Source organism: Talpa europaea (assembly GCF_964194135.1).
Source record: "Talpa europaea genome assembly, chromosome: 15".
NCBI lineage: Eukaryota > Metazoa > Chordata > Mammalia > Eulipotyphla > Talpidae > Talpa > Talpa europaea.
The window spans coordinates 81,128,216-81,259,339 of NC_140083.1; the positions used below are offsets into that span (position 1 = coordinate 81,128,216).

Sequence of the window (131,124 nt, forward strand, 5' to 3'; positions counted from 1 at the left end):
AAGTTCCATTAATGTTTAGAAATATGTGTAGGACAATGAAAAATTTGGGTACCATTTTTATAAACCATAGTTTAATAGGGCCACCCTGGTGGCGCAGCAGTTGAGTGCTGGGTTGCAAGGCTGCCCACAGCCTCTGCAGCGCCAGTTCGATACCTGGCCACCAGGTGAGGGTCCCACATGGCGCGCAGACCTCTCCTGCCGCCCGCTGCTCCCCTCAGCAGTGTACTTCGTCAGTCTGCCTGCTCTGCTCCCCGCTATGGCTCTGGTGAATTCTCTCGCCCTCCTGCGCTTCTGACTGTGCCCTGTACTTGTATAAATAAATAAATAAATCTTTAAAAAAAACATAGTTTAATATAAACAAAAGTTCATAATTCAACTTTATAATGACTTACCCTCCAGTTTTTCACTGGGAAAAGGGTGATAAATAAATAAATACACACACCTGTCAAGGGAGTATTTACTACTTTCCAGAAAGAACATTAAGAATTTTCACTAGAAAATATTAATCAGTGTTGGCTTAATCACAGATTTCCATTATCACCAGAAATCGTTCTGCCTGGAAAATGTGACATTTTAAATAGCATACTTTCTTCTATATTTTAGCTAAAAAACAGGAGAAGATTTTTTGTTGAAGCAACAAGTTTTGCGACAATTGTAAGAAACCGACACAGAATAAACACATAGGAAGGAATCACAGGACATTTCTCAGAATAATAAGATTGCTATTAAACAGAAAAAGTGTACCTATTAGATCAATAATAAGCTTGTGAAAAATGAATAGAAGGAATTTTTTGAAGTCCCAGCTACTTCTTGTGAAAAGTTATCATTTTCTGAAAAAAATAGGTATAGCTATTTATACTTGGCTGTTTCATTATTTTCTCTCTTGACCACAGCAGTATTTTCTCAATAATCAAGCACCAGAAATGAAAAATAGAACATCAGTGACAGATTTCATCCTCCTGGGTCTGACTGATATTCCAGAATTACAGCTTGTGATTTTCTTCTTTCTACTTTTCACCTATTTACTGAGTATTACTGGAAATCTCACTATCATCTTTCTTACCCTGCTGGATTCCCACTTGAAGACTCCCATGTATTTTTTCCTCAGAAATTTTTCCTTATTAGAAATTTCATTTACCTCTGTCTGTAATCCTAGATTTTTGATCAGCATCCTCACTGGAGACAAATCTATTTCTTATAATGCTTGTATAGCTCAGGTATTTTTCTTGATCTTCCTTGGTGCAACAGAGTTTTTTCTTTTGGCATCCATGTCCTACGACCGCTACGTGGCCATCTGCAAGCCCCTGCACTATACCACCATCATGAGTAACAAGGTCTGCTACCAGCTGGTCATTTCCTCTTGGCTGGCTGGGTTCTTGGTGATCTTCCCACCACTCATCATGGGCCTTGAGCTGGATTTCTGTGACTCCAAGGTCATTGACCACTTCACCTGTGACTCTGCTCCTTTGCTGCAAATCTCCTGCACCGACACAAGTACCCTAGAGCTCATGAGCTTCGTTTTAGCTGTGATTACTCTTCTGTCCACTTTGATGTTAGTTATTCTCTCCTACTCTTACATCCTCAGAACAATTTTAAGAATCCCCTCAGCCCAACAAAGGAAAAAGGCCTTCTCAACCTGTTCTTCCCATATGATTGTTGTCTCGATCTCATATGGAAGCTGCATCTTCATGTATGTGAAAACATCACCAAAGGAAGGAGTTGCATTGACCAAAGGGGTAGCTATGCTGAACACCTCTGTGGCTCCTATGCTAAACCCATTTATTTACACCTTAAGGAATCAGCAGGTGAAACAAGCTTTTAAAGATGTTGTGAGAAAGATGTTTTCCTCAAAAACATTGGTCTGACTTTAATTTATAACTAAAGCACAATTTTAACTGGAGAGACAAGTAATTAATTTTTATATCTCCTCTATCTTCTTTTTTCCTCCTCAGTAATGCAATTATTTATGCAATTTTGGATTCAATGTTTTCACATTACATTAATTTAAGCACAAAAGGGTGTGATCTGTAGCATTATCCTATAGCATAACACAAGGAAATTACTAAAGTCATTTTCTATATTAATGTATGAACTATAAATAATATACATTGTGGTGATATTTATCAATGTCTATTATATTAAACAGAATATGACATTAACATTTATAGCTGTTAAATCATAGAACTATACATATATATGAATTCACCTGCATATGTTTGTACCTAAACATTTTTATATTTACATGTGAAATTTATTACATACATGTGCACTACTTTAATTTAATTTCATTTTCTTTAATGTGATATTTAGATGAAACATATGGAACACAGAAATGATTTATTTACAAACAAGAATTAAATTAAGAAAGTTTAGAATGAACTTAAATAGTTTTGTTTTTAGCAATTTATTGTATGAATGCTTAATTAAGAATAATTAAGATCATAAACTATGATATTAATATCATTTCATGTGTGTATAATGTTTATAATTAAAGCATTACTTAAAGGGAATGTAATCATGTTTCTATAAAACAATTCTTTTTTATATTTGATTGCATTTTGATTTTCTTTTTGATTTTCTTTTTTCTTTTTTCATTTTATACATCTTTTACATCATTTTTCATTTTTGCACAATGTATGCATTTTCATCTTGGTTATAGTCCCCATACAATTTCCACCCCCCTTGTTTTGATCCTACTCCTTCCTCCCACCCCCTGCAGTGTGTCTCTGGTTTATAGTTGCTTGTTGATTTTGATTTTTACTTTATTATAATTAAGATAATTGCATGATAATAAACTCATGCAATTTGCAGCAACATGGATGGCGCTGGAAGGGATCATGCTCTATAAAACAATTGTGCAAAGAGTTAGCACATGTAGCTTGGTGATGAAGCTCTCTAGGGAACTTTACCCAAGTTTGTGGTCTGTAACTCTAGAGCAATACAGTATCTTAGCTAATAGTATTGTCATATCTCTTTTGTAAATTGGTTTAATCTTGTTTTGATTACCTAGTGTAACATGGAGAATTATATTTTTGCAAGCTGCATTTTAAAATGAAAACCATATTATCCAAAGATTTAGATAATCTAAAGATTATCTAAGATTTTGATAATCTTAGAAAGATTTATAATCCCAGAAAATTCATTTTATCTCAGGAGTCAGAAAGAGCTCACATTTGCCATGAATGATTGCTGATCAACCTCACTCTTGTGTTTCTCTCTCCCTGTTTTTTCTGGATCATGCATTTCTTTGTTTTGTTTCTGTCTTCCTTAACATGGGTATTTTTGTCACATAAAAAGTATCACAGTGCTTTACAAGCTCTAGACTACTCATCAATTTATGAAAAAAAAAAAAAAGAGAGAGAGAGAGAGAAGAAACCCAGGCACCAATTCTAAGAGAATTACCAGTTTCAAAGAATTGATTGACTCATCTTTGAATGGATGTTAATAACTTACCATCTCTTTAATCCAAGAGGCTCAGTTATGTGATTCTAGACCACAATAGATGGTTAGTTTAATGTGTTGGTTTTAGGTCATCTGGATTTGTGCTTATTGCTATCCTTTGTACACTTAACATTCTGCTGGTCATACTAATGGTGGTTAGTTATTATAGCTGTGTTAATCTCATTCTTGTTATAGTTACCTTTGTTCACATATCAGTCTGGAACACAATATTTACTGAGAGGTAGAATTGGAGGCTGGAAGCTACTCTTGCTTAAAAATAACAGGGAAATAGTTCTTATGTAAAAAAAAATACATCATCCATTTTTAAATCAGTAATTTACTTGGTAACTGTGAATAGATGTGGGTGTGACATAGTTATGTCTCAGGGGCTGTGAACCCATTCCTCTGAATCATATACATGCTGTACACCAATGTTACCTCAGTTTTAAAATTCTGGGTAATATGGGAATGTATATTAAAAATGAATGGAAAGCATGCAGACCTGCAGCTATAGAGACCCTTTCAAAATAAAAGTGACCTAAACATTCTTTAGAGAAAGACATACTCTTGGTAAATTTATACCAGTACAGTCTTGTGTAAGAAACATATTTTATCAAATGTGTATTATTATCTGTCATATTCACATGCAAGTCAAATATTTGAATCACAGTATATATTTAACCACTTTAAAAAGGTTACTAGAGTGTAGACTTTTCAGGTGTCTTATCTATGTAGCCACATTCTCAGCATCAGCCTAATAAAGAACTGAGGACAATGTGATGGTATAGATCATGAATATCTTTTTTTTTCTTTTTACCTAAATTTGAAGACACATGATGAATCATCCCTTCCCATTAAAATTCCACTATTGATTTCTAGTTTATTGCATTACGATCAGATAAAATCTTCTGTTTTACCTCCAAGTCTAAGAGTTTAATAGCATTTCCTTTTGAATAATTTTGTAAACATAAAAAGGGCACATTAAAAGAAGGTGAACTTTCTTGCACTAGTTTATAGAGTACGTTTCCACTAAATCTTCTATACAAAGTATGCTATTTAGGTATTCTCCAGTCTTTCATTTTGCTCGTTTTACTCCTTTAAGTTCCTATCATAGATTGAAGGATGTAGATTAAGTTTCATTTGTTTGTGTTTTTCCTTGTAATTTCTACAGTTTGATACCAAAGTTCATCAAAGATATCACATATACACATAAGAAGAGACTGATAATTTCCAGATTTTAGGAAACAAAATCCAGCAACATGTAAAATTAATAACATGCATGACCAAATACCTTATTTGAGAAATTCAATAGTGAACAAATCTATATTGTAATTTAATATATTAAACTTCAAAAGTGATAAAAATCAAAAGTGGCATAAAAATATTCTTATTCCAAGTAATGTTACTGAGTAAAAATATAGACATTCGGTAGGAGGAAATTTCTTCTCTTTTATAATTTATTTAATTATTTATTTTTAACTAAGGTAATATTGGGGTGCCCCCATCAGGTATTACCACTATAATGTACCCAACCACCAGCTCACCCATAGTCCACCACTGTAGGCCAATGTGCTCCCTTCCCTCTTTGTTCTTACACCAAGTACAGGTGTCCTCCTGTACTTGGTCCTTCAGCTCTGCAGTCAGCTACCAAGATTTAGCTTTTCAGTTTGTCTTTATCTATCTATTAATTTAGTTACTTTATATTCCACAGTCTAAGATGGAGGCAGGTTGCTCCTTAAGTTCATGAGAATTGGCACCAATTGAGAACACTTTCATGTTCCTTTATAATGATTATAATATATAATACAGATATTCCAAGCACAAAACTTCCAAACTAACATTTTCCAGGGTGAATGGTTCTTCAATTTTAGTGGCAAACTTTATAATACATACATTTCACAACAAGTTTGCCAATTTTTAGTACAAGTGCATATTTACATAATACAAACAATATGTTTAACAATGGAATCTTGCTATTTTGTACATTGTTGATAGGATCATAAATTGGTACAGCTATTAAAGAAAGCAGTATGGAGGTTACTCAAAAAAATTGAAAATAGAAATTACATAGAATCCTATTATCCCACTTTGGGATATTAAACCGAAAAAAAAAGGATAACACTAATTTGTACAAGAATTTGTACAAGAATTTGTACAACTTCATGTTTATTGAAGCATTATTTATAACAGCAAAAGCCTGAAGGTAACACATGTCCTTCAATAATTGGATAAAGAAGGCGTGGTATCTATACAAATAGGACAACATTCAGCTAAAAAAGAAAGTTATAAAAACTTGCCATTTGTAACAACATGGATGGACAGAGAATGTATTATGTTTAGTGAAAGATGGGGAAGGACAAACACCATATGATTTTAGTCAAGCGTGGTATATAAAGAAAACATACAGATGAACCAAATAAAATTTTAGATTATAAGACTAATTATTAGCTACCGTAAGATAAGGTAAAGGGGGTGAGTAAATCATATAAACAGAACCCAAATGTATGGGGAAAGAATTAGATTTTTAGTGGTGAATTTAATGTAGTTTATACACATGTTGATTTTTAATTATGCATACCTGAAACTCATATATTTCAATACTGCAATGTCACGTCACTGTAAACATGGGGATGAAAGACCATAGATTACTAAACAAGTTAAAAATGGATTTTCCTATTTGCAACAACATGGATGGAATTTAAGTTGTTGATACTAAATGAAATAAGTTAGAAAGAGAAAGACAAACACCATATGAATTATCTAATATGTGGAATATAAAGAATCAAACAAAACAAGCAAACACAACACAATAAGAGAAAATCTTAGATTCTGACGACAAAACAGTGGTCACCAGAGAATAAGGGAGAGTGGGTGGGAGGAAAGAGCAGAGGAGGTCAATTTGACAGCAGGAAACGGTGCTTGAACTTAGGTGTTGAGTGTCCTGTGATATGAAACTACATCTCAAATTTACATCGTTTTGTAAATCAATGTTACATTAATTTAAAAAGAATATGTCTGTAATATTTTTCCTGTTTTTCACACATCAAAAAATATTCCTATGACAAATAATGCAAATTTGTTCTGCGAGATCAATGAATACGTGGTATTTTTCCTCAATGTGTTTATAACAGTAAATAGACACTTTATAAACAGTTATGTCATGGGAAATCAGGTAAAGCAAAATATTTAATTACTAAACCTCTTCTACTCATGTGCTTAGAGAGTGTAGCAGAGAACTGAAACAGGCTGTGTTCCTTTTCTGGTTGGTAGGATTGGTACCTGACTTCCATCTCAGATGACGCATGGATGCTGTTGCTTATTTAGTTATTTTGCCAAAGTATATTACCCAAGAGGCTTGTTAGAGACGTGAGGAAATAAGTCACTGAGGAACCTTATCTCATTCAGGTGATGGTTGGGTACCTCCAGAAAATTGAGGAACAGAAAAACATAAATATCACTAACTTTAATATTTGAAAGCCAACTCATTGCTCAGAATGATCAGAGCTCTTCCAGAACCCAGAGGAAGATCTTTTGTTCTCCCTCACACTGGTTTTCTTCTCTTCATGGCATAGATCAAAAGAAAATGTTTCCAAGACTTAAAATAAAAAAAGTGCCTCTAACGATAGCTAATATATGGTATGAAAATAGAAAACTAGTTGCTCTCAAGATCCTCCCAAAGATGTCTGGTGAGTAAATTTAGGTTGATGATCCTGCTAGACCAGTCAGCCTCATCTCCCTGAACACTACACAGATATGAAAATTATTTTCTTTTTTGATAAATAAGATAAAGAAATATTTCTATGCATTTTCCTCCATAATGTATTTAATATTTAATGTGGAAAATTATGGACTTATTATGTATAATTCAATATCCCTTTGTATGTTTTTGCATAGACCAGTAGTCATCTATGTGGTGTTAGTTTATCAGAACACAAAAATACAACTCCCAACCCCCTGAAGTAATACTCAAAAAGAATATTACATCCTTAAAGATATCTACATTTTCTAAATTGTAAACATTATTTATGATGAAAATTTTTCAGCAGATGTAATTCAGTCCCTCCAAAGCAACTTTTGACTTGGTGGAAAAGTTCCCTTTATCTCAGAATTATTCTATAAAGAACAATTTGCCAACTGAGGAAAGAGTTTCTTGCTGCTGTTCATAAAACACTACACAGAATTATCAAGATTATTATTATTATCAAGATTATTATTATTAATTATCAAGAGAATTCACTAAGGGAGTTTGGGTCTGACATTTGTTCATAGCAGGATGCTGAAAAAGGAGATGGCAGCAAAGATGTCAATTTTTATGTACTTCATGTTTTGTTCTACTTGTCTTTTTTTTTTTTTTTTTTGTAGCCATGAACTACTTGGCAAAAAAGAAATGTTAGATATATCATAATCAAAGGACAAGGCAAATTGATCTTATTTAACAAAGGCAAAATAGGATTTGCATAGAGGAAGAATATTGACGAGATATGAAAAGTCATAGTAATTTTGGAAACAAAGAACTCTGCTTTCCTTTCCTTGAAGGCTGTTGGTTAGCACCTGATGTTCACAAAGTCCTCATGCTCTTAAGAATGGAAGCGTCACCAAAACAAACAGTTTTCATTATTTACCAAGTTCTTGAAAAACCTTGAGTGTTTAACTGAGGTAACTATGAGCCACGTTGTCTCTGGAAAGCATTGGTCAGTAGCTTTGCTGTGTCTTCATATTAGCTGTGCTAGACTTGTAACATTTAAATTAGAGTTTTTCTTTGGTTTTTTTTGCATCCGTTTTCCTGTGATGGTCTCTGTAAGCCAAAGCTGGCTTTCCCATGTGTACCTCATGGGATTTTATAAGGCACGTGTCCATAGGCAGGAAGGAATTCATCTGATAGTGCCAGAGGACTCATTTCATTTATAGGAAGTATTTGAAAGCAAACTATGAATGATTGAAGAATTATTCATACAACATAGTAATTGATGTCTCCCATGGAAACACCATTTCCTTCAATGATGGAGAAATCGTAGGAACCCCAGAGACAGGTTTCAAACAGGGACTCATAACTACCATTATAAATAATTAACCCTGGTGAGTATAATCTGAAATTCTCACCATGTTTTAAAAAATTAAAATGCAAATACACCTAAAAGTACATCTTAGGTACATCATTCATCAAAAGCCTTGAATAATTGTTATATGTCAGACACAGTTATGGTAGCAGAGTTTTTAGAGTTTATTAGTGACCCAAATGATCCAATGACCCTAAGAATATTAGGAGGCTCTTGAACTTCTAGAAGGTCTACATATACAACATCTATGTGAATGCCTGTAGAATTTAATGGAAACTATACAAAGTAATTCTTTGAATGAAAAACAGTTCTTATCAGAGAAAGGGTACTGAGGTCTGGGAAGAAGGCAGGAAAGCTAAAGAAAGCATTCTAAAATACACAGTCTCTCTTAGAGGAGGAACAAAACTACTTCAGTTTCTATAAGATATCATAGGGGGAGCAAATTCTGGTTAGTGGGGAAATGCCCAAATCTCCAGAAGAGGGATTATTAGAAACAGCCCACTAGGCAAATAGCAGCAACAGATGGAGAATTATAATATTAAAGATAAAATAAGGACTAGTTCAAAAGCCAGAGGAAGAGTCTAGAAAAGGCAGATTTACAAAGTTTAGAGTTGGGATTTCAACTGTAAGCCTTTTACTTAAGAATGTACTCAAAATTACAGTGAAATTTGAAGGAGAGAAGAAAATAAAGCTGTTAGACCAAGTGATCAGAGGAGACATTGAAGTTACAGCTTAGTCTCAGCCCATAGACAACTCTTTTATTTCTTCAGTTCACACTTACATTATGCCTTACACATGCTATCCACAAGGGAATATAAAAATATATAAAGTATAATCTCTACTTTGGAGAAATTTATAGAAATATTGAACAGAAATATAGAAGTATACTGAAATATACAGTCCTATTTTTCAAGACAGCACACATAACAAGGGGTTAGAAATAACAGGATCATACTCTCATACCCTGGAAGGATAAATGAAGATTTCCTTGAAGAACTGATACTCTCAGAGACTCCTCAAGGACAAATAAGCACAAGGCAGCTCTTGCACAAGAGACAGGGAGGAGAATTGCAACTAGTCAATGCTGTTGCAATTTCCGTTATAAGGAAGAAAGGTAAGGAACTTATAAGTATTGAGGCAAGAATATAGGGAAGGTACTGTTCATGAAGCGTCTTCACAAAAGAAATCAATCTTTGTGAGAAATAGTTACCAATGGAAGAGAAGAAGGCATGGTAAAGGAGCAAGACTTCACTTTGAACAGACAAAATGTGAGGTGTCTGTGGGGTATCCAACAGGTGAGAGATATGGGAAGTGTTTTTTACTTGGAAAAGTTTTGGCTTTTGGAATTCATCAATTCAATGAAAATCCCTTTCACTGAGTGAATGTCACCCATGAAGAAAAGTGTGAAGTAAGATGAATCACAAACAGAAATCATGAAACTAAAGGACTCAAGATAGAACACTGCAGAACAGCAATAATTCAAAGATGAATAGAAGATGAAGAGATAGAGTAGACATTGAGAAGTGAGATTTAGAATTAGGAGCAAAAATCAGAATAATGACAGAATTCAATGAATGACTAAATTTTAATTTAAAAAAATATTGTGGGTGATGTAGGGCAAAATAACTATAAAAATGTGCTGTCTTAACAGTAAGAAAGTCCTTGAGGGTGTAAGAAAAGCAGTGGGTGGTTGCAATGAAAGGTTGTAGAGACTTCAAGTTTAAACTGAGTAGGGTTTCAGGTGGTGGAGACACCATTGCCTTTTCGGTGAACTTAAGAACATTATGTAAGAAGACAGAGCCTGGAAGATTATAGTTAGTGATATTAAGCGTACCTTTGGCTTCAGGGAATTTGAGAGAAATGGAAATATGTCAACAGACTAAAAAATAACATGAACACATATGAGAATAATCCTTTTGTAAATATCTTGATGGTAAATTTTACTCATGCTATATATAAAAATACTGTCCAAACCCTCTGGGAGTTAAGAATAAGGAATAGGAGGACAGAAGGATAAAGAGATAAAAGAAAAATCTAGGAACCAGTGTTGAATTTTGTTGTGATTGTTGTTTTCTTGTTTTCCAGGAGAAAAATGCATCCTTTGATAGCCACCATGGAAGAAGCTTCATGCTCTTAACTCTCTGCTCATGACTCTTCATGCTCCTAACTGTCCTATAGCCAAAGTTTGTCTTGGATAAAGAATGTTATAGTGTACATGAAGCAACATCACCTTTCCCCACTGCTTGTAATTCCAATCTATGCAATGAATTGCAATCAACTACCTTTGTCAGTTTCAAGGGGTAATGACTGATCTAATAAACTAATAATTGTTTTCACAATTTCATGAATCCTGAAGGAATTATCCCCTGCTCATGCATACACGATTCAGAAAGGCTGCTGGAACTGTGGCAATATTGACCACGATGTAAAAAGGAGTTAACCTGGCTTTTATATACTGCATTTTGCTACAGATATTGAATATCTACTTCCTCGTGAAGACTTTATGATTTTTATATGCCTGTTAGCAGAGTCCAAAAGTCTGTGATGAAAAATCACACAGCAATAACAACTTTTATCCTGCTGGGATTAACAGACAATCCACAACTGCAAATCCTGCTTTTTATCTTTCTATTTTTCACCTACATGTTGAGTGTAACAGGGAATCTTACTATTATCACCCTCACCTGGGTGGACTCCCATCTTAAAACTCCTATGTACTTTTTCCTCAGAAATTTTTCCTTCTTAGAGGTCTCATTTACCACTGTCTGTATTCCTAGGTTTCTGTACAGTATGTCAACCGGGGACAATACCATTACTTACAATGCTTGTGCAAGTCAAATATTTTTTGTCATTCTCTTCGGAGCAACAGAATTTTTTCTCCTGGCAGCCATGTCGTATGATCGCTATGTCGCTATCTGCAAACCCCTTCATTACATGACCATCATGAGCAATAGGGTATGTACCTCACTAGTCCTCTGCTGTTGGGTATCTGGTTTGATGATTGTTCTCCCACCTCTTAGCATGGGCCTTCAGCTTGAATTCTGTGACTCCAATGCCATTGACCATTTTAGCTGTGATGCAAGCCCCCTCATAAAGATTTCGTGTTCAGATACGTGGGTAATAGAACAAATGGTTATCGCTATGGCCATAATTGCACTCATTATCACCCTTGTGTGTGTGTTTCTATCCTACACATACATTATTAAGACAATTCTGAGGTTCCCCTCTGTCCAACAAAGGAAGAAGGCCTTTTCCACCTGCTCATCCCACATGGTGGTGGTTTCTATTGCTTATGGAAGCTGCATCTTCATCTACATCAAACCTTCTGCAAAGGATGAGGTAGCCATAAATAAAGGTGTTTCAGTGCTCACTACTTCTGTTGCTCCCTTGTTGAACCCCTTCATTTACACCCTGAGGAATAAGCAAGTGAAACAAGCCTTCAATGACTTTTTAAAGAGGATTGCATTTCTCTCAAAACTTCGATGAATCAGGGTAATATGAGAGATGAAAGCCCTCTAAGTACTTAAGTAAAACTAAGTTATTTCATTGCTTATACCTTTAATTTGGCCCTGCTTACTTTCTTAGTGATTTGATACTGCATTCTAACCTCCCATCTTCTTTCAAACACCTTCTTCAACCAAACCAAACTCATGCGAAACTAAAAAACATATTTCTAAGCCATTAAACTTGTCTCCACCACTGACCTAGTCTTTCTTTTTAATGTTGTAGGGAAGGAAGGAAAACAGTAATATTCAAAAGCACATAAATTATATAGGCATTACATTATGTAGTAATATCACTGGCTTGGTCTAAAACAAAGGTATTAAAATTAATATTATAAATATAAGAATAAAATAAAAAACAGAAAACGCCAATATCAAAGATGGATTAAAAATAAATAAAACCAAACAAACCATCACAAGATAATTAAAATAATGACACCAACAAAGTAGAAATGGAGATGACAGAGGAATTTGGAATAATTAAAATTGAAGATACGGAAACATCTTCACAATCCCTGATAAGATGATTTAGCTATTTATTTATTTTCATGAAAGAAGAACTTAAGGCACACATTTAATATAAAACATATTTAAACATATCATCTATCACTTATATGTTACAGACATGGAATAGTTACATAAGAGCATGTTGGCACGCTATACATTTTAAATGATGAAATAGAACAAATACCATCACATACAGCACAAGGTCAATTGACAGATTTTAAGAGCTATCAAGGGCAGCAAATCAGCAAGAACAGGAAAAATGAAGAACTACTAAAGGGCATAAAATACTGGAATTAAAAAATTTGGGTGTCTTGGTGGTAGATGTGTAGTGACATATAAGGATAGGGTGGGATACTATACTTCTAAATCATAAAAAGTGTTCTAAACCAAAGTTGCCATAATAAAAAAATTTAATAAAAATAATTAATTAAAAATAAATAAATGAAAGATCAAAGAGACAGTTGAAAATATTTCTAAATTGAAGCACTTACAGTTTGAAGTAAGTGATAGTGGTTTTTTGTTTGTATTTTTTTTTTTTGGTGACTCTGGTGGGACATGAATAATAGTGTGTTTGTTAATGGAGGACGAAAAATAACAAAAATCTGCTGATAATACTCCCACTTTTTAAAGCCATAGCTCTGTGAAAGTAACTAATTACTTGTGACTAACACACAGAAAGGGCAAAGAACTAATTGAATAAAATAGCTCCAATATTAAGCTCACTCCTGACCAACTATTTATTTTAAATTTATAAGGGAAGTTGAAAGTTTCTTTCAAATTATCAATGGAATTGGAAAACTACAATTTTCTCTTCACTGTCCACTTTCTTTTGATTGTTATTTGTGGGGAAAATTGTGGTTTTGGAATCCCATGTGTTGATATTTGAATACTTTGCTTCCAAATCAAGAGTGCATTGTGGTATGGCAAGTCTGTGAGGGTGACATTACATACAGGTAAGCTTGGGATCTCCGTCACCTATATGTGAAAAAAGATCATTCTCAAATACAGATTTTTCCCTATTTATTGATCTGTACTGTGGTATAACTGTTGGAACATGAAGGTTAGAATCATAGAACTGTTTTAAAGTCACTTTACTTACCACAATAATTGCATATGTGTAGAATACAAACAAAGCAATTACGGAACTGACAGTCCACACAACTTTGTGAAACAAACCTGTGTTCAGAATTGTGTTTAAAATTCCCTTTTTAGGGAAGACTTAAAGATCCAATTAGATGAGCTTTGACAAACATAAGCCACATTCTTATTAAATTCGTGATTGATCAATTAATCAATTGCAGGTTTCCACTTTGACTTACGGATTACTTTTGGTATGATTTCTACAGGAAAAATAATTGCCAACTGTAAGCATGTTTTTGCCAGGAAACTTCCATTAAAAATACTTCACTGCTTTATTGTATAGAAGTCATAGGTCACATATTCTGTTATCAGGAATTTTTACATAAACTAACAGCAGATCTTATGTCTGCACCTTGCTCTCTGGAGCCTTAGAGGAAAGACTCAAAGACAAAGAGCTAGCCAGCTTACGACACTCACTCCGGGTCCAGTAGTAGGATCTGGCTGTCAGTTTGAGACCTCTGTTTTCTGTTCTTGGTTGGTTGGTTTTATTACTTGTTATTATGTTTATAGAGGTAACAGTTTACAATGCTGTATGTAATTCAGAGGTATACTTTACACCCCTCCAGGTGTGTTACCACTACGTCCACCACCAAGACATGCACAATCCCCTATCATGTGCACTGGGCTAACTCCACCTTTGCTCTCATTCTCCCATTCATGCCCACTCCCCCATAGCCTTAATAGTCATTTCTTTGTTTGGTTTGCCTGCTATGCACCTCTCTATCTCACCTTAGGATCAACTTGAGCTTTTCCACCATGTCTCAAAATAGGGGGGCCCAGACAGGAGCTATATATATTTTGTTACCTAAACTTAGAATCACCTGGTGTAACGTGTAGTGGTTAGAACATTCAGTAGTTGCTGCTCAAATTCAAGGGGAGGAACTTAGATCCTGCATCTCGTGGGAGGAGTATCAAAGTTATACTGTGGGGACCATGTTGGATGGAGTTATTTTTGTCTTACTGTCATATAGGGAAATGTTATTTGCCACAAGAATGAAGATGGAACACAGAATGTTGCTTTAATTCTTTTTCAATGAAACTGTGCAGGGAAGGTAAAATTATGGGAAATTTATGCAACACACAACTCTATACATTTATCTCCTCCACTTATTCTAGGTGGATTAATAGCAGCAATCATTATCTTGATATCTGAAAACTAATCTCTTTTTTAAATATACATGTATCTTCACAAAATTCCTTTACTTGTAGTTGTTAAGATCAAAGTTTACCAATAACCTAGTAATATATTTTTATTCATCCATGAATGTTTTCTTTTCCCACTGTTGTTAAAATTAATAGACAGAATATTGATTAGGGAAGTATATGGTATCTGTAACACAAACAAAAATATATACCACTGGCACATATTGAAGATGGAAGAGGATGTTTTCTAATCATTAATCACCATCTCAGTATAAAGCAATTGTTATAATGGTATGTACACTAGGATCATTACAGAGCTGGGCATCTATGTGTCTAAGAGTGACACTTTGGAGTAAAGTGAAACAGTTTTGGAGAAAATGAAACTTTTTATCTTTAAAGTCATTTGAATTTTAAGAAGTTGATTTGATGTCATTTTCTGTAGGAAAATTGTACAGAATTAAAATGCAATAACTGAGGCGTCCCTGGTGGCCTAGGGGTTAATGCTCAGTGCTATCCCAGTATCACCACTGCAGCACGAATTCTATCCCAGGCCAGGGAGCTACCCACATGGTGCAGCAGACCTCTCCTGCCTCCCTGCTGCTCCCCTCAGCAGTGTATTTCAGTAGATATGCCTGTTCTGCTCCCCACTCTGTCTCTGGTGAATCCTCTCACCACCACCCCACACCTCTGCCCTATATACCCCAGTTCTTGTATGCATAAAATAAATAAATCTTAAACAATAAAATAAATAAAATGTAATAATTAACAAGGTATAAAATTCATTATATATACTCATTTATTCAATACATTCATTGATAATTTTAAGAGATTAAAATTGCTTATAGTTTTTTTTAAAAGACTGGAAATCAACTGCCCAATATAAACAAAAACTAAAATCACATATATAAAATGTATGATTTGTTTCAAAGGAAATTGTGCTTTCTTACTATGTTGATACTTTTACACTTTAAAATAAATAATTTTACAAGACATATCTCTACATTGTCCCTTTAAAGATCAAGTTCTCTTGAAACATCTTAAGCATACTTAATAATTACAAAATTCATTGTATCTAGGAATTTTTAAAAGCATGTATTTTAAGTAAAACATGGGCCATATTTAACTTATTTATCATATCCAGCTCTCTGCAAACCTATCTTCTATAGTGCAATAAAAACCTGTATTTATTTTATTCTAACATGCTTTTAGAGAAAATAAAATCTGTGATCATATTTCTAACTTAAATTTCATGCTGAAAAACTGTAAGGAAAGTTAAAAAGAATGTATAGAATGGAATTTCTAAACTTCAGTAAGCTAAGATGATGCAAATATTAGATACCAGTTCTTAAACCAGAAGTCAATATAGTTTCTGTTCATATTTTTATGTCAATTATTTCAATACACACTATTAATTGTGTAAAGCACAAAATATCTTTCTAAATGCAGTTCTGAGGGCTTCTTTAACCTGCTGGTTCCTCAGAGTGTAAATAAAAGGATTCAGCAAAGGGGCAACTGAAGTATTGAGCACAGCAACTCCTTTGCTTAAAGTCACTCTTTCATTTGCTGATGGCTTTATGTAGATAAATATACAACTGCCATATGTGATGGAGACCACGATCATGTGAGAAGAACAGGTGGAGAAGGCTTTTTTCTTTTGTTGAGATGAAGGGAATTTTAGGATTGTCCTGATGATGCAAGAATAAGAAAGGACCACTAATAACAACGTGACCATGAGAGTCAGCACAGCTAAGGTAAAGGCTATCAGTTCCAGTAAATGGGTGTCTGAGCAAGAAAGTTGCAGAAAAGGAGAAATATCACAAATGAAATGATCAATGATAGTTGAAGCACAGAAATCTAGGTCAAGAAACAGAATCAATGGAGGAAAAACAACCAGAAATGCAGTCACCCAAGAGCTGAGTACAAGCTTATGGCAAACTTGGCTTCTCATAATGGATGTGTAATGCAAAGGTTTGCAGATGGCGACATAGCGATCATAGGACATAGCTGCTAGAAGAAAAAATTCTGTAACCCCCAAGAATATGTAAAAAAACAGTTGAGATACACAGCCATTATAGGAAATGGTCTTTTGCCTGGTTACAATGGTGATTAGGAATTTAGGGATACAAGCACTGGTGAATGAAATTTCCAGGAAAGAGAAATTACGAAGGAAGAAATACATTGGGGTCTTGAGATGGGGATCCAGTAAAGTGAGAACAATGATCGTTAAGTTTCCTATCATACTCAGCAGGTAATTTAGAAAAAGAAAGAAAAAAATGATAGTTTGTAACTGAGAATTATCCGTCAGTCCCAGAAGGATAAATTCTATCTGCCTTGTATGGTTTTTCATTTCTCTTTTGTGATTAAATAAAATTCTAGAAATAAAGAGGCACTAAAACAGGAGCAACTTTATATCCAGGATACAATATATAAAATGCTTCATATTCATAAACATATTCATTTATAGTTAAATTCTCAAGCTTTAGATTTCGTATTGAAACGTCGTTTAAAACGCCAATGTAGCTCCTTGCAACTTCTCAGTGAACTCTGATGAAGACATAAAAAATGACAAAAGGAGAGAGAGTTCAATACTACAACAAAATAAGTATTAGGTGAATTTAGGGGGAAATTTGAATATAAAGTAAATAGAGCCACATTTTCCAAAAAAAAAAATATTTAAGGCTTTAGCATTTTGCCATGTGTAATTGAGACCATGAGAGTAATGGAGAAAATGCTTGAATTTTCTTCAGATTTATTAACTGCTGGTATTACTAAAACAGCTTTAAATTTTATTTTTCAATTATATAACTCTAACCAAATTTCTTCAATCTTTAAGCAAAGAGTACATTATGTTGAATAACTGTTCATCTATTGATTTCACTATCCAGATTCAGATGTACTACTAACAAATGATTTTATTTATGTTGTTAAAACTTTGTAAGTTTGTTTCAGATTTCTATAAAAAATCACAGTGATTCAAACATGGCTGATTCATTCCATTGAAAACTGTAGCTAATATATTCTTTAGATAACATACTACTGATAATGCAAGATAATGAGACTAAACTTCCTATTTTTAAGTGTTTATTTGAAAAAAATCAATAAAAGAGACAGACCTCTGAAAAAGAAAAATATACATTTGTGGGGGAAAAGACATACATAATTACAAATAATTATTAACCAAGCCAGAATAAATCTTTGTAATATGTAGAATTGAGGCTGCCGGAGGAGGCAGGTGAATGTAAGCAAATGGTGGAGGAGCCCAATGAACTGGGTGGAGAATCATTGGCGCCTTGGTGGTGTGGCAACAGACATCCAAAGAGGTGTGAACTTATACCCTAAGATATGGTGTTCTAACAAATGTACCTCATTTTAAAGAAAAAAAAAGGGTAAAAAATTTAAATAAAAAAATTTAAATAATGTTATCCATTAATATAATTACATTTTGAATACACAGTCTCCTTAAAAACATTATAAATATATTTTAGTTACAAATGTTTTATATGAATTGACCCAAACTTTACAATGACAACATATGGACATGCAAATATCATTTCTGAAAATGTACTAACAATGTTTATTAAAAATAAAGTACTCTTTAAGTGAAAAATTAAATTATAGGACATTTATGTGTTCATTAAAGAAATTAGTTATCCTTAAAAACACCTACCAAAAGAAACCATCCAATAACATGTTTTCTTTCAAGCTTCCCTAATCTATTATTCCATAAAAGCAAAAAAATAACTATTGGTGGATTCAAAAAACTAATATATCTTATTTACATAAGGTAAGATATATTTAAATCAACAAGCAACTATAAACCAGAGACACACTATGGGGTGGGGGAATAAGGGAGTAGGATCAAAACAAGGGGGGTGGGAACTGTTTGGGGGCTATAACCAAGATGAAAATGCATACATTGTGCGAAAATGAAAAATGATGTAAAAAATTTATGAAATAAAAAAATAAACTTTAAAACCAACCCTAGAAATTTAGCAATAGATATTTGGCTTTCAGAGGGGGAGGGAGCAGGAATAGGGAGAAATCAGGGGAATGTGGAAGGGTTAGGAATACAGTGGACTATAGCAGAGGAATATGAGTGTTTTCATGGTGGAAGTTCTATGGTGACTACACCTAAGGCGGGAAATCCTCAGCTAGGATATAAAATAATGTTACTTCAATAACAATAAATTTTAAAAATCTGTCTTTGTTCTAACTTATACTTTTCCTGCAAAATACATCAAGCATTCCTTTATGCTCATTGTGGTTATCAGAGTAATCTCAAAACCACAAATCAGGTGTTTGTTCTGTAACAAGTACAGATTTTTGCAATCAATAATTATTAACATTGAGCTATCATTGCCCAATGTTTATCAGAAACAGCAATTTCAAAAAGATATTTTTCTGTTTCTAGCAATGAACTAAAACATGTGAAGACAATTGTCCAGGAAAATACCTTTCAGCCTTATGTTTGATTAACATCTGGAGCTGTTCAAATTTTCTATATCTAGAGTATAATAGAATGACCATCAGGGTCTGATCTAATCACTAAACTATTAGCAATGCAGGAACTGCTTTTTCCCACAGTATGTTTAGAGTAAATGCAACAGATACTCTAGAGTTTCCTGTAGAATTCTTAACAAAATACTGTTTTGCAAAAGAAGCTATACATATGCAAATTAGGAGGTATTTGTAATTATTTAAAATTAAAATAACACCACTATTTTACTTACCATTTGTAAGTCTATTGGAATCTTTTTCCTCTTAGGTCCAGATTAAGGATCTATCATAAAGAAAGGCAGACATTCTCACTGGAAAACAATATTTAATTCTGTAGGCAGATAAATTACTTTCAAGTAATCTTTTAAGTTAATTCAAAGAAAGGGCTAAAGTGTAATGATTTTAGAAACAAAATTTTTCTTCACTGTCACATATATCTTAATATTAAATAGTACCTATGCTTTTGAATCACAAAGCTTTCTTTTTTGATGCCATATAATTAAAATATATGTTACCAACTAATCCCACATCAGAAACATTCAGAAAGATCATCATAACTGAGATGATTAACTTGAAACTTGGGAAATGTTGGCAGTTTTAAATTATATAAAAGGAGTGTTTGCTTCTTTACAGCAAATCTAAGGGGATAGTGTCTCTAGGGAGAAAAACAAAGGAAGAAAAAAATATTCAAAAGATCCTAGAAGTGTATAAAAAATACACTTATAATTTCAAGAGTGATGCTATAAAGTTAGAGTTGTTTCCTTTAAAATTAATCATTTCAAGACAATAATGTAAACATTGCAAGTTAGCAGATTATTTGGGGGTTTGTTAATGATATGTCCCAGGAAACCAAGGGAATTTCTTTTGAGACTTTTATTTTCCCCTCAGTATGTGAATCTATCACTAGAAGAACAGCATGCTTGTGTTTATTATTTTATATACGTATATATACATACACACATATACATGTACTTTGAGCATTTTTTTGATGATGAAAGAAAAATTTCACATTAAAATATTATTTAGCCATAATAATAAAGTAAAATCAAGGAACACACATATATAACATACAAATGAAGAAATAAATGTTAAAAGTATCCCCATCACAAAATAAAATAAATACAAACTTTAAAAAATAAAACTTCAACATTACATTTTGACATCATGAGACCACCTAGTCAACTGAGCTAGCGAAGTATCTTACATTATGATTTGAGAATGAATATTTACCTCAGTAATTTGGGAATGTGCACCTAATTATAACTTTTTTTACTTATAACTAATTATTATAACACCTATCATATATTGAACACTTAGTATGCATGAAGTACTCTGCTAATTCTTCTACACATGAAACAATTATTCATAATATGAAAGTACACATACCTACATTAAATATAAGGTTTTTAGTAATTTGAGGAACCTCCACATTGTTTTCCAGAAGGGTTGTACGAGTTTGCATTCCCATCAACAGTGTTAGATGGTTTCTTTAATCCACATTTTCAACAACACATATTGTTGCTTGACTTGTTGATATAAGCATTTAACATATGGAGATTGAGCAACACACTACTGAACAACCACTGGATAAATGTGGAAATCAAAGAAGAAATTTTACAAAATACTTAGCGACAAATAAAAATAAAGACATAACCAATCACCACCTACACAACAGAATAAAAACAGTAGTAAGAGGGAAGTATGTGGCAATATAGACCCGCATCAAGAAATAAGATAGAGATCAAATAAAACACCTTACCTCTCACCTTACGGAGGTGGAAAAAGAAGAACAAACAAAAATGTTGTGGAAGAAGTTAGAACAACTAGTGCAAACAGATATGAAATAGGAATAAAAAAAGACAGTTCAGAAGATCATTGAAATCCAAACCTGGTATTCATTTTATTAAATAAAAACAATTTGAAAAAAATAAAATAAAATTGCATAGGAAATACTTTTTTAAAAGAAGAACTGCAGTTATTTAAGTTGTTTTGAATAAAGGGAGCTTCACTGACATCATAATGTGAATAGACCCTTTGGTACCACATAGACTTTAATAAATGAGGTTTATGTATCACAATAATTTGTAAAAATTAAAGAGAGGGGAAATATCAATTTTTTTATAAAGTGGTAAATGAACAACTGTAGAAGGTGAATTGTGCAAGAAAAACAGGCTTAACACTTAGATTATAAGTGAACACTTGCAGATGTGTTTTCTGCAACATTTAAATCTGCCCAAAAACAGAGAAGACATTAATGTTAAAAATGTAAGTTATAAATTATTGCAGTATTATGTAAGTAAATATATAAGATCAGGATGTAAAACCTCTCAAATAATGGCTATAGCTTCAGAAATAAAACAAAACACAAATATATTTTATATGTATTAACCAAAATTTTTCTACATTAACACCATTAATTGTATTAAATTTAATAGCAAATCACAAAATAGTATTTTTAAGATATAAGACTTTCATATACTTAATAGCATGAGTGTATGCAAACATCTTAGAAAATTATAAGGAATCTCTTATTTGAAAACAGTGAAAGGATAGCAGAATTCAGCCCATAAGCAAGACAAAATTACCAAAAAAAATTTTGAACAAATGCATATCATCAGCAATCAACAAAATATGAATTAAAGTGACCAAAGAGGAAACTATTATTAGGATCATTGTCTTGACATAGATTAGTGCACTGATAATACATCTTGACCTTGGTGCTATTCACACTTCTCCAAGGACATTGTCCCAATTCCTAGGCGCATTAGTTAGCTTTTGTTTTGGTTTTCTGTGTTAATTTTAATTTGCACCCGCTAGGATTTTGAAACAGGGTCACCAAGGACACTTTCTTTAAAACTTAGTTGACAGTTGACTACATAAAGCATCTTCAGACATCTCTGTGGTGAAATGTTAAAGGGTGTCACGCTAAAATTATTGGATCACATCATCAGGCTTTCAAGAATCAAAAAGAATTTCTGGATTTCCTCTGCCTGTTTGCAAGTTTTCCATCTCTGTCTCCATCCAGATGAAACAGAAATAATTGCCTTTTTAACTTTAACTGACATGGCAATTCATGATGAATTTTAGACATAGGAATATAAAAATTGATAATACTTGTGCATGCATTCCCACTGCTACCCTGAGTGAAAGTTGAGAGTATGGCGAGATTCTATCTATGTTACTACTATGAATTCTTGTGTGGTGGTGAGATTTATTAAGAATCTGTGGGGATAAAACAAAACGGAGGCCTGATGAGAGACTGAACTGTAAGTATGTTCACATTTCTTAAATCATTATCTGTATTTGGAAAAACAAACTATTTCCTATCCTACTCCTAAGTATATGTAAATATATATATATATACACATACATACTTACATAGAAACACATTTGTAAATATGTTTATGTTTCATTTGAATAGTTCATACTGATACAGCAGATTCGTTTCTTGAATGTTATTGTTTTTTCAAGAATATAAGACATAGACGCAAATGCGGGGTTCTCTTCACATGTTCTCTGAACTGGTGAAGCAGGTGGGCAATTGAATAATCAATCTGGTGGGCGTGTAACACAGCGGCTGCTGCTCCCACTGTCAAATGTTACAGGGCAACCCAGACATCCTTTCCTCCCAACAAACACACACACAGACTCTCAAATATTTATCTCCTCAACTGAATGAAATTTGGCTTGATTTTTCATTTTTTTAAACCTTTTTCTTTAAAAAGCATAAGTATGTCTATGGGGCTTAGGTGGTCGGAGCGCTATGGTAACACCACCAAAAGGGGGGATCCTATACTTCCAAATACAAACAATGATGTAAACCAACATTACCTTAATAAAAAACAAAAACAAAAAAAGCATAAGTAATTTTTGACATTGAAGTTCTGTAAAACTGAATAGTAAATAACACTTGAAATATATTATCAGAATCATTTGAAGCACATTTTGATGTTAACTAGGACAAAAGGGTTGTTTTGCAGCCTTGTTTTGTAAGGTCTGCAGGGACTTTTTGATACAGATTACAATAGGGAATGACGAGAATATGACTGTAAGAAGAAAGGAAGGTAGGTTGTGGTGATAAACAATCCTGCTTATCACATAAATTATTACAGATATTTCAAGTGTGGATCTGCAGAAGCATATGGGGTAACAGCATTTCAACAATTTTTTTTATGAACCTGTGTCAGTGTTTGGCCTCTCTGATAGTATTTAGAAATTCTAAATTCTGGCTTTTTGTATAGATTCCATTCCAGACCATTTTGACAAAGAAGAAATTCAGAGAAAGCTTTATTTGAAACTAGTCATCTAATTACACACCATCCAAAATAAGGTACTAATTCTAATCTAACTAAATTATAAAGTAGCTTATCATATATATTTTCCTTAATATCAAAATAGCACCTCCACACACTTAAAGGACTACTAGAAAAATGTAGAGGTAAATATTATATTTTTCCCATCCATACTCATTTTATTAAGTGTTTTTTAACACAAATGTATGTTGCCACTTAAATGCTATTTAATAAAAGCAGAACACGAATCTACTTTTAACTTCATTAATCTTCTCACTTGTTTTTCAATCTTCTATTTTCTTGATTTTCCATTTTATATTCTCTACCTGTTAAAATAATTCCTGGTTGATTTTTTACAGGCAGACTAACTAAAACATGGAGCTTGTAATGAGAAATCACACATCAATAACAACATTCGTCTTGCTGGGTCTGACAGAGGACCCACAGCTGCAAGTGCTGGTTCTTGTCTTCTTATTTCTGACATACATATTAAGTATAACTGGAAACCTGACAATTATCATTCTTTCCCTAATGGATTCCCAACTCAAAACACCTATGTATTTTTTTCTCCGAAATTTCTCCTTCTTAGAAATTGCATTCACAACAGCCTGCATCCCCAGATACCTGTATAGTTTATCAACTGGAGATAATACCATTACTTATAATGCTTGCTTCAGTCAAATATTTTTTATTATACTTTCAGCAGCCACAGAATTTTTTCTCCTGGCAGCCATGTCCTATGACCGCTATGTGGCCATCTGCAAGCCCCTGCATTATGTGACCATCATGAACACCAGAGTCTGCACCATCCTCGTGGTCTGCTGCTGGCTCTCTGCATTGATCATTGTTCTCATTCCATTTGGAATGGGCCTCCAGCTAGAATTCTGTGACTCCAATGCCATCGATCATTTTGGCTGTGATGCTTCTCCTCTTTTTAAAATTTCATGCTCGGATACCTCGTCCACAGAAGTGGTGGTCATTTTCTCTGCAGTGCTGATATTCATCAGCACGCTGATAGAAGTTGCTCTTTCCTACATATATATCATCAGGACTATCCTAGGATTCCCTTCTGCTTCACAGAGAAAGAAAGCTTTTTCCACCTGTTCTTCTCACATGATTGTTGTTTCCATCACCTATGGCAGCTGTATCTTCATCTACATCAAGCCTTCAGCCAAAGAGCAGGTGGAAATTAACAAAGGCGTATCCGTGCTTACGACATCTGTTGCTCCTCTGCTGAACCCCTTCATTTATACTTTGAGGAACAAGCAAGTGAAACAAGCTTTCAAAGACACAATTAAAAAAATTGCATTTATTTTAAACAAGTAAGAGCACATGGAATTGAAACAATCAAATGCAAATGAGAGATTATCCTTTAACAGTTTTTTTGAAAGGCACATTACGTTAGTCAGGTTTATATGCTCATGATCCTTTGAGGCTTGATTTGTGAACCTGTTTAGATTAAATAATTCTTTTCCACTTAATTTCAATCAAAATGGTTTCTCCTGAGAATAGCATTAGAATATTTTTCTAGGATTCAATACCTCCCCTTATCCAATACCAAACAAATATTCTTCAAAAATAAATTGTATAACATGCTAATATAGTATCTATGATTCCTGGGAAATTTTTGAAAAAAGAGTTTTGATAAACTCTTTTATATTAAATATGTAAATATGCTAAAAGAAATATTTGAAATATAAAAGTTCATCTTGTATTAAGGGTGCTGAATATGCAAATTTTAAGATAAAACTTAAACTTAGCACATCGAGTAAAATTAAATATAGGAAGACCAATGTCAGAAAATAAATACCTAAAATGTGGAAACAAATATGATATAGAAAAGATATTATTTCAAGAAACCTAAAAATTTAGACCACAGCTCCTTGACAATAATGGCAAGCAAGCACTCATGCATGCATACACACACATGAACAAAAAAAGAAATATTTAAAATAACAGGAGGCTTTTTTTCTGTCTCTATCAGAGCAACTTGTTTTATAGCATGTTTTCTGCAATTATCATAAAGCTGAATCAATTACATGAGGAAACATTTCACAATGAGTGGATCCATTCAGTGTTTTGAAAAAGGGGAAATTGAGAAACTGAGTCCATAGTATTTTATGCTCAGTTCACAATATGACCTAGAGATAAAGAGCAACCTGATTGTGCCTCTGAGATGTGTTTGCAAAGATCAGATCAGGTAACAAAGTTAGTATCCTCAGCCCAATGCCAGACTGAACTAGGACAGGGCAGGAGCTCCCCATGCAGCCATGACTGGGGGTCTGATGTTCCACAGGGAGGGCAAGTGTGCTCAAGGTTACCAGCTACAGTGCTGAGAGCTCAACAGAGGTGCAGAGGTCAAGCTGTCTGTGGCCTTGGAGTTTTGAGCCAAGCAAAGTGAAGACACCTTGTCAATATCCCCTGAAGTCCCAGATCTCACTGAACATTGGGGGGAATGCTGAGGAATACCTCAAGGGTATGGACCACAGTTTAGAGCAAGAGTCAGATAACTGAGGCCTGAGGGTAAAATCCAGCCACCACTGGTTGTTGCAAATGAAGTTTTATTGGAACGTGTCCACTTTCACATATCTGTATACTTCCCATGACTACTTTTAATGTCAGAATTGACTCATTTAATAAAGATCTCATGAACCAAAAGCCAGAAATGTTTTCTATCTGCTCTTTTACAAAAAATGTCTACTCGCTTCTGTCTTTACACACTGGACAGAAGCAATGCTATAGATATGAAATTTTAAATATATATATGAGCAAAAGAACTAGAAAATGAAGAAAAAAATCAAGAAAGTATCAAAGTTATTATTTAACATCAGGTCTAATAAAACATTATCATTAATAATAAATTGTGTTGGAATAGCTGACTTATCATGTGTAGGAAATTTTAGATTGAATGTGCCAATGGCCATTATTGTACAAATAATGAAAGATACAAATAAATTAAAAACTAACATGACTAGAAAATATAAATAATATAAAAAATAAATGTCTTATAAAGTGTGATTAAAGGTTTTCTAAGGAAAGCAAATTTAGAAACTATAAAGCAAAACTTAGATGTAACTCAAGACTGACTAACACACCAAATGTCAGAGACTACATTCAGTGATACACAAAAATAAGGTATGTACGCCTAACATGTATAATATTTGATAGCATATGAACATTTCATTAGAAGCATACAGAGCAAGCCAATGTGCCAATATTTAAAATTGTCAAAGTCCAAGAACAGCCCCATTAATAAGTTAAGAATGAATGATTAATAAACTGAAAAAATGGTTTTGTCTGAGTAGCAGTCACCAAGAACCCGGGCTGCTTCTAACTTTCTTGGATTAGTCTGTGCTGTCTCCTCCTGCCACATTACGGCCACCCTCGCTTCTAATGTCATTTTAGTGTTTCAAGCAAACAGAAAGACTTGAGGGAATGCTTTCTATTTTCAATTTCTTTAATTTATTTTTTTATTTTCTTAATCTTGTTCATTTTTGGATAATATTGGATTTCTTCCCTCTTTTGTAATCCTTTAGGTCTCCCACCATCATGGCACCCATGAACCATGACCACAGTCCCTTGTGCTCTTCCCTCTCCTGTGTGGACCCTCTGCTAACCCCAGCCCTGCTCTATACCTCAGATCTATATCAGCTTGCAAGTTTTGTCATCTCTTGCTTTTCCTGACACTTTGTTGGGTTCTCTATATTCCACATGTAAGGGAAATATCTGATATTTATTTTTCTTCTCCTGACTTATTTTGCTTACATAATCCCTTCCAGCTCCATCCTTGCTGCCTCAATGGCATGAGTTTCTGTTTTTTGACCACTGAGTAGTATTCTATGTTGTATTTACACCACATATTCTTAATCTATACATCTGCTTGGGGCATTTATGCTGTTTCCATATCTTAGCTATTGTAAATAGTAATGCAATAAGCACAGAAGTGCAGATTTCTTTCATTGTGTTTTTGTATCCTTTGGGTAGATTCCTAGGTTTGGTCATAGGGTATGTCCATTTCTTTAGTGTTGAGGAATCTCCATACAGCTTTCCATGGTAGCCAGACTACTTTACATTCCCACAAAGAGTAGAAGAGAATTCATTTTTTTTTTAAGATTTATTTATTTTTACAAGCACTGGGGTGCAGGCCAGAGGCACGGGAGGGTGAGAGGATTCACCAGAGACACAGTGGAGAGCAGAACAGGCAGAAGGACCAAAAATACACTGCTGAGGGGAGCAGCAGGTGTGACAGGAGAGGTCTGCTGCGCCATGTGGGAATCTCTCTGGAGAGCCGGGAATGGAACCGGTGCTGTAGAGACACAGACAACCTCACAGAGCTGTGCTCAACCTGCTGCGCCACCAGGGAGGCCCAAAGAGAATTCAATTTTTAACACATCATCACCAGCATAATGTAGTTTATGAAAACATTTAAATCTGACCAGAGAGGGAGAAAGTGGTAATGTAAACAATGTAAGTCATTAACTGTTGCAAAGTCATATAAATAAATATATGATCAGTTATATAAATAAATATATAAACATAAATACATAAATAAGTATATATGATCTCAAACAATGGCAATAGCTTCAGAAATAAAACAAAACACAAATATATTTTATATGTATTAACCTAACTTTTTCTATATCAAAAACATTAATTGTATTAAATTTAAATAGTAAATCATGCAAGTGGATTTTTAAGATACAAGATATTCATGTACTTAATAGCATGAATATTTGCAAACATATTAAAAAATTATTAGAAAATTCTTATTCAAAACAGCAAAAGGGTGGTAGTTCATAGGCAAAAATTATCAAAAAGTTTTGAACAAATGTCTATCACTAACAATATACAAAATATAAATTATGTGAGCATAGATTAGCACACTGATAATACATTTTGACCTTGGTGTTATTAATACATCTTCCAGTCTCCAAGTACATTGTCCCAATTCCTAGGTGCATTAGTTAGCTTTTGTTTTGGTTTCTTGTATTATTTTTAATTTGCACCCATTAGGGACTTTGAAACAGGGTCACCAAGGACACTTTTTAAAATTTAGCTGACAATTGACCATATAAAGCTTACTCAGTCATATCGGTGGTGACATATTGAAGGGAATCACAGTAAAAACTGTTGTATCAGATTATCAATTTCTCAAGAATCAGAAAATTTCTGCTTTGCCTCCGCCTGACTACTAGTTTCCTTCTATATTTTTATACAGATTATGCTGAAACAATTGCCATTTTAACATTAACTGATATGGCAATTTATGATAAACATTAGACAGGAATATGAAAACTGATAAAGCTTGTGCATGCATTACCACTGCTACTTTGAATGAAAGTTGAGAGTATGACTAGATTACATACAAGTTACTGCTAAGATTCTTGTTTAATGGTGAGATTCAGTAAGGATCTGTGTGGATAAAACAAAAACTAAAGCCTGGTGAGAGACTGCAGAGTAAGTATTTCCATATTTCTCCAATCAATTTTTTATTCTGAAATTTAGAGAAACAGACTATTTCCTATCACCTCCCTAACTGTGTATAAATATATATATAAATATATATGTTTATATATTAACACACATTTATATTTTTGCGTGTGTTTAATTTGGATCACTCGTTAGCATACAAGAAATTAATTTCTTGAATGTTATCTCTTTTTCAAGAATATTAAACATGGAAGCAAATGAGGGGTTCTCTCCACATGTTTTCTGAATTGGTGAAGTGGGCAATTAAATAGTCAAATCTGGTGGGAATATAATGCAGCATCTACAGCTCCCACTGTCACACACACACAGAATCTCAAACATTTATTTCATCAGACATCTAAACACTGTTAAACAAAATAGTAAATTACACTTGAAATATATATTTTTTATCAGAATCACTTGAGGTACTTTTTGATATTAACTGGTAGGACAAAAGGGGTTTTTTGCATCCTCAGATAACACCAAGGCCTGCTGGGAGTTTTTGCTACAGATTTTAATAGGGAATGAAGAGAATATGACTGTAAGAAAGAAGGAAGGTGGATTGTGGTGATAAATAATCCTGTTTCTCACATAGGCTATTACAGATATTTCAAGTGTGGATCTGCAGAATCACATGGGGTGACAGCATTTCAACAATTTTTTTGCATGAAGCAGTATCAGTGTTCGTCCTCTCTGATAGTATCTAGAAATGCTGCATTGTTGTGTAGATTCCATCCAAGACCATTTGACAAAGAAGGAAATCAAGGGCAGCTTTATTTGAAACTAGCCATCTATTAAAACACCATCCAGGGCCTCCCCGGTGGCGCAGCGGTTGAGCGCTGGGTTGCTAGGCTGCCCGCGGCCTCTGCGGCGCCGGTTCAATCCCCGGCTGCTCCCCGGCCACCGGAGGAGGGTCCCACATGGCGCGCAGACCTCTCCTGCCGCCCGCTGCTCCCCTCAGCAGTGTACTTCGGTCCTTCTGCCTGCTCTGCTCCCCGCTCTGGTTCTGGTGAATTCTCTCACCCTCCTGCGCTTCTGACTGTACCCAGTGCATGCATAAACAAAACAAACAAATAAATAAATAAATAAAACATGCCTCTATTAAAAAAAAAAAAATGCTTCAAAAAAAAAAAAAATAAAAATAAAACACCATCCAATAGAAGGTGCTAATTCTAATCTGAAATACATGTTAAATACATGCTTTGACTGTTGTCAAAGTAGCTTGTCCTATATGTTATCTATAAAATCAAAATAGCACTTCCACACTCGCAAGGGACTTCTAGTAAATGTGGAGGTAAATATAATACAATGGGAATCATCATTAGAATATATCTACAACTTTTTAAAACCTCATTGCCTTACACTTATTTTTTGGATACACCTGTTTTTTCACACTATCCATATCAGAAATTATTTAAGTGAAAAGTCCTGTGGCGTGTGGCCAGCAGAGTTGATGAAGTGTCCAGCTGGACACACTAATTCGACTCCAAAACTGTGCTCCCTTCCTGCTGGATTCTCTGCCTCCCTCCTGCTGACTGCATCAGTTTTACACTCAACTGTCAAGACTTAATTTTTGAGTTCGCTTTTATCTGACACTTTGCTTAGTTTCTCTATATCCCACATGTCAGTGACACCATCTAGTGCTTGTCTTTCTCCTTCTGTCTTATTTCACTTAACATAATCCCCTCCAGCTTCAACCACGTTGCTGTAAATGGCATGAGTTTAACTTGTTTTTCAATCACCCAGTTACACTCTCTCTCCACCAGCAATGGATGAACCTTTCAATTGCCTCATATTCTCCCACACTTGCCATTGAGTAAACTTAATTTTTATTATTCCAGTAAATGTTTACAAATAATGTATTTCCTTTTAGGTTTCATTTCATTTTTTCCCTTTAGTTTTCAATTCAAGCAATGTTGAGAGTCTTTCAAGAATGAATGTCCACTCGTGCGCCATCCTTTGTGAAGGCTCTCGTGAGAGCTTTGGGATCTTTTGAGGGGGATGTTTGTGTTTTCATTAGTAATTGCATGTTTTTGTGTTACATATACACATATCCTGTTCATGTATATGTTACATACTTTTATCATCATCTGCCTATAGCATGTATTTAGCAAGCAAGAATTCAGCTATATTTATTTTGCCTGTGTATTTATAGTAAATACATCACCATTGGTAGTTTTTGTTTCACAAATATCTTTTTTTTAAGATTTGTTTATTTATGCATGCAAGAGCTGGAGTACAGGCCAGAGATGAGGATGGGGGGGGTGAGAGGATTCACCAGAGACAGAGTGGGGAGCAGAACAGGCAGAAGGACCGAAATACACTGCTGAGGGGAGCAGCGGGCGAGACAGGAGAGGTCTGCTGCACCATGTGGGCTGCTCCCTGGCCAGCTGGGGATCAAACACATGCTGCAGAGGCTGCAGATTGCTTCATAGTGCGGTGCCTACCCCCTTGTGCCACCAGGAAGGTCCTTACAAATATCTTATCCTAGTATATGACTCTCCTTTTCAGTTTTAAAACTGGTTGTTTTTCTAGCTTTATGATCTATTGCAAATTTACTTTTGATTGTGGTCATATGTATATCTTCTTATAGCAGCACCATTTATGATGATTTTATTTCTCCTCTCAAATTACATTATGTTACTCTATGTCAGTCTTTGAAATTTGGTGTATATTATCATGCTATCTGCAAAGTGATAGTATTTCTTCTTCCTTATAAGTTGGATGACTCCTTTTTTGCTAATACAGTTGCTGTGAATAGAATTTCCAACACTGTATTGAATGACAGTCCTGAGAGGCCTGTTCACAACCTGAGACAAAATTGTTCACCATTGAGTATGATGTGGTCTGTGTGTTTTTAATACATAAACTTTGTTAAGTTGAGGTATGTTCCCATGTTCCTTCCATACTCATTTTATTAAGTTTTTTAATCACAAATGAATGTTGAAGCATACCAAATGCTATTTTAATTAAAGCAGAAAACAAATCCATTTTGACTTCATAATCTTCTCTCTTGTTTTTCAGTTTTCAAAGTCTAGATATTTCCTTTTCTTTTCTGCCTCCTCTTTAAATATTCCCTGGTTGATTTTTACAGGCAGACTAACTAAAACATTGATCTTATAATGAGAAATCGCACATCAATAACAACATTCGTCTTACTGGGACTTACAGATGACCCAAAGCTGCAAGTGCTGGTTTTTGTCTTCTTATTTCTGACATACATATTAAGCATAACTGGAAACCTGACAATTATCATCCTTTCCCTAATAGATCCCCAACTCAAAACACCTATGTATTTTTTTCTCCGAAATTTCTCCTTCTTAGAAATCGCATTCACTACAGTCTGCGTTCCCAGATACTTGTATATTTTATCAACTGGAGATAATACCATTACTTATAATGCCTGTATCAGTCAATTATTTTTTATTGTACTTTTAGCCGCCACAGAATTTTTTCTCCTGGCAGCTATGTCCTATGACCGTTACGTGGCCATCTGCAAGCCCCTGCATTATGTGACCATCATGAACACCAGAGTCTGCACCATCCTCATTGCCTGTTGCTGGCTCTCTGCATTAATAATCATCCTCACACCACTTGGCATGGGCCTCCAGCTAGAATTCTGTGACTCCAATGCCATCGATCATTTTGGCTGTGATGCCTCTCCTCTTTTTAAAATTTCATGCTCAGATACCTCGTCCATAGAGGTGGTGGTCATTTTCTGTGCAGTGTTGATATTCATCGTCACACTGATAGCAGTGGCTCTTTCCTACATATATATCATCAGGACTATCCTAGGATTCCCTTCCGCTCCACAGAGAAAGAAAGCTTTTTCTACCTGTTCTTCTCACATGATTGTTGTTTCCATCACCTATGGCAGCTGTATCTTCATCTACATCAAGCCTTCAGCCAAAGAGCAGGTGGAAATTAACAAAGGCGTATCCGTGCTTACGACATCTGTTGCTCCTCTGCTGAACCCCTTCATTTATACTTTGAGGAACAAGCAAGTGAAACAAGCTTTCAAAGACACAATAAAAAAAATTGCATTTATTTTAAACAAGTAAGAGCATATGGAATTGGAACAATCAAAAGAAAAGGAGAGATTTATGCTTCAACATTTTTTGCAAATCCCAAACAGTTTAGTTAATATTCTCTTGATCACTTCAATCTTCATTTGTGAATCTGTTTGGATTAAATTAATTTCTTTCTCTCTCTACTCTCAATAAAAGTACTTCTCCTGAGACAGCATAAGAATTTATTAGCAGGAACCAAAATTGTGCCTTATCCAACACAAAGGGTAGTTATATTATTCAAAAAGTTACTATATAAAATGTTAAATATAGTATCTATGATTTCCAAGAAATTTTTGATGGCTTTGATAAATTCCTTTATTTTAATATGTAAATATGCTAAAAGAAACACCTGAAATATAAAAGAAGTAGTTCATCTTCATTGTAAGGTGTTGGTCAAACAAACTTTAAGATAAGAACTTGAACTAAGCATAACAGTAAAATAAATACATGCAACCAAAGTCAGAAAATAAATACCTGAGACGAGGAAACAAATACACATAGAAAATACATTATTTCAAGGCAAGAAAAAAATTAGACCACAGCTACTTGACAATAGCAGGCTAGCATTCATATGTTCATGCATACACACAATAAAAATAAAGCAATATTTAAAATAACAAGAGTATTTTTCCCTCTGTCAAACCAATTTGTTGTAGTCTGTTTCCTGCATTTAATTAGCATAAAACGGAATCAACTATATGAGGAAAAGACAATGAGTAATTCAAAATAATCCCTCTGAAAAAGAGAATTTCAGAAAATTAGTCCACAATATTTTTAGCTCAATTCACACTATGACCTAGAGATAAAGAGCAACATGATTGTGCCTCTGAGATGTGTTTGCAAAGATCAGATCAGGTACAAAGTTAGTATCCTCAGCCCAATGCCAGACTGAACTAGGACAGGGCAGGAGCTCCCCATGCAGCCATGACTGAGGGCCTGATGTTCCACAGGGAGGGCAAGTGTGCTCAAGGTTACCAGCTACAGTGCTGAGAGCTCAACAGAGGTGCAGAGGTCAAGCTGTCTGTGGCCTTGGAGTTTTGAGCCAAGCAAAGTGAAGACACCTTGTCAATATCCCCTGAAGTCCCAGATCTCACTGAACATTGGGGGGAATGCTGAGGAATACCTCAAGGGTATGGACCACAGTTTAGAGCAAGAGTCAGATAACTGAGGCCTGAGGGTAAAATCCAGCCACCAATGGTTGTTGCAAATGAAGTTTTATTGGAACGTGTCCACTCTCACATATCTGTATACTTCCCATGACTACTTTTAATGTCAGAATTGACTCATTTAATAAAGATCTCATGAACCAAAAGCCAGAAATGTTTTCTATCTGCTCTTTTACAGAAAAAGTCTACTCACTTCTGTCTTTACACCTTGGACATGAATGCTGAAATTTTAACCACATGTATGTACAAAAGAACAAGAAAAATTAAGAAAAAAATTTGAGAAGATATCAAAGATATTATCTAATATCAGGACATATAGTACAATGTTATTAATAAATAGTGTTGGAATAGCTCACTAATCATGTGTAGGAATTTGTAGATTTAATGTCCCTATGGTCAAATATTGTGCAAATAATGAAAGCTATAGATACAAACAAATCAAAACCTAAAGTTTCTAGAAGAAAATATAGATATAATGTTTGATTAAAAGGTTTGATTAAAATTTTTCTAAAGGAAGCAAATTTAGAAACTATAAAGCAAAACTTAGATGTAACTCAAGACTGACTAACATCAAATCATAGACTACATTCAATGATACACAAAAATAAAACACATAGGAATAACATATATAATTATCCATAGTGTATGAACATTTCACTAAAAACAAAGGACAAAGCCAACACTCCAATATTTAAAATTGGCAAAGTCCAAGAACAACCCAATTAATAAATTAAGAATGAATGGCTGACAAACATCTAAAAAATTATCTTGTCTGATTCACAAACTATTATTTATAAATTGAAATAAAACAATAATTATTTCAGAACAATTTCAAGATCTGATGATGCTCAGTTTACTTTAATGGGTACCAATGCTCTATCTTCCCAGTCCCCTAGAACACTGTCCCTATTGCTTTGTTCTATTTTCATTGTTAATTATACATCAAATTAATAACTTTATTTTTTTAAAGATTTATTTATTTATTTATACAAGTACTGGGTACAGTCAGAGGTGCAGGAGGGTGAGAGAATTCACCAGAACCAGAGCAGGGAACAGAACAGGCAGACTGATGAAATACACTGCTGAGGGGAGCAGTGGGCGGCAGGAGAGGTTTGCGCCCCATGTGGGACCCTCCTCTGGAGGCCGGGGAGCAGCAGGGATTGAACCGGCGCTGCAGAGGCTGTGGGGAGCTTCGCAACCCAGCGCTCAACCGCTGCGCCACCGGGGAGGCCCAAATTAATAACTTTAAACTAAGATCACAAAAGATAATTTCATCTGTTAATTTGTTTTATCCCAGTACACCTGTTGTAGATTAAGTAGGGAGTAATCCCTTCAGTCTTCGCAAAACAAAGCTTGTTGACATTCATGCTCACACAGCATGTGTCTTTCTCTCCTATATGTATATTGTGCAGGCAATTTTAAGATTCCCCTCTGCACAGCAAAGAAAAAAATTTTTTTCACTTCTTGTCTCTATCATTTATGGCAAGTGTATAATCATTGATATCAATCTGTCGGCCAAGGGCAAGTGCTCTCATTTACAAACATGTTTTCTATATTAATTTTAATTACACCCAGTAGTGACTTTTAAACAGGGGCTCCTAGGACATTTTTTTTAACTTAGTTGACAGTTGACCATATAAAGCATGCTCAGTCATATCTGTGGTGAAATATTTAAGGAAATCAAAGCTAACATTGTTGGATCAGATCAACTTTTCAAGAATCAGAAATTTCTGTTTTTCCTCTGCCTGTTCGCAAGTTTTCCTTCTATTTGTTTATTCAGATTGTGCAGAAATAATTGCCATTTTAACTTTAACTGACATGGCAATTTATGATAAAAGTTAGACATAGGAATACAAAAATTGAGATAGTGATAGATTGTGCATGCATTTCCATTGTTACCTTTGAGTGAAAGTTGAGAGTATGACTAGATTGTGTCCATGTTACTATTAAGAATTCTTGATAAATGGTGAGATTCATTAAGGATCTGTGTGGATAAAGCAAAAACTAAAGCCTGATGAGAGACTGAACAGTAAGTATTTCATATTTCTCAATTCAATTTTTATTCTGAAATTTGGAAAAACAAACTATTTCTTATACTCTTATGTATATATAATATATATAAACTTATATATTTACATATAAACATGAACTTATACTTATGTGTGTGTTTAATTTGGATAGCTCTAAAGAATACAAGAAATTAATTTCTTGAATGTCATTTCTTTTTCAAGAATATTAAACATGGAAGCAAATGTGGGGTTCTCTCCCCATGTTCTCTGAATTGGTGAAGTTATGTGGGCAATTAAATAGTCAAATTTGGTGGGAAGATAATGCAGCATCTACTGCTCCCATTGTCAACACACACAATCTAGATATTTATCTCCTCGATGCAATTTGGTCTGATTTTTCATTTTTTTAAAATCTGACCTTTTTAAAAGCATAAGTAAGTGATTTTGACATCTAAAGTCTGTTAAACCAAATAGTAAATTACATTTGAAATATATTATTTTATCAGAAACATTGGAGGCACTTTTTGATATTAACTGGTAGGACAAAAGTGTTTCTAAATGCTGCCTTTGTTGTATAGATTCCATCCAAGACCATTAAAGAAGGAATTCAGGGGCAGCTTTGTTTGAAACTAGCCATCTAATAACACACCATCCAAAAAAAGGTGCTAATTCTAATCTAACTAGACTACAGTCAAATTAGAGTGCCCTATATGTTATCTGTAAAAATCAAAATAGCATTTCCACATGTTTAAGGGACTCCTAGAAAAATGTGGAGGTAAGTATTAGACAATGGAAATCGTTAGCTTATATCTAATGGACTTTACATTTATGTTTTTAGAGTCCCTTTTTTCCACATTGTCCACACGAGAAATTATTTAAGTGGAGTGTGGACAGCAGAGCTGATGAAGTGTCCAGCTGTCCACTTTTTTCTCTTGAAAAATGATCATTCTCACATGCTTGAGGTGACATCTTGTTCTTCCAAGTTGCATTTCCCTCATAATACACCATCAAGAATGTCTATTCTAGACATACAGACCAATGGAATCGAATAGAAAATCCAGAAATAAACCCACAGGTTTATGGTCAACTAATCTTTGACAAAGGAGCAAAGACTATGCATTGGAGCAAAGAAAGTTTGTTCAATAAATGGTGCTGGGAAAACTGGGTCGCTACATGCAAAAGAATGAAGCTTGACCACCACCTCACACCATACACAAAAATCAACTCAAAATGGATTAAAGAACTAGACATAAGACCTGAAACCATAAAATATATAGAAGGAAATATAGGCGAAACACTACGTGATTTGCACATCAAAGACATCTTTACAGACACATCACCCAAAGCAGTGATAGTGAAGGCAAAGATAAACAGCTGGGACTATATCAAATTAAAGAGCTTTTGCACAGCAAAAGAGACAATAACAAAAACAAAGAGAAACCCCACCAACTGGGAGAACATTTTTGCACCCAACACTAATGATAAAGGACTGATCACAAAAATCTGCAAAGAGCTGATGAGTCTCAACAACAACAAAGAAAATAATCCAGTCAAAAAATGGGCAGAAGAGCTTAAAAGAAACTTCTCTGAAGAGGAAATGCAAATGGCCAACAGGCATATGAAAAAATGTTCAACATCACTTGTCATCAGGGAAATGCAAATCAAAACTACCATGAGATACCATCTTACACCAGTGAGAATGGCACATATTAAAAAAACTAGCAACAACAAATGTTGGCGAGGGTGTGGAGAAAAAGGAACTCTTCTGCACTGTTGGTGGGAGTGCAAACTGGTCCAACCACTGTGGAAAGCTGTGTGGAGATTTCTGGACCTACTAAACATAGAGCTTCCATATGACCCAGCAATTCCACTCCTAGGTATTTACCCAAAGGACACAGAAACATCAATTCCAAAGAACACCTGCACCCCTATGTTTATAGCAGCACTGTTTACAATAGCTAAGCTTTGGAAACAACCCAAATGCCCAAAAATAGATGACTGGATCAAGAAGATGTGGTACATATATACCATGGAATATTACTCAGCATTCAAAAAAGATAAACACATGCAATTTGCTGCAACATGGATGGCGCTGGAAGGGATCATGCTCAGCGAAATAAGCCAAAAAGAAAAAGAAAAATACCGGATGGTCTCACTCATAGCAGGAATCTAGAAAACTTAAATAAGGGACCAGGAAAATGAATAACTATAAGAAAGTGAAAATCAAAATCAACAAAAAACTATGAACCAGAGACACTTTTAGGGGGGCGGGGGCGGGAGGGGAGGGATTGGGGTCAGAATGGGGGGCTGCAATTGTATGGGGAATATAACAATAAAATTTATTAAAAAAAAAAAAAAAAAAAAAAAGAATGTCTATTCTTGTGTCTTTCAGGCAGCAGTTTGGAGACATGTCCATTCAGATCCTCTGACCAATTTTCCACTGTCTTGTTCAGTATTTGTGTTCTTGGGTTATGTGACTTTGTTGAATACTTCAGCTATTAACCCCATGCTGCATGTACATGTGCATATATCTTCTTCCATCCAATAGAATTCATTTTTATTTTGATAATGTTTTCTTTCACTGTGCAGAGGCTTTTTAGTTTCATGTAATCCCATTTCTTTATTTTTGCTTTTGCTTGCATAAAGGCATCTCTAAGGCCAATGTCAAGGGTTCTATCAGTTTTGTTTTCTTGTCCGTATTTTCTGACTTCAGTTGTTACAACCAAGTCTTTAATCCATTTCGAATTAATTTTGTGTACAATACAAGATAGTCATTGGTTTTATTGTTTTCTATTTGTCCACTTTTCCAGTACCATTTATTGAAGATATTTTACTTGTTCCAATTTATGCTTCTACTCCATTATCATAAATTCACTCTCAGTACATGTGTAGGTTTTTGTCTGGGCTCTCATTTCTGTTCCACTGGTCTGTATGTCTGTTTTTATTCCAATACTTATTTGAACTTAGGTAGTAGGATGTCTCCATTTTTTTTCTTACTTCTCAAGATTGTTTTTTCCCATTTCAAATAAATTCTGTGATTTCATGTTCTAATTCTTTGAAGAATGTGATTCACATTTGATGGGAATTACATTGAATTTGTATATTACTTTATGTAATATGGTCAATTTAAAGATATTAATTTTTGCAAACCATGAATGGGCTAGCTCATCATTTCATTTCTTTGTGTCTTCATTTCCTTCAACAATGTCATGTGATCAATAACATACAGGTCTTTAAACTATTTGATTAAATACATTCCAAGGTATGTAATTCTTTTTGATATGATTGTAAATGGCATTTTTTCTGATTTCTCTTTCTGCCATTTATTATTTGGGTATAGAAATGCAATAGAATTTTGTATATTAATTTTGTAACCTGCCTCTTTAATGTAGTTACACTATTTCTAACACCTCTTACTGGATAATTTGAAATTCTGTGTATATGATCCTGCTATCTGATATCATGCAAAGTGATAATTTTATTTTTCCCTTTATAATTTGATAACTCCTTTTCTTTGTTAACCTAGTACTCTGAATAGGTCCCCAACTCTGTACTGAATGACAGTGGTGAGAGAAGCCATCTTGTTATGTTCCTGACCTAATGCAAAAACTATCACATTTTCACCAATGAGCGTGATGTGGGCTCTGGATAATCTTTATTGAGCTATGTTCCTTATTCATTCCATACTCATTTTATTAAGTGTTTTTTTTTAACACAAATGGTTGTTGAAATTTACCAAAACACTACTTTAATGAAAGCAGAAAATGAATCCACATTAGCTCAAAAAAAAAAAAAAAAAGAAACCAAATGGAAGAAATTTAAAAAAAAAAAAAAAGAATCCACATTTGACTTCATTAATTTTCTCGCTTTTTCAATTTTCTATTTTATTGATGTCTCTTTTATATTATTCCTCTTGTTTAGATAATTCCTTACTGATTGTTTACAGGCAGAGTGAATAAAACATCAAGCTTATAATGAGAAATCTCACATCAATAACAACATTCATCTTGCTGGGACTTACAGATGACCCACAGCTGCAAGTGCTGGTTTTTGTCTTCTTACTTCTGACATACATATTAAGCATAACTGGAAACCTGACAATTATCATTCTTTCCCTAATAGATCCCCAACTCAAAACACCTATGTATTTTTTCCTTCAAAATTTCTCCTTCTTAGAAATTGCATTCACAACAGTCTGCATTCCCAGATACCTGTATAGTTTATCAACTGGAGATAATACCATTACTTATAATGCTTGTTTTGGTCAAATCTTTTTTGTTGCACTTTTGGGGGGCACAGAATTTTTTCTCCTGGCAGCCATGTCCTATGACCGCTACGTGGCCATCTGCAAGCCCCTGCATTATGTGACCACTATGAACACCAAAGCCTGCACCATCCTCATTGTCTGCTGCTGGTTTTCTGCATTAATAATCATCCTCACACCATATGGCATGAGCCTCCAGCTAGAACTTCTGTGACTCCAATGCCATCGAACATTTTGGCTGTGATGCTTCTCCTCTTTTTAAAATTTCATGCTCAGATACCTCGTCCATAGAGGTGGTGGTCATTTTCTGTGCAGTGTTGATATTCATCGTCACACTGATAGCAGTGGCTCTTTCCTACATATATATCATCAGGACTATCCTAGGATTCCCTTCTGCTTCACAGAGAAAGAAAGCTTTTTCCACCTGTTCTTCTCACATGATTGTTGTTTCCATCACCTATGGCAGCTGTATCTTCATCTACATCAAGCCTTCAGCCAAAGAGCAGGTGGAAATTAACAAAGGAGTATCTGTACTTGTGACATCTGTTGCTCCTCTGCTGAACCCCTTCATTTATACTTTGAGAAACAAGCAAGTGAAACAATCTTTCAATGACACAATTAAAAAAATTGCATTTATTTTAAACAAGTAAGAGCACATGGAATTGGAACAATCAAATGAAAAGCAGAAAGTATTCTTTAACATTGTTTTGAAAGGCACCACCACCTAAGTAGGTTAATATTGTAATACTTGAATCTTGATTTGAGAACTTATTTAGATTAAATAATTTCTTTCTCTCTTTAATCTTAATCAAAGTGTTCCTATTTAAAAAAGCATGATTATTTATTTCTAGAAATCAAAATCTTCCCTAATCCAAACATTAAGCATATATATTATTCAAAAAGAAATTGTATAACATATGAAATATGTTATCTAAGTTGCCCGGAAATATTTGAAACAATAGCTTTGATAAAAGCCTTTATTTTAAATATGTAAATATGCTAAAAGAAACATTTGAAATATCAGAAATAGTTCATCTTAGCATTAAGGTGTTGCTAAAACAAGCTTTAATATAAGATCTTAAACTAATCATATCAAGTAAAATAAATATATGATAACCAAAATCAAAAATTAAATATCTGAAATATGCAAAAACACATGTAGGGCAAAAGTGGTCAAGGTTACCAGCTACAGTGCTGAGAGCTCAACAGAGGTGCAGAGGTCAAGTTGTCTGTGACCTTGGAGTTTTGAGCCAAGCAAAATGAAGACACCTTGTCAATATCCCCTGAAGTCCCAGATCTCACTGAACATTGGTGGGAATGCAAAAGAATGCCTCAAGGATATGGACCACAGTTTAGAGCAAGAGTCAGATAACTGAGGCCTGAGGGTAAAATCCAGCCACCAGTGGATAGTTGTAAATAAAGTTTTTTTAGAACATGTCCAGTGTCAAATATTTGTGTGTTTTCCATGGCTAATTCTAATGTCAGAGCAGACTCATTTAATAAAGATCCCATGAATCAAAATCCAGAAATGCTCTCTATCTGCTCTTTTACAGAAAAAGTCTACCCACTTCAGTCTTTACACATTGGACAGAAGCAATGCTATAGGTATGAAAATTCAAATATATGTATTGTGCAAAAGAACAAGAAAAAATAGGAAAAAATTCAAGAAGATATCTAAGATATTATTTAATATCAGGACAAAAAGGACAATGTCATTAATAAATAGTGTTGGAATAGCTCATTAATCATGTGTAGTATATTTCAGCTTTAATATTCTTATGGCCAAATATTGTGCAAATAATGAAAGCTGTAGCTATAAATCAAACCATAAAGTTTCTAGAAGAAAATATAAATAAATGGTTTTATAAGCTTTGATTAAAATCTTTCTAATGGAAGCAAATTTAGAAACTATAAAGCAAAACTTAGATATAGCTTGACTAACAAGCACATCAAATGTCATATGCTACATTCAATGATACACAAAATTAAAATATATAGGACTAACATGTATAATTATCCAGTGTATGAACATTTCACTAAAAACAAAGGACAAAGCCAACACTCCAATATTTAAAATTGGCAAAGTCCAAGAAGAACACAATTAATAAATTAAGAATGAATGGCTGACAAACATCTAAAAAATTATCTTGTCTGATTCACAAACTATTATTTATAAATTGAAATAAAACAATAATTATTTCAGAACAATTTCAAGATCTGATGATGCTCAGTTTACTTTAATGGGTACCAATGCTCTATCTTCCAGTCCCCTAGGACATTGTCCCTATTGCTTTGTTCTATTTTCATTGTTAATTATACATCAAATTAATAACTTTAAACTAAGGTCACAAAAGATAATTTCATCTGTTAATTTGTTTTATCCCAGTACACCTGTTATAGATTAAGTAGAGAATAATCCCTTCAGTCTTCTTAAAACAAAGCTTGTTGATATTCATGCACACACAGCACGTGTTTTTCTCTCCTACATGTATATTGTGGAGGCAATTTTAAGATTCTCCTCTGCACAGCAAAGAAAAAATTTTTTTCACTTGTTGTCTCTATCATTTATGGCAAGTGTATTATCATATATATCAATCCTTCTGCCAAACAAAATGTGGACCTTAATGAATAGGTATCCATATTCACTCCATCTTTACCCTTTCGATGAATATCTTAACTTATACCTGAGGAACAAACAAGTGAAACAAGCTTTCGGTAACAAAGCAAAAGGCAGTGACACAAATTGAATTTCTCATCCACAAGTAAACATTTGGTGAAATTGATCAAGCACTGACAAGAACAGAAAAAAATGACTTTTAAATTTTCCTTAAGATCCAAAACATTTTTTTCATATTAGTTCATAGCCCAGTCAGATTAAATTTCTCATAGCCCATGAGACTTATTTTAGGGATTCACAATATACCAGTCAAACATCCTCAAGCTGCAATCAATAAGTCCTACTCTTCCGGTGTGGTGTAACAAAGTACACATGAAAAGTTTGGATCTTATATGCCTAAACTGCAAATGGTATCATAAACTAAACCCTATCACTTCAATACGAAGGATTTTCATGAGCATTTCTTTTTTATAGTTATATTTAACTGGAAGAGAAAGAATTAAGAAAATCACTCCATTTACGATCACATCTTTTTTGATCATTGAGTAGTATTCCATTTTTTGTGTATATCTCACATATTGTAAATTCATTCATCTGCTTTGGGGCATTTAGGTTGTTTGCATATCTTGATTATTTTAAGTGGTGTTGCAATAAACATGGGTAGTAGGCTTCATTTAAATGGTGTTTTGTGTTATTGCGGTAGATTCATATGAGTGGATTTGCAGGATCATATGGTGGATCCATTTTTAATGATTTCAGGAACCGCCACACCTTTCCATAATTTCTAGGCTAGTTTGCATTCCCACCAGCAAAATAAGAGAGTTCCTCTTTCATCACACTGTTTCTAGCATAATGTACATTATGAAAATTTTTAAATCTTCCCGATGACAGAGAAGATGTTTTGGTTAACAAGGTAAATCATAAATTACTGCAAAAATATATAAATAAATATATAAGATAAGGATTTAAAACTTCTCAAACAATGGCAATAGATTCAGAAATAATACAAAAGACAAATACATTTTATGTGTTAAACAAAGCTTTTCTATATCTACACCATTAATTGCAATAAATTTAAATAGAGAATCATGAAACAGCATCTTTAAAATACAAGACTTTTATTACTTATTAACATGAATATATGCAAACATATTTGAAAATTGTAAAAAATCTCTGACACAAAAACTGTGAAAGGGTAGTAATATTCTGTGTTTTATGAAAACATTTGCTTGTAAGTAATGTATGTCATTATCAATTAATAAAATATGAATAAAAGTGAACAAAGAGCAAACTATTATTAGGATCATTGTTTTGACATAGATTAGTGAGCTGATAATACATCTTGACCTTGATGTTATTCACACTTCTCCAAGGACACTGTCTCAATTCCTAGGTGCATTAGTTAGCTATTGGCTTGGTTTTCTATATTAATTATAATTTTACATATTAGTGTCTTTGGAACAGGGTCACCAAGGACAATTATTTAAACTTAGTTGATAGTTGCCCATATAAAGCAGCTCTGCTATATCTGTGGTGAAATTTCTATGAGAATCACAGGTAAAACTGTTGTATTGCATCATCAACTTTTGAAGAATCAGAAATTTCTGTTTTTCCTCTGCCTGTTTGCTAGATTTCCTGCTATGAATTTATTCAGATTATGCAGAAATAATTGTCATTTTAACTTTAACTGACATGGCAATTCATGATAAATGTTAGACATAGGAATATAAAAATTGATAAAGCTTGTGCATGCATTCCCACTGCTACCCTGAAAGTGGAGAGTATAACTAGATTATGTCCATGTTACTAAGAATTCTTTTTATTGGTGAGATTCATTAAGAATCCGTCTGGATAATCCCAAAACTGAAGCCTGATGAGAGAATTAAAAGTAAGTATTTCTATTTTTCTCAAATTAATTTTTTATGCTAAATTAGGAAAAATAATTAAAATATTTTTGACAAAGAAGGAACTCGGGAAGCTTTGTTTGAAACTAGCTATCCAATAACACACCATCCAATAGAAGGTGCTAATTAAAATATCACATTCCTAATTAAGTTTAAATACATATATACACATATCTACATATAAACACAAATTTATACATATATGTGTGTTTAATTTGGATAGTTCTAAAGAACCCAACAAATTAATTTCTTGAATATCATTTATTTTTTAAGTATTAAACATGGAAGCAAAAGTTCTAAAAATTGGTAAAGTATGTGGGCAATTAAATAGTAAAATCTAGTAGGAATATAATGCAGCATCTACGGCTCCCACTGTCACACGCAGAGAATCTCAAATATTAATCTCATCAACTTTAATGAGATTTGGGTTGATTTTTCACTTTTTAAAATCTTATCTTAAAAAGCATAAGTAGTTTTTGACATCTAAGTTCTTTTAAACAAAATAGTAAATTAGACTTGAAATGTATTATTTTTTCAGAATCATCTGAGGCACAGTTGGATGTTAACGAGGACAAAAGGTTGTTTTGCATCCTAGAATAATACAGGGGTCTGCAGGGACTTTTTGATACAAATTTCAATGGGGGATGAAAAGAAAATGACTGTAAGAAGGAAGGAAGGTGGGTTGTGGTGATAAATCATCCTGCTTCTCATGTAATTATTACAGCAATTTCAAGTGTGGATCTGCAGAATCACATGAGGTGACAACATTTCAACATTTTTTTTTTTTTGCATGAACCTGTATCAGTGTTTTTTCTCTCTGATAGTATCTAGAAATTCTAAATGCTGCCTTTGTGTGTAGATTCCATCCAAGACCATTTGACAAAGAAGGAATTCAGGGGAAGCTTTGTTTGAAACTAGCTATCCAATAACACACCATCCAATAGAAGGTGCTAATTCTAATCTAACTAGACGACAGACAAAGTAGCTTATCCTATATATTATTTATAAAATCAAAATAGCACCTCCACACACTTAAGGGACTTCTAGTAAATATGGAGGTAAATATAATACAATGGAAATCATCATTAGAATAAATCATCATTAGACTTTTTAAGACCTCATTACCTTCCACTTATTTCATGGAGTTCTGTTTGTTCACATTGTCCATATCAGAAATTATTTAAGAGAAAAGTCCTGTGGAGAGTGGCCAGCAGAGCTGATGAAGTGTCCAGCTCGAGACACTAGATTCTACTTAAAAACTGTGCTCCTTCCCGTTGGGTCTCCCCCACCCTTCCTGCGACTACATCAGTTTTACAGTCAACTGTGAAGACTTAGTTTTTGAGTTCGCTTTTATCTGACACTTTGCTTAGTTTCTCTACATCCCACATGTAAGTGACACCATCTAGCACTTGTCTTTCTCCTTCTGTCTTATTTCACTTAACATAATCCTCTCCAGCTTCATCCACTTTGCTGCAAATGACATGAGTTTTACTTGTTTTTGGATCACTGAGATATACTATTTTCTATCTCCACTATTAATAATGGACATTTCACTTGCCTCATATTCTCCTGCACTCGCTATTAATATCAATTATTCTGGGCCTCCCCGGTGGCGCAGCAGTTGAGCGCTGGGCTGCAAAGTTGCCCGCAGCCTCTGCAGTGCCGGTTCGATCCTTGGCCACAGGCAAGGTTAATCTTGAATTCAGATACATACATTTTATTTTACCTGTGTATTTATAATAAATACATCACCTTTGGCAATTTTTGTCTTACAAATATCTTCCCCTAGTAAATAACTACCCATTTCATTTTTTAAAAAAACTGACTTTTTTTACTTTTATTATCTATTGCAAATTTCTTTTGATTGTGTTCATATTTAGCCATATGTATATCTTATGGTAGTAGCACCATTTATGATTTTACTTCTCCTCTCAATTGCTTTGTGTTACTCTATTTCAGTCCTTGAATTTCTTTGTATATTATCATGCTATCTTCAAAATGATAGATTTCCTTCTCCCTTATAATTTGAATAACTCCTTTTCTTTGTTGATCTGGTTGCTCTGAATAGAACTTCCAACACTGGATTGAATGATAAAGGTGAGAGAAAACCATCCTGGTATATTCCCGACCTGAGACAAAAACTATGACTTTTTCACCAGTGAGTATGATGTAGTCTGTGTGTTTTTCATATATAACCTTTATTAAGTGGAAGTATGTTTTCATGTTCCTTCCATACTCATTTTATTAAGTGTTTTTTTTTACCACAAAAGGATGTTCAAAGTTAACTTCTGCTATTTTAATAAAAGCAGAAAACAAATCCACTTCGACTTCATTAATCTTCTCTCTTGTTTTTCAATTTTCAACTTTCTAGATATTTCCTTTTATTTTCTGTCTCCTCTTTAAATATTTCCTGGTTGATTTTTTTACAGGCAGACTGACTAAAACATCGAGTTTATAATGAGAAATCGTACATCAGTAACAACATTCATCTTGCTGGGACTTACAGATGACCCACAGCTGAAAGTACTAGTTTTAGTCTCCTGCTTCTGACATACATATTAAGCATAACTGGAAACCTGACAATTATCATTCTTTCCCTAATAGATTCCCAACTCAAAACACCTATGTATTTTTTTCTCTGAAGTTTCTCCTTCTTAGAAATTTCATTTACAACAGCTTGTGTTCCCAGATACTTGTATATTTTATCAACTGGAGATAATACCATTACTTATAATGCCTGTGTCAGCCAAGCATTTTTTATTGTAGTTCTTGGGTCCACAGAATTTTTTCTCCTGGCAGCCATGTCCTATGACTGCTACATGGCCATCTGCAAGCCCCTGCATTATGTGACCATCATGAACACCAGAGTCTGCACCATCCTCATTGTCTGCTGCTGGCTCTCTGCATTAATAATCATCCTCACACCACTTGGCATGGGCCTCCAGCTAGAATTCTGTGACTCCAATGCCCTCGAACATTTTATCTGTGATGCTTCTCCTCTTTTTAAAATTTCATGTTCAGATACCTCATCCATAGAGCTGGTGGTCGTTTTCTGTGCAGTGTTGATATTCATCGTCACACTGATAGCAGTGGCTCTTTCCTACATATATATCATCAGGACTATCCTAGGATTCCCTTCTGCTTCACAGAGAAAGAAAGCTTTTTCCACCTGTTCTTCTCACATGATTGTTGTTTCCATCACCTATGGCAGCTGTATCTTCATCTACATCAAGCCTTCAGCCAAAGAGCAGGTGGAAATTAACAAAGGAGTATCCGTCCTTATGACATCTGTTGCTCCTCTGCTGAACCCATTCATTTATACTTTGAGAAACAAGCAAGTGAAACAATCTTTCAATGACATAATTAAAAAAATTGCATTTATTTTGAACAAGTAAGAATGCATGGAGTTGGAGTAATCAAACGAAAAGTAGAGATTCATTCTTGAATCTTTTTTTCAAAGACCCAACTAGCTTAGTTAGGTTAATAGTGTCATGATCCTTTGAATCTTAATTTGTGAATTTATTTGTATTAAATAATTTCTTTCTCTCTTGGGCCTCCCTGGTGGTGCAGAGATTAAGTCTTAGCACTGTCAAGCTATTGGCAGCCACTACAGCATGAGTTCAATCCCCAGCCAGGGAGCTGACCCACATGGCGCAGCAGACCTCTCCTGTCTCACCCACTGCTCCCCTCTGCAGTGTATATCAGTGGTTCTACCTGTTCTGCTCCCTACTCTGTCTCTGGTGAATCTTCTCACCTCCCTTTACCCCCGGAACCTCTGGCTTGCACCCCAGTTCTTGTATGCATACATAAATTTTTTTAAAAAAAACTTCTTTCTTTATTTGCAATCAAAATTGCTTCTCTCTAGAAGAACATAAGAGGTTTTTTTACTGGAATCAAAAGAACACCTTAAGAGTATGGACCACAATCTAGAGAAAGAGTCAGATAACTGCAGCCTGATGGTAAAATCCAGGCACCACTGGTTGTCATAAATAAAGTTTTATTGGAACAAGTCCAGCCTCACTTATTTGTATATTTTATGTGGCTACTTTTAATGTCAGAACTGACTCATTTAATAGAGACATCATGGCCCAAATGACAAAATTGTTTGTATGTATACAAAGTAAGATAATTTTACAAGATGATCTAAAATTGACATTTAATATTTCTTCTTTTTTAAATTATTGATCATTGTGTATTTACAATTCAAAATAGATAATGGAACATATTACATACATTTTGAATCTTTCGTTTTCTTTTCTGAATCTGATTATTTCTACTCTATGACTTATTCTGAATTCTTCATGTATTAAGAAAGATGTGAGCTGTATTTACATAGCTTAATATTATTCAGGACTTTCTTGCTCAAAAAGACAATGTTATAAGCAAACAAATAACAGCTTATCAAGAATCTCTTCAAGATCATAATTTTCATTATGATGTATAGTTCAGTTACTCCCACAGATCAAAAAAAGGAGAAATAATCCATAATATCACCTCTTTTTCCAACTATTGTTCAAATTCTTACCCCATTGAGAGTTAAATTTATTCCCTAACTTTGAGCGGAGGAGCATGACTCAGTGCCCTCCATCCTGCGGTGTGTGTGATCAGCATCTTGTCTGCCTAAGTCTGAACTGCCCTTTCTTACCATATAAAAATATGATTGTTTTTTCAAAATGGAAGGGCAGGATTAATCAATATATATCAGTCTGAAAAAAACCTACCTAACACTCAAGTACACCCAAGACCCTAATATTACAGAAAACAATATTTTTAGAAGAACAAAGTACTGGAAAAGAATCCCTTACCAGGGCCTCCCTGGTGGCACAGGCAGTTGACCACAGCGCTATCAAGCTGTCTGCAGCCCCTGCAGTGCAGGTTCGATCCAGCTGGCCACGGAGATACACACATGGTGCAGCAGACATCCCATCTCGCCCGGGGCTCCCTCAGCAGTATATTTCAGTTAGTCTGCCTGTTCTGTTCCCCACTCTGCCTCTGGTGAATCCTCTCACCTTCCTGCGCCTCTGGACTGAACCCCAGTTCTTGTATGTATAAATAAATAAATTTTTTTAAAAATCCATCACCAGTGCAAAAGGGTAGCAAGATATGGACAGCTCCTGGTTATGCTTTATGCATGTTTACATAATTGTATTACTCTGGTTGAGAGCCATTTAAGATGACAAAAAATAATTTAAATAATGTAAACCTCCTCTGTTAAAAATAAAACTTATCCAACCCTAAATCAGTATCTGCTAAATTCTGTGCAATTTGGAACAAAATTTGACAAAATATCTCTTTACAATTTGTAAAGGCAGCAAGCTATAAGTTTAAAATTTTAAATATGTTTATGCAAAAGAAGAAAAAAATGAAAATATTCAAGAAAGCATCAAAGATATTATTTATATCAGGACAAATAGGACAGTATCATTAATAGTGTTGGAATAACTGACTAAATATATGTAGGAAATTTTAGATTTAACGTGCTTGTAGCCAAATGTTATGCAAAAACGAAAACTTTATATACAAATAAATTAAAACCTAAAGCTCTAATGGCTTGCGTACATTCACTTATGGGAATGGAGGTAGAACATTCAGTAAATACATTTGTGTGTTCAATTGATTTTCTTTTGCAGAAAAATCGCCTCTATCCTGAATTTCAGTGGTAAATTCCACAGTGATTTATTGAATTTCCACAGTAAATTCATAGTCCACAGTGATTTATTGATTTATTTATTGAAGTCAATAAAAAGTTAAGCCATCTTCTGGACATCTGATACATTAACTGTACACTCTTTCCCTGATACAATATGATATGAAAAGTAATATCTGAAATTGTTGTCATTCTTCATGTTAACAGGAGAGGAACTAAACAGTGTATCAAACCAGCACACAGATGGCTAGGAAAGATGGGTACAGTGCCCTGATTCATTCAGACTGCTTTTGTTTTAAAGATTTATTTTATTTATTTATGCAAACAAGATTTGGGGTGTAAGCCAGAGGTGCAAGGGAGTGAGAGGATTCACCAGAGACAGAGTGGGGAGCAGAACAGGCAAATGGAGTGAAATCCACTGCTGAGGGGAGCAATGGGGAGACAGGAGAGGTCTGCTGCACCATGTAGGTTAATCTCTGGCCGGGGATCGAACTCTTGCGGCAGTGGCTGGCGATAGCTTCATAGTGCTGAGTCAACCCCTTGCACCACTAGGGAGGCTCCCACTCATACGTCTCTTGATCAAACTGTGAAAGATGTTAATTCAATCCGTGAGACCCACTTTTGCAAGTTATAATGTGATATGACATATTGGATGTGAAATGTCATGAAACACTTCAAAATTCTAAAATGTGCATGAATTTTGCTTCAGAAATTCCTCTTCCAGTAATTTATAAGGATATAGTCACATAATATTTACATAAATTGTTGAATTTACATAAAATATTATTGAAAGATTTTTATATCATAATTTAAAAATGGGAAGTTTTATTAAATAATGGTTTATTAATTTAAAAGTACAATGCAGGAAACTTACAATGCAAATCTATATTTTTATCACAAAGAAGTATTTGCAGTTACTGGTTTCAAAATTGACTGCATATAAACGACTTTCCAGTGCATATTTATATATTTTCCCACTGAAAACACAGACATAAAACCATTTTGTTGTCGTTTGTTGATACTTAATTATCCATTAGTGTAAACTTCAGACAGAAATCTTTTTACACAGAATATTTGTTTTGTGCTTGGAATGTGTTGAATAAAACGGTCGCATCTATTGTCTCCAAGGACATGATTCCCACTGCAGCTCTATTAGGTATTTTGCCAAAATTCAGTGTATGTTAGATTCATTAGTCATCTTTGAACTCTGGTCACAAAGGACCTTTTATTTATCAAAACAGAGGATCCCTGGACATTCAGGAGTCTGAGATAATAAAACATCCATCCTATCTGATTATGTAAAAATTTACCTCTGTCCAGAGAAATTAGAAATCATCTCTTCTAAAGTCTTCTAAAAATCACAAAACATTTCTCAGACATTTAAGGTAAATGTCTTTTACTTATAAGTAAATAATAAGACATACTATAATTTTTTTATTTCAGCTTTCAGATTTGTGGGTTAGAATCTGCAATGAGAGTATGGCGGCCACTCAAAAAGCCTAACTGCTACAAAAAATTGTCTGTGAATGTGTGAGAACTGGCGAGAACATTTGTGTACATACTGCTCCACTTAGACTTTCAGTTTCCTCGTCTGGACTATCTGAATCACTCAGTCGACTTTGAGTCAACTGAAGTCATGATTAACTTCCATGAGAGTAAGTATGTTCTTCTTTGTTAATTTTAGCTTCTTCGTTCATTCAGTATTTTAGTTCCTTGCTCTCTGTAAAGTATCACACCTACTTAGAGATCAGATGATAATAAATTAATTTGTATGTTTCTGAAAAAGAAAATTTATATCTAATGTTATTTTTGTTTTAGAAAATGAAATTTTAAGGGATTGGACTCAATGGAAATATTCATTACAGTAAAGATGGGTCAGTATTTGCTCACTCTTTTTATTCTTAGTATGGATAGCAATACCAGTCATATAAGTTCTGAAGATACATGTTTTAAATTAATTCATGAGTAATCATGAAAATAGGAGAGAAAAAGAGATGTGACTTGCCCCACAATATCACTCTTACTAATCAATATGTATCCATATATTTATACCGAGATATTACTTTATATCTTTTAATCAAATGCCAGAATATCAGCAATTTTGTCATTAATGATCAATGTGTTAATTATAAATGTAAATCATTCCTTGTAATATACCAAGTAGAAAATACATTTTAATAAAAGTAATTTATCTAAACATTCACTTAGTATTTTGATATCACAGAAGATAAATCTTGGTGATTCAAAAGAGGGGAGACTTTGGGCATCTGGAACAATGCCCTGAGTTAGGATGCTGCAATAAAATACTAAAAGCCTAAGAATTTTCTCAATTTTCTCAATTCAGTTCAGAAAGGGAAGAATTAGCCATGTCTGGGTTTTACAAAAAGGATTCTGATTGCATTGATTTTAAAATATTGAAGGGGGAAATAAATATGTATGTTATTCATAGGTCAATATATTTTTTGGTAATATTTCGGCAGTCAGCTAAAGACACCTGGAGTAAAATTAGTGGTGTGATTGTCAAAAGGAAAAAATTAAGAATACAGAAATGGAAAGACATGATGATAAATTGAATGTGGGAGTAAAGAAAAAGGAACAATTAAGAAAGCCCTTATATGAGGCATAGAATCAACAGGAAAGGAAGCACAATAGTGAATCGTTTTTTGGTTTTTTTTGTGTGTGTGTGTGTGGGAACCTCGCCGGTGGCCAGGGAACAAACAGGCGCTGCAGAGGCTGCCGGCAGCCTCGCAGCCCAGCACTCAACCGCTGCGCCACCAGGGGAGGCCCACAATAGTGAATCTTGAAAAATAAAATCTTGAGGTGTACATATCTAGGTAGGTGGATTTCTCAATAGGAAAAATAACAAAATAAAAATGCTCAGCTTAAGAGTAGTTAGAAGTGTTCATCATATTCCAGATGCAGCTAAGATATCTTGACTATATTCTCTAAACGTGTATTATTATATGCATTATCAGCATCTAAATGCATATTATATACATACTATTTTCATCTGAATTTTTGGCATGGATAAAAATACTATATAAGGAAGTTAATTAGCTCAAGGACACTCAGATGGGAAGAAAGATAAGCCTAAATTCAAATCACCTAAGTCTGACCTAGATGTAAAAAATAACATAAATTCTGAAGTCAGGAATGCTGTAAGACTTATTTTCACCATGGATACAAATTTTAGAATCATCAGTCTATCTGAATTCACTTTACTTCTGAGAATCCCGTAGCGGGAACAGTGAAAAAAGAACAACCTGCACAAGATATTTCAGGTGAAACAACAACCACAGGGATTAGAAAAGGAAAAGGAGACATGGAAGAGAATGGGAAAAAATAGACAAAGTGGTAGGAAGAAATTCAGGAAAATGTGAACTAGTGGAAATTCAGGAAAATGTGAACTAGTGGAATTGTGAAATAGTTGAAAGGAAAAAATTTCTTCTGTTAGCAGTTTACAAACTCAAATACAGCAGAAAATCTGAGTTAAGTGAACACTGAATTGTTGTTTCATAAGTGAAACAAGAGGGAGGCTAGTAATGACCTTGGCTGGAATAATTTAGATGGTGCACGAATCCGATGAGTCAGTATATAAATAACTAAAAGGAAAGAGGAGACATAGTCAAGTGGGTAAAATTTTAATGAAAATATAGAAGTATATTTAAGAAACAATGAAACCTTGTTTAACCTGATAATGCCAAACTTCACTTATCATACGGCAAGTGTGTAGAAGCAGTCAGAGGTCGTTAGGGTTTTCACTGTCAAAGGAATAAGAAATCTTAAGGGAAAGTAATTGTTCAGATGATACAAATTCCAAACCAGCTAGTAAACTAGGGAGAAATTGTTTGCAGCATGAGAACATCCTAGAAAGCATAAAGGAGATATAATATAGGTTATCCATTCTAAAAGTAGGTGAAAACTAGTGTCAAGGATAAATATTACAAATACATAATCGAAATAAATCTTCTACAGGGAAATATTACACAATTTTGGATTATAACACAATTAAATGAATCTTTAAAAAAATATATTCAGGGGCCTCTCTGGTTGTACAAGGGATTAAGTCTCAGCACTACGAAGCTGTCCACAGCCACTGCACACGAGTTTGATTCCTGGCCAGGGAGCTACCCACATGGCACAGCAGACCTCTCCTGTCTCCCCACTGCTCCCCTCAGCACTGGATTTCAGTCAGTCTGCCTGTTCTGCTTCCCACTCTGTCTCTGGTGAATCCCCTCACCCCCCACACCTCTGGCCTACACCCCAGTTCTTGTATGCATAAATAAATAAATCTTAAAAAAATTGCATAGGAATCAAACTCAGATTTACTTCTCTTGAAGTTAGGGGCTGGTCAGCACCTGCACTCCTCATATAAAGTTTTCCTTATCGCTTCAAGGAAATTGGAGAAGAGACAATCAAAAATGAGAAACCAGACTGCAGTAACAACCTTTATCCTGCTGGGACTTACAGATGATACTCAACTAAAAATTTTGCTTTTTGTCTTTCTTTTCCTTTGCTACATGTTGAGTGTATCTGGAAACCTAACCATTATCACCCTCACTTTCATTGATGCCCACCTTAAAACACCTATGTATCTTTTCCTCCAAAATTTCTCCGTCTTAGAAGTTTCATTCACAACGGCTTGTATTCCCAGATTCTTGTATAGCATATCATCCGGGGACAAATCCATTACTTATAATGCTTGTGTCATTCAACTGTTGTTTATAGACCTCTTTGCAGTAACGGAATTTTTTCTTCTGGCCATCATGTCCTATGACCGCTACGTGGCCATCTGCAAGCCCCTGCATTACACCATCATCATGAACAGCCGGGTCTGCAGGAACTTCATCCTCTTCTGTTGGGTAGCAGCCCTGACAGTCATTCTCCCACCAATTAGTCTGGGCTTGGGCCTGGAGTTCTGTGATGAAAATATCATTGATCATTTCTGCTGTGATGCATCTCCTCTCCTGAAGCTCTCTTGCTCAGACACGTGGTTGATAGAACAGATGGTCATAGCCTGTGCCGTGATAACCTTCATCATGACCCTCTTGTGTGTAGTTCTTTCCTACATTTATATCATCCGAACTATTATGAGGTTTCCCTCTGCCCAGCAAAGGAAAAAAGCCTTCTCGACATGTTCTTCCCACATGATAGTTGTTTCCATTTCCTATGGTAGCTGCATCTTCATTTATGTCAAACCTTCAGCTAAGGATGAAGTAGCTATTAATAAAGGGATTTCACTCCTCGTTACGTCCATTTCACCAATGTTGAATCCCTTTATTTATACACTGAGAAATAAACAAGTGAAGCAAGCTTTTCATGATTCAATTAAAAAAATTGCATTCCTCTCAAAGATGTAAAGAAAAAAAGAGTCAATGAATCCAATTAGAAGGAAGAGTGAGTAGGCACAGAGCCTGAATCTTTTAAGAATATTTTTAAATAGAATCCTGACTAATCCTTCTTTTTTAACTCTCCATTAAAATTAAACTTTAAGAATGTTTATTCTCACTATATCAGAGAAATCTTTGTTTGTTAAATATGCTGGTTCTTATTCCTAAAAACACCTAATTGATAATACTAACCTGGGTCTGTCTTTTTTCTTATAATAAGTTCTATCTAATAAGTTTCGTATAATAAGTTCTGAATTTGTAATATCCCCACCTCAAAAGCAACATTTCAATTGGGGTTCAAAAAAAGGAATGGAGGAATTATCTCTCAGGATGAGCCTGCATCCCCTGCCTCTCCCTACTACAAAAAGTCCATCAGTGCAACATCTGACGGAGCCTGCACACAAAACTTTCAGTTACTTGGGTCATTAATCTAAATAATTCTATTCAGAAGTACATGTAATTAATGAAGTGCTCCCTTTTTTATATATTCTGTGAATCCACAGTGATAAAGATTCATTAGGCATTTATAGTGCTTGTTCATAAAGCAAGCTAGGTCTTAAAAAAATAACTTCGGAACCTTTACTCATTTGATCATTATCTCAACCACCTGTATTACTCAGGTTACTCAGTGGCCCTTCTTGAGTTCATTTGAGAGGGTGTTCATTTCTTCCCTGGTGACCATGTGAACGTGTGTAAACCTCACAGCAATGAGAAGTCTTTCATCATTAGATTTCGGTACTTCTTCCTTCAGATGAGAGTATAGAATATTATGCTAATTTCCATGATGCATTGTGCTCCCTACTTTCCACTTGACTGTCTCCTCTCAACCTGTCTATTGACTCTGCGTTTCATTGTAAGAATTGTACCCCATCTCCAAAGAGTTTTTGTCACTCCAGGCCAAGGATGGTTTGGTAACTATGTTGGCATCAATTCACCTTATGTTTTTCTTTCCTCTCTTTTTCTTTTTTATTACTAAAACCACATAAATCATTATGATCCATGGGTATAAAAAGTCACTCTGATCACAATAGTAATCTTATATACCAAAAATGTTATAGCATTAAAATCAGACTCATTGGGAATTATAAACTTTGCCCAGTGTTTCAAAGGTACTGTCGATAACAAATTGCAGGTCATACATTCTTCCCTTGGAAACACTCAGGATTGACAGCTGTGGCTTCTATAAAATGTCCTTCTTCTCCATAATAGCATGGGATGTGATTCATATTTGTCATGAGAGATTTGAGTGATACATGTGGAGCATTGAAGAGTCACTTTCTGTTATAAAGCATGTCTTTTTTTAATGTTTAATATATTTTGTTTTATAAAATCCTTACATCATTTTTATTTTTGTGCAATGCATGCATTTTCATTTTTGTTATATTCCCCATACAATTGCACTCCCCTTATTTTGACCCTAATCCCTCCACCCTTCCCACCCCACCCCACCCCCGTAGTGTGTCTCTGGTATATAGTTGCTTGTTGATTTTGATTTTTTCTTTATTATAATTAGTCTTTTTTCCCGGTCCCTTATTTGGTTTTTCTAAATTCCTGCTATGAGTGAGACCATCCGGTATTTTTCTTTTTCTTTCTGACTTATTTCGCTGAGCATGATCCCTTCCAGCTCCATCCATGTCACAATGCCTTAGCATGTCTTTTTTAAGGCATTGTTTTATTTTTATCATTTACAAGGCATTTTCTATTAATATCTTAAGTCCATAAATTTCAAGTTTATTAAATAAACAACAGAGGAGAAGACTTTGTTAAAAAGATCTCACTGATAAAACCTCTTTTCTAAGGTTGTTTCTCTAGGGTGTGCCATTAATTAGCATGTTTCCAAAGGGATTTCACCAGTTCATATCTACCTCTCTTTCTCAGACAAAACTCCCTAATAGCCATTTAGTCACACTCTGTTCATTTAAACCACATTCCTTTCATTTGATAGTGTTACTTTTACGTCTTGACATACTGCTCCACCTATGTTGAACTTATGTTGAACTTTAAATATGGAGGCAATCCATTCCCAAATTTATTATCTGTATTATGCCACAGCTTATGATAAAATAAGTAAATTTTCAGAGACTTGCAGAATAAAATATTCTAGTGTGGTCAATTTAATAACATTTTATACCATTTAACTATAATCTAAAATTAAATCTTTAATAATAAAATTAGTGTAATCATGTCCACAGCTGACCTTCATTTTCTTAGACATTTTTAATAACCTCAGTTCTCAGGTATACTGGTACTTCACTTTTTATTAAAACACTTTTGTAAATCGAGCACTATACAAAAATAAACAACATGTATGAAAATAAATAAATTTATCTCATTTTTAAAAAGAAAAAATATGGTGAATGAATTAGTTTTGTTGTACGTAACTAGCATTTTCTGACCATTAATTACCACGAAAAGTTTTTTTATCTGCTGCTGATTTTTCCTGTCATCATTTGTCTGTGCAATTAAAAAAAATTTTTTTAAATACTCTTTTTAAAATACAATTAGCAATGATTTAGCTCCTTGCTGGACGATATGTTAACTCTGGAAATGAGATATTCTTGAATTTTTTGCTTTCACATTACCAATTATAACACATGTAAAAAGTATTGCACTTTTTAATATTTGATATTTCAACATAAATATTAACATTTCAGGAATATAAAGTAAATATTATAGTTTTTACTATGTGACTTCTTAGATTATACAAATTCAAAATACTGTGAGGATGAGAATAGAAAGACAGAAAGCACAAAATAAATACTCCATCTTTTTGCAATTGAATGAAAGCTGAACAACGACTTAAATATGCAGCAACTGTGAGTTTGACCTACTACATATGTTTTGATAGAAGGAGTCTTAATCTCAGGAGTACATTGACTTGGAAAAAACTCTTACTGATATAATAACAGGAGAATCACATGCCATGGATGTCATCAGAGTATACTGGACAATAATCATCGAATATACAGTGGTCACAAAAATCTCCATATTTAATCAAAACAATTAGTGCACAGTCCTGCTAACAAAACATTCATGTAAGGATCCAAAAATATTGATGTAGCTCTTTAAATGCAGCTTATTTCTAAAACTATTTTGACGGTTGAAAACTGCTCTTTTCGGCTGATGAAACTCAACAAAAACAAAGTAAACAACCCAGTCAAAAAATAGGCAGAAGAGCTAAAAAGACACTTCTTCAAAGAGGAAATGCAAATGGCCAACAGGCATATGAAAAAATGTTCAACATTACTGTAATCAGGGAAATGCAAATCAAAACTACAGTGAGATACCATCTCTCACACCAGTGAGAATGGCACATATTTAAAAAGTCTAGCAACAACAATTGTTAGTGAGGATGTGGAGAAAATGGAACTCTCCTATACTGCTTGTGGGAGTGCAAACTGGTACAACCACTATGGAAAGCTGTTTGGAGGTTCCTCAAACTGCTCAAAATGGAGCTTCCATATGATCCAGCAATTCCACTTCTAGGTGTCTACCCAAAGGACACAAAAACATTGATTCAAAAGGCCACCTGCACCCCTATGTTTATTGCAGCACTATTTACATAGGCAAGATATGGAAACAACCCAAATGCCGTAAAAAAAAACAACACAAATGACTGGATCAAGAAGATGTGGTACATATACACAATGGAATATTACTCAGCAATCAAAAAAGATAAACTCATGCCATTTGCAGCAACTTGGATGGAGCTGGAAGGGATCATGCTCAGTGAAAAAAGTCAGAAAGAAAAAGAAACATGCTGGATGGTCTCACTTTTAGGAGGAATGTAGAGGATCCAGTAAGGGATTAGGAAAAGGAAGGAAGGAAGGAAGGAAGGACATAATAAAGTAAATATCAAAATTAACAGGCAACTATAAACCAGAGACAGTCTACAGGGTCAAAATGGGTGGGAAGAGCATGAGGGACTAGGGTGATAGTATAGGGGTGAATTGGTGGTGGAAAGTTCACGGGGACTATAACTGAGATGAGAAAGCTTACATTGTACAAAAATGAAGAATGATGTAAAAATATATAAAATTTTAAAAAATTAAAAAGAAAACTGCTCTTTCATATACAATTGCAAAAGTTGCATGTTATTTTTAAAGTGCTTCAAACCTTGACATTAATGCACTATTGTCAAGCAAAACAAATTATATTGAGGGCAAGATGATGAATTCTGGACTTTATAACTTTATCAAATTTCTTTTTCAGAGTATGGCTAAGATATATAGATATATAGATATAATATAGACATAGGTATAGATAGAGATGTCAAAAACGAAGATACAGTTATTGATCTTAAGTATTTTGTGCTCATGTCCCTTTTATCAAAAAAAAGATAGTCAACAAGAAGTACAGACTAACTGCAGCACAACTGGCACTGAATATAATGAAAAATTTGGGATCAAGAAGAGGCAAAAAAAATGAGGTAGAAATTCAAGAAAATTTGCTTATGAAACCTACTTCAACATACTTCTAATTCCTTGAGAGCAGTGTAATTGTTTTACTAAGTCACTAAAGGCTTGTTTCACTTGTTTGTTCCTCAGAGTATAAATAAATGGGTTCAACATGGGGGAGATGGAAGTAGTTAATATTGATACCCCCTTATTCATGGTCATGTCATCTTTTGATGAAGGTTTGGTGTACATGAAGATACAGCTACCATAGGTGATGGAAACCACAATCATGTGGGAAGAGCAGGTGGAAAATGCTTTCTTCCTTTGCTGGGCTGATGGGAACCTCAGAATTGTTCTCATGATATAAGTGTAGGACAAAACCACACACACGAGAGTCAAGATGAAGACGAACACAGAACAGGCAATAACCATCTGCTCTAAGAGCCAAGTATCTGAGCATGTGATCTTCAGGATAGGATTAGCATCACAGCCAAAATGGTCAAGGACATTAGTGTCACAGAACTCCAGTCCCAGTCCCACACTAAGTGGTGGAAATATAATCAACAAGGCAATTATCCAACAGCACAAAATAAGTCTTTTGCAGACCCTCTGGTTCATGATGGTCACATAATGCAAGGGCTTGCAAATGGCTACATATCGATCGTAGGACATAACAGTAAGAAGAAAAAACTCTGTTACTCCAAACAAGTCTATAAAAAATAGTTGGCATGCACAAGCATTGTATGTAATGGTCCTGTCACCTGTTGATAGGCTGTACAAGAACCTAGGAATGCAGGCAGAAGTGAATGAGATTTCTAAGAAGGAAAAATTCTGGAGAAAATAGTACATTGCAGTTTTAAGGTGGGAATCCACTAAAATGAGGAGGATGATGGTCAGGTTTCCAGTTATGCTCAACATGTAGGTGATAAATAGAAATATAAAAGTCAGAATCTTCAGTTGTGGGTCATCTGTTAATCCCAGGAGGATGAACGTGGTTATTGTTGAGTGATTTCTCATTCCTGGCTCCTGAATTTCTCTCAAACTGTGTCTAAAAGTAAGGAGATAAGACTCTGAGAAAAGGACACAATATTTTTTTCAGATGGGTATTTGGTTAGAAAAGTCAAACTATGCCATTTATTTGATTTAATGACAATTATTTCATTTTTAATGGCAATTATTTTAAAACCAATTTTTGGCTCCTTTAAGATGTCATTTGAATGGTTTGATATGCACATTTCAACAATTGAAATCTGATACTACTTTTAGTTCTCTTGTCAATACTAAGTTTCTCAGAGAGACAGTTTTTATTTCTTCCATTTCTTGAGTTCAGTTTATCACCAGGTCTTGTCATTTTTGTACCCTTGATTTTGTTTTGTTTTTTTCCTTTCCTCTCTCACACAACACAATTGGGAGCATTTACAATCCCACTGGCATTGAACCTTCTGAATATTTTAATGACTAATTGAGATAATCACACAGTGATATAGTAAGTTAAAATTTCTACCCCTAATTTTTTTCACCCTTATTTTCCTCTTTCTCCTCATCTATATTTAACCCACAAATTACTCTAGAACTTATGCTAATATATCTGGGCACTAAGCAACAGCCACTAGAACCAGTGGATTTTCTTTCCTGTATTTGAAGCAGGTGAATTTTCATAACTATGAGAGATTGCTATTCATCAGTAACTAAGACCAGCATTCAGGAATCAGTACTTTTGTATATGAGGCAATAGGTTTTTAACTTTCTTTCTCAACCATGATTATGTTATTAATGACATGGGATGATATTTCTGTTTGCAAATAAAGAATCTGAGTCTTTGGATTTTCCTCTGGGGTGAGATAAAAAAAGGATCTTTCATTGAAAAGTCATTAGTTTGTATATGAAATGTTTTTTAAAATATTTCCTATAAAGTGTACTCACAAAAATCCTAGCTGTATATTTTCCCAGTGCCTAAATAATTTAGGTTTATTTTCTCCCATCAGCACATTAACAGATACTATCATTGTCCTATGTATCAAACAATAGTTTCTAGGGACCATTTTATCAAAGCAGCACTGATCAGAGCTCAGGAGAAGTAATTGTTATCTAGTAATTGGGAGTCTTTACACAGAATCCCATTGGAATTGAACTTTCTGAAACAAATTAAGAAAAGTCTTAATCCCACAAGTCTTCACTAGATCCTAATACAATACATGTCCCAGCTTCTGCAGCCCTCCGTTTCATCATCAATACGTGTCTTCTGTTTACCCAGATATTAATGTAGGTTTTGATAAAGAAATTCAGGTGTATTTTCTATTAGTGTATTTCCAGGAGTACTTACATTTAATTATGTCAGTGAACTCTAGTGACAATATTACAGTAAATTAGACCTTTATGATGAAGGAAAATATAGTTATATCTTGGCATAAATTGTGATATGTGAAAATTACATTATTGGGCAGATCACTTCTAAATGTCTGTCAAGTTATTCTATTTCAAAGCATATTCACGAAATCATTCTGGTTCATTTTTTAAGAACCTATAGTAGGTCCTCCATGGTGGCCTAGGGGTTAAGTCTCAGCACCATCACTGTGAAGGCCCACCACAACCAATGGCCTGAGTTCCATCCCAGGCCAGGGAGCTGACCCACATGGCGCAGCAGACTCTCCTGTCTTGCCTGCTGCTCCCCGCAGAAGAGTATTTCAGTCAGTCTGCCCGTTCTGTTCCCCAGTCTGTCTCTGGTGAATTCTCTCACCCCCTTGCACCTATGCCCTGCACCCTAGTTTTTTTTGGCATAAATAAATAAAAACTTGGGAAAAAAAACCTGTACTATACACTATGATTGATGCTACTCTTGCTATGAGGAAAAAGGAGTGAACAGGAACTGATCTAAATCTTTATTGATGCATGCAACAAATTAATGAATCTAATCATTTAACAGTTATATTTTACATTTATAGGACTAAACACCATCAGATATAACTTTTCTTTTCCATATTATCATTTTCATTTTAAACATAGAAGTCTGGTATTTTACTGAGACCAAGAAACTAGAATGTTGAATAAAAACACTGAAATTAACAAACAAAAACATACTTACTCTCCTGGAAGACAAACTGACTTTAGTTGACAATGCAATTCTGAGAGACTCAAGATGAAAATGAAAGTGTAAGGAGAGTCAGTCTGTCCTTAAATGGCTGGTCATGCAGTTTTACATGTTTCTATGACATATTTTGGAACATACATGACAGCAGGATCTTCCATGATTCCCCCACACACAGACACCAGTGATATCCTATTCCACTGTATCTCTGGGAATCAATTCCTTGTTTCTCAGTACAAAAATCAAAACACCTATTTTAAAAGTTTGACAAGGACAAGGTGATTTGTGTAAGTTTCAGAAAGGTAACAGTTGATATCTCGGGACATAAATTTTACACAATGAATTAAGATGCTTTGTTATCTGTCTTTTATGGATTTACAAGGACCATCTGGGTGAATAAAGGGCCCTTTGTGACCAAAGTGCAAACATGATAATGACTCTAAGGAGAAGTGAATTTTGGCAAACTCCTACAGAGACATGTGGGAGCAGTGTCCTTGGGGACAATAATGCAACAACTTTGCCTGAAGAAAAAACAAAATGCTTCTGCTCAAATAAGAAAGCATGAAAAAAAACCCTAAAAATTAGTATATTATCTATTTTTGTATATATGAGTATACATAATAGTAATATATTTATGTAGTTATAAGTAACTATGCCTTTAGAATTTCTATGTATAATATCATGTCTATGATATGTTCAATGATATTATTATACTTTTAGCATTCCCATTACCAATTATAACAAGTGAAAAAATATTGCACACCATTAATATTTGTATCATTTCAATATTAGCTGTGGAAATATTAGGGATTGTATTTTTGTGATGGAAACGAAATATATTATAGTTTTTATTACACAATTCACCTTTCAAACATTGAAAAAAACTTGCAGAGTTGACGTAGAAAATTTACAGAGACAAATAATGCACAGTCAATTTTTTTGCAATTGAGTCACATCTGAATATTTTTTCAATCATAGAAAAATATTATGCTGTGAGCACATTCATAATGCTACAAGTTTACATCTGTCTTCTTCTATGCTTCTAGAAGAAAATACAAGAACATTAACATTTGTACTTCAGTGCTTTATAAACTGAGTTTTTTCTTAAAAGAGATATTTAAGCAATTATTATGGGAATCAAAGACAGATTTATCAATTATTTAATTTTTAACTTTTGATTAAATATTTTAAACACTTTTATTGAATAGGAATCCATAAGGCCACAAAGTTTATTATATACACCTAAATTAGTGTGTCATTATTTTCTGATTAATTAGAGAGGTATAACAATCAGAAAGTTGAGGGAAAATGCTGAAGAACTGGTCACTTGAAAAGAAAACATCTTTGCTCTATGACGATCACTTACTCATTAAGTTCAGGACTTTTTCTCCTTTGCCAGAGTATAGCATCCTAGAAAGATATCATTACATCGATTAATGAAAGAAAAAACAGGTTCATGTGGCTACTTATGACTTGAGAGTAGATATGAGAAAAATGCATTGTGACATAATCAATAAAAGAAAAAGCATATGTAGACCAGTGAATATCAAAATTACAATACATTTTTCTCACTCAATTCTGGAAACTACTGAGAAGCTCATAGACAATCCTCTCAACAAGTTCAGATCTTTTGGATACTAGGAGGAAATCATACAAAGAAGAAACAAATTATTGTCTGGGCAAGCATAAATTTTTAAATGATAGGAACTTAGAAAAAGAAATAAAATTCAAAAAAGTTAAAAATTATTGATGTTGAGCAGATTTTGAAAGCTGAATAGGGGAGTATATTGAGAGATTCACCAAAGGCTGTAGAAGATTTTATAGACCAAGATAAATCTAAAAATGAGAAAGGTCTTTGTATTTCTTTAACCTTTTGGACCAAATTCACAAAATCTCCAGATTTAAATAAAAGAACCCATCCACAGTCCTGCTAACAAAACATTTCTTAAATCAAAAATTTTGATTATAGGTCTTTAAAAATGCAGCTTATTTCTATAACCCTTTTGATGATTGAAAACAGCTCTTTCATATACAGTTGCAAGAGTTTGCATATTATTTGAATACACAGAAAGATTTCCCCATATATTTATTTCATATCATGGTTAATTTTAATCATAAAAATATTAGTTATTGTTGTAATCTTAAACAAAATTCTGGATAAATATATATCTAAACATAATATAGATTCTAGCCTTATGTTACATATGTATAAAAATGGTCTGTAAAATATTTACCTACAAGATGCTGTGATTATTTTGTCTCAATTTAGTCCCTTTTTTCAAGTTCTAAATAGACATACCTATTCTCATGAGTTCTGAATATTGTTCTTATTATTGCCATTCTTGAAGCAAATCTCTATATACCTATCTACTTATGTAGATAAATACATAGATACTGTATAGATATATATAAAATATAGACACAGGTATAGATATAGATGATAGATCTGAAGATATAGATATTTATTTACCTTAATCATTTTGTGTTATATACCATTTATCAAAAAATAGATAAATAGTCAACAAGAAGTACAGATTAAATAGAACACAATTGGCACTAAATAAAAAAATTGGGGATCACGAAGAGGCAAAAGATGAGGTAGAAACTCAATAAATTGAGCTTATAGAACCTATTTAAATATACTTCTAATTCCTTGAGAAGAGTATAATTGTTTTACTAAGTCATTAAAAGCTTGTTTCACTTGTTTGTTCCTCAGAGTGTAAATAAATGGGTTTAACACAGGAGAAATGGAAGTATTTAATACTGACATCCCCTTATTCATGGTCATGTCATCTTTTGATGAAGGTTTCATATAGATGAAGATACAGCTGCCGTAGGAGATAGAAAGCACAATCATGTGGGAAGAGCAGGTGGAAAATGCCTTCTTCCTTTGCTGGGCTGATGGGAACCTTAGAATTGTTCTGATGATATAAACATAGGATGAAACCACACATGCAAGAGTGATGATGAAGAGCAACACTGAGCAGACAATGATCATCTGTTCCATGAGCCAAGTATCTGAGCACGCGATCTTCATCAGAGGATTAGCATCGCAGCCAAAGTGGTCAATGGCATTGGAGTTGCAGAATTCCAGGCCCAGTAACAAAATAATTACTGGTGATATCAACAACAAAGTCCCCATCCAAGAGCAGAAGACAAGCATTTTGCAGACCCTGTGGTTCATGATGGTCACATAGTGCAGGGGTTTGCAGATGGCCACGTACCGATCATAGGACATAGTGGTCAGGAGGAAAAATTCTGTTACTCCAAACAAGTTTATGGAAAATAGTTGGCATATACAAGCATTATAAGTAATGGTCCTGTCGCCTGTTGATAGACAGTACAAATATCTAGGAATGCAGGCAGAAGTAAATAAGATTTCTAAGAAGGAAAAATTCTGGAGAAAATAGTACATTGCAGTTTTAAGGTGGGAATCCACTAAAATGAGGAGGATAATGGTCAGGTTTCCAATTATGCTCAACATGTAGGTGATAAATAGAAATATAAAAGTCAGAATCTGCAGTTGTGGGTCATCTGTTAACCCCAGGAGGATGAACGTAGTTATTGCTGTGTGATTTCTCATTCCTGGCTCAGGAACTCTTCCCAATCTGCACCTAAAACTGAGAGAGACATCTCAGAAAAAATATTCTTTTCATATGGGTTTTTGGTTAGAAAGTCAAGTCATGTAATTTATTTGAATTAATGACAATTATTTTAAAACATCTGAATCCTTAAAATGCCATTTGATTGGCTTAAAATCTTGTATCTCAAACATTATGAGCACATATAAAGAGTAATACATTTTACACTGCACTGGGGTGAATATTGCATTCACATGTAACAAAATTGTATACCGGAAACAAATTTTTCAAGAAATAACTAACATTTAACTTCCCTTATGATTCTTTTTTAATCTATCTCATTAAAAATAAGTGTTATTGTTAAATTGATATTATAACTGCTATTTGTAATGACCTGTGACTTGGCAATAACAGAATTATTTAAGGATTCATTCAACAATAATATAGTATAAAGAATGATAGGATCATTTCTCATATTTTCAAAACTTTGCTCTTTATCAGTTAATTTTTGAAATAGATTAACTCATAGCATATATCTGTTTCCCCACAAGTAATCACTGGTGAACATTAAGTTGTGCCTTTTTCCCAAGATTTTCCCATCTTTGGAAACTAAAATTTAGCTGTGTTTCATTGATCAACTTGAACCTTTTTTCCCCTAGATAAACTGTAAACACCTGGGATATTCTGATGCAGACATTGGCTGCTCCATCTGGTACAGCAGTTGAGGACCCTATTCCACCGCCATTTTGAAACCTACAATGAATTTACAAAGAACATCTCGTCATAAACAACATCCCCTGACTCATAAATCTGATGAGTTACTTGAATGTTTATGCCTTAGCCTGATTTTCCCTGATGACCTATTTATTTCCTTTGGTGCAAAACACATAGAGAGTGTTTTTCACATTTGAAGGATTAATTAGTGAGTGAATGACCTGCTGAATTTGTGGACAACAGATATTATCCTTATTGATTGATGATTTCAATCTGTATTTGACTCACTAAAACACATTCAATCTCTTCTTATCAATCATTCATATTATTAGCTAGGTAACTATTAAATAGATGGTCTAGTTTTGGTTTTTAAAATTTCCATAATTTTCTCTAATTTCTGATTTCCAGATTAGTTTTAACTATTTATGATATAGCGTCTACAGAGATCAGAACTTTAAAAAAAAAAATATTTCCTGGGCATTATCTTAATTGTTAAATGAAGTATAGTAACTTTCTTTGAGTTTTTCCATGTTTTTGACACTATCAAACCAAAGTCTAATGGTTCTACATGAGGTGTCTATGCTGGGGATCCTCTACCAAATTTCACTGGTAGGTGCCAAAACAAGAATTAAGGAAAAATTAGACAAGTTTCTGAGATTGTGACCTAAGGAGAGTATGCAAGGCAAATAACAATAGAAAATAATCAGCTGCTTCTTCAACATAGAGGAAAAAGCATTTGAAAGTTTCAGCATTTTGCTGAGATTCTCCCAGAGAAAATTTACATTTGTGGGACTTTGTGCCTCTAATGCTATCTCTTGATACTCTAATATCTACCCCTTTCTTTCAGGTTTTAGTTTAATGCTAGTTGGACCAACATTTCTGTTTACTGTTGCCGCTGCAGCCTATGATGATCTCACTGTTATAGTGTGGGTCAATTTTATTTTTAGAACCTCTGTCTCCAGTGGCAAGCTTTCTTCCAGGGCACACACAGTGTTCCCTCAAAGTCACTGAAAATGGCGAAGAGAGATTTCATGTTTGCCTTTTCATCCAAGAACATGTTCTCATTTAAACTGCTTTAAAAGACATCTAGAAAATATTTCTATTTGAACCTAACATAAAAATATACTCAATGTTTTATTACCTTTTATGTTATCTAAATATGAATGCAAATCTCTATATTATATTACTGTGGACTGATGTGCAGTAACAAGATAGTTCAGTACTTTATCAGCTTTTGATATTGACTGTCTAATCTCACTTCAGTCAGTTCCCTCAATATCATGTGACTCATGATATTTTAATGACTAATGACACAATGACACATTGTATCACAATGACACAATGACACAAGAATGCTTGCACATAGTAAGTTAAAATGTCTACCCCCAATTCTTTCTCTTCTGTATTTTCCTCTTCCTTTTTATGTCTATTAAATCATAAATTACTCTAGAACTTATGGTAATAGATCTGGACACAAAGCAATGTCCACTGTGACCAGTGAATTTTCTTTTCTGTATTTGTGCAGGTGAATTTTCATAACTATGGCTATTGCCATTGTGAGTAACTAAGACCAATGTTCAGGCTTTGTATACAAGGCAATAGATATTTCTATATATTTTTCTCAACCATAAATATGTCATTAATGAAATGGGATATTTTGTAAATGAAGAAGCCAATCTGCATTTTCGACTGTGGTGAGGTAGCAAAGGATCTCCCACTGAAAATATCATTGGTTTGTATATGAAAGTTTTTTAAGTGCTTGCGATAAATTACACTCACAAAAATCCTAAATGTATGTTTTTCTGGTGCCTAAATAATTTAGGTTCATTTTTTCCCATTAAGATACTAGCAGGGCCTCCCCTGGTGGCGCAGCAGTTGACCACTGGGCTGTAAAGGTGCCCACAGCCTCTGCAGCGCCGGTTCAATCCCCAGACACCAGAGATGGTCCCACATGGCGCCACAGACCTCTCCTGCCACGCCCACTGCTCCTTTCAGCAGTGTACTTCGGTCCTTCTGCCTGTTCTGCTCCCCACTCTGGCTCTGGTGAATCCTCTCACCCTCCCACGCTTCTGACTGTACCCAGTGCTTGTATAAATAAATAAATAAATCTTTTTTTAAAAAAAAAGATACTAACAACAGTTAGCAATCCCACTGCCCACCTGTGACTATGCAGGTGTCCCTTTTCACCAGCTCTCTCCCTCTGCAGGGCAGCAGCCTCCTGCCGGCCTGTGACCTGTCGAGGCCGCCAGCCTGCAACCATGCAGGCCTCTCTTAGCAAACCTGTCCCTTCTGGGGCAGCTCATCCTGCCCACTTGTGTCTATGCAAGTGTCTTTAACTGTTTTATCCCTTCCCTAATAAACCTGCCCTTAAAATATATATAAAAAAAAAAGATACTAACAACAGACACTATCAATCTTCTATATATCAGACAACAGTTTATCGGGACTATCAGAGGAACATGATCAGCGCCTTGAAGTAATTATTATCCTGAAATTGGGCAACATTAAAGGAATCCCACTGGAATTGAATCTTCTAAAATTAAATAAGAACATTCTTAATCCCTCAGGACTTCAATAGCATCCTAACCCAATCCATGTCCCAGGCTCCCCATCACTCCTCTGTACTCATAAACACATGCCTTCTGTTATACTCAGATATTAATATAGGTTTTCATAAAGTAAAGAATTCAGGTGTATTTTTAGTGTACTTATCATAGTATTTACATTTTATTAGCGCAATGATTATACTAACAGTGTTGCAGCAAACTTGACATTTATAATGAAGGGGAAATAGTTACACTTTAGCATAAATAGCTATGCTGAAAAAATTACATTGGGAGGCAGATAACTTGTGAATGTCCATCATATTATTCTGTTCCAAAGAGTCCTCCTAAATCACTCAGGTTCATTCCTGAAGACCTGGGCTATCTATTATGGTGCTACTCTTGCTATGAAGAAAAAGAGATGAACAGGAACTGTTCATCAATGCAGTCCAAGGATGAATCCCTTGGGGCTGAGATAGATTGTCCCATGATCCCTACAGATGCCTGCAACAAATTTACAGATTTTACAGATGCATGCAATAAATGTTACTAATGAATCTAATCACTTAGCATTTCACTTTTATAGAAGAAAATAATATCATGAATTCTGTTCTTTTCCTAGTATATCTAGATTATTACTATTCTAATTTTAAACATAGTAGTCTGGTATTTTTCTAAGACCATGAACTAGAAAGTTGTGTAAAAACACTGAACTTAACAAACAAAACATACTTACTCTCCTGGAAAACAAAAATGGCTTTAGTTGACTATGCAAACCTGAGAGGCTCAAGATGAAAATGAAGTGTAAGGAGAGTCCGTCTGTCCATAAATGCCCGTCATGGAGTTTTGCATGTTTCCATGACATCTTTCAGGAACATACATGACAGCAGGTCTCCATGATTCCCACACAGACACTCTTTGATGTCTTTTTCCCCTGCAAGTCTGGGAAACAATGCTCCTTATATCTTAGAACAAAAACACTTATTTTAAACGTTTGATAAATGTAAGATGATTTTTATAAGTTTCAGAAAGATAATTCCTGATATCTTAGGACATAAAAGTTTACACAATGAATTTAGATGTTTTGTTATCTGACTTTTATGGATGTGCAAGGACCATCTGGGTGAACCAAGGGCCCTTGTGACCAAAGTGCAAGCATGATAATGACTCTAAGGAGAAGTGAATGTTGGCAAAGTCCTACAGAGACATCAGGGGGAGCAGTGTCCTTGGGGACAATATGACACAATTTTACCTAATGAGAAAATGTAATCCTGGCACCTCTTCAACTCAGAATAAAAAGTGTGAAAAAAAGTAAAAATTAGTTTGATATTAAACTGCCACATGCCTTCCTTTTACAGTTTTTGGGTCCAGATGAGTACATGTTCCCATTTATAGCTCAAATTTCTTGGTCCTCTAGTCTGCACTGGGGCCAGGCAGTATTGCAAACAAGACAAGGCCCATTTCTTTGACATCTGAGGCTTGAAACAGCTAAAGTTTTTAAGAATGCAGCCCACAGATGAGTCCCATGGGGCTGAGATAGATTGTCCCATGATTCCTATAGCAACAGTGGGAAAGCACTTGCAATGGCTAGTGGATGGCCTTGCAGTGGGAGGGGTGGACACCCTACCAGGAACTAGGGTTTCCAGCTATGGCCAGTCCTAGGATACAAGGACAGTTGTACTTTTATATTAAATTAATTCATTTGCTTACATTATTAATTTTTGTATTGATTTCTCCCCTCTGGTGTAGTTCTCTTAGTTCTACCACCATCATAGCACCTGACACATCGCCACAGCTCTTTGCCCTCTTCCCTCCCCTGTTATGCCCCCTGTCCATCCCCTCCCCTGCTGTATGCCTTCCATCTATGCTCAGCTACAAGTTTTGTCTTTTTTTTTTTTAAGATTTATTTATTTATACAAGAACTGGGATATAGGCCAGAGGCGTGGGAGGGTAAGAGGATTCACCAGAGACAAAGTGGAGAACAGAACAGGCAGAACGGACCAAAAACATTGCTGAGGGGAGCAGTGGGCGAGACAGGAGAGGTCTGCCATACCATGTGGGTATCTCCCTGGCCAGCGGGGAATCAAACCCACGCTGCAGAGGCTACGGACAGCTCCATAGTACTGCACTCAACCTACTGCAGCACTGGGGAGGCCCTACAAGTTTTGTCTTTTTCATGACCGTTTGCTCGCTTTCTTTATACTCCATGTAAAAGTGAAACCATCCAATATTTATCTTTCCACTTCTGACTTATTTGACCTAGCATTGTTCTTTCAAGTTTCATCCATGCTACCACAAATGGAATTAAATATATTTAAATATGTACATATTTTTTACATCATTGTGCATTTTTGTGGAATGTCTGATTTCTCCTCTCAGGTGTAATCCCCTTAAAATTCCCACCGCCAAATCCCCAAGCACCATCACCACAGTCTCTTTTGCTTTTCCCTCCCCTGTTTATAGCCTTCTCCCTCCCCCTCCCCTGCTGTATATCAGACAATTCTTTTGGGAACATCAGTTGCTTTGGTCAAAGTAGGTCAAACTTAATCAGAGAAAAAATAAATTATTCTGGGCAGCAATAAATTGCAAAATGGTGAGAACTGAGAATAATTTTTAAAATATGAAGAGTAAAAGTTTCGGTATAGAGTGGAGTTTTAAAACAGTTGTAGAAAAGGAAAATATTCAGGATGAGTCATCAACAGCAAAGGAAGATTTCATAGGACAGATAAAATATAAAATAAAAAAGATTAAGGATTTTTTTTTTGAGATAATGTCCACAAAACACCACTAACTGAAATAATGAAGTCAATTCACAATCCCGCTAGCAAAACACTTCTATAAAGGAAAAAAAACTTGGTATCTAAAAATCCAAAACAGCTTATCTCTAAAACGGTTTTGATAATTAAAAACTGCTCTTTCATATATGACAGTAGGATTTTACATACTTTTTGAAACCAGAGGAAGAATTCACCCATAGGTTTATAACCTAAAGTTTATTTTTCCTTATAAGAATTATTGTAATGAGGGCCTCCCCTGGTGGCGCAGGTGGTTAGCGCCTCGCTATGAAGCTGTCCGCAGCCTCTGCAACGTGGGTTCCATCCCCGCTGGCCTCAGAGCAACCCGCAAGGTGAGCAGACCTCTCCTGTCATGCCCGCTGCTCCCCTCAGCAGTGTATTTCAGTCAGTCTGCCTGTTCTATTCCCCGCTCTGTCTCTGGTGAGTCCTCTCACCCTCCCACACTACTGGCCTGTACCCCAGTTCTTGCATGCATGAATAAATAAATCTTAAAAAAAAAGAATTATTAATAATCAACTTCATCTTTAAAACCTGAAAAATAAACATCAAAATTTTGTATACAGACTATGACCACATTAAAAATTAGTCAAAATGTCTTCTGAATCTTTAAACCATAAGAAGTACAGATGACTTGTTCACAATTTGAATTAAATAAAAGCAGAAATTTAGACAAAGAAAAAGTGAAGTGGTGTTGAAACTTAAGAAAGTATTATTTCGGACCCTTACTTCAAGAGTCCCCTAATCCCTTGAGAGGGATACAATTTTATGACCAAGTCATTAAAGGCTTGTATCACTTGCTTGTTTCTTAGTGTGTAAATAAATGGACTCAACATAGGGGAGATGGATGTAGTTAATAGACCAATCCCCTTATTCATGACCAAGTCATCTTTTGCTGAAGGTTTAATGTAGATGAAGATACAGCTGCCATAGGAGATGGAAATCACAATCATGTGGGAAAAGCAGGTGGAAAATGCCTTCTTCCTTTGCTGGGCTGATGGGAACCTTAGAATTGTTCTGATGATATAAACGTAAGACAAAACCACACACACAAGAGTCACGATGAAAATCACCACGGAACAGGCAATAACCATCTGCTCTAAGAGTCCAGTATCTGAGCATGAGATCTTCATCAGAGGATTAGCATCACAGGCAAAGTGGTCAACAGCATTAGAGTCACAAAATTCCAGGCCCACTATCAAAATAAGTAGTGGGGATATCAGCAACAAAGTCACCATCCAACAGCACAAGACAAGAATTTTGCAGAACCTGCTGTTCATGATGGTCACATAGTGAAGGGGTTTGCAGATGGCCACGTACCGATCATAGGACATAGTGGTCAGGAGAAAAAATTGTGTTATTGCAAACACATATATAAAAAATAGTTGGATTAGACAAGCACTATAGGTAATGGTCCTGTCACCTGTTGATAGACTGTACAAGAACCTAGGAATGCAGGCAGAAGTGAATGAAATTTCTAAGAAGGAAAAATTCTGGATAAAATAATACATTGCAGTGTTAAGGTGGGAATCCACTAATACGAGGAGGATGATGGTCAGGTTTCCAGTTATGCTCAACAAGTAGGCGATTACTAGAAATATGAAAATCAGAACCTGCAGTTGTGGGTCATCTGTTAATCCCAAAAGGATGAAGGTGGTTATTGCTGTGTGGTTTCTCATTCCTTGGCTCCTGAATTCCTCTCAAAGTGTGTGTCAACAGGAGAAATCAGACTCAGGAAAAAAGGAAAAAATATTCTCTTCACATGGGTATTTTGTTAGAAAAGTCAAGTAATTTACTGGATTAATGATGTTATTTTAAAACCATCTTTTGGCTCCTTTAAATGTCACTTGATCGGTTCGAAATCTTGGATCTCAAACATATAAGGAGAATCACATCTTACATTGCAATCAGGTTAATATGGATGCACGCATAACACGTGATATTGCATACAGAATCAATTTTTTCAAGAAATAACTAAACCTTATCTCCCCTTCTCCCATGACCCTTTCTTAATCTAGATCATTTAAAATGAGTATTAGTGTCATTATATCAGTTATAATTGCTAATTAGTCATGACCAATAGCTTGGCAATAACATAGAATTGCTTAAGGAGTCATTCAACAATAATAAAACATAAAGAATGATAGGATCATTTCACAGATTTTCAAAAATATGCTCTTTATCAGTTAATTTTTCAAGTAGATTAATTCACAGCATATTACTCTGTCCCCTTAAATAATCATTGGTGAATATCAAGATGTATTTTCCCAGAATTTTCCCACACTTAGAAACTAAAATTTAGCTGTTTTTTTGTTGGTTGGCTTGAAACTTTTTTCCCCTGGATAAGCTGTAAACACCTGAGATATTCTGATGCAGACAATGGCTGCTCCACTTGGTGCAGCAGTTGAGGACTCTATTCCACCGCCATTTTGAAACCTACAATGAATCTACGAAGAACAAAAGAACATCTCATCACAACTAACATCCCCTGACTCATAAGTCTGATGAGTTACTTGAGTGTTTCTGACTTTCCCTGATGACCCAAATATTTTTTCTTTGGTGTAAAACACACAGAGAGTGTTTTTCACAAATGAAGAATTAATTAGTGAGCAAATGACCTACTGAATTTGTGGACAGCAGACATTATCCTTATTGATTAATGATTTCAATCTGTGTTTGACTAACTAAAATACATTCCATCTCTTTTTATAAATCATATTATTAGCTAGGTAACTATTAAATACATGGTCTAGTTTCCATTTTTAAAATTTCCATAATTTTCTCTAATTTCTGATTTCTAGATTAGTCTTAACTATCTATGATATAACTTCTACAGAGATCAGAACTTTAAAAATATATTTCCTGGGTATTATCTTAATTGTGAAATGAATTATAGTGACTTTGGGCTCATCTAAGTATTTGATACCATCAAACCCAGGTTATATAAATCTAGATATGGTGCTTGCTTGATGTTGCTATTCCTGGTATATTTTTATTTCTGATTTACCCTTTACAGGTATCTTTTTCTCTGTACATCTTTATAACATTAGTACTTCTCAGATTTGACCCCCATTGTCTTTTTATGTGATGTTCCTTAAGTACCATTTGTTCAATTTAGTGTTTAAAATTTGACAACTGGTTCAGTCATCATCAGACTGATGATATGATATCTGCATTCTCAAAGTTTCTTCAAATTGCACATGCTGATTATGGAATTCCACTCTCTTGTACCACTATTGCTCTTGTCTCATTCATTATTGCTTACAGAATCAAAAAACAACAATTACTCCTCGGTATTCACAATTGAGATCACATTAAATTGCTTGTAAGCTAGGCTCAATTAAAAAGCTATTGACTTGAGGATGTTTTCACTTAATTTTTGTCATTTTCTTGAGTCTAACTGGGAATTTTTTTGTCCTTTTTTATATTGTTTTTATGAGTTTATTAGTTTGGTGGTGGTGACCTTGTTTTCATACTAGATGGGTCCTTGTAACCCTTACTCCATTTCTCATTCCAGCTCAATTAAGTTTCAGCTTAAGCACCAACTGTAAAGAGTAAAGAAAATATTCTCATACTTTTAGGTCCACGTGGATCAAGCATTGAGATTAGTAGAATATTGTCAAGGAAAACAATTATATTGAAAGGGCAAGAAGATGAATGAGGATATGATTCTCAACTTTAGAACTTTATGAAATTTTTTGGCAGAGGATGGTTAAGATAATGTGGAAATATTGGCAGTCTAATGATTCTGCAGGTGATGTCTATCATGGGAACTCTCTACCAACTTTCACTGGTCGGTGCCAAAACAAGAATTAAGGAAAAATTACACAAGTTTCTGAGTTTTTAACCTAAATATAGTATGTAAGGAAAGTAGCAGTAGGAAATAATCAGCTGCTTCTACAGCATAGAGGAAAAAGCATTTGAAAATCTCAGCATTTTTCTTATTTTCCCAGAGAAAATTTGTGGGACTTTAATGCTATCTCTGAGGTTGCTACTCTCTAACCTCCACTGACCTTCTCTCAGGTTTTAGCTTAGGTGCTTGTTGGACCAGCCTTTCTGTTTACTGTCACCCCTGCAGCTATGATGATCTCATTATTACAATGCCAGTAAATTTTATTTTTAGAAACTGTGTCTCCAGCAGCAAGCTTATTTCCAACACAATCATTGTTTCTTAAAAGTCTGTGAAAATATTGAAAGAGTGATTAGATATTTGTTTTCTCAACCAAGAACATATTATCTTTTTAAACTACTTTTAATGACATGAGGAAGTTTTTCCATTGAACCTAATCTAAAAAAAACACTGAATTTTTTGTATTACCTTTTATGTTATCTAAACATGACCCCAAATCTCTACATTGCTCTCCTGTGGACTGATGTATACTAAAAAAAAAAAAAACAGTATAAGTGCTTTTATTCATTCACTTTGGTCAGCTCCCTCAATAACATGTGATTCATTAATATTTTAACCACTGAGAAAATCACATAGAATGTTTGCATGTATCAATAGTAAGCTAAAACTTCTACCCTTAATTCTTTCTCATCTTTCTTTTTCTTGTCCTACTCATTGCTTTTTGACACACACATTATTCTATATGCTAATGTATCTGGACACAAAGCAATAGCTACTGTGACCAGAGAGTTTTCTTACCTGTATATGTTCAGGTAAATTTTCATAACTATTAATGATTGTCATTCATGAGAAACAAAGACCAGCTCAGGGACTCTACAATTCTGTACATGAGGCAATAAATTTCTGACATTTCTTTCTCAACTATATATGGCATTAATGAGTGGGTTATTTTTGTAAATAAAGAATCCAAGTCTATGGATTTTCAGTGGTAGTCAGGTAGAAAAGTTCACTGACATCATTAGATGTAGATACTCGTGGAAGTACACACATAGAAAATACACCTGATTTCATTTACTTAATCAAAGGCTGCAAGATACCTGGATAAAACAGAAGACATGTTGAGGATTAGAAAGGAGTTATGTAGAAGCTGGGACATGTATTGAGTTAGGAGGCTAGTGGAGTCCTGAGAGATTAAGAATGTTACAAAAAGACTAAATGAAGTTTTTTTCTGGTCCCTGATTAATCCTGATATGGGATTATTCACCCATCAGGACATTACCAAGAGATCCTATCAATCTTCTAAGTATCAGAAAGCAATGGCTAGAGGGAGGATTTCATGGAGGGAGCACTGACCAGCACTCAGGAGAAGTCATTGTTATCTAGTAATTGGGAGCTGTTACATGGAATCCCATTGGAATTAAGCTTTCTGAAACCAAATAATAACATCCCTCAGGACTTCACTAGCCTCCTAACTCAATACATGTCCCTAACTCAATACATAACTCCTTTCTAATCCTCAACATGTCTTCTGTTTTATCCAGGTATCTTGCAGGCTTTGATCAAGTAAATGAAATTTGGCGTATTTTTTATGTGTGTACTTCCAGGAGTACCTACATTTAATGATGTCAGGGAACTATGGTGACAGTATTGTAGCAAATTTTATATTTATAATAAAGGAAAATATGGTTATATTTTGGCATAAATGGTGATTTGTGGAAATTATATTATTGGGCAGATCACTTCTGAATGTCCATCAATATTCTGTTCTACAGAGTACTGATGAAAGCATTCACACTCATTTCTTAATAACCCATACTATATACTATGATTGGTGCTAATCTTCCTGTGAAGAAAAAGGAGTGAACAGGAAACCATCTGAATCTTTACTCAGGCGTGCAACCAATATTCTTAATGAATCTATTCATTTTATATTTTACTTTATAGAACACAATAACATCAGAAATGACTTTTTTTCCATTTTATCATTTTAATTTTAAACAGAGAAGCCTGGTAATTTACAAGACCAAGGAAATAGAATGTTATATAAAAACACTGAAATTAACAAACAAAACATACTTACTATCCTGGAAGACAAAAATGGCTTTAGTTGATATGCAATCCTGAGAGTCTCAAGATGAAAACAAAAGTGTAAGGAGATTCAGTTTACCCATAAATGGCCCAACATGGAGCTGTACATGTTTCCACCACGTCTTTTGGAACATACTTGATAGCAGGTCTCCCATGATTGCTTTGATGTCCTATTCCACCGCAAGTTTGGGAAACAATGCTTATTGTATCTTCATATGAGACCAAAAATACTTAATTCAATCTTCTCTGTATCATTCCAATTTTAGTATATGTGCTGCCAAATTGAGCACAAACGCTTATTTTTAAGTTTGACAGATGTAGGGTGATTTTTGTAAGTTTCAGAAAGAGAATTCTTAATATCTCAGGACATAAACTTTACAGAACAAAATTAGATCATTGTTATCTGTCTTTTATGGCGGTGCAAGCACCATCTGGGTGAATAAAGGGCCCTTTGTGACCAAGGTGCAAACATGACTAATGGTTCTAATGAGAGTAAATTTTGGCAAAGTCCTGCATCAGTGGGAGTCCTGTCCTTGGGGACAATAAGATGCAACAACTTGGCCTGATGAGAAAACAAAATTCTAGCAACTCTTCTACTCAGAATAGAATGTGTGAAAAAGAAGTAAAATGTGTTTGACATCGAACTGCCACATGTCCTGTCCATTTACAGTTTAGGGCCCAGATGAGTATACTTCCTGTTAGTAGGTCAAATTTCTTAGTCTTCTAGTCTGTTCATGGCCAGGCAATACTGCAAAGAAAGACTACGCATATTTTTTTGAAGACTGAGGGTTGATTTATTAGTTGTTAAGAATGCAACCCAAAGGTGACCCCCTTGCGCTGAGATAGATTGCCCCATGCTCCCTACAGCAACAGTGGGAAGCACTTGCAATGGCTAGTGGTTGACCCTACAGAGGGAGGAGGGTGGGGCACCCTTCCAGGAACTAAGGTTTCAGTGTGGCCCTAGGATACAGGGACACTTGTTCTTTTTTTATTAAATTAACTCATTTATTTTCTCATTTCATTGTTAATTTCTGTTTTGATTTCTCACACCAGGTTTAGTCCCCATACTCTCACACACCCATAGCACCTATGACCCATCACCAAAGTCCCTTGTGCTCTTCCCTCCCATTTTGACTCTTGTCCATCCCCTGCTGTATGCCTCAGATCTATGGTCAGCTTGCAAGTTTTGTCTTTTTCATGACCCTTTGCTCAGTTTCTCCATAGTCTACATACAAGGGAAAACATCCCATATTTATCTCTCTCCTGACTTAATTTGATTAGCATAATCCTTCCAAGTTCCATCCATGTTCCATAAATGGCACAACTTTATATTTTTGGATCACTGAGTAGTGTTCTATAGTGTATATATAACACAACTTCATGATTCATTCATCTATTTTGGGACAGTTGGGTTGTTTCCAGTCTTGGCTACTGTAAATAGTGCTGCAATAAACATAGGAGTGCAGGTTTCCTTTCACATTAGTCTTTTTGTGTTTTGGCTAGATTCCTAAGAGTAAAATTGCTGGATCACATGGTTGATCAATTTTTAGGGCTTTCCACAGCTGCCATGGTGGCTGGACCAATTTACATTTCAGGGAACATTTTGGACCTTAGTAATGATATGCTAAATGGAACACTGTCAATTTCATGAGGGCTTGAATGAAGACAAACACACCTTCAAATTTATTCAGATGAATATTTTTAACAGCATAGTCTAAGGATTCTTTGGGGATATCTTTACATAGATCATCATGCCATGTTAGCAAAAACAGGCTGGTAGGCTGGGAAGCGCAGAGTAAAGCTGGAACTTTGAGCCGTCCTTTACCTACCAGTGACATCAAGGTGACCTACCTTGCAACTGCTGGCATGTCCCAGGGTGGCCTCATGGAGGCAGGGGTGCCCAGTTCTAGGGTCAGAACTGAACAGCCACATTGGGCTTATGAACACCAAAATTCTGATAAACATCAAAATTTTTTAAGATTTTAAGAAATGAATTGAAAATTATACCAAATGAATTTTAAACCATAAGAAAGTATTATTGTGTTCTACCATTATTAGGATATTTCTTCAATTTCAAAGGACAACCATATTCTCATGAAACCTGAATAGTGTTCTTGTCAATGTCATTCTCAAAGCATATATGTGTCTATTCATTTAAAAGATAAAGGAAGGTAGAGAATGACATATTCAGGCAGATATTGCTGATTCTTAAAAATTGTGTTCATATGGCATTTTTTTTAAAAAACTGAGAAGGTAGCATGTAGGAAGTACAGAGGGACTTGTTCACAATTTGTATTAAATAGAAGCATAAATTTAGATCAAGAACAAGTAAAAAGAGCCTGAAAATTAAGAATTATTTTGGAGCCTCATTTCAACATTCCCCTAGTACCTTGAAAGGCATACAATTTTGTAACCAAGTCATTAAAGGCTTGTATCACTTGTTTGTTCCTTAGCGTATAAATAAATGGGTTCAACATGGGCAAAATGGAAGTTGGTAATAGTGCAATCCCCTTATTCATGGCCATTTCATCTTTTGCTGAAGGCTTGGTATAAATAAAGATACAGCTGCCATAGGAGACGAAAATCACAATCATGTGGGAAGAGCAGGTGGAAAATGCCTTCTTCTTTTGCTGGGCTGATGGGAACCTCAGAATTGTTCTGATGATATAAGCATAGGACAGAACCATACACATGAGAGTGATGATGAAGACCAACACAGAACAGACAACAACCATCTGCTCTAAGAGCCAAGTATCTGTGCAAGAGATCTTCATCAGAGGATTAGCATCGCAGAGAAAGTGGTCAATGGCATTAGAGTTGCAGAAATCCAGGCCCAAAAACATAATAAATACTGGGGTTATCAATAATAAAGTCAACATCCAACAGCTGAAGACAAGCATTTTACAGACCCTGTGGTTCATGATGGTCACATAGTGCAGGGGTTTGCAGATGGCCACGTACCGATCATAGGACATGATGGTCAGGAGGAAAAATCCCGTTACTGCAAACAGGTCTGTTAAAAATAGCTGGCTTAGACATGCATTGTACGAAAAGTTCCTGTCACCTGTTGAAAGACTATACAAGAACCTGGGAATGCAGGCAGAAGTGAATGAAATTTCTAAGAAGGAAAAATTCTGGAGAAAATAGTACATTGCTGTTTTAAGGTGGGAATCCACTAATACGAGGACGATGATGATCAGGTTTCCAGTTACACTCAGCATGTAAGAGATGAATAGAAATATGAAAATCAGAATCTGCAGTTGTGGGTCATCTGTTAATCCCAGGAGGATGAAGGTTGTCATTGCTGTGTGGTTTCTCATTCTTGGCTCCTGAATTCCCCTTAATTCCTGTGTGTAAAACTGGGGCAAATGAGACTGGAAATAAAAGGGAAGTTATTCTGTTCACAAAGGTTTTAGGTTAGAAGAGTCAAGCCATATAATTTATTTGACTTCGTTATGTCTTTTTAAAACCATGCTCTTGGCTCCTTTAAATGACACTTCGTTAGTTTGAAATCTTGCCTCTCAAACATGATGAGCACAACATATAAAGAGATTTACATTGCCATCAGGTTACTACGTATGTGCACATAACTCACAAAATTGCATATCAGAAAAAATTTTTCAAGGAAAAAAAACCTTTCGTGTCCCTTCTTTCATGACCCATTTTTAATGTCCTGCATTAAAAGTAATTATTAGTATATTAAATCAATGTTAAAATTGCTAATTAGTCATGACATGTGGTTTGGCAATAACAGAATTTCTTTTTTTTTTTTGAATTTTTTTTAAATAATAAATTTTATTTTTATATTCCCCATACAATTGCAACACCCCCCATTCTGACCCCAATCCCTCCCCTCCTGCCCCCCACCCACCAAAAAGTGTCTCTGGTTCATAGTTTTTTGTTGATTTTGATTTTCACTTTCTTATAGTTATTCATTTTCCTGGTCCCTTATTTAAGTTTTCCAGATTCCTGCTATGAGTGAGACCATCCGGTATTTTTCTTTTTCTTTCAATAACAGAATTTCTTAAGGATGCATTCAGCAACACTATAATGTAAATGATGGGATCATTTCACACATTTTCAAAAATATACTCCATCGTTTAATCTTCGAAATAAATTAACTCACAGCATATGACTATTTCCCCACAAGTAATCACTGGTGACATTAATAAATACTTTTTTCCCCAAGAATTATCCTATACTTACCAACTAAAATTTAGCTGTTCATTGATCAGCTTAATTTTTTTTTTCCTGGTGAGTTGTAAAAACCTGGGCATAGTTTTGATACAAGACATTTGTAACTCCATCTGGCACAGCAGTTGAGGACTCTATCCACTGTCATTATGAAACCTGCAATGAATCAATAAACAAAATCCAGTTATAACCAATATGAGCTGATAGATATGTGTGATGAGTTGCTTGAATGTTTATGCCTTAGCGAGATTTTCTCTGATGACTGACTTTTCCTTGGTGCAAAAGACATAGAGTTTGTTACTCACAAGAGAGGGATTAATTAGTCAGAGTATGAATTTGTGGACAATAAAGCCACCTACTTTTCATCATTCATTATGGGCAATTCAATCTTCATTAAACTAAAGTTGGTTCCTATGGTCTCCAAATAGCCTAATTTCTCTCATATTCCTTTAAATTTTTGTTGTTTTCCTTTTCCATCTCAATGATGTCAGTATACCTGAAATATTCTGGGATATTTTCTGCCTTTTTCACTCTAGTATATTCTCATAAATAATGTAATTTCAAATAGACTGATGATCCCCAAATTTATATGTGTAAGGGAAAAAACTTTTACATATTCAGGCTTCAAAATTCAAATTACCCTTAGACATGCTTATTAGACTCAAAAGTTGTAATTTTGTATTTGCCATTTGCTTTGTGCTCTTGACAAAAGGTGGAATTCACTGCTTCTATGTGTGTAAAACACAGATATAAATACGTACAATCTTGGGTTGTCCTGAAAAATTGACATTATTGAGCAAAAGATACCTATCACTCTATCAGGGACAGCATAAATACTCATCACTACTTAATACACTAAATGTTCCTTTTTTTCTCCTGGGCTCCCCTGGATATGCAAATTTCAGCCATTGAAACATGATACTACTTTTAGTAGTAATTAAAGCTTTTACATGGAATCCCATTGCAACTGAACCTTCTGAAACAAATTAAGAAAATTCTTAACCCCCAGGATTTCACTAACACCTTAACTCAATATATGTCCCAGGTTTCACATCACTCCTTTCTAATCATCAACACATGTCTTCTGTTCTTTCCAGGTATTGCGCAGGCTTTGCTAAAGAAAATGAAATCAGGTGTATTTGCTGTTAGTGCACTTCCAGTAGTATTTACATTTTATTAGCTCAGTAAACTAAGATGACAATATTGCAGTTAAGTTGACATTTATAGTAAAAGAATATATGGTTATATTTTAGCAAAAATAGTCACTTGTGAAAATTACTTTAGGGAGCACCGTTTCTGAATGTCCATCATAATATTCTGTTCCAAAACATGTTACCGAATTCATTCAATTCCCTTTCTTAAGAACTAATACTATATACGATGATTGGTGCTAATCTTTCCATGAAGAAAAAAAAGTGAACAAAAACTGATCTAAATCTTTACTGATGGTTGTAACAAATATTCCTAATGAATTTAATAACTTAACATTTTAATTTTATAGAACAAAATAACATCAGAAATAAGTTATTTTCCTGAAATATCTAGATTATTATCATTTTAACTTTAAGCATAAAAGTCTGGTATTTTACTGAGACCAAGGAACTAGAAAGTTAAATAAAAACACTGAAATAACAAAAAAAAAAAAATCCTTACTCTCCTGGAAGACAAAAAAAAAAATGGCTGTAGTTGAATATACACTCCTGAGAGTCTCAGGATGAAAATGAAAGTGTAAGGCAAGTCCGTGTGTCCATAAACAGCCCATCATGGAGCTTTGCATGTTTCCACGACATCTTTCAGAACATACATGACAACAGGGTCTTCCATGATTTCCCTACACAGACACTCTTTGATGTCCTCTTCCACTGGAATGCTGGGAATTAATTCCTTGTGTCTTAGTACTGGAATCAAAACACTTATTTTAAAGTTTGACAAGCATAAGGTGATTTGTGTAAGTTTAAAAAAAATAATTTCTGATATCTCAGGACAAATTTTTATGAATTAAGATGCTTAGTCCTCTGTCTTTTATGGATGTGCAAGGACCATCTGGGTGAATAAAGGGCCCTTTGTGACCAAAGTGCAAATATGATAATGACTCTAATGAGAAGTAATTTTGGCAAAGTCCTACAGGACATCAGTGGGAGCAGTGTCCTTGGGGACAATAAGATGCAACAACTTTGCCTGATGAGAAAGGATATTCTGGCAACTCTTCCACTCAGATAAGAAACTAATTTGATAACCCATTTTTACAGGAAAATATGAATATTATATATCATAGTAATAATTTACCTATTTACAGATAAAATTATTACTATTCTCCTCATTAATTTAAAGTTGCTTCATAATTTTTCTACATAGTATACTCTATACCATATGAGAATCATGAGGCTAGAAGCTTAACGCAAACCTCATAGCCTATTGAGAAAAAAATTTCAAATCTTGTAAAAACAAGAATAACTATTTGTAAGGTGGGAGGCTCACAGCAAAAGTGGAGTTTTCCACTCTCCCTTCCATGCCACTGACATTAGCAGCCTGGCATCACAGCTGCTGCATCCCAGGATGGCCTGATGGGGTGGAGGTGCTGGCAACTGGGGCAGAACTGAGCGGCCATATTGGGCTTGTGACCACCAGACATGAGGGTCGCTCTCACCTTTTCCAGCTCACCCGTGGACAGGTGCACTAATCTGGCTCGCTTCAGACTATGGTGCCTTTTGGTGGATTCAGCGGGTGTGGTACCTCTTGATGCTTCCTCTCCCCCAGCAATCTGGGCCCTGCACAACAATTGCTTAGACTTCCTGCCCGGAGATGTTTTGATTCCTTCTTCTTGGGGCTTTGCTTCTGGGTCTCATCTGCTCAGCCGTGGGCCCTGCCTGCCTGGCTGGGTGTTAGCCACCAGCAGATGGGTGACTTCAGAGTTTCATCAGAGTCTTATTTTGAAATCCTGCTCTCCCCTACACTTCCTGTCTCTCTATATCTTTTTGAACCTCATTAATAAAAACCTTTGAGTGCAGTAGATCATGCCATAGAAAAGGAAAGGTTCATTTTCAAACTCTCATCAGAGATTGGCTGAATAAAACAATGTGGTCAAATTAGTGACATTTATACCATTATACCATTTTATACCATTATTAAAGTTGTCTCTAACATTATAATAAATAGTCATGGTCCATAATTGATCTTGTTCATTCTCTTGCGGAGTTTGAATTACCTTAGTTCTTGTAGATATACTGACACTTCCTTTTTCATTAAAATTATATATATATATGTTAGTTTTATTGTAAATAATTGGTGTGCTATAATCACTAATCACAGAGAAAATTGTTCTTTTCTGTTGTTCATTTACCCTCCAACTGATGAAAATAACTCACTTTTTTAAAAATACAAAATTAACAATGATACAACTCCTTCCTTTGAGGATATGATAATTCTTAATATGCATTTCTTCAAGTTTTTGCATCAATATTACCAATTATAAAAGAGTAAAAAATGTGAAATATTAGAATATTGCTTAATATCATTTCAACATGTGGATATATTAAGAATTAACATCTGAACAATAGAAAACAAGTATAATTGTTTTTTTACTATCAACTTCTTACATTATATAAATTCAAAATGACATGAGAAGCAAGAGATGGAAAAATTAGAGAAACACAGAATACTCCATCCCTTTAAAATTTAGTTATGCCATAAGTTCCTTTTCTAAATTTCTAGTTGAAAACATTTTCTAGATTGTGAGGACATTCATAATTCACTAGACTAGCATCAATTGTGTTCATCATTCTAGAAAAGATACAGGAATTTAGGAATTCTGCATATGAGTCTCTTTCAAAATATAAACTAAGTCAATTATCGACAAAAGCAACAGAGATTTACCAATGATTTTATTGCATAAAACATGTGTGTAAAGGTACAGAGTTTATTAAAAACACCTAAGTCTTTGCCTCTGTATTTCATGATTAATTGCATGAGTACAAATATTATTAAATTCTAAAGAAAACACTGAAAAGCTAGTCACTTGAAAGACATACATCTTTGCTCTTTGATTATCATTTTGCTACATAATGTGCAGGATTTTTTTTCGTTGCTGTATTATAACCGCTAAGGGAAAAAAACCCTTTCTGTTTATAAATGATAATAAAAATACAATAGAATCTCATGTAGCTGCTCATTGCATGAGAGTAGAGGTCATTTTTAGTCAATAAATGACAAAGCAACTTTAGACACAGGCAATGCCAGAATTACAATAAAACTCTCTCTGCAGACATCAGACACTGTAGTAGAAGTAGTAGAAATCGATCAAAGAAAAAATACTTCTGTACAGTCACTCATTGTGAAATGATGGAAACTGAAAAAATTAATAAAATATAGAAGGTAAAAATTTTGGTGTATAGAAAGGATTTTTTTTGTATAGAGAGGATTTTTAAACATTAGTTAAAAAGAACATACCTAGAGTGGAATATTTTGTAGGACAGATAAACTAAAATAGAAAAAATGTTTAGTATTTCTTTTTTTTTTTTTTTGAGATCACATTCAAAAGCATTACATGCTGAAGTAATGGAGTCAGTCCACATTCCCCTGAGTAAAATACTCCTAAAAAGAGAGAAGAAAATTTATATCTGAAAAACAAAGCAGCTCATTTCTTAAATGATTTTTGATAATTGAAAACCGCTCTTTCGTACATGCCGGTAAGATTTTATGTGTTCTTTGAACACACAGAAAGAATTCACCCTATTTATATTCTAAAACTTATTTTCCTTTTAAGAAATATTAATTGAGGGTCTCCTCAATTGGTGGCACAAGGGGTTGAGCACCGCACTATGAAGCAATCTGCAGCCTCTGCAGCATGAGTTCAATCCCCGGCCGGCCAGGGAGCTACCCACAGGGCGCAGCAGACCTCTCCTGACTCGCGCGCTGCTCCCCGCAGCAGTGTATTTCAGTCAGTCTGCCTGTTCTGTTCCCCACTCTGTCTCTGGTGAATCCTCTCACCCCCCACACCTCTGGCCTATATCCCAGCTGTTGTATGCATAAATACATAAATCTTTTTTTTTTAAAAAAGGACAAATTAAAAAAAAGTGCTAACCTGAAAAAAAAAAAGAAATATTAATTGAATCCTAGATAAACAAAATTTTGTATAGAAAATGTAAATATGTTAAAACCTGGCTAAACACTCTGAAATTTTCAAGCTGTAAGAAACTGTCACTATGTTTTACCATTACTAGGATCTTTCTTCAATTTCCAAGGGACAACCATATTCTCATGAGATCAGAATATTGTTCTCAACATCAAGGCAGATATGTGTCTATTCACTTAAGTATCTCTATCAAAGGAAGATAGAGAGAGAGATATTCAGGCAGAAAATTGCTGATTCTTAAACACTTTGAATTCATGTGGCATTTTTCAAAAAACTGAGAGGATAGTACATAAGGAGAAGTACAGAGTGACTTGTTTGCAATTTGTATTAATAGAAGCAGAAATTATAACAAGAAGTAAAATGGGGTAGAAAACTTAAGTAAATATTATCATGGACCCTTACTTCAACATTCCTCTACTTCCTTGAGAGGGGTACAATTTTGTGACTAAGTCATTAAAGGCTTGTATCACTTGTTTGTTCCTCAGAGTATAAATAAATGGGTTCAACATGGGGGAAATGGAATTATTTAATAGTGAAATTCTTTTATTCATGGTCATGTCATCTTTTGATGAAGGTCTGGTATACATGAAGATACAGCTGCCATAGGAAAGGGAAAGCACAATCATGTGGGAAGAGCAGGTGGAAAATGCCTTCTTCCTTTGCTGGGCTGATGGGAACCCCAGAATTGTTCTGACGATATAAACATAGGACAGAATCACACACACGAGGGTCAAGATAAAGGTCACCACAGCACAGACAATAATCATCTGCTCTAAGAGCCCAGTATCTGAGCATGCGATCTTCATCAGAGGATTAGCATCACAGGCAAAGTGGTCAATGGCATTGGAGTCACAGAATTCCAGGCCCAATAACAAAACAAGTAGTGGGGATACCAGCAACAAAGCAATCATCCAGCAGCAGAAGACAAGCGTTTTGCAGAACCTGGGGTTCATGATGGTCACATAGTGCAGGGGTTTGCAGATGGCCACGTACCGATCATAGGACATGATGGTCAGGAGGAAAAATTGTGCTATGGCAATCACATATATAAAAAATAGTTGGGTTAGACAAGCACTATAGGTAATGGTCCTATCACCGGTTGATAGACTGTACAAGAATCCAAGAATGCAGGAAGAAGTGTATGAAATTTCTAAGAAGGAAAAATTCTGGAGAAAAAAGTACATTGCAGTTTTAAGGTGGGAATCCACTAATGTAAGGACGATGATGGTCACGTTTCCTGTTACACTCAACATGTAGGCGATTAATAGAAATAAGAAAATCAGAATCTGCATTTCTGGGTCATCTGTTAACCCCCGGAGGATGAAGGTGGTTACCGCTGTGCGGTTTCTCATTCCTGGCTCCTGACTTCCTCTCAAACTGCTTGTAAAACTGGGAGACATGAGAGTGAGAACAGGAAAGAATATTCTCTTGACAAGGATTTTAGTTTGGAAAAGTGAAGCCATGTAATATATTTGACTTAATGACACTATTTGAAAACCATGTTTTTAGCTCTTTCAATGACACTTGATTGGTTTGAAATCTTGGATCTCAAATATTACCAGCACAATATGAAGAGAATCACATTTTACTTTGCAATTGGCTGATCTGCATGCACACGTCACACAGGAAATTGCATATCAGAATCAAAATTTTCAAGATTTAAACAACCTCTAGCTTCCCTTCTTTCATGGGTGTTTTTTAATCTATCACATTAGAAATAACTATTAGTATCATTAAATTAATGCTATAATTGCTAATCAGTCATGACCAGTGGATTGGCAATAACAGAATCGCTTCAGGATTCCTTCAGCAACAATGTAGTATAAATTCTATGGGGCCTACTCCTGAGGTGGGGGAAGCAAGCATTGTTTAAAAAATAATAACGACAAAACACAACAAAGCAAAAACAGACAATTATAAATCAGAGACATCCTGCAGGGGAGGAGGAGGGAGAGGGATCAGAGGGAGGGAGGGAGGCGCACAGGGGACTGAGGTGATGGTGCACACCTGCATATGTGAAGGAAATTCTATGGGGCTACACCTGAGGGGGTGGGGAGAAGCAAATATTGTTTAAAATGAACAATGACATAAAAATTAAAAATTAGATAAAATAAATGTTTAAAAATGAACTACGATGTAAAATAAATATAAATTTAAAAATTAAAAAACAAAAGACTGATAGGATCATTTCAAACATTTTCAAAAATTTACTCTTTATTATTTAACCTTTGAAATAGATTAACTCACAGTTATGACTGTTCCCCACGAATAACCACTGGTGAACATTAAGATTTTTTTCCCAGAATTTTCCCATACTTTGAAACTAAAATTTAGCTGTGTTTCATTGATATGCTTGAACTATTTTTCCCCTGGATAAGCTGTAAACACCTGGAATATTCTGATGCTCCATCCAGTACAGCAGTTGAGGACTCTATTCCACCGCCATGTTGAAACCTACAATGATCTATGAACACCATCTCGTCATGACCAATATCCCCTGATTCACATGTGCCGTGAGTTACTAGAATGTTTATGCTTTAGCTTCATTTTCTATAATGACTCATTTTTATTTTTGGTGCAAAACACAGTGAGTTTTCTATTCACAGTGAATGATTAATTAGTGAGAGAATCCTGCTGAATTTGTGGACAACAGACATCCTTATTGATTAATGATTTCAGTTTTGTTTGACTCACTAAAACACATTCCTTCTCTTCTTTATCAAGTCATTGATATTATTACTATCTATGAAAGTATTAAATGGATGGTCTAATTTCAATTCAATTTTTTTTCATAATTTTCTCTAATTTCGAATTTCCTTAGTTCCTAACTCTCTAATATACAGCATCTAGAGAGACCAGTACTTTAAAAGATTTTTCCTATGTATTATTTTAAATATTAAATGAAGTATAGTCACTTTATTTGAATTTTTTTGCATTAGAAAACAGTATAAACCCTACTTTAAATAGTCTAGATATGTCTCTTCCATGATATACTTATATTGGTATTTTTTTATTTCTGATTTGTCCTTTATAGATATCCTTTTCCCTAATCACCTTTACAACATGAAAATTACTCAGGCCTCCCCGACGGCACAGCGGGTTGAGCAGAGCGCTGTGAAGCCTTCCTCAGCCTCTGCAGCCCCTGTTCGATTCCCGGCCAGCCAGGGAGATACCCACATGGCACCCGCAGACCTCTCCTGTCTCACCCGCTGCTCCCTTCAGCGGTGTTTTCGGTCTGTCTGCCTGTTCCGCCCCCTTGTCTCTGGTGAATTCTCTCACCCTCCCACACCTCTGACCAGTCCCCCAGTTCTTGTATAAATAAACAAATGTTTAAAAAAAAAAAAGATGACTCAGACTTTACCCTTTTTCCTTTTCTTTTGGCATCTTTAACTACCACTTGTCTACTTAGTGTTTAAAATTTGACATATAATTGATTCATTTATCATTATTCTGACAACATGAAATCTGCATTTTCAAAGTTTCATCAAATTACACACGCTGATTATGGAATTCCACTCTCCTGTACCACTGTTGCTCTTGTCTCATTCAGTACTGCTCTACAGAATCAAAAGCAAATGATTATTACTCTATATTCACAACTGAGCTTCTGTCCAGGACAAGGTTTCTCAGCCTTAGAACATCATGAAATTTCTTTAGCATAGAGTGGACAAGATAAGTGGGGGAAAGCCTGAAAAGATTTGTGGTTCTACATGAGATGTCTATGATGGGGGCCTCTGCCAATGTTCACTGGTAGGGTGCCAAAACAAAGTAAGGAAAAATTAGACAAGTTTCTGGGTTTCTTCCCCTAAGGAAAGTGTGCAAGGAAAATAACAATAGGAAATAATCAGCTGCTTCTACAACAGAGGAAGAAGCAGTTGAATTCTCATAGCATTTTGCATCCTCATGATAGACACAGATTTAGAACTTACTACTTATAAGTTTTCACAAAAAGACTGTGCTTAGATTGTCCTGGAGAAATTTTGCATTTGCAGGACTGTCTGCCTCTAATGCTATCTCTTGATACTCTCTAACCTCCACCTCCACTGTCCCGCTTTCAGCTTTTAGCTTAGGTGCTAGTTGGGCCAGCCTTTCTGGTTACTGTCACCCCTGCAGCTTTGATGACATCACTATTATAGTGTCGATAAATTTTATTTTTTGAACCTTGTGTCTCCAACAGCAACATTAGTTCCATGACACACTCAGTGTTCCTTCGAGTCTGTGAAAATGTTCAGTGATTTCATATTTGTCTTTTCAACCATGATCATGTTACCTTTTTTAAGCTACTTTATTTTTTTTAAGCTACTTTAAATGACATCTAGAAAGATTTTCTATTTGAACCTAATATAAAAATACACTGGGTATTTTATAAAACTTTTTATATTATAAAAATATGAATACCAGTATCTCTTTTAGTGTGGACTGATGTATAGTAACAAGGATAATTCAGTACATTTTTCAGCTTCTGAAATTGACCGCCTTATCTCACTTTAGTCTATTTCCACAATAACATCTTATTCATGGATATTTTAATGACTAATGAGACAGTCACACAGAATGGGTACAGATAATACATTAAAATATCTACCCCCTCGGCCTCCTCGGTGGTGCAGCAGTTGAGCGCTGGGTTGCAAAGCTGCCCGGAGCCTCTGCAGCGCCGGTTCGATCCCCGGCTGCTCCCCGGCCACCGGAGGAGGGTCCCACATGGCGCGCAGACCTCTCCTGCCGCCCGCTGCTCCCCTCAGCAGTGTATTTCATCAGTCTGCCTGTTCAGTTCCCCGCTCTGGCTCTGGTGAATTCTCTCACCCTCCCATGCTTCTGACTATACCAGTGCTTGTATAAATAAATAAATAAATCTTTAAAAAAAAAATGCTCCGCCCTCCCAGGCCTAGCTCACAAAAAAAAAAAAAAAATAAGAGGGGCGGAGCAACATGGCTGCGAGGAGACACTGCGAGTAAGATCTCCCATTAAAAAAAGTTAATAGGGAGGAAAAGCGGCAGGTCCCAGTAAGAACTGGGACACGGAAGATAAACGGACGACTCCAGCAAACTGCCCAAAGAAGAAAGTTGCCATAAAAGAGGACGAGAAGGGAGGGAAGCGCAGAACCCTGCTCCCCTCCCCCGCCCACAGAGGCGGCACTCTCCGACCGGCAGAGACGAGGGAAACAACAAACCAAAACGCCCAACAAGAAAAACGGATGCAGCAAGTGGGACTGTGAGTGGAAAGGAACTATTTCAGCCACCACACCCCGTGAACGGGAGCTGAGGCGAACCCTGCAGGATCCACCGCGGAGGTGAGCTCCAGGCGCCATTAAAGAGAGCCCCGCCCCCCAGGAGGAGGCCAGCACCAGCACACAGCCCCGGCCGCCCGGTAAGCTTGTGCAAAAGCGGCGCTCGGATTGCAGCTGCCCAGGCCCCTGCGCCTGCGACCTAGGCTTGCGGGGAGACGGCGGAGGCCCTCCCTGAGTGAGCAGGAACAAGGTGCCCAGGCAGGGGAGCGGGATTCAAAAGGCGCCATTCCCGCGCCACTGATCTGGGCTACAGCCCGCGTCCTGGAACTGAGGGCTTTGGAACTGAGACCCGGGGCACGAAATTAGGGGCGTGGGTTCCCCACGACGGTAGGGCACAAGGCAGACACAGCACCCCAAAGCCGTTGAGGTGTACCCTACCATCCCCGCTCTGCTCCCTGTCCCACGCTCTGCTCACCATCCCCAGTCAGCTCCCCAAGGGCTCTAGGAGAGATCTCTGGTGCCACCTAGCGACTTGACCCCAGCACAGGCTACTGAAGGAGCTAGTGGCCAGCTGGGGAGTTAGCCCACACCGGGCCCCTTCTGAACAAGTAGTCTGAGCCCACAGGGAGAGCGAGCACCCACAGCCGGGGCAGACCAGGCACGCAGAAGAGTGTGCCTGAGACCAGAAGCGCAGGGAGTGTGTCCCACATCACCATTTTAGAACAGGGACATTTCTTCAGTAAAGACTACCTGCAGAAGGCTTCCTCAGGAGCCAGAGGTGAGCGGGGGAAGTTCGCCCACGCCAGACCCCCTCTGGCCTGCAGTCCAAGCCCAGAGGGGAGCAGGAACCCACCGCCGGGGCAGACCAGGCGCACAGGGGAGTGTGTCCCCACATCGGCATTTTAGAACAGGGACCTTTCTCCAGTAAAGGCTGCTTGAAACTGACAGATGACTCCTGGAAGAACCAGAGGGGAACAGAGAAGCCCACCCAAGATGCCGGCAAGTCCCAACAACACAGTGTCCCAACGCAAGAAGAAATAACTTCAAGAAGAAATAACACTCATTAACATATACTCACCAAACGAAGGAGCACCAAAATATATCAGACAACTGTTGTCCTCTCTGAAAACAGACATCAGAGAAAACACATACGTAGTGGGAGACTTCAACACACCACTATCAACAATGGATAGATCAACAAGACAAAAAATAAGTAAAGAAACCAAAGCTCTAAATAAAGACCTAGAGCAATTGGGCTTAACAGACATCTATAGAACACTAAACCCCAAAAAAACGGAGTACACATTTTTCTCAAGCGCACACGGATCATTCTCCAGGATCGATCACATACTGGGGCACAAGACAAACATCAACAGATACACCAAGATTGAAATCATATCAACCATCTTTTCTGACCATGAAGGCATCAAACTAGAAATAAACCATAAAAAGAAGGCAAGGAACTTTCCTACCTCATGGAGATTAAAAACCACACTACTGGAAGACCATTGGACTAATGAGGAGATCAAAGAAGAAATTAAAAAATTTTTTGAATTGAACGACAAGGAGGACACCAATATCCTAAATGTATGGGATGCAGCAAAAGCAGTAATAAGAGAAAAATATATAGCAATAGAAGCTCACATCAAGAAACAAGAAAGAACGCAAAGAAACAACCTAATCTCGAAGCTCAAAGATCTAGAAAAAGAACAACAAAAAAACCCCAAAACCAGTAGAAGAAAAGAAATAATAAAAACCAAAGCAGAAATAAATGAAATTGAAACTAAAAAAACAATCCAAAAGATCAATGAAACCAAGAGCTGGTTCTTTGAAAAAATCAATAAAATAGACAAACCCCTAGCCAGGCTCACAAAGGAAAAAAGGGAGAAAGCACAAATAAACAGGATCATCAATGAAAGAGGAGAAATCACAACGGACACAGCAGAAATCAAAAGAATAATCAGTAACTACTATGAACAGTTATATGGAAACAAGTTTAACAATCTAGAGGAGATGGACAAATTCCTACAACTCTACAATCACCCAAAGCTAGATAAAGAAGAAATAGAACACCTAAACAGACCAATTACAATTAGCGAAATTGAAATGGTAATCAAAAACCTCCCCAAAAACAAAAGCCCAGGACCTGATGGATTTACAAATGAATTCTACCAAACATTCAGAGACGAATTAGTGCCTATCCTTCACAAACTCTTCCAAAAAATTGAGAAGGAAGGGACAATACCAAACACGTTCTATGAAGCCAACATTACACTAATACCAAAACCGAACAAGGACAACACAAAAAAGGAAAACTACAGGCCAATCTCCCTAATGAACACTGATGCAAAAATCCTCAATAAAATTTTAGCTATCAGAATCCAACAATGTATCCATAAGATAATTCACCACGATCAAGTTGGATTCATTCCAGGGGCACAAGGATGGTTTAACATCCGAAAATCAATCAACGTTATCCAACACATCAACAAAAAGAAATATAAAAACCATATGATAATATCAATAGATGCTGAGAAAGCTTTCGACAAAGTGCAACACCCATTCATGATAAAAGCCCTTGAAATTCTGGGGATACAAGGAACATACCTCAACATCATAAAGGCCATCTATGACAAGCCAACAGCCAGTATCATTCTCAATGGTGAAAAGCTGAAAGCAATTCCATTAAGATATGGAACAAGACAAGGATGTCCACTCTCACCATTGCTTTTCAATATAATACTGGAAGTGCTAGCCAGGGCAATAAGACAAGAGAAAGACATCCAAGGAATCCAAATAGGAAAAGAAGAAGTCAAACTATCACTATTTGCAGACGATATGATATTATACATAGAGAACCCCAAAAACTCCACAGAAAAGCTAATTCAACTCATCAATCAGTTCAGTAAAGTGGCAGGATACAAAATCAACACGCAAAAGTCAGTAGCCTTCCTATACACAAACAATAAATCTGAAGAAGAAGAAATCAAAAAGACCATCCCTTTTGTTATTGAAACAAAAAAAATCAAATATTTGGGAATAAATCTAACAAAAGAGGTAAAGGACCTATACAAAGAAAACTATAAAACACTGTTAAAAGAAATAGAAGAAGACACAAAGAAATGGAGAGACATCCCCTGCTCATGGATTGGAAGAATAAACATTATTAAAATGGCCATCCTTCCAAAAGCAATATACAGATTCAATGCTATTCCAATCAAAATTTCAATGTCATTCTTCAAAGAAATAGAACAATTATTGATGAAATTCATATGGAATCACAAAAAACCCCGAATAGCCAAAGCTCTCCTGAAAAAAAAAGAAGGGAATGGAGGCATCAGACTCCCAGACTTCAAACTATACTACAAAGCCATAATCATCAAAACTGCATGGTATTGGAACAAGAACAGACATACAGACCAATGGAATCGAATAGAAAATCCAGAAATAAACCCACAGATTTATGGTCAACTAATCTTTGACAAAGGAGCAAAGACTATGCATTGGAGCAAAGAAAGTTTGTTCAATAAATGGTGCTGGGAAAACTGGGTCGCTACATGCAAAAGAATGAAGCTTGACCACCACCTCACACCATACACAAAAATCAACTCAAAATGGATTAAAGAACTAGACATAAGACCTGAAACCATAAAATATATAGAAGGAAATATAGGCGAAACACTACGTGATTTGCACATCAAAGACATCTTTACAGACACATCACCCAAAGCAGTGATAGTGAAGGCAAAGATAAACAGCTGGGACTACATCAAATTAAAGAGCTTTTGCACAGCAAAAGAGACAATAACAAAAACAAAGAGAAACCCCACCAACTGGGAGAACATTTTTGCACCCAACACTAATGATAAAGGACTGATCACAAAAATCTGCAAAGAGCTGATGAGACTCAACAACAACAAAGAAAATAATCCAGTCAAAAAATGGGCAGAAGAGCTTAAAAGAAACTTCTCTGAAGAGGAAATGCAAATGGCCAACAGGCATATGAAAAAATGTTCAACATCACTTGTCATCAGGGAAATGCAAATCAAAACTACCATGAGATACCATCTTACACCAGTGAGAATGGCACATATTAAAAAAACTAGCAACAACAAATGTTGGCGAGGGTGTGGAGAAAAAGGAACTCTTCTGCACTGTTGGTGGGAGTGCAAACTGGTCCAACCACTGTGGAAAGCTGTGTGGAGATTTCTGGACCTACTAAACATAGAGCTTCCATATGACCCAGCAATTCCACTCCTAGGTATTTACCCAAAGGACACAGAAACATCAATTCCAAAGAACACCTGCACCCCTATGTTTATAGCAGCACTGTTTACAATAGCTAAGCTTTGGAAACAACCCAAATGCCCAAAAATAGATGACTGGATCAAGAAGATGTGGTACATATATACCATGGAATATTACTCAGCATTCAAAAAAGATAAACACATGCAATTTGCTGCAACATGGATGGCGCTGGAAGGGATCATGCTCAGCGAAATAAGCCAAAAAGAAAAAGAAAAATACCGGATGGTCTCACTCATAGCAGGAATCTAGAAAACTTAAATAAGGGACCAGGAAAATGAATAACTATAAGAACGTGAAAATCAAAATCAACAAAAAACTATGAACCAGAGACACTTTTAGGGGGGCGGGGGCGGGAGGGGAGGGATTGGGGTCAGAATGGGGGGCTGCAATTGTATGGGGAATATAACAATAAAATTTATAAAAAAAAAAAAATAAAAATAAATAAAAAAAAAATAAAAAAAAAATAAAAAAAAATAAAATAAAAATATCTACCCCTAATTCTTTTTTCTCCTGTATTTTCCTCTTTCTCCTCATCCATGTGACCATAAATTACTCTAAAAATTATGCTAATGTATCCAGACAACAAGCAACACCCACGGTGGCCAGTGGATTTTCTTACCAGTATTTGGACAGGTGAATTTTCATAACTCTCAATGATTGCCATTTGTGAGTAATGAACACCGGTTCAGGGACTCTACAATTTTGTATACCAGGCAATAGATATTTTTACTTTTCTTTCTCAACCATAGATATGTCATAAATGAAATGGGATATTTTCTAAATAAAGAATTCAAGTCTTTGGATTTTCAACTTGATAAGAGAAAAAGAATCCAGTACTGAAATTATCATTAGTGTGTAATATGAAATTTTTAAGTACTTACTACTACTTACACTCACAAAAGTCCTGAATGTGTGTTTTTCTGGTTCCTGAACAATTTAGGTTCATTTTCGCCTATCAAGACACTCACAGCAGACACTAGCAATATCTCCTAGGTGTCAGACAACAGTGATTTATAGGGACCATTCCATCAAAGGAGCCTTGGTCACAGGAGAAATAATTGTCATATAATAACTAGGAGCCTTTACATGGAATCCCAGTAGAATTAAACCTTCTGAAACAAATTAAGAAAATGCTTAATCCCTCTGGACTTTTCTAAATCCTAGCTCATTGCATGTCCCAGATTCCACATCGCTCTTTCCTAGTCAATGCATGTCTTCAGATATTATGCAGGCTTTGATAAAGTAAATGAATTCACGTATATTTTCTATTAGTTTGTTTCCAGTATTAACTTTTAATTAGCTCCGTGAACTCTAGTGACATTATTGTGGTAAACGTGGCATTTTCAATGAAGGAAAATGTAGCTATATGTCTGCAGAAATTGTCACTTATGAAAATTGTACACTAGGGGGCAGATCACCTCTGAATGTCCATCATATTATTCTGTTTCAAGAGTCTCATGAAATCATTCAGCTTCATATCTTAAGACCTGTACTATATACTATGATTGGTGCTTCTCTTGCTATAAAGAAAAAACAAAACAAACCTAATCTTACTGATGTGTGCAACAAATATTACTAATGAATCTAATCACTTTACATTTTCATTTTACATTTATAGAACAAAATAACATCACATATAACTCCTCTTTTCGATTTTATCACCTTAATTTTAAACCTAGAAGTCTGGTATTTTACTGAAACCAAAGGACGAGAACTTGGGATAAAAACACTGAAATTTACAAACAAAACATACTTACTCTCCTGGAAGATAAAAAGGCTTTAGCTGAATATAAAATCCTGAGAGTCTCAAAATGAAAATGAAAGTGCTAGGAGAGTCCATCTGTTCATAAATGACCCGTCACGGAGCTTCACATATTTCCACAACATCTTTCAGAACATACATGACAGCAGGTCTCCATGATTACCACACACAGAACCTGTGGAATATTCTCTTCCATTGTAACTCAGGAGGTCAGTGCCTTGTATCTTAGTACTAGAATAAAAACACTTATTTTAAACATTTGACAAATGTAAGCAGATATTTATGTTTCAGAGGTAATTCCTGATATCTCAAGTGATAAATTTTACACAATGAATTTAGATGCTTTGTTATTTGTCTTTTATGGACATGCAAGGACCATCTGGATGAGCAAAGGGCCCTTTGTGACCAAAGTGCAAACACAATAATGACTCTAATGAGAAGTGAATTTTGGCAGAGTCTACAGAGACATCAGTGGGAGCAGTGTCCTTAGGGACAGTAAGATGCAAGATCTGGGCCTTCCCCTGGTGGCGCAGCGGTTGAGCACTGCGCTGCGAGGTTGCCCACAGCCTCTACAGCGCCAGTTTTTTTCCCTGGCCGCCGGTGAAGGTGCCACCAAAAAAAAAAAAAAAAAGATGCAATATCTTGGCCTGATGAGAAAATAAAATTCTGGCAACTCTTCTACTCAGAACAAAAAGTGTGAAAGAAAAAAAAGTGTTTGATATCGAACTGCCACATGCACTGTCCTTTTACACTTTGGGGTCCAGATGAGTATACTTTCCTGTTAGTAGGTCAAATTTCTTGGTCTTCTAGTATGTTCATGGCCAGGCAGTATTGCAAAGAAAGACTACACATATTTTTTTGAAGACTGAGGGTCGATTTATTAGTTGTTAAGAATGCAACCCAAGGGTGACCCCCTTGGGCTGAGATAGATTGCCCCATGCTCCCTACAGCAACAGTGGGAAGCACTTGCAATGGCTAGTGGTTGACCCTACAGAGGGAGGAGGGTGGGGCACCCTTCCAGGAACTAAGGTTTCAGTGTGGCCCTAGGATACAGGGACACTTGTTCTTTTTTTATTAAATTAACTCATTTATTTTCTCATTTCATTGTTAATTTCTATTTTGATTTCTCACACCAGGTTTAGTCCCCATACTCTCACACACCCATAGCACCTATGACCCATCACCAAAGTCCCTTGTGCTCTTCCCTCCCATTTTGACTCTTGTCCATCCCCTGCTGTATGCCTCAGATCTATGGTCAGCTTGCAAGTTTTGTCTTTTTCATGACCCTTTGCTCAGTTTCTCCATAGTCTACATACAAGGGAAAACATCCCATATTTATCTCTCTCCTGACTTAATTTGATTAGCATAATCCTTCCAAGTTCCATCCATGTTCCATAAATGGCACAACTTTATATTTTTGGATCACTGAGTAGTGTTCTATAGTGTATATATAACACAACTTCATGATTCATTCATCTATTTTGGGACAGTTGGGTTGTTTCCAGTCTTGGCTACTGTAAATAGTGCTGCAATAAACATAGGAGTGCAGGTTTCCTTTCACATTAGTCTTTTTGTGTTTTGGCTAGATTCCTAAGAGTAAAATTGCTGGATCACATGGTTGATCAATTTTTAGGGCTTTCCACAGCTGCCATGGTGGCTGGACCAATTTACATTTCAGGGAACATTTTGGACCTTAGTAATGATATGCTAAATGGAACACTGTCAATTTCATGAGGGCTTGAATGAAGACAAACAGACCTTCAAATTTATTCAGATGAATATTTTTAACAGCATAGTCTAAGGATTCTTTGGGGATATCTTTACATAGATCATCATGCCATGTTAGCAAAAACAGGCTGGTAGGCTGGGAAGCGCAGAGTAAAGCTGGAACTTTGAGCCGTCCTTTACCTACCAGTGACATCAAGGTGACCTACCTTGCAACTGCTGGCATGTCCCAGGGTGGCCTCATGGAGGCAGGGGTGCCCAGTTCTAGGGTCAGAACTGAACAGCCACATTGGGCTTATGAACACCAAAATTCTGATAAACATCAAAATTTTTTAAGATTTTAAGAAATGAATTGAAAATTATACCAAATGAATTTTAAACCATAAGAAAGTATTATTGTGTTCTACCATTATTAGGATATTTCTTCAATTTCAAAGGACAACCATATTCTCATGAAACCTGAATAGTGTTCTTGTCAATGTCATTCTCAAAGCATATATGTGTCTATTCATTTAAAAGATAAAGGAAGGTAGAGAACGACCTATTCAGGCAGATATTGCTGATTCTTAAAAATTGTGTTCAGGGCTTCCCCGGTGGCGCAGCGGTTGAGCGCGGGGTTGCGAAGCTGCCCGCAGCCTCTGCAGTGCCGGTTCGATCCCCGGCTGCTCCCCGGCCACCAGAGGAGGGTCCCACATGGCGCGCAGACCTCTCCTGCCGCCCGCTGCTCCCCTCAGCAGTGTACTTCGGTCCTTCTGCCTGCTCTGCTCCCCGTTCTGACTCTGGTGAATTCTCTCACCCTCCCACGCTTCTGACTGTATCCAGTGCTTGTATGAATGAATAAATAAATAAATAAATCTTTAAAAAAAAAAAAAAAAAAATTGTGTTCATATGGCATTTTTTAAAAAAAACTGAGAAGGTAGCATGTAGGAAGTACAGAGGGACTTGTTCACAATTTGTATTAAATAGAAGCATAAATTTAGATCAAGAAGAAGTAAAAAGGGCCTGAAACTTAAGAATTATTTTGGAGCCTTATTTCAACATTCCCCTAGTTCCTTGAAAGGCATACAATTTTGTAACCAAGTCACTAAAGGCTTGTATCACTTGTTTGTTCCTTAGCGTATAAATAAATGGGTTCAACATGGGCGAAATGGAAGTTGGTAATAGTGCAATCCCCTTATTCATGGCCATTTCATCTTTTGCTGAAGGCTTGGTATAAATAAAGATACAGCTGCCATAGGAGACGAAAATCACAATCATGTGGGAAGAGCAGGTGGAAAATGCCTTCTTCCTTTGCTGGGCTGATGGGAACCTTAGAATTGTTCTGATGATATAAGCATAGGACAGAACCATACACATGAGAGTGATGATGAAGACCAAAACAGAACAGACAACAACCATCTGCTCTAAGAGCCAAGTATCTGTGCAAGAGATCTTCATCAGAGGATTAGCATCGCAGAGAAAGTGGTCAATGGCATTAGAGTTGCAGAAATCCAGGCCCAAAAACATAATAAATACTGGGGTTATCAATAATAAAGTCAACATCCAACAGCTGAAGACAAGCATTTTACAGACCCTGTGGTTCATGATGGTCACATAGTGCAGGGGTTTGCAGATGGCCACGTACCGATCATAGGACATGATGGTCAGGAGGAAAAATCCCGTTATTGCAAACAGGTCTGTTAAAAATAGCTGGCTTAGACACCCACTGTACGAAAAGTTCCTGTCGCCTGTTGATAGACTATACAAGAACCTAGGAATGCAGGCAGAAGTGAATGAAATTTCTAAGAAGGAAAAATTCTGGAGAAAATAGTACATTGCTGTTTTAAGGCGGGAATCCACTAGTATGAGGAGGATGATGGTCAGGTTTCCAGTTACACTCAGCATGTAAGAGATGAATAGAAATATGAAAATCAGAATCTGCATTTGTGGGTCATCTGTTAATCCCAGGAGGATGAAGGTTGTCATTGCTGTGTGGTTTCTCATTTTGGCTCCTGAATTCCCCTTAATTCCTGTGTGTAAAACTGGGGCAAATGAGACTGGAAATAAAAGGGAAGGTATTCTGTTCACAAAGGCTTTAGGTTAGAAGAGTCAAGCCATATAATTTATTTGACTTCGTTATGTCTTTTTAAAACCATGCTCTTGGCTCCTTTAAATGACACTTCATTAGTTTGAAATCTTGCCTCTCAAACATGATGAGCACAACATATAAAGAGATTTACATTGCCATCAGGTTACTATGTATGTGCACATAACACACGAAATTGCATATCAGAAAAAATTTTTCAAGGAAAAAAAACCTTTCGTGTCCCTTCTTTCATGACCCATTTTTAATGTCCTGCATTAAAAGTAATTATTAGTATATTAAATCAATGTTAAAATTGCTAATTAGTCATGACATGTGGTTTGGCAATAACAGAATTTCTTTTTTTTTGAATTTTTTTTAAATAATAAATTTTATTTTTATATTCCCCATACAATTGCAAACCCCCCCCCATTCTGACCCCAATCCCTCCCCTCCTGCCCCCCACCCGCCAAAAAGTGTCTCTGGTTCATAGTTTTTTGTTGATTTTGATGTTCACTTTCTTATATTCATTTTCCTGGTCCCTTATTTAAGTTTTCTAGATTCCTGCTATGAGTGAGACCATCCGGTATTTTTCTTTTTCTTTCAATAACAGAATTTCTTAAGGATGCATTCAGCAACACTATAATATAAATGATGGGATCATTTCACACATTTTCAAAAATATACTCCATCATTTAATCTTTGAAATAAATTAACTCACAGCATATGACTATTTCCCCACAAGTAATCACTGGTGACATTAATAAATACTTTTTTCCCCAAGAATTATCCTATACTTACCAACTAAAATTTAGCTGTTTCATTGATCAGCTTAATTTTTTTTTCCTGGTGAGTTGTAAAAACCTGGGCATAGTTTTGATACAAGACATTTATTAACTCCATCTGGCACGGCAGTTAAGGACTCTATTCCACTGTCATTATGAAACCTGCAATGAATCAATAAACAAAATCCAGTTATAACCAATATGAGCTGATAGATATATGTGATGAATTACTTGAATGTTTATGCCTTAGCGAGATTTTCTCTGATGACCGACTTTTCCTTGGTGCAAAACACGTAGAGTTTGTTACTCACAAGAGAGGGATTAATTAGTCAGAGTATGAATTTGTGGACAATAAAGCCACCTACTTTTCATCGTTCATTACGGGCAATTCAATCTTCATTAAACTAAAGCTGGTTCCTATGGTCTCCAAATAGCCTAATTTCTCTCATATTCCTTTACATTTTTGTTCTTTTCCTTTTCCATCTCAGTGATAGCAGTATACCTGAAATATTCTGGGATATTTTCTGCCTTTTTCACTCTAGTATATTCTCGTAAATAATGTAATGTCAAATAGACTGATGATCCCCAAATTTATATGTGTAAGGGAAAAAACCTTTACATATTCAGACTTCAAAATTCAAATTACCCTTAGACATCCTTATTAGACTCAAAAGTTGTAATTTTGTATTTGCCATTTGCTTTGTGCTCTTGGCAAAAGGTGGAATTCACTGCTTCTATGTGTGTAATACACAGATATAAATACGTACAATCTTGGGTTGTCCTGAAAAATTGACATTATTGAGCAAAAGATACCTATCACTCTATCAGGGACAGCATAAATACTCATCACTACTTAATACACTAAATGTTCTTTTTTTTCTCCTGGGCTCCCCTGGATATGCAAATTTCAGCCATTGAAACATGATACTATTTTTAGTTCTACTGTTAATATTAAAACTCTCAGATAGACAGTTTTTATTTTTTCTCTTCCCTATATTCAGGAGAAATGATCGCTATCTAGTAATTAGAGCCTTTACATGGAATCCCATTGGAATTGAACCTTCTGAAACAAATTAAGAAAATTCTTAACCCCCAGGACTTCACTAACATCCTTACTCAATACATGTCCCAGGTTTCACATCACTCCTTTCTAATCATCAACACATGTCTTCTGTTCTATCCAGGTATTACGCAGGCTTTGTTAAAGCAAATGAAATCAGGTGTATTTGCTGTGAGTGCACTTCCAGTAGTATTTACATTTTATTAGCTCAGTGAACTAAGATGACAATATTGCAGTTCAGTTGACATTCATAGTAAAAGAATATATGGTTATATTTTAGCAAAAATAGTCACTTGTGAAAATTACTTTAGGGAACACCATTTCTGAATGTCCATCATAATATTCTGTTCCAAAACATGTTACCGAATTCATTCAATTCCCTTTCTCAAGAACTAATACTATATACGATGATTGGTGCTAATCTTTCCATGAAGAAAAAAAAGTGAACAAAAACTGATCCAAATCTTTACCGATGGTTGTAACAAATATTTCTAATGAATTTAATAACTTAACATTTTAATTTTATAGAACAAAATAACATCAGAAATAAGTTATTTTCCTGAAATATCTAGATTATTATCATTTTAACTTTAAGCATAAAAGTCTGGTATTTTACTGAGACCAAGGAACTAGAAAGTTAAATAAAAACACTGAAATAACAAAAAAAAAAATCCTTACTCTCCTGGAAGACAAAAAAAAATGGCTGTAGTTGAATATACACTCCTGAGAGTCTCAGGATGAAAATGAAAGTGTAAGGCAATTCCGTGTGTCCATAAACAGCCCATCATGGAGCTTTGCATGTTTCCACGACATCTTTCAGAACATACATGACAACAGGGTCTTCCGTGATTTCCCCACACAGACACTCTTTGATGTCCTCTTCCACTGGAATGCTGGGAATTAGTTCCTTGTATCTTAGTACTAGAATTAAAACACTTATTTTAAAAGTTTGACAAGCATAAGGTGATTTGTGTAAGTTTAAAAAAAAATTTCTGATATATCAGGACAAATTTTTATGAGTTAAGATGCTTTGTCCTCTGTCTTTTATGGATGTGCAAAGACCATCTGGGTGAATAAAGGGCCCTTTGTGACCAAAGTGCAGACATAATAATGACTCTAATGAGAAGTAATTTTGGCAAAGTCCTATAGGGCATCAGTGGGAGCAGTGTCCTTGGGGACAATAAGATGCAACAACTTTGCCTGATGAGAAAGGATATTCTGGCAACTCTTCCACTCAGATAAGAAACTAATTTGATAACCAATTTTGACAGGAAAATATGAATATATATATATCATAGTAATAATTTACCTATTTATAGATAAAATTATTACTATTCTCCTCATTAATTTGGAGTTGCCTCATAATTTTTCGACACAGTATACTCTATACCATATGAGAATCATGAGGCTAGAAGCTTAACGCAAACCTCATAGCCTATTGAGAAAAAAATTTCAAATCTTGAAAAGACAAGAATAACTATTTGTAAGGTGGGAGGCTCAGAGCAAAAGTGGAGTTTTCCACTCTCCCTTCCATGCCACTGACATTAGAAGCCTGGCATCACAGCTGCTGCATCCCAGGATGGCCTGATGGGGTGGAGGTGCTGGCAATTGGGGCAGAACTGAGCAGCCATATTGGGCTTGTGACCACCAGACATGAGGGCCGCTCTCTCACGTTTTCCAGCTCACCCGTGGACAGGTGCACTAATCTGGCTCGCTTCAGACTATGGTGCCTTTTGGTGGATTCAGCGAGTGTGGTACCTCTTGATGCTTCCTCTCCCCCAGCAATCTGGGCCCTGCACAACAATTGCTTAGACTTCCTGCCCGGAGATGCTTTGATTCCTTCTCCTTGGGGCTTTGCTTCTGGGTCTCACCTGCTCAGCCGTGGGCCCTGCCTGCCTGGCTGGGTGTTAGCCACCAGCAGATGGGTGACTTCAGAGTTTCATCAGAGTCTGTATTTTGAAATCCTGCTCTCCCCTACACTTCCTGTCTCTCTATATCTTTTTGAACCTCATTAATAAAAACCTTTGAGTGCAGTAGATCATGCCATAGAAAAGGAAAGGTTCATTTTCAAACTCTCATCAGAGATTGGCTGAATAAAACAATGCGGTCAAATTAGTGACATTTATACCATTATACCATTTTATACCATTATTAAAGTTGTCTCTAACATTATAATAAATAGTCATGGTCCATAATTGATCTTGTTCATTCTCTTGCAGAGTTTGAATTACCTTAGTTCTTGTAGATATACTGACACTTCCTTTTTCATTAAAATTATATATATATGTTAGTTTTATTGTAAATAATTGGTGTGCTATAATCACAAATCACAGAGAAAATCGTTCTTTTCTGTTGTTCATTTATCCTCCAACTGATGAAAATAACTCACTTTTTAAAAAATACAAAATTAACAATGATACAACTCCTTCCTTTGAGGATATAACAATGCTTAATATGCATTTCTTCAAGTTTTTGCATCAATATTACCAATTATAAAAGAGTAAAAAATGTAAAATATTAGAATATTGCTTAATATCATTTCAACATGTGGATATATTAAGAATTAACATCTGACCAATAGAAACCAAGTATAATTTTTACTATCAACTTCTTACATTATATAAATTCAAAATGAAATGAGAAGCAAGAGATGGAAAAATTAGAGAAACACTGAATACACCATCCCTTTAAAATTTAGTTATTCCATAAGTTCCTTTTCTTCCATTTCTAATTGAAAACATTTTCTAGATTGTGAGGACATTCATAATTCACTAGACTAGCACCAATTGTGTTCATCATTCTAGAAAAGATACAGGAATTTAGGAATTCTGCATATGAGTCTCTTTCAAAATATAAACTAAGGCAATTATCGACAAAAGTAACAGAGATTTACCAATGATTTTATTGCATAAAACATGTGTGTAAAGGTACAGAGTTTATTAAAAACACCTAAGTCTTTGCCTCTGTATTTCATGATTAATTGCATGAGTACAAATATTATTAAATTCAAAAGAAAATACTGAAAAGCTAGTCACTGGGAAGACATACATCTTTGCTCTTTGATTATCATTTTGCTACATAATGTGCAGGATTTTTTTTTTCGTTACTGTATTATAACCGCTAAGGAAAAAAAAAAACCCTTTCTGTTTATAAATGATAATAAAAATACAATAGAATCTCATGTAGCTGCTCATTGCATAAGTAGAGGTCATTTTTAGACAATAAATGACAAAGCAACTTTAGACACAGGCAATGCCAGTATTACAATAAAACTCTGCACTATCAGACACTGGTAGAAGTAGTAGAAATCTATCAAAGAAAAAATAAATTACTTCTGTACAGTCACACATTGTGAAATGATGGAAACTGACAAAATTAATAAAATATAGAAGGTAAAAATTTTGGTATATAGAAAGGATTTTTTTTGTATAGAGAGGATTTTTTAAACATTAGTTAAAAAGAACATACCTAGAGTGGAATATTTCGCAGGACACATAAACTAAAACAGAAAAAAGGTTTAGTATTTCTTTTTTTTGCGATCACATTCAAAAACATTACATGCTGAAGTAATGGAGTCAGTCCACATTCCCCTGAGTAAAATACTCCTAAAAAGAAAGAAGAAAATTTATATCTGAAAAACAAAGCAGCTCATTTCTTAAATGATTTTTTATAGTTGAAAACCGCTCTTCGTACATGCCAGTAAGATTTTATGTGTTCTTTGAACACACAGAAAGAATTCACCCTATTTATATTCTAAAACTTATTTTCCTTTTAAGAAATATTAATTGAGGGCCTCCTCAATTGGTGGCACAAGGGGTTAAGCACCACACTATGAAGCAATCTGCAGCCTCTGCAGCATGAGTTCAATCCCCGGCCCGTGGGAGCAACCCACATGGCGCGGCAGAACTCTCCTGACTCGCCCACTGCTCCCCTCAGCAGTTTATTTCAGTCAGTCTGCCTGTTCTATTCCCCACTCTGCCTCTGGTGAATCCTCTAACCCCCCACATCGCTGGCCTGTATCCCAGCTGTTGTATGCATAAATAAATAAATCTTTTTTCAAAAAAAAGGACAAATTAAAAAAAAAGTGCTAACCTGAAAAAAAAAAGAAATATTAATTGAATCCTAGATAAATAAAATTTTGTATAGAAAATGTAAACATGTTAAAACCTGGCTAAACACTCTGAAATTTTCAAGCTGTAAGAAACTGTCACTATGTTTTACCATTACTAGGATCTTTCTTCAATTTCCAAGGGACAACCATATTCTCATGAGATCAGAATATTGTTGTTCTCAACATCAAAGCAGATATGTGTCTATTCACTTAAGTATCTCTATCAAAGGAAGATAGAGAGAGAGAGATTCAGGCAGATAATTGCTGATTCTTAAACACTTTGAATTCATGTGACAGTTTTCAAAAAACTGAGATAGTACGTAAGGAGAAGTACAGAGTGATTTGTTTGCAATTTGTATTAAATAGAAGCAGAAATTTATAACATTAAGTAAAATGGGGTAGAAAACTTAAGTAAATATTATCATGGACCCTTACTTCAACTTTCCACTACTTCCTTGACAGGGGTACAATTTTGTGACTAAGTCATTGAAGGCTTGTATCACTTGTTTGTTCCTCAGAGTATAAATAAATGGGTTCAACATGGGGGAAATGGAATTATTTAATAGTGAAATTCTTTTATTCATGGTCATGTCATCTTTTGATGAAGGTCTGGTATACATGAAGATACAGCTGCCATAAGAAAGGGAAAGCACAATCATGTGGGAAGAGCAGGTGGAAAATGCCTTCTTCCTTTGCTGGGCTGATGGGAACCTTAGAATTGTTCTGACGATATAAGCATAGGACAAAATCACACACACGAGGGTCAAGATAAAGGTCACCACAGCACAGACAATAACCATCTGCTCTAAGAGCCCAGTATCTGAGCATGCGATCTTCATCAGAGGATTAGCATCACAGCCAAAGTGGTCAATGGCATTGGAGCCACAGAATTCCAGGCCCGATACCAAAATAAGTAGTGGGGATATCAGCAACAAAGCAATCATCCAGCAGCAGAAGACAAGCGTTTTGCAGAACCTGGGGTTCATGATGGTCACATAGTGCAGGGGTTTGCAGATGGCCACGTACCGATCATAGGACATGATGGTCAGGAGGAAAAATTGTGCTATGGCAATCACATATATAAAAAATAGTTGGGTTAGACAAGCACTATAGGTAATGGTCCTATCACCGGTTGATAGACTGTACAAGAATCTAAGAATGCAGGAAGAAGTGTATGAAATTTCTAAGAAGGAAAAATTCTGAAGAAAAAAGTACATTGCAGTTTTAAGGTGGGAATCCACTAATGTAAGGACGATGATGGTCAGGTTTCCTGTTACACTCAACATGTAGGCGATTAATAGAAATATGAAAATCACAATCTGCATTTCTGGGTCATCTGTTAACCCCAGGAGGATGAAGGTGGTTATCGCTGTGTGGTTTCTCATTCCTGGCTCCTGACTTCCTCTCAAACTGCTTGTAAAACTGGGAGACATGAGAGTGAGAACAGGAAAGAATATTTTCTTGACAAGGATGTTAGTTTGGAAAAGTGAAGCCATGTAATATATTTGACTTAATGACACTATTTGAAAACCATGTTTTTAGCTCTTTCAATGACACTTGATTGGTTTGAAATCTTGGGTCTCAAATATTACAAGCACAATATGAAGAGAATCACATTTTACTTTGCAATTGGCTGATCTGCATGCACACATCACACAGGAAATTGCATATCAGAATCAAAATTTTCAAGATTTAAACAACCTCTAGCTTCCCTTCTTTCATGGGTGTTCTTTAATCTATCACATTAGAAATAACTATTAGTATCATTAAATTAATGCTATAATTGCTAATCAGTCATGACCAGTGGATTGGCAGTAACAGAATCGCTTCAGGATTCCTTCAGCAACAATGTAGTATAAATTCTATGGGGCCTACTCCTGAGGTGGGGGAAGCAAGCATTGTTTTAAAAAATAATAACGACAAAACACAACAAAGCAAAAACAGACAATTATAAATCAGAGACATCCTGCAGGGGAGGAGGAGGGAGAGGGATCAGAGGGAGGGAGGGAGGCGCACAGGGGACTGAGGTGATGGTGCACACCTGCATATGTGAAGGAAATTCTATGGGGCTACACCTGAGGGGGTGGGGAGAAGCAAATATTGTTTAAAATGAACAATGACATAAAAATTAAAAATTAGATAAAATAAATGTTTAAAAATGAACTACGATGTAAAATAAATATAAATTTAAAAATTAAAAAACAAAAGACTGATAGGATCATTTCAAACATTTTCAAAAATTTACTCTTTATTATTTAACCTTTGAAATAGATTAACTCACAGTTATGACTGTTCCCCACGAATAACCACTGGTGAACATTAAGATTTTTTTCCCAGAATTTTCCCATACTTTGAAACTAAAATTTAGCTGTGTTTCATTGATATGCTTGAACTATTTTTCCCCTGGATAAGCTGTAAACACCTGGAATATTCTGATGCTCCATCCAGTACAGCAGTTGAGGACTCTATTCCACCGCCATGTTGAAACCTACAATGATCTATGAACACCATCTCGTCATGACCAATATCCCCTGATTCACATGTGCCGTGAGTTACTAGAATGTTTATGCTTTAGCTTCATTTTCTATAATGACTCATTTTTATTTTTGGTGCAAAACACAGTGAGTTTTCTATTCACAGTGAATGATTAATTAGTGAGAGAATCCTGCTGAATTTGTGGACAACAGACATCCTTATTGATTAATGATTTCAGTTTTGTTTGACTCACTAAAACACATTCCTTCTCTTCTTTATCAAGTCATTGATATTATTACTATCTATGAAAGTATTAAATGGATGGTCTAATTTCAATTCAATTTTTTTTCATAATTTTCTCTAATTTCGAATTTCCTTAGTTCCTAACTCTCTAATATACAGCATCTAGAGAGACCAGTACTTTAAAAGATTTTTCCTATGTATTATTTTAAATATTAAATGAAGTATAGTCACTTTATTTGAATTTTTTTGCATTAGAAAACAGTATAAACCCTACTTTAAATAGTCTAGATATGTCTCTTCCATGATATACTTATATTGGTATTTTTTTATTTCTGATTTGTCCTTTATAGATATCCTTTTCCCTAATCACCTTTACAACATGAAAATTACTCAGGCCTCCCCGACGGCACAGCGGGTTGAGCAGAGCGCTGTGAAGCCTTCCTCAGCCTCTGCAGCCCCTGTTCGATTCCCGGCCAGCCAGGGAGATACCCACATGGCACCCGCAGACCTCTCCTGTCTCACCCGCTGCTCCCTTCAGCGGTGTTTTCGGTCTGTCTGCCTGTTCCGCCCCCTTGTCTCTGGTGAATTCTCTCACCCTCCCACACCTCTGACCAGTCCCCCAGTTCTTGTATAAATAAACAAATGTTTAAAAAAAAAAAAGATGACTCAGACTTTACCCTTTTTCCTTTTCTTTTGGCATCTTTAACTACCACTTGTCTACTTAGTGTTTAAAATTTGACATATAATTGATTCATTTATCATTATTCTGACAACATGAAATCTGCATTTTCAAAGTTTCATCAAATTACACACGCTGATTATGGAATTCCACTCTCCTGTACCACTGTTGCTCTTGTCTCATTCAGTACTGCTCTACAGAATCAAAAGCAAATGATTATTACTCTATATTCACAACTGAGCTTCTGTCCAGGACAAGGTTTCTCAGCCTTAGAACATCATGAAATTTCTTTAGCATAGAGTGGACAAGATAAGTGGGGGAAAGCCTGAAAAGATTTGTGGTTCTACATGAGATGTCTATGATGGGGGCCTCTGCCAATGTTCACTGGTAGGGTGCCAAAACAAAGTAAGGAAAAATTAGACAAGTTTCTGGGTTTCTTCCCCTAAGGAAAGTGTGCAAGGAAAATAACAATAGGAAATAATCAGCTGCTTCTACAACAGAGGAAGAAGCAGTTGAATTCTCATAGCATTTTGCATCCTCATGATAGACACAGATTTAGAACTTACTACTTATAAGTTTTCACAAAAAGACTGTGCTTAGATTGTCCTGGAGAAATTTTGCATTTGCAGGACTGTCTGCCTCTAATGCTATCTCTTGATACTCTCTAACCTCCACCTCCACTGTCCCGCTTTCAGCTTTTAGCTTAGGTGCTAGTTGGGCCAGCCTTTCTGGTTACTGTCACCCCTGCAGCTTTGATGACATCACTATTATAGTGTCGATAAATTTTATTTTTTGAACCTTGTGTCTCCAACAGCAACATTAGTTCCATGACACACTCAGTGTTCCTTCGAGTCTGTGAAAATGTTCAGTGATTTCATATTTGTCTTTTCAACCATGATCATGTTACCTTTTTTAAGCTACTTTATTTTTTTTAAGCTACTTTAAATGACATCTAGAAAGATTTTCTATTTGAACCTAATATAAAAATACACTGGGTATTTTATAAAACTTTTTATATTATAAAAATATGAATACCAGTATCTCTTTTAGTGTGGACTGATGTATAGTAACAAGGATAATTCAGTACATTTTTCAGCTTCTGAAATTGACCGCCTTATCTCACTTTAGTCTATTTCCACAATAACATCTTATTCATGGATATTTTAATGACTAATGAGACAGTCACACAGAATGGGTACAGATAATACATTAAAATATCTACCCCCTCGGCCTCCTCGGTGGTGCAGCAGTTGAGCGCTGGGTTGCAAAGCTGCCCGGAGCCTCTGCAGCGCCGGTTCGATCCCCGGCTGCTCCCCGGCCACCGGAGGAGGGTCCCACATGGCGCGCAGACCTCTCCTGCCGCCCGCTGCTCCCCTCAGCAGTGTATTTCATCAGTCTGCCTGTTCGGTTCCCCGCTCTGGCTCTGGTGAATTCTCTCACCCTCCCATGCTTCTGACTATACCAGTGCTTGTATAAATAAATAAATAAATCTTTAAAAAAAAAAAATGCTCCGCCCTCCCAGGCCTAGCTCACAAAAAAAAAAAAAAAAAACAAAATAAAATAAAAATATCTACCCCTAATTCTTTTTTCTCCTGTATTTTCCTCTTTCTCCTCATCCATGTGACCATAAATTACTCTAAAAATTATGCTAATGTATCCAGACAACAAGCAACACCCAAGGTGGCCAGTGGATTTTCTTACCAGTATTTGGACAGGTGAATTTTCATAACTCTCAATGATTGCCATTTGTGAGTAATGAACACCGGTTCAGGGACTCTACAATTTTGTATACCAGGCAATAGATATTTTTACATTTCTTTCTCAACCATAGATATGTCATAAATGAAATGGGATATTTTCTAAATAAAGAATTCAAGTCTTTGGATTTTCAACTTGATAAGAGAAAAAGAATCCAGTACTGAAATTATCATTAGTGTGTAATATGAAATTTTTAAGTACTTACTACTACTTACACTCACAAAAGTCCTGAATGTGTGTTTTTCTGGTTCCTGAACAATTTAGGTTCATTTTCGCCTATCAAGACACTCACAGCAGACACTAGCAATATCTCCTAGGTGTCAGACAACAGTGATTTATAGGGACCATTCCATCAAAGGAGCCTTGGTCACAGGAGAAATAATTGTCATATAATAACTAGGAGCCTTTACATGGAATCCCAGTAGAATTAAACCTTCTGAAACAAATTAAGAAAATGCTTAATCCCTCTGGACTTTTCTAAATCCTAGCTCATTGCATGTCCCAGATTCCACATCGCTCTTTCTTAGTCAATGCATGTCTTCAGATATTATGCAGGCTTTGATAAAGTAAATGAATTCACGTATATTTTCTATTAGTTTGTTTCCAGTATTTACTTTTAATTAGCTCCGTGAACTCTAGTGACATTATTGTGGTAAACGTGGCATTTTCAATGAAGGAAAATGTAGCTATATGTCTGCAGAAATTGTCACTTATGAAAATTGTACACTAGGGGGCAGATCACCTCTGAATGTCCATCATATTATTCTGTTTCAAGAGTCTCATGAAATCATTCAGCTTCATATCTTAAGACCTGTACTATATACTATGATTGGTGCTTCTCTTGCTATAAAGAAAAAACAAAACAAACCTAATCTTACTGATGTGTGCAACAAATATTACTAATGAATCTAATCACTTTACATTTACATTTTACATTTATAGAACAAAATAACATCACATATAACTCCTCTTTTCGATTTTATCACCTTAATTTTAAACCTAGAAGTCTGGTATTTTACTGAAACCAAAGGACGAGAACTTGGGATAAAAACACTGAAATTTACAAACAAAACATACTTACTCTCCTGGAAGATAAAAAGGCTTTAGCTGAATATAAAATCCTGAGAGTCTCAAAATGAAAATGAAAGTGCTAGGAGAGTCCATCTGTTCATAAATGACCCGTCACGGAGCTTCACATATTTCCACAACATCTTTCAGAACATACATGACAGCAGGTCTCCATGATTACCACACACAGAACCTGTGGAATATTCTCTTCCATTGTAACTCAGGAGGTCAGTGCCTTGTATCTTAGTACTAGAATAAAAACACTTATTTTAAACATTTGACAAATGTAAGCAGATATTTATGTTTCAGAGGTAATTCCTGATATCTCAAGTGATAAATTTTACACAATGAATTTAGATGCTTTGTTATTTGTCTTTTATGGACATGCAAGGACCATCTGGATGAGCAAAGGGCCCTTTGTGACCAAAGTGCAAACACAATAATGACTCTAATGAGAAGTGAATTTTGGCAGAGTCTACAGAGACATCAGTGGGAGCAGTGTCCTTAGGGACAGTAAGATGCAAGATCTGGGCCTTCCCCTGGTGGCGCAGCGGTTGAGCACTGCGCTGCGAGGTTGCCCACAGCCTCTACAGCGCCAGTTTTTTTCCCTGGCCGCCGGTGAAGGTGCCACCAAAAAAAAAAAAAAAAAGATGCAATATCTTGGCCTGATGAGAAAATAAAATTCTGGCAACTCTTCTACTCAAAACAAAAAGTGTGAAAAAAAAAAAAAGTGTTTGATATCGAACTGCCACATGCCCTGTCCTTTTACACTTTGGGGTCCAGATGAATATACTTTCCTGTTAGTAGGTCAAATTTCTTGGTCTTCTAGTATGTTCATGGCCAGGCAGTATTGCAAAGAAAGACTACTCATATTTTTTTGAAGACTGAGGGTCGATTTATTAGTTGTTAAGAATGCAACCCAAGAGTGACCCCCTTGGGCTGAGATAGATTGCCCCATGATCTCTACATGGGAACGCACTTACAATGGCTAGTGGTTGACCCTACAGAGGGAGGCGGGTGGGGCACCCTTCCAGGAACTAAGGTTCCATGTGACAGTCCTAGGATATAGTTGTTCCTTTGTATTAAATTGGCTCATTTATTTTCTCATATCATTGTTAATTTTTGTTTTGATTTCTCACATCAGGTTTAGTTCACATACTCCCCCATCCCTAGCACCTATGATCCATCACCAAAGTCCCAAATGTTCTTCCCTCCCTTGTTTTGACTCCTGTATAAACCCTGTTTGGTCCCATGCTGTATGCCTCAGATCTATGGTCAGCTTGCAAGTTTTGTCTTTTTCATGACCTTTTGCTCAGTTTCTCCATAGTCTGTACATATAAGGGAAAACATCCAATATTTACCTCTCTCCTGACTTAACTTGATTTGCATAATCCTTTCAAGTTCCATCTATGGTCCATAAATGGCATGATTTTGTCTTTATTGATCAGGGAGTAGTATTCTATTGTTTATATATACCACATCTTTTTGATCCAGTCATCTATTTTGGGACAGTTGGGTTGTTTCCAATCTTGGCTACTATAAATAGTGCTGCAATAACATAGGAGTGCAGGTTTCCTTTCACATTAGTCTTTTTGTGTTCTTTGGTTAGATTCCTAAGAGTAGAATTGCTGGATCACATGGTTGATCCATTTTTAGTGTTTTCCACAGCTGCCATGGTGGCTGGACCAGTTTACATTCCAGGGACCATTTTGGACTTCAGTAATGATATGCTAAGTGGAACACTGTCAATTTCATGAGGGCTTGAATGAAGACAAACAGACCTTCAAATTTATTCAGACGAATATTTTTAGCAGCATAGTCTAACAATTCTTTGGGAATATCTTTACATAGATCATCATGCCATGTTAGTGGAATCAGGCTGTTAGGATGGGAAGCGCAGTGTAAAGGTGGAGCTTTCTGCCCTCCTTTACCTGCCAGTGACATTGTAAGTGACTTGCCTTACAATTGCTGGCATGTCCCAGGGCAGCCTAATGGGGATGGGGGTGCTGGGGACTAGGGTCAGAATTGAGCAGCCACACTGGGCTTGTAAACACCAAAATCAGATAAACAGCAAAATTTAAGATTTTAAGCAATAAGTTGAAAATTATACCAAATGATTCTTTAAATCATAAGAAAATGTAACTGTTTTACCACTATTAGGATATTTCTTCAATTTCAAAGGACAACCATATTCTCATGAAATCTGAATATTGTTATTCTCAATGTCATTCTCAAAGGACATATGTGTCTATTCATTTAAGTAGATAAAGGAAGGTAAAGAAAGACATATTCAGGCAGATAATAGCTGATTCGTAAACATTTTGTGATCATGTGGCTTTTTCAAGAAACTGAGAGGGTAATACATAAGAAGTACAGAGGGACTTGTTCCATATTTGTATTATATATAAGCAGAAATTAGATCAAGAAGTAAAAAAGGGTTGAAACTTAAGAAAGTATTGTTTTGGACCCCTATTTCAACATTCCCCTAATTCCTTGATTGGAGTAAAATTTCGTGACCAAGTCATTAAAGGCTTGTATCACTTGTTTGTTCCTTAGCGTGTAAATAAATGGATTCAACATGGGGGAGATAGAAGTAGGTAATAGTGCAATCCCTTTATTCATGGCAGTATCATCTTTTGCTGAAGGCTTGGTATAGATAAAGATACAGCTGCCATAGGAAATGGAAATCACAATCATGTGGGAAGAACAGGTGGAAAACGCCTTCTTCCTTTGCTGGGATGAAGGAAACCTCAGAATTGTTCTGATGATATAAGCGTAGGACAGAATCACACACACGAGAGTGATTATGAAGATCAACACTGAGCAGACAATGACCATCTGCTCCATGAGCCAAGTATCTGAGCATGAGATCTTCATCAGAGGATTAGCATCACAGACAAAGTGATCAATCGCATTAGAGTCACAGAATTCCAGACTCAAAAACAAAGTAAATGCTGGAAGCATCAGCAACAAAGTTGTCATCCAACAGCAGAAGACAAGTCTTTTGCAGAACCTGCGGTTCATGATGGTCACATAGTGCAGGGGTTTGCAGATGGCCACGTACCGATCATAGGACATGATGGTCAGGAGGAAAAATTCTGTTATTGCAAATAAGTCTGTTAAAAATAGCTGGCTTAGACATGCATTATACGTAATGTTCCTGTCACCTGTTGAAAGATTATACAAGAACCTAGGAATGCAGGCAGAAGTGAATGAAATTTCTAAGAAGGAAAAATTCTGGAGAAAATAGTACATTGCAGTTTTAAGGTGGGAATCCACTAATATAAGGAGGATGATGATCATGTTTCCAATTATGCTCAACATGTAAGTGATAAATAGAAATATGAAAATCAGAATCTGCAGTTGTGGGTCATCCGTTAATCCCAGGAGGATGAAGGTGGTTATTGCTGTGTGGTTTCTCATTCTTTGATTTCTGAATTCCTCTTAAACTGTGTGTAAAGCTGGGAGAAATGAGATTCGAAAAAAAAAAATAGAGTATTCTATTCACAGTGTTTTAGGGTAGAAAAGTCAAGCCATATATTTATTTGATATTCTTTTAATATAATGCTCTTGGCTCCTTAAAATGTCAAATTATTGGTTTGAAATCTTGCATCTCAAATTGATAAGCAAAAGATATAAAGAGATTTACATGGCAATCAGGTTACATGTATGCACACATCACACATGAAATTGCCTATCAGAAACAAAATTTTCCAAGATAAAAACCTTTAGCGTTCCTTCTCTTGTGACTCTTTTTTAATGTCCTACATTAAAAGTAATTATTAGTATATTAAATCAATGTTATAATTGCTTATTAGTCAGGACGTGTGGTTTGGCAATAACAGAATTTCTTAAGGATGCGTACAATATGGTATAAATGACAGGATCATTTCACACATTTTCAGAAATATCCTCTTTCGTGTAAACTTTGAAATAGATCAATTCACAGCATAAGACTGTTTCCCCACAAGTAATCACTGGTGACATTAAGAGATACTTTTTTCCCCAAGAATTGTCCTGTACTTACCGAGTAAAATTTAGCTGTGTTTCATTGATCAGCTTAATTTTTTTTTTCCTGGTGAGTTGTAAAAACCTGGGCATAGTTTTGATACAACACATTTGTAACTCCATCTGGCACAGCTGTTGAGGACTCTATTCCACTTTCATTATGAAACCTGCAATGGATCTATAAACAAAATTCAGTTATAACCAACATCAGCTGACAGATACGTGTGATCAATTACTTGAATGTTTATGCCTTAGCGAGATTGTCTCTGATGACCCATTTTTCCTTGGTGCAAAACACACAGAGTTTGTTACTGGCAAGAGAGGGATTAATGAGTGAAAGAATGACCTACTGAATTTGTGGACAATAAAGCCACCTACTTTTCATCATTCATTACACACTTCACTCTTTATTAAACTAAAGCTCTGATCCTGTGGCCCACAAATAGCCTAATTTCTCTCTACTCATTTAATTTTTTATCTGCCTATAAAAACTTCTTTTCCTTTTTCCTTCTCAATGATGTCAGTATACCTGAAATATTCCAGGATATTCTTTCCTTGTCCTTTTTCACCCTAGTATCTCCCCATAAATGATGTAATTTATGGGGATATACTATATTTATGATATTATGATATACTATATTTATGATATTTATGATGATTCCCAAATTTATATGTGTAAGGGAAAAAAAAAACCTTTACATTTTCTGTCTTCAAAATTCAAATTACCCTTAGACATCTTTATTAGATTCAAAAGTTATAACTTGATATTTGCCATTTCCTGACTACTCTTGGCAAAAGGTGGAATTCACTGCTTTTATCTGTTTAAAACAGATATAATTAAGAATAGTATAAATCATGTAAAATCTTGGGTTGTACATTATTGAGCAAAAAATCCCTATAACTCTATCAGGGACAGGGTGAATACTCATCACTACCTTTGTCTCTCTTTTCTCCTGTGGTCCCCTTGATATGCAAATTTCAGCAACTGAAACATGATACTACTTTTAGTTCTACTGTTAATACTAAAATTCTCAGATAGTTTTATTTCTTCTCTTCCCTAAATTCAGGATAATCATTGTTATCTAGTGATTGGAACCTTTACATGGAATCCAGTTGGAATTGAAACTTCTAAAACAAATTAAAAAAATTTCTTACACTCTCAAGATTTCACTAACATCCTAACTCAATACAAGTCCCAGGTCCTACATCACTCCTTTCTAATCACCAACGCATGTCTTCTGTTCTATCCAGGTATTATGCAGCCTTTGTTAAAGCAAATGAAATCAGGTGTATTTGCTATTAGTGTACTTCCACTAGTATTTACATTTTATTAGCTCAGTGAACTATGATGACAATATTGGAGCAAAGTTGACATTTATAGTGAAAGAAATATGGTTATATTTTCACAAAAACAGTGATTTGTGAAAATGTCTAGAGAGCCTCATACTAAATGTCCATCATAATATTCTGTTCCAAAGCATGCTAGTGAGCTCATTCAGTTTCCTTTCTTAGGAACTTGTACTATATATTATGACTGGTGCTAATCTTTCTGTGAAGAAAAAAAAGTGAACAGAAACTAAATCTTTACTTATGATCGCAACAAATATTTCTAACGAATGTAATAACTTAACATTTTACTTGCATTGAACAAAATAACATCAGAAAAAACTGTTCATTCCCTGCCATATCTAGATTATTATCATTTTAACTTTAAGCATAGAAGTCAGGTTTTTACTGAGACCAAGAAACTAGAATGTTAAATAAAAACCCTGAAATTGACAAACAAACATCCTTACTCTCCTGGAAGACAAGAAAAATGGCTACAGTTGACTATGCAATCCTGAGAGTCTCAAAATGAAAATGAAAGTGTAAGGAGAGTCAGTCTGTCCATAAATGATCTGTCATGGAGCTTTGCATGTTTCCAGAACATCTTTCAGAACATACATGACAGCAGGGTCTTTCATGATTTCCACACAGACACTCTTTATTGGCCTCTTCCACTGGAACGCTGGGAATCAATTCCTTGTATCTTAGCACTAGAATAAAAAAAATTATTTTTAAAAGTTTGACAAATGTAAAGAGATTTTTATGTTTCAGAGATAATTCCTGATATCTAAGGACATAAATTTTACACGATGAATTTAGATGCTTTGTCCTCTGTCTCTTATGGATGTGCAAGGACCATCTGGGTGAATAAGGGGCCCTTTGTGACCAAAGTGCACACATGATAATGACTCTAATGAGAATTGAATTTTGGCAAAGTCCTATAGAGACATCAGTGGGAGCAGTGTCCTTGGGGACAATAAGATGCAACAACTTAGCCAATGAGAAAACAAATTTCTGGCAATAATTCTATTCAGATAAGTAACTGAATAAAAAAAGAAATATAGTTTGAGATCTAATTTTCACAGGAAAATATATTAATATACATAACAATATGCTTATACAGTTACAAGTAAAAGTGTTACTGTTTTCCTAATTAATATACATTTGCATCATAATTTTTCTACATAATGTAGTCAATAACCTATGAAAAGGATAGAGAATAGAGAGGCTAAAAGGCTTACACAAATGTAATATTCAAGAAATTTTTCAAATCTTGAAAATAAGGAGAATGACTGTTCTTACAACATCTTTGACAAATTCTGCCAAGAAGCACAAGGAAAATGCACTTGCATTTCACTTTGCCATTTATTGTTTGATTAACGTCCTGATACCACAAGGTTACACATAAAATTTTTAAATCCTTTAGTTTAATAGAAATCATCATACAAAGATTACGAAGTCACACCTCTTTAGGACATGAACTATAAAAAAATCAACAAAAACTATGAACCAGAGACACTTTTTGAGGGGTGGAGGGCGGGAGGGGAGGGATTGGGGTCAGAATGGGGGGTTTGCAATTGTATGGGGGAATATAAAAATAAAATTTATTATTTAAAAAAAAAGAAAATATATAGGCTGTATCATATAAGGCTTGAGGTTGTATCATATAAATATGTGTAGAAGCATATGCATGTTCCTCAAAGACACCATTGGTGTTGATATTTTAGATTAAAAATTATATTTCAATAAACATGTCTAATACGCAAAAAAAAATGTACTTCAGCAGCCCTTCATTATAACATCTTTAGTCTATGAATACGTATCTGAAGAAGTTTCACCTTTTCCTTGTTTGATGGTAAAGTTGACTGGAATATTTTGTTTGCATTCATTCCTAATGCGTCATGGTTGTCAACTTAAAAAAAAACATACATTCATTGAATTCATCTGCAAGTACAGAAAATTTTCAAAAATAGTGGACTTGTTTCTCTTCATTATAAACTCCTGGGTCTCTTTGATTATCAAATGGGCTTTAGCATAAACCTATGGTTAACAATGGCTGTGGCCACCCCTGCCTGGGGGGTATAAGGTTCCTCAAAGACAGGACAGCTTACACCTGCCTAACTCGATTTTCTGAGTACAACACTTTCTGTTTATTGGAGTAACACTGCACATAGCACATGGGTCTGGTGTCCAGCATCAAATACTAACTCCTATGTATTCGACCCTGAGCTCACCACAAAAATTGCAGTTAGATCCTTCAACACACAATTGACCTTTTTCACCCTATTTGCCCGTCCCTTCCTACCATCTCCCACTGATAACTCCTCATTGCTCTGTCTGAATGTGTAGCTATTTTTTAATTAGTTCCTCTTTTATTTAATTCACCTGCTTGTTTGGCTTCTCCATATCCCAAATACAGTGTTTGTCTCTCTCCATTGGACGTATTTCACTGACCATCACACCACTGGTCCATCCACATTGTTGCACACGCAGGATGGCGTCTCTTGCCCCCAGTTTCAGAGATTTATTCATCAGGGCAAACGCCAACACCATACACCAACATGATTTTGAGCACTTAGAGGAGAAATATTTCCTGGGTAAGTGGGAATTGTGCAGAAGCTTCAGGAAGACTGTCGTTTTAAGCAGCTTAATAGGGAAATGAGTCCTTTAAAAGTCTGGACCTTCTCTCTGCAGTTGCTGTCACCAACATTTGCTGAGCAGAACTCCTATCGATCATGGGGGCCCAGTTTGTTCCCGGTCCTGGGTTATTCTTCTGGTCCCAGCTGACATCTGGATTGAATGACACCAGACACACACGCAGATTCAGGCAGCTCCCCCAGCCCCAGTAAACACCCAGGGGTGCCCGGGCTGGGGCTTCCTGACCGCCCCAGGGTCTGCGGGAGCACAGTGGGGGAGGCCTGGGCAGGGAGGAGAAGAGAACAACCTGCAAGGCCTGGGGCAAAGTCCCTCGGTACCTCTTGTCTTTAATATTATAATAAGTGCAATCGTCGGCCATGATTGATCTTGTTCATTCTCTCACAGAGTCAGTATACTGACACTTCATCTTTCATTAAAATTATCATATGTTAGTTTTATTGTAAATAATCGGTGTGTTCTAACGACTAATTCCTGGGAATATCTTTCTTTCGTGTTGCTCATTTGCCCTCCCAAAGGAATCCCTTGTGTATGTAGTTAATAAATGATAAAAATAACTCATTATTTAAAATACAAAATTAGCAATGATACAGCTCCTCCCTTGGAGGATATGTTAGTTCTTAATACATGCTTCTTCAAGTTTTTGCATCTATTTACCAATTATAAAAGAGTGGAAAATGTGAAACATTAGAATATTACTTGACATCATTTCAACAATGCGTGGATATATTAAGAATTAACATCTGAATAATAGAAACCAAATATAGATTTTACTATCAACTTCTCACATTATATAAATTCAAATAACATATAAGATAGGAATCAGCAGATGGAAAAATTAGAGAAGCACAGAATAAACCATTGTTTTAAAATTTAGTCATAAGTTCCCTTTTTCCATATCTAATTGAAAACAGTTTTCTAGATTGTAAGTACATTCACAATCCACTAGACTAGCACCAATTGTGTTCATCATTCTAAAGAAAAAAATAGAAACTTGGGTATTATGCTTATCAGATTTTTCAAAATATAAATTAAGACAATTATTGGCAAAAATATCAGAGATTAAACCATGACTTTATTGTATAAAACATGCATGTACAGGTGCAGACTTTATTAAATACACCTAAATCTTTGCCTCTGTATTTTATGATTAATTGCATAAGTATAAATATTATTAAATTCTGAAAAAAGACTGAAGAGTTGGTCACTGGGAAGACATATATCTTTGTTCTTTGACTATCATTTTAGCTGCATAATGTTTAAGGTTATTTTTTCTTTGACTTATTATAACTTCTGTGGAAAAAAACCTTTCTATTTATAAATGATAATAAAAATACAATAGAATTTTATGCAGCTGTTAATTGCATGAGGGAAGATATGGGGAAAAAAATTTAGTCAATAAATGACGAAGCAACTCTAGACACAGGCAATACCAAAATCACAATAGAACTTTCACGCTGTGCAGATCATTAGATTCTATGATAGAAGTAGTAGAAATTGATCAAAGAAAAAATAAATTACTATTCTGTAAGTCATAAGTTGTGAAATGATGGACTGAGAAAATTAATAAAATATTAAAGGTAAAAGTTTTGGTACAGAGAGGGTTTTTTAAACAGTAGTAAAAAGGAACATATCCAGGGTAGAATATTTCATAGAACAGACAAACTAAAAAGAAAAATGATTTAGTATTTTTTTTGAGATCGCATCTACAAAAGATTACATGCTGAAATAATGGAGGCAGTCCATATTTGAACCCTGTTCAAAATACTCCTAAAAAGAAAAAGAAAATTTATATCTAAAAAATAAAACAGCTCATTTCTAAAATGATTTTGAGAGTTGAAAATTACTCTTTCATACATGAATACCCAGAATGAAATCATCCTATTTATTCTCCTGAGATCAGAATATTGTTGTTCTCAATGTCATTCTCAAAGCAGATATGTGTCTATTCATTTAAGTGGAGAAATAGAGATAGAGATAGACATATTCAGGAATATAATTGCTGATTTTTAAACATTTTGAATTCATGGGGCATTTTTCAAAAAAACTGAGAGGACAGTTATAAGAAGTATAGAGTTGCTTGTTCAAATTTGCATTAAATAGAAGCAGAAATTTAGATCAAGAAGTAAAAGGGGCAGAAACTTAAGTAAATATTATTATGGACCCTTACTTCAACATTCCTCTACTTCCTTGAGGGGAGTACAATTTTGTGACTAAGTCATTAAAGGCTTGTATCACTTGTTTATTCCTCAGAGTATAAATAAATGGGTTCAACATGGGGGAGATGGAAGTAGGTAATAGCGTAATCCCCTTATTCGTGGTCATGTCATCTTTTGCTGAAGGTTTGATGTAGATGAAGATACAGCTGCCGTAGGAGATGGAAATCACAATCATGTGGGAAGAGCAGGTGGAAAATGCCTTCTTCCTTTGCTGGGCTGATGGAAACCTTAGAATTGTTCTCAGGATATAAACATAAGACAAAACCACACACATGAGAGTCATGAGGAAGATCACCACAGAACAGGCAATAACCATCTGCTCTAAGAGCCAAGTATCTGAGCATGAGATCTGCATCAGAGGATTAGCATCACAGCCAAAGTGATCGATGGCATTGGAATCGCAGAATTCCAGGCCCAGTAACAAAATAAATAGTGGGGATATCAGCAACAAAGTCACCATCCAACAGCACAAGACAAGGGTTTTGCAGACCCTGCGGTTCATGATGGTCACATAGTGCAGGGGTTTGCAGATGGCCACGTACCGGTCATAGGACATGATGGTCAGGAGAAAAAATTCTACTACGGCAAACAAATATATAAAAAATACTTGGCTTAGACAAGCACTATAGGTAATGGTCCTATCGCCTGTTGATAGACTGTACAAGTATCTAGGAATGCAGGCAGAAGTGAATGAGATTTCTAAGAAGGAAAAATTCTGGAGAAAATAGTACATTGCAGTTTTAAGGTGGGAATCCACTAATACGAGGAGGATAATGGTTAGGTTTCCAGTTACACTCAGCATGTAGGCGATTAGTAGAAACACAAAAGTCAGAATCTGCAGTTGTGGGTCATCTGTTAATCCCAGGAGGATGAAAGTGGTTATGGCTGTGTGATTTCTCATCCCTTGGCTCCTGAATTCCTCTCAAAGTGCATATAATCTGGGTGAAATTAGACTCAGAAAAAAAAGAAAGAATATTCTCTTCACATGGTTTTTGGTTAGAAAAGTCAACTAATTTACTGGACTAATAATGTTAAAACCATGTTTTTGGCTTCTTTAAATGTCCCTTGATTTGTTTGAAATCTCAGATCTTAAACATAAGCACAACATATAAAGAGAATAACATCCTACATTGCAATCAGGTTAACATGGATGCACACATAAGACATGATATTGCTTTATCAGAATCAAAATTTTCAAGAGATAACTAAACCTTATTTCCCTTCTCCCATGACCCTTTCTTTATCCCATTAAAGATAAGTATTAGTGTCACTAAATCTATTTTATAATTGCTAATTAGTCATAACCAATAGTTTGGCAATAACATAGAATTGCTTAAGGATTCGTTCAACAATAATCTTGCATTAAGACTGATGGTGCAAGGAGTCAAGACGCAATCTATGAAGCTATGCACAGCCACCACAGCATGAGTTCGATCCCTGGCTGGCCAGGCAGCCACCCACATGGCCCAGCAGATCTCTCCTGTCTCTCCCGCTGTTCCCCTCAGCAGTGTATTTCAGTAGATCTACCTATTCTGTTCCCCACTCTGTCTCAAGTGAATCTTCTCACAACCCTCCCTTCACCTCTGGCCTTGCCCCTATTCTTGTATGCATAAATAAATAAATCTCTGGGAACAAAAAGACTGATAGGATCGTTTCACACATTTTCAAAACTATGCTCTTTCTCAGTTAATTTCTGAAGTAGATTAATTCACAGCATATGACTATTTCCCCACATGTAATCTCTGCTGAACCTCAAGATGTATTTCTCCCAAGAATGTTCCCATCCTTAGAAACTAAAATTTAGCTGCGTTCCATTGATCAGCTTGAACATTTTTTCCCCAGGATAAGCTGTAAACACCTGGGATATTCTGATGCAGACATTGTCTGCCCCACCTGGTGCAGCAGTTGAGGACTCTATTCCACTGCCATATAGAAACCTGCAATGATCTATGCACAACACCTCCTCATAACCAACATCCCCTGACTCACGTGCCATGAGTTACTTGAGTGTTTATGCTTTAGCCTGATTTTCTCTGATGACCTATTTTTCCTTGGTGCAAAACACACAGAGTGTTTTTAACAAGTGAAGGGATAATTAGTGAGCAAATGACCTGCTGAATTTGTGGACAGCAGACATTATTCTTGTTGATTAATGATTTCAGTTTTTGTTTTGACTCACTAAAACACATTCCACCTCTACTTTAAGTCATTCATACTATTGTTATCAGCTATGTGATTGCTAAACATATGTCTAGTTTCAATTTTAAAATTTTGGGCCTCCCCTGTGGCGCAGTGGTTGAGCACCGCTCTATGAAGCTGTCCGCAGCATCTACAGTGCTGGTTCGATTCCCCATCTGCCAGGGAGAAACCCACATGGCAGGGCAGACCTTTCCTGACTTGCCCACTGCTCCCCTCAGCAGTGTCTTCGATCCATCTGCCTGTTTTGCTCCCCACTCTGTCTCTGGTGAATTCTCTCACCCTCCCACGCTTCTGACCTGAACCCAGTTCTTGTATAAATAAATAAATAAATCTTTAAAAAAAAAAAAAGTTCAATTTTAAAATTTTCCATAATTTACTCTAACTTCTGATTTCTATTTTCATCTTTAATGCTCTCTGAAATAGCTTTTAGAGATACCACTACTATAAAGAATTTCCTATATATTACCTTAAATGCTAAAGGAAGGATAGTGATTTTATTTGATTTTTTTTTTTGCATTAGACACCACCAACCCCACTTTATATAATTCTAGACATGTTGCTTACATGATGTACTTATCCTGGTATTTTTTTAATTCTGATATATATATATATCCTTTTGCATATATCCTTACATATAGCCTTTCCCTATTCATCTCTGTAACATTAATGCTTCTCAGACTCACCCTCATTGTCTTTCCTTTTAGGATTCGTTCAGTACCATTTGCTCAATTTAGTGTTTAAAATTGGCAAATCATTGATTCACTCATTATATTCTACTATAGAAAAACTGCATTTTCAGTGTTTACTCAAACTACACATATGATTAGGAAACACCACTTTTCTGTGTCACTAAGCTCTACAGAATCAAAAGCCAACAATCATTGCTTTATATTCACAAGAGCATGTTACATTGCTGCTATGTTTATGCCCAGTTGTAAATCTATTGACGCTGATGCATTTTGCCATTTCCAAGAGTCTAACTTGAGGAATTTTTAAATATTTTTTGTTTGCTTTTTAGTAGTTTATTAGTTTGGTCATGGTGCAGTTGTAGAGGTACCTTGCAGGCTTTGATTAAGTAAATGAAATCAGGTGTATTTTCTATGTGTGTACTTCCGGGAGTATCTACATTTAATGATGTCAGTGAACTATGATGACAGTATTGTAACAAATTTTATATTCATAATGAAGAAAAATATGGTTATATTTTGGCATAAATGGTGAATTCTGAGAATTACATTACTGGGCAGATCACTTATGAATGTCCATCAATATTCTGTTCCACAGTGATGAAATCATTCACACTCATTTCTTAATGACCTATGCTATATACTATGATTGGTGCTAATCCTCCTGTGAAGAAAAAGGGGTGAATAGGAACCCATCTAAATCTTTACTCAGGCGCGCAACAAATATTTTTAATGAATCTAATCATTTCACATTTTACTTTATAGAACAAAATAGCATCAGAAATGACTCTTTTCTTTTCCATTTTATCATTTTAAGTTTAAACACAGAAGCCTGGTATTTTACAAGACCAAGGAAATAGAACGTTGTATAAAAACACTGAAATAAACAAACAAAACATACTTACTCTCCTGGAAGACAAAAATGACTTTAGTTAACTATCCAATCCTGAGAGTCTCAAGATGAAAACTAAAGTCTAAGGAGATTCAGTTTACCCGTAAATGGCCCACCATGGAGCTGCACACGTTTCCAGCGCATCTTTCAGAACATACTTTATAGCAGGTCTCCCATAATTCCCACACAGACACTCTTTGATGTCCTACTCCTCCACAAGTCTGGGGAAAAAAAATTTGTATTTTAATACTAGAATAAAAACACATTTTAATCTTCTCTGTATCATTGCAATTTTAGTATATGCGTGGCAGAAGCGAGCATAAACACTTACTTGATAAATGTAAGGAGATATTTATGTTTCAGACATAATTCCAGATATGTCAGGACATAATCTTTACAAAATGAATTTAGATGCTTTGTCCTCTGTCTCTTATGGATGTGCAAGGACCATCTGGGTGAATAAAGGGCCCTTTGTGGCCAAAGTGCAGCCATGATAATGGCTCTAATGAGAAGTGAGTTTTGGCAAAATCCTACAGAAACATCAGCGGGAGCAGTGTCCTTGGGGAAATTAAGATGCAACAACTTGGCCTGAGGAGAAAACAAAATTCTGGCAACTCTTCTACTCAGAATAGAAAGTGTGAAAAAAAGTAAAAAGTGTATGATATCAAACTGCCACATTGCCTTGCAGTTTGGGATCCAGATGAGTATACTTTGCTTTATTAGGTCAAATTTCTTGGTTCTCTAGTCTGTTCACGCCCAGGCAGTATTGCAGAGAAAAAGTAAGCTTATATCTTTCAAGTCTGAGGGCCAAAAGAGTCAAAGATTTTAAGAATGCAAACCTGGGTGACCCCCTTTAGCTGAGATAGATTGCCCCATGCCCCCTACAGCAACAGTGGGAAGGCACTTGCAATGGCTAGTGGACAGCCCATCCGTGGGAGGGGGGTGGAGCACCCTGCCAGGTACTAAGGTTCCAGTGTGGCCAGTTCTAGGCTGCAGTTGTTCCTTTGTAATTAAATTAACTCATTTATTTTCTCACATCGTTGTTAATTCTTTTTTTCATTTCTCACATCAGGTTTAGTCCCCATACTCCCCACCCCGACACCTATGACACCATCACCAAAGTCCCTTGTGCTCTTCCCTCCCATTTTGACTCCTTTCCATTCCCCTCCCCTGCTCTATGCCTCAGATCTATGGTCAGCTTGCAAGTTTTGTCTTTTTCATGACGTTTTGCTCAGTTTCTCCATAGTCTACATATAAGGGAAAACATCCAATATTTATCACTCTCCTGACTTCACTGGATTAGCATAATCTTTTCAAGTTCCATTATGTTGCCAAAAATGGCATGAGTTTATCTTTTTTGATTAGTAAGTAGCATTCTATGGTGT

The 131,124-nt window shown here is 35.5% G+C and overlaps 14 protein-coding genes across 14 annotated transcripts; 6 read left to right on the forward strand and 8 right to left on the reverse strand.

Moving 5' to 3' along the window:
- Positions 1-923: 923 nt before the first annotated feature.
- Positions 924-1,865, forward strand: LOC311185531 (olfactory receptor 6C76; the record flags this gene model as incomplete). Its single annotated transcript, XM_084256156.1, has 1 exon — positions 924-1,865. The coding sequence occupies one exon, from the start codon at positions 924-926 to the stop codon at positions 1,863-1,865; it is 942 nt and encodes a 313-aa protein (XP_084112282.1).
- A 9,177-nt stretch (positions 1,866-11,042) lies between these two features.
- On the forward strand, positions 11,043-11,984 carry LOC311185532 (olfactory receptor 6C2; the record flags this gene model as incomplete). The annotated part of the gene is made up of 1 exon (XM_084256157.1): positions 11,043-11,984. One exon carries the CDS (start codon positions 11,043-11,045, stop codon positions 11,982-11,984), a length of 942 nt encoding a protein of 313 aa, XP_084112283.1.
- A 4,215-nt stretch (positions 11,985-16,199) lies between these two features.
- LOC311185533 (olfactory receptor 6C70-like) lies at positions 16,200-74,907 on the reverse strand (the record flags this gene model as incomplete). Its single annotated transcript, XM_084256158.1, has 2 exons — positions 16,200-17,051; positions 74,821-74,907. 2 exons carry the CDS (start codon positions 74,905-74,907, stop codon positions 16,200-16,202), a joined length of 939 nt encoding a protein of 312 aa, XP_084112284.1.
- Positions 23,968-24,906, forward strand: LOC311184965 (olfactory receptor 6C2-like; the record flags this gene model as incomplete). The annotated part of the gene is made up of 1 exon (XM_084255300.1): positions 23,968-24,906. The coding sequence occupies one exon, from the start codon at positions 23,968-23,970 to the stop codon at positions 24,904-24,906; it is 939 nt and encodes a 312-aa protein (XP_084111426.1).
- LOC311184968 (olfactory receptor 6C2-like) lies at positions 32,172-33,110 on the forward strand (the record flags this gene model as incomplete). The annotated part of the gene is made up of 1 exon (XM_084255303.1): positions 32,172-33,110. One exon carries the CDS (start codon positions 32,172-32,174, stop codon positions 33,108-33,110), a length of 939 nt encoding a protein of 312 aa, XP_084111429.1.
- On the forward strand, positions 39,866-48,474 carry LOC311184971 (olfactory receptor 6C2-like; the record flags this gene model as incomplete). The annotated part of the gene is made up of 2 exons (XM_084255306.1): positions 39,866-40,470; positions 47,738-48,474. Exons 1-2 carry the CDS (start codon positions 40,269-40,271, stop codon positions 48,472-48,474), a joined length of 939 nt encoding a protein of 312 aa, XP_084111432.1. The 5' UTR covers positions 39,866-40,268.
- On the forward strand, positions 55,148-56,086 carry LOC311184960 (olfactory receptor 6C2-like; the record flags this gene model as incomplete). Its single annotated transcript, XM_084255295.1, has 1 exon — positions 55,148-56,086. The coding sequence occupies one exon, from the start codon at positions 55,148-55,150 to the stop codon at positions 56,084-56,086; it is 939 nt and encodes a 312-aa protein (XP_084111421.1).
- On the reverse strand, positions 60,593-61,530 carry LOC311184959 (olfactory receptor 6C2-like; the record flags this gene model as incomplete). Its single annotated transcript, XM_084255294.1, is given in 2 exon segments — positions 60,593-60,612; positions 60,615-61,530. Coding segments are annotated over 2 exon segments (936 nt in total).
- LOC311184969 (olfactory receptor 6C2-like) lies at positions 66,244-67,181 on the reverse strand (the record flags this gene model as incomplete). The annotated part of the gene is given in 2 exon segments (XM_084255304.1): positions 66,244-66,266; positions 66,269-67,181. Coding segments are annotated over 2 exon segments (936 nt in total).
- Positions 74,908-81,532: 6,625 nt separating the features above from the next.
- On the reverse strand, positions 81,533-82,486 carry LOC311184942 (olfactory receptor 6C2-like; the record flags this gene model as incomplete). The annotated part of the gene is made up of 1 exon (XM_084255277.1): positions 81,533-82,486. One exon carries the CDS (start codon positions 82,484-82,486, stop codon positions 81,533-81,535), a length of 954 nt encoding a protein of 317 aa, XP_084111403.1.
- Positions 82,487-88,889: 6,403 nt separating this feature from the next.
- LOC311185534 (olfactory receptor 6C2-like) lies at positions 88,890-89,843 on the reverse strand (the record flags this gene model as incomplete). The annotated part of the gene is made up of 1 exon (XM_084256159.1): positions 88,890-89,843. The coding sequence occupies one exon, from the start codon at positions 89,841-89,843 to the stop codon at positions 88,890-88,892; it is 954 nt and encodes a 317-aa protein (XP_084112285.1).
- A 12,151-nt stretch (positions 89,844-101,994) lies between these two features.
- Positions 101,995-103,496, reverse strand: LOC311184943 (olfactory receptor 6C2-like; the record flags this gene model as incomplete). Its single annotated transcript, XM_084255278.1, has 1 exon — positions 101,995-103,496. One exon carries the CDS (start codon positions 103,494-103,496, stop codon positions 102,543-102,545), a length of 954 nt encoding a protein of 317 aa, XP_084111404.1. The 3' UTR covers positions 101,995-102,542.
- A 6,387-nt stretch (positions 103,497-109,883) lies between these two features.
- On the reverse strand, positions 109,884-110,916 carry LOC311184946 (olfactory receptor 6C2-like; the record flags this gene model as incomplete). Its single annotated transcript, XM_084255280.1, has 1 exon — positions 109,884-110,916. The coding sequence occupies one exon, from the start codon at positions 110,914-110,916 to the stop codon at positions 109,963-109,965; it is 954 nt and encodes a 317-aa protein (XP_084111406.1). The 3' UTR covers positions 109,884-109,962.
- Positions 110,917-118,126: 7,210 nt separating this feature from the next.
- Positions 118,127-126,863, reverse strand: LOC311185535 (uncharacterized protein; the record flags this gene model as incomplete). Its single annotated transcript, XM_084256160.1, has 2 exons — positions 118,127-119,178; positions 125,914-126,863. The coding sequence occupies 2 exons, from the start codon at positions 126,861-126,863 to the stop codon at positions 118,224-118,226; spliced, it is 1,905 nt and encodes a 634-aa protein (XP_084112286.1). The 3' UTR covers positions 118,127-118,223.
- Between the last annotated feature and the right edge of the window lie 4,261 nt (positions 126,864-131,124).